The sequence below is a fragment of the Megalobrama amblycephala genome, linkage group LG15, assembly GCF_018812025.1.
Source record: "Megalobrama amblycephala isolate DHTTF-2021 linkage group LG15, ASM1881202v1, whole genome shotgun sequence".
Taxonomy (NCBI): Eukaryota; Metazoa; Chordata; class Actinopteri; order Cypriniformes; family Xenocyprididae; genus Megalobrama; species Megalobrama amblycephala.
Genome location: NC_063058.1, coordinates 35982100 through 36126278, shown reverse-complemented (window position 1 = coordinate 36126278; position 144179 = coordinate 35982100). Strand labels below are relative to the sequence as shown.

Below are 144179 nucleotides of genomic sequence, written 5' to 3'. Positions count from 1 at the left end.
TGCTTCTATTACTTCTGCCAACACTTTTGCAAACAGAAGTAAATAAAAACGTCTCAGGTTACGTATGTAACCATGGTTCCCTGAGAACAGGGAACGAGACTCTGCGTTGATTACGCAATGGGGGAATGTCCATGTGACTCGGTGTTCGAAAGCCAACTATCCAACAACTCCAATCCTTATTGGCCGGCGACAGCCTATGACGTCGTATGGCGCAACCCGGAAGTATAAAAGGAGTGCCTAGGGAAGCAGTCAGTATCCATCGTCTTGAGGGACTGTTCCACAGGCAGCCCGAAGCATGGCAAGGAAACGCAGAGTCTCGTTCCCTGTTCTCAGGGAACCATGGTTACATACGTAACCTGAGACATTCCCTTTCAAAGGGAACTTCAACTCTGCGTTGATTACGCAATGGGGAACGATATACCCACACCGCCATGCTTGAGAAGAGTGCATGCCAAAGAATGGCTGAGACAAGAAAGGCAGTTTTCGTAGAAACTGCATAGCAACTCCCCCTCTGGTCAGTGACAGCATTCCCTATGGCCAACAGCCAAAGCTGAGCCTAAAGAAGGCCTTTCAGAGAAAGAAGGCCTACCAAGACTGCTAGAGACACCTGAGACCGAATTTTCCGCAGATAAAGTGGTCCCTGTAAGGGAATGAGGCCAGGGAACCGAAAGGAACACCGGCCAGCCACTAGAGGGGAACGAAGTCACCCCCAATGCCACCGGGGTGGTGATAATTAACAGACTCAAAGGAGGTTAAATTTATCATCTGGGCCCCTGGCCAACTGGAACACTGTTAGCGGTTGTGTGCCGAGACAAAATAAATATGTTCGGTCTTTGCTGAGATATTATTATTATTATTATTATTATATATTGCCCAAACGTAAAAATATCCTAGCCAATAAGTCTAGAGTTGGGCTATTTCTTTATTCTTTTACTGTAAATACATGAATTTAGTTTAGGCCTATATCATTTGATGCACTGATCGAAATTACTGAAAATTTGTGGCCGAAACAGCAATTTACGCGCTTGTCTAGAAGGGAACCTTATATAGCCTAGCCTATACGCAAATTTGTGTCTAACTTAGAATTTAGACCACCTAAAATATATTGTTAGACCAAAACATCTTATCAATTAATTAAGTAATAAAGGCATGTATTTAAGAAATTTAATAAAAACAGAAAGACGTCTATTGCTTCAGCCTTATTCAAAGGCCGCGGAAACATGTTAGTTTGTTACGCACTTCAATCCATTCCACACCCGACGTTCATGGTTTTCTTCCTAATTATTAATAATTGGTTGATGAAACATTGATTGAAATTAAGATACAATTTCTACAAAACGAAATTCGTTTTAAAGAAAGACTTACTATAAAACAAAACTTAATGAAGTGGTCAAACTCATGACCCGCTGCATTTGTCTCCCAACATTGCGCATCCGTCATGCTATTCACTTATCATAATCAACATTGGTGACATATTAAAAAAAAATATATTAGGCTATAGCCCAATATTTAAATATAAATATGAAACTAAATTGGCTACATTTTTATCCCTCTGGCCGACGAAAGCGCCGGCGTGTTCTGATGGATTTTCTCCTCATGACAGCTGAAACAACTTAAAACAGGCCTTCCGTCATTTTTGGCGATAGCCTACAGATTAGTGCAAGACTACAAATGGTCTACTTTTATTCGTGTACGCTCACAATAACAACAAAACCTTGTACTTTTGAAAAATAAAATAAAATGAAATAAAATAAAAAACAGGGTGCGCTTTCAGCTGTCTCTCTGCGAGAACTTGAAACATCTCAAAAGTGAACTTAAACTCAGCGAATAATTGTACCTAAAAAGAAAGAAATATCTCAATTCGATAATACATTCCTAGGTCTGTGTTAAATAAGAGGCGATCTATCCGCTGGAATGTGTTGTTTCTGAATTTGATATTTTAAGGAATAGAATACACTCCTGCATTTAAATGCGGCTGCAGGAGTTGCAGTTTTTTATGACGTTTTATTAATCCGTCCATTCTTTTTAGTTTTAATGATTTAGCTAAATCGTGCCTTAATAATGGGAGCGAAATTATTCAGTGAAATATAAGTGAAGATATAATTCATGAAACATGCAACAATTTCTTAATCAGTGTCCAAACAGATAGGCTATATTTTTATAAGTAGTTATCTGTCAAATAAAGGACAGGTAACAAATAACAAAGTATGTGCGTGTCAAAAATCCATGCTGTTTTATTAAAGGAGTTTAAAATATAAATAAAAAATTTATTTGTGATAAATATAGGCCTAATATGTGAGAAAATTGACATTTTGCATAAAGATAAATGTGCTTGGATGCATTGGTTGGATAACATGTGGTTAAAACGCCACTCAGCGGTCAAAAGCTGCAAATGCACTTTGCGACGCGGCGGTAGAAACACCGCTTTGGATGGCCACCTACTGTACCCAAAAGTTGGGGCACAGCTGACTGAAGCACAGGAGCTGACAATGTTGGAACATGGGAGGCTTGAAATGAGGCATGTGGCGGATTAAGACCAGCAGATGAGGTTGCAGGTAGAATCTGAGCAGAGGAGTTGTGACATACAGGAGGTGGAGATATAAGCTGGTAAGGAACTTGATTTTGAGGAGAAAATTGAGCAATGCTACTAGGTGGTGGATTAAAAACGAGTTGAATGTTCATAAGGGGAGGACCTTGAAGCATCTAAAGAGCCACCTGCATTCATACACTGTTGGAATAATCTACCTTGCATCTTAACTTCTGTAATCAACTGCTGAAGGAGTTCAGTCTGACGGTCAGGTTCTGTGACTGCTGGAGGAGGTACAGTAGGAGGATGAGTCATTTCTTCAACAAATGGTTCCTCATCTGTGGCTTCCTCTTTCTGTGGATAATACTGTGCTCCACCATCCTCAGGGGAAAACTCACCACCAGTCAATGGTGGATGTGATGAGGTAGGAGGTTGCATCACAAAATCATCATAGCGTGCAGGGAGCTGAATCTGGCAACATGGTCAATCAGTGTGAGAAAGGGATGGCAGAGACTGACTGGACATATCCTGCTGATAATCAAAGAGGCTACGGCTCGAAGGACCATGTAAAGGAGTTTGGGCTTTAAGGGATAGCTGGCTTGAGTCCAGCTGGGATGTCGACAAGAACACACGAGTCCAGTAGAGTTCCATATGACCACTTTTATTATTCCATTGGAGCAGACAGAACAAAGATGAGCAGGGAAAACATCATATGAATAGGAGTAGGGGTAGGTATGGGTATGTGTGTGTGGTCTCTAAACAAGAACAGAAATACAAACACTTAAATGAAAATAAGCCACACAAATGAACAATCAAATACAATATATGAAACCCAAAAGAAACAAACTTATATTGCTCATGAATACGCGCACACACGTTACAAGCATCAGGTGTCGTGGCAGATTCGATGTCTTTTTGTCCCTTCAGATCTGGTCTCGAAGAAAAACTTGCAGAGTCTAAGTTTCAGGTCTCAGAAAAACTCACAGAGTCGAAGTTCCAGGTCTCAGAAGTATTTAACTTTATTGTCAAACAACAAAGTGAGATGCCAGCTCCGCATCTGAGGCTCCCTTAGCTGGGGCATAGTTTTATACATTTTTCTTATCTCTTAAAACACACCAAATTAATATCATTGGCTTTTTCTTATCTCTTAAAACACACCAAATTAATATCATTGGCTGGTATTATTTGCTCTTACATTTTCCCATATTCTCACTTACACGTGCTCTCCCCTCACACCTCCTTTCCATGTACTCCCCGACCTTTCTGCCATAGACACATCACTAATATAATTGCAGGTGTTGCTTATGTAAGAGAATTTTCTTAGTAAGGGTGACCAGCTTCCAGCTACTGTACATCTTTTGACTTCATTTCTCATGGGCCTTCTGCCAATTTGATGGTCAACCCTTTTCCCATTGGCCAAATGAAACATTGTATCAAACCAGTCAACACTCCCCAGAGACAAGAAGCCTTCACGTGACACCCATAATAATGGTCTTGTTCATTTCACAGCCACCTGTTGTCTGGTGGAAAATTACCAACAAAATACGCTCAGAAACTTGTTTGACCCTTACAGTTACAAAGGCCAAGAGGCCTCAAAACACTTCTAGCTTTTATAGTAGGCGAACAAATTCTACAATTGATTTCTATAGGATGGATAAAATATTCCACAATTGTTTTCTATAGGATGGATAAAATATTCCACAATTGTTTTCTATAGGATGGATAAAATACTCCATCATATCCCCCCTCTGGGAATCTCTTAATTCCCACTTCCATTTCCCTTTTCCCAGAGTGCAACCTCACAAGTCAGCCCTCTCATCTTCCATCTTAGGACCAATAGTGGTCCTCCTTTTCACTACCAAATGGCTTCCTTATGTGACTGCACTCCAGAAGAGGTCAGAGTCAAACATCACTGCCCACAATTTTTACTAGGGAAGTGTAAAAGGCTCCGCCTCTCTAACTAAACACTCTAGGGGGTCAACAAAATCAAACCTAAATCAACAATTTGTGTTAAAGCATGTGCGTGGAAAATCTTGGCCTTGCCCATGGTTGTCATGGTTATGTAGAATATATCAGTGATTAAACTCATTATGGTTAATATAGATTATTATTTTAAAAATATTAATTTTGGTCCACTGGTTCTCCCATGGTGTCAGAGGAACTCTCAGGCGCTTCCGGTGGCCTGGAGCGCTATCTGGGCTGCTCCACCGTTGCCAGAGGTACCCTGGTCCTGCCTAGGGCACTATCTGGTGTTGGGGCTGACAGCGGGTTTTTAAACCACCAGTAGAGTCTGCCCAGGCTGCCAAGCACTGTTGTGCTCGTCGATCCTTTCTTCTTTTGAGTTCCATTGGACTTTTCAGTAGGTTAGTGAGTACACATTATAATTTCAAAGTAATGATGAGTAAATAAATGAGTATAGTAATAAATGAAATATAAGAAAACATTCTTTGTCATTTCCCTTTAAATCTGGTTGCATCACCTCGTAACACGGGCAATGACCTGCTTCAAACCCTCAGTCGTCCCCTCTCATTCAGGTAGTTTAATATAAGTATAATAACTTGAAAAAACATAACAATAAAAGATAAAAACGAAAATAAAAACAGGAAGAGGGTTTTAAGCCAAAATAATAAACAAAACACCCATTTACTAACTGCCTACTCTACCCATGTTCTAAATTACTTACTTTGTTTTTTCCCCAAAGAAAAGACATGAAGTAGCTAACTCCCTTTCTCACCAAAAACATGATCAAACTCTTTGATAAAAATAAAAAAAAGGCACCCCTTCCATCTCTTTATGTAGTCGGTCTTACAGAAACTCGTCCAGTTCATCCAGCCCTGGACCAATTGGATACACTCCAGTGTTGGTGCATCCGATATCGACTCCAGATCGTCTTACAGATACATTGATCATCTGTTTGGCAGCTGCATTGGCCATCATTGATCTGAGAAAAGGCACAATACAACAGAACAACAACACAAAAATAGCAACAGCCACTGCTATTATTATTCCCACCTTGGTCATCCATTCTTTCCATGACCCTATTATTGAGTCAAACCATTCCCCAATATGTCTGTCTTTTCCTGCATTTTCAAATACTTCTTTTCTCAGGCCTTTCAGCTTCTTCATGGCCTTGGTGAATGATCCATCAGGGGCTTGTGTTAAGTTGGCCACATTAAGATGGTTGACCCCAGTCAATATCTGGCAAGTCAAGCCCTGCAAAGTCGAAGTCTGAGAAGTCGATGTCTGGTAAGTCGATGTTTGGGAAGTCGATGTCTGGGAGGTCGATGTTGTCAAACTCTTCCTGCTGATGTCTATTGGCTGAAGGTCCTCGATCAGGTGAGAGGTCTGCTGGAGTCCTTGAGTCTGAGGGAGGCATTGCAGCATGTGTACCAACACTAAGATCAATGTCAAGATCTCTCTCACCTTCCTGTTCTGTGTCCATTGGCGGTGGGAGACCATCCTGTATCTGCATTTCATCTCCGGACTCATTCAGCTGCCCTAGAATGATGTTCATCAACAGTATTATTTTCTCTAGCATGTTCCGCCTCCATCCCATGTTCGTCTTGTTCACACTGCTCTACTCCTCCCCTTGGTCTCAGCCTTGGAACTCTTGTGCAGTGATTCAAATGATACCAAGTCGTGCTACCTTCTACCTGTACTGCTGTTGGAGTTGCTCTCACTACAGTGTAAGGTCCTTCTCGTCTTGGTTCATTCCACCGTCTCCTAAAGACTCTCAGATATACCTGGTCTCCTGGAACTACTGGACAGGGTACTTCCTCTTCCTCTTTAGGTCCCCTGTTCTGCTCCTGTGTATAAATGGCTTCATGTATAGCAGTTAATTGTCTCATGTAAACTCTGAGTTCATTTTGGAGCTGCTCTAAGGGTGGTCCTTTATATGGACCTCTTAAATGAGGAGCAGGCATGAGTCTCCCTGTTAACATCTCATGTGGAGTCAGATTGGTGATCCTATTCGTTTGCATTCGATAATTCATTAACGCCAGAGGCAATGCCTCTACCCAATTTAGTTTAGTGTCAGCACAAATTTTGCTAATCTTGGCTTTAAGAGTCGAGTTAACCCTTTCAACGATACCCTGGGATTCTGGTCTATAGACGCAACCAAAACGTTGTTTCATTCTTAGTTTCTGCATTACTGTTTTTACTGCTTTTTGGATGAATGCTGAGCCATTGTCAGAGCTAATCTGAGATGGTATGCCAAATCTTGGAATAACTTCTCTGGTCAGAAATTTGATTACTGTTTGAGCTCCTTGATCTGCTGAAGGTTCTGCTTCCACCCACCTACTGAATCGATCTATCACCACTAACATGTATCTTTTTCCCCTTACAGATTTTATCATGTCCGCATAGTCTAACACCAAATGTTTAAAAGGACCTTCTGGCAGTGGTATCGAGCCTAATGGTGTTGATATTCCTTTTTTAATATTGTTTTGAGCACAAATTTCACATTCACTCAAAAATTCATCAATTCTTTGTTGTAAATATGGAGACCAAAATCCCTGTCTTTTTATCTTTTTCAAGATCTCCCCCCTCGCGCAATGGTCAAACCCATGCGCATCTGTTATCAAAATGGTTAACAAGGGGTTTGGGGCTATCACGTATCCTTCATGAGAGCGCCAAACACCATTTGCATCTCTTGTTACACCCCTTTGTTGCCATATTGTTACTTCATAAGGGGTTGCTCTGTTTTGCATTTCAGTTATATTTTCTATCGTTGGAATGGGTTGGATTAAAACTGATGGTGCCATTACTGCTAATTGACATCCTGAGGCCTGCTTGGCAAATGAATCTGCGGAATTGTTTCCTTTGATGATAAAATCATTACCTTCTTTGTGAGCTTGGCACTTAATAATGGCCAATCTTGTTGGGTACATCATAGCTGAAATTAATTGAATAATTTGATCTCCATGTTGTATTGGCGTTCCATCACTCTTTTTGAACCCTCTTTGCTTCCATACTGCTCCAAATAAATGGCATACCCCATGGGCATATGTCGAGTCAGTATAGATATTAGCTACTTGATTCTTTGCCAACAAGCATGCCTCAGTTAAAGCCCTCAGTTCCGCCAGTTGTGCCGAACATGGTTGTTCACAATGCTGCAACACAACTGGAACAAAGTCATCATCTTCTCTTTTAACAACAGCAAATCCAGCATGATTTCCCAAATGATCTCTGAAACATGATCCATCTACAAAGTACTCTACATTTACATCAATAATTGGTGTTGACTCTAGATCGGGTCTCAGGCGAGTAAATGCCAAAGAGTCTGTCACACATTCGTGTGGGGTTCCCTCCCCTTCCAAAGGGATAAAATTTGCTGGGTTTGTTGTTGTGCATTGTTTTATAGTAATGTCAGAGTAGGTTAGTAAGGTAGAGTATGTTAAACATCTAGCCTGTGTTAGGACAAATCTCCCTCTCTCCAATAGTTCAGCAACCTTGTGATGAGTATAAATAATGACTGGGTAGCCCATTGTCACAGTGGAGGCCTTATCATATGCAAAATATACAGCTGCCAGCCCTTGTTGATAGCATGGCGGGTAGCCTTGTGCCACATTATCCAATTTGGTGCAATAATAGGCAATTGGTTGCTTTTTTCTGCCACTACATGTTTCTTGCATTAGGACAGCTGAAGCATATCCATCTTTTCTGTCAGCGACATATAGATGGAATATCTTATCATAATCTGGTGTCGCGAGAGCAGGAGCAGTTTGAAGCTCCTTCTTCAGTGTTTCAAAAGCTATCAATGCCTCAATATCCCACGTTAATTGTGCTCTCAGATTCTGATGACCTACTTGTTTCATCAGAGTTTGTAATGGAGCTGTCTTGACAGCATAATCCTCTATCCAATCAGCACTGAACCCTGTCATACCCAAAAATGTCATCATTTGTCCCACTGTTTGTGGTTGTGGCGCTTTGCTAATGCCTTCTAATTGGCTTGGGGATATTGCCTTTGTTTTGTGTGCAATAATTCGCCCCAAGTATTCTACTTGTGGCAAACAATATTGCAATTTTTGTTTTGAGCATTTATGGCCACCTTCTGCTAATTTGGTGAGCACCTTAATAGAATCCTGATGACATTGTTCTAGTGTTGCTGAACAAATCAGCAAATCATCCACATATTGTATCAATGTGCTATCCAGTCTTAGATCTTCTAAATCAACCTTTAAAACCTGATTAAACACATGTGGTGAGTGTTTAAATCCTTGGGGCATTCTGGTGTATGTATACTGTTTACCTTGGTAGGTGAAGGAAAAAAGGTGTCTGCTTTCTTTCGCTAATGGAATGCTGAAAAATGCATTACAAAGATCAAGGACTGTGAAATAATTAGCAGCAGGCGGAACATTTGTCAATAGTGTATGGGGATTTGGAACTTCAGCGGGACAATCTTCCACTACTTCATTCACTGCTCTTAAATCATGTACTAGCCTCCATTTTGTTTTGTTGGCCTTTTCAATTGGTAGAATGGGTGTGTTACAACGGCTAATTGTTTCAACTAACACACCCGCTTTAATTAGCCCCTCAATCGTTTTTCTAATGCCCTCTACGGCTTCTGGTTTCAGTGGGTATTGTTGTTTTCTAGGTAAATTAACTCCTGGTTTAATCCTGATCCTAACTGGATTTGCAGATTTCACCAAACCCACATCGGTGTCATGTTTAGACCACAATTCTTGTGGTACTTTTTGTTCCATTTCTATCATTAAATCATCCAATTTAGAATTTAATTTCTTTTTCTTTTCTGTGGTTTCAACTATTATTTTTGGAATGCCTATCATTTTAGTAGGACACAGAATTTTGAGATACATCATATCTGATGTTTGGGAAATAAAAGGATTTTCTGTAGCTTCCCATTTTCTCCCTTTCGCATGTAACATCATTGGTCCCAAATCTTCTGGTCGACACCCTTCATTCATATATATAGTAACATGTGGGGTTGATTTTTCTACTTTAAACCAATTATTAATGAAGCTGCATTCTTGGATTTGTAATGCTGCTCCCATAGGCCCTATTATTAAATTTTCTGAAGTCAGGGGTATTTCTTGGTGCGCTGTCTCTCCTAGCCATTTCTCTTCCAATTTGGGATCCCTAAATGGATCGTATATCATTGTACAATGAAATTCAGTGTCTGGCATTTTTGGGTTCCTAAGCTGTTCCCTTATATAACTTCCCCATTTATTAATGGTTTTCCCCACTTCCTGTTCTAAATTTCCCAACCAATATATGTTTGCTTTTGGTTCTTGTGTGTCATGCCCTCCTACTACAGTCATTTGTCGGATCCCTTCATTGTCTACGTATATTCCCTCAGGAGAACACCATATTTGCAGTTTTAGCTTGCATATTGCATCTCTTCCTAAAAGATTGACTGGTGTTTGTTCTGATACTAAAACTGGGATTCTTATTTCAGTGTCTTTGATTTTCATGTTGACTGGTGCCGTCATTGGAATTAGCTGCGTTTGTCCCAAGAATCCTACTGTCTTGACATATTTTCCAGACTTGGGGAGGTGAGAGGCATAATTTGGGCTCAAACAGGAAAAAGTCGCTAAAGTATCAAGTAGCATTGGTGTTATCTTGTCCTCTATCTTAACCTGCAGCATAGGTTCTTGATCAGCATCAGAAGATATCATTGGTAGCTGATTCCTCCCCGTAGGATTCTCTGGGCATCCTTAGTAGCCCTGGTCTGGGCCGCGCCATGGGTTGACAGGTCCTGCCGTTTGATTCTGAGGGTTTTGCTGCCATGTTTGTTGTCCTTGGCCTGTTGGTGGTATGTTCTGTGGCCATGGGTAAATTGGACAGTCTCTCTTGTTATGTCCAGGTTGGTTGCATCCCCAGCAGATCCCTGCAGAGCCATCCAATTGCAGGTTGAAGTCCTGCAGCCTCAAAAATCTCATTTGTTTTGGCTCCTCCCACACACCTTGCCAACAGTGCCTTAACATCTCCGATGGCTAGTATCTTTCCCATTGTCTCTTCTTCCAGCAGTCTGATCCACTTTCCAGCCCCCTCATGTATGTCGGGGAGGCGGGCTACAAGTCCTTCCAGATCCTGTCCTGCCCATGGCACATACTGTCCTTGGCGTCCCCTGATCAGTATGGGGCACTGTCTTTTGTCTTTATCTTGCATCTCTTCTTCTGATCTTTGCATGAATATGGCGCTTGTAGGTCTTTCTCTTAAATTGTCACCCCTCCTCCAATGCTGTTCCCTTTGGGGAACCCCTTCAAGGAGGAGTGTTCCTGAAACTTTTTTGTACTCTCCGTCAGGGCTGCTTGAGCATGCTCTTGATCTTTGACAACTCTTCCATTCTTCCTTTTCCATAATTTCATCTTCATGTCTTGATGGAATGACAGCAAACTATCAGCTATGTATTGATCTTGTAGTGGTTGCTCACCTGCAGCCTCTTCACCTCTCCCCCTTTCCTCAAGTTCTCTCAATGCTTGTTTTGCATAATAGTATGGATCTGTCATTGTGGGGTCTGTGGATTTCTTCTTACCTTCTTTGCTTCTTAGAGGTTCCGCTTGCTTTTGCATGGCTGGTGTTTCTCCTTTCACTCTCAGTGGTTTGTCAGATGTGTGCTCCTCAGCCTCTTCACAATGAAATCCCACTGCTCTCTCTTCTTCACCTTCCTGTTCTTCAAGTTTTTGATCTTCAAACTCCACATTCCCTCTCACATGAAGTGTTGCATTAACCATTGGTAATTGATTAGCAGAATCATAGTGTGATGCATATGGAGGAGGCCTTTCTGCTTTTGAAATATTTTTTCCATTTTTTCCCTCCCTCATTTGTCTTTCCTTTAATATTTTTATTCCCCATTCCTTGAATAGTCTTAACACTTCATGTTCCCGTTCTCTCTTCTCTTCTCTATTCTTTGTCTTATCATTAGCCTTGTGATTTTTTTATTAATGCTTCCATCTCTCTACACATGGCTACATCAAATGTTCCCTCTGCTGGCCACTTTTTATTTAATTTTTTGGTCCTTTTTTCCCATTTTTTAGATAACTCTCTAATTGTGTCTCTACATATGGGGTATTCTGATATTATGCATTCTACAGGTGTATCTTTTTCTGGTGACGCTGAAGCCATTGCCATAAGCCAAATCTTAAACCTCTTTAACCCCAGTCAATATTATTTATTTATTAATTCTTTCAAATCTTTTAATTCTTCACCGGATTGGCCAGACAAGGACCACTAAAAGCATCCAACCTCTGGCTTCCTCCGGAATTTTTACTGGGTTGAGGACTTAGAATAGTAATTTGATGGTCTTTCTTTTCTTTATGTATTTTAAAATTGCCCTTATTTGTACCTCAGTCAATGACTTCGTCGTCACACCTTCCAGTTCCAGCCAATTGTAGTTGTTGCGTTTCCAAATTATGTCCTCCCCCAAGCAGATCAATTCAAAACTCCAGAGCTCGTTTTCCTCAACTCTCCGACCAGTTGCAGTGACTCCTCCTGCCCAATATGAATAAGTAAGACATGGGGTTAATTTTGTATCAAATCCTCCTACCACAGTTACTGAAATGTGCAGTTTAGTATGCCTTGGTATCTCTTTGGTATCTCTGGCCACATGTGGTATATGTGTTCTAATTTATTTTTCAGAACCACTGACACAACCAATCTTCCAAGTGTCCAATTTGTGGTGTAGAGTGGGTTGATCTCTTCTCTTTCTCCAACTGCAAAGAGTGTGTCACTTTCCCACTCTGTTGACCTCGCACATGAGGTCACTTTGAAGTAGATGTTACTCAATATGGTTGCTCCTCCCAGATGTTGTGGCCATCGATATCCCAAGTTCTTTTTCAAGTATGGGACACATACTGGATCTATTTTTAATATTGTCTCTGTTAGCAGAGTCTCAAAAATGTTTTTTCTGGGGAAACAAAATCTGTCCAAATGCCATTTCAGATTATCAAGAGTCATGTATTTCTTGATCTCATATTGCCAATTTATTATAGGCCATTCTTGTTCGACCTGATCCAAATTTGTGATTTTTATCAATTTTTTCAAAAGTTCATTTTTCTTCTCTTCTGTCAGCTCCCTTTTCTGTCCCTATTTATCCACAAACTCCCGTTCTAGCCAAAAATGATTTTTAATCCCTTTGGATTCTATCAATGCTTCCTTAAACTCATACTCTTCCCTAATCTCACAATTTAGCCTTCTGACCCTGTCCCTATCATGTCCACCAAGCTTCACCTCCATGTTATTCAGAGAGAGAGAGAGAGAGAGAGAGAGAGAGAGAGAGAGAGAGAGCGTGAGGCAGAGAGAAATCCTCCCACTCTTTAACACACACACACACACACACACACACTTCTCGCCTCTCGTAGCCCCTCCTTTATCCTGATCACAAGATTTCTCCTCCCTCTCCGTCAGAGGCAGCCCCGCCTCTATCTCCACTCTCCAGCTCCCCTCTCCCTCTCCCAGAGGCAGCCCCGCCTTTATCTTCACACTCTAGTTTTCTCCTCTCCCTGTCAGAGGCAGCCCCGCCTTTATCTTCACTCACTTTTTTTTTTGTCCTGGTTGTTTTGATTTATTAAGGGCTGTTTCCCCCTATCTGGATCACAGCAGTCTGGAAAGTGTCCATATTAATGAAAAAACAATTTGTGGGGGATGTTTTTTGTTCCCTCATCAATTCTTATACAATTATTTTACATTTTTTATCACGTTTATAATTTTGAATTTTAGTGTCCATTAACCATCTTGTTTTTCCATTTCACAAAACCTGCAGGATTATTCACATATGCTTCCGAACAATACTTCTCATATGCTTTTATCAACTTTACATCAAACAATAAAAACAGTTAGAAACAAACTAAGCAATTCTATTTCACTTTCTACCTAATTTTGCCATATACACAATATTACATATCTCAGTCACTTTTTATCAAATCACCCTCCCTTCTCAAGGCCTTTTTTATTTACAACTAACAGTTCCCGTCTATCTGGCAGCCAGCTCGGAGCCCCCGCTCAGCGCCGGGTCCTCCTGTCCGCTCTGGCTATCACACAGACAAGCGTGATCACACTCCTCAGCGCTTTTCACACATACAGACAGACGTATTTCACATACAGACATATAACATTTATGTGCCCCACTCAGGCAGACAAAACGCACTTCTTGCGTATAAATAAATATTTTATGCCCCACACAGGCAGACATGTAAGCCCCACACAGGCTGAGCCCCACACAGGCTGATTTATGCCCCACACAGGCAATTTTATGTAAGCCCCACACAGGCTAAGCCCCACACAGGCTGATTTATGCCCCACACAGGCAATTTTATGTAAGCCCCACACAGGCAGACATTTGAGCCCCACACAGGCTGAGCCCCACACAGGCTAACAAAAAACGCACTTCTTGCGCATAAAGACAAACAACACTTAGACACATGCACGTGCTACCCCTGGGACCTGGAAGTTACTTCTCTTTTTATTTTAATCAATTCAATCAATTATTTCATTTTTTAGTCATTTTAATTTAAATTTTTATTCATTTCATTTTAAATTTTAGTCATTTCAATTTAAATTTGGTTCGTTTTGGTGAAGTCTTAGGCAGTCACCACGCAGGCATTAGCTCACAAGGGGCCACACAAAACAAATATAAGCAAATTGCTTACCTTATTTGTATAGCGCGCTTTTGTTTTGTGGAGCCTCAAGCCAGCACGCCCACCGTGGTCCCACCCCGACCTCTTCCTGGCTCCTGGCTCAGGGCTCGCCAATTATGTCATGGCAGATTCGATGTCTCTTTGTCCCTTCAGATCTGGTCTCGAAGAAAAACTTGCAGAGTCTAAGTTTCAGGTCTCAGAAAAACTCACAGAGTCGAAGTTCCAGGTCTCAGAAGTATTTAACTTTATTGTCAAACAACAAAGTGAGATGCCAGCTCCGCATCTGAGGCTCCCTTAGCTGGGGCATAGTTTTATACATTTTTCTTATCTCTTAAAACACACCAAATTAATATCATTGGCTTTTTCTTATCTCTTAAAACACAATAAATTAATATCATTGGCTGGTATTATTTGCTCTTACATTTTCCCATATTCTCACTTACACGTGCTCTCCCCTCACACCTCCTTTCCATGTACTCCCCGACCTTTCTGCCATAGACACATCACTAATATAATTGCAGGTGTTGCTTATGTAAGAGAATTTTCTTAGTAAGCGTGACCAGCTTCCAGCTACTGTACATCTTTTGACTTCATTTCTCATGGGCCTTCTGCCAATTTGATGGTCAACCCTTTTCCCATTGGCCAAATGAAACATTGTATCAAACCAGTCAACACTCCCCAGAGACAAGAAGCCTTCACGTGACACCCATAATAATGGTCTTGTTCATTTCACAGCCACCTGTTGTCTGGTGGAAAATTACCAACAAAATACGCTCAGAAACTTGTTTGACCCTTACAGTTACAAAGGCCAAGAGGCCTCAAAACACTTCTAGCTTTTATAGTAGGCGAACAAATTCTACAATTGATTCCTATAGGACGGATAAAATATTCCATAATTGTTTTCTATAGGATGGATAAAATATTCCACAATTGTTTTCTATAGGATGGATAAAATACTCCATCACAGGCAGCTCCAAAGACTCCCAGTCTATCATGCTTCACTACAGGCATTTATAAATCAGGACTCATTATTACATGGCTTCAGTGATTGGCTAATTAACAGACGGCGTATACTAGTCAATGAGCAACAAATTAGGGAGGAGCCAGGATTGAACAAGAAAGGTTGGGGAATATTAAGAAAATAAACAAGATAACAGACCAAAAATAAACTTTCAAATAAAGACAAAAGAATCTTTAAAACAGTAATGTTAAAAAAAGTTCAAGAACATGGGCTCATGTATGTCTGAAATAACATCAGAGTGAGGCAATGAGTATGTATTGTGGCGACACGATATCAGTTCGCCAATTATTTAATTATTTAATTGTGCTGCCGACCAATGAGGAAAAGTGAATTACGTGACAAACTATTTAAGGAGGTGTTTTTCATGTGAATGACGCGGAGGAAGTGAGTGCAAACCGGTACTAACGTGAACGGAAGTGACTGGTGAAATGTGCGCTGTGCGAGGTCCAGTTATGAGAAAGTGCTCTGGCTGAAGGCTAAAAGAAAGTGCTCTGGTGCAAATGAGTCTGTGTGAGGTGAAAAGTGAGCAGTGTCCAGACTGAGCGGCTTATACTTCCTGGGGGTTGATTGCCGTATCGGAGTGAGCGAGAGTGCAGCTGTGACGCAAAGACTCCCTCATAGCTCTCTACTACGACGGCCGGCAACGGCGCGTGCCTTGGATTATGCCTCCTCAAATGTTCTTCTGGTCCGTGCTGCAAACGTAGGGCTAACAGCTCTGGTGTTGACTACTCACCTGCTACTCATCTGACTCGGGGACTCCCTCGTGGCTCTCTGCTGCGACGGCCGGCATCGGCGCGTGCCTTGGATTGTGCCTCTTCAAGTGTTCTTCTGGTCCGTGCTGCAGGCGTGGGGCTGGCGGCTCTGGTGCTGACTACTTACCTGTTACTCCTCTGACGCAAGACCAGCGGCTCCGGGAGTCTGGGTACAACTCGACGCACACACATTACACACACACACACACACCAATGCACTTCAAAATAGTCATGCCCTCCCTCACATACATGCATACACGTTTTTCCCTTTGTTTGTTGTTTGGAGATTGTTTTGCTCTAATGTGAAACGGTCTGAATGTCTAATTGATGTGGACATTGTATATTGTGAACGGGTTTATTGTGATAAAGAGACTCTATTCATGCATGTTTAGTACGCTGTTTTGGAGAATGTTGGGATTGAGACTTTGTGTATACCAATGCATAGGAACTCGCCAATGGACAAATACGTTCCCACATCCCCAGTCAAGTGGTTACACTTTTTAGAGTTGTGTCTTTGCTATGTTTATTATTACTATTATTATTTTTTTTTTCCCTGTTCTTTTGTGGAGGTGTTTGAAATGCACAATGTATGTTTGCTATGGTGATATGGAATACATGATGCTTAGTGGGTTTTCTAAAAAAAATAAATTTGCAAATGAATTGATTCAGTGAGTTTGGTTTGATTCTGCCTTTTCAAGTACATATCATATCATATGTAACGGTGGTTTTTAAAATGAGCTATCCGGAGTTAATTTATTGACAGGATTAAAGGCCTGTCTGGCGCCCGAACAAATATATGAAATTACATTTTAAAAGTTGAAGGGCTACCATCGCTACAGTATAGAAAGTCCATGATTGAGGATTCTTTGGACAGAAAAAAAATTAAGTAGATCTAATATGGACTTCTGTATGGCTGAACTAATATCAAAAGGAGTCAATGTGTATTTATAAAAAGTTCAATATAAAGTAATCTTTGGATATGGACTGTCCGATAGTGTCTGTCCGATGTAACATCAGGAATCAATGAGTCTGTAAAGAAAGTTCATGATTGAGGACTAATTTGCCAGAAAAATATTCAGTAGGTCAAAAATGGGTGCATGTATGGCTGATGTAACATCAGAAGGAGTCAATGAGTATGTATAGAAAGTTCAAGATCAAGTACTCTTGGGCCACAAATATGTTCATTATGTCAAAAATGGACAATGTCTCTGTTTTAACATCAGAAGGAGTCAATGAGTCTGCATGGAAAGTTCAAGATCGAGGACTCTTGGGTCAGAAATTTGTTCAGTAGCTCAAATATGGACTTCTATATGGCTGATATAACATCAGAAGGTGTCAATGATTATATATAAAAAGTTCAAGATAGAGTAGCTCAAACATGGGCTTGTGTATTGCTGAAGTAACATCAGAGTGAGGCGAAAGGTCATGATCGAGGACTCTTGGGACTTCTGTATGGCTGAAATAAAATCAGAAGGAGTCAATGAGTATGTGTAGAAAGTTCAAGATCGAGTACTCTTGGGCCAGAAATATGTTCATTATGTCAAACATGGACTACTGTCTTCCTGATACAACATCAGAAGAAGTCAATGCTTCTGTATTGAAATTTCAAGTTCAAGTACTCTTGGGGGAGAAATATGTTCATTATGTCAAATATGGACTACTGTATGTCTGATGTAACATCAGGAGTCAATAAGTATATAAAAAAAATCAATATTGAATACTCTTTGGCCAGAAATATGTTCAGTCGGTGTTAGGAGGAATATGTTTTGCTTCATTTCTTGATCTCTTATACTGTTTTTCAAACTTCAAGGTTTTTCAAGGTCAAAAGAGCCACCTGTTTTATGTTGGCTTGACGCCCTAGATTCTGCTATACAAGTTACAGCAAGCTCTATAAACTTTGACTTTTGATTGAACAGCACTTCCTGTGTTCATCTCATTCTCTTGCCCCTGGTACCAGACTTCTACTCTGTTCTGCAAGACACCAACTGACTTTATTGCTGAGGTCCATAATTTTATCCAACAATCTGAGGGCTTGTTCATGGGGGGATCTAGAACCACGGGAGCGTGAATTGGACCGAAACATATGAGGAAAGAAAAAGCCTCAGGTAAGTGTTCTTTTTTCCTAATTATGTATCTATAAAGATTGTAGGCTATGTTGTAGAACTTGTTCCATTTGTATGGCTAGTTTGGAGGAGTTTTTTGTAGCTCCATCTGTGGAGGTTTTGAATCGTTTGACAAAGGATCAGTTGCGTCAAGTTTGCGAACATTATAACTTTGATTTAGGTTTACCCAGAACAGCGAAATTGGCCCAGATAAAAGTGTTAGTGCAGGCAGAATTGGTTGTCAGGAATATTCTTCCATCACCTGCATCTCTAATTATGGAGGAGTTAGAGCTAGGAGAAGCAACGTCGACACCTCTTTCGACAGAGTTTTCCAAAATGTCACTTACGTTTGAGCAACAGAAAATGTTAATAGAAATGCAACAGAAAGAAAGGGAAGTGCAGCGGGAAGCTGAACGGCAGGAGAGAGAAGCTCAACGTGAGGCAGAGCGGAATGAAAGGGTATATTGTGTTGCCTGTGTCAGACAGGAAAAACTATGTAAAAGTAAAAGAAGCAGTGCTTAAAATGTATGAATTAGTTCCTGAAGCTTATCGTTTGCGGTTTCGTAGCTGGAGAAAGGGAGACAAACAGACGTATACAGAGGTAGCGAGAGAGCTGAATAGCCACTTTAATCAATGGTGCTCTGCCATGGGGGTCGCTACTTTTGAGGAGTTGTCTAACTTGATTGTTTTAGAACAGTTTAGAAACATCCTTCCTGAGCGTATTGCTACACATATAGCTGAGCATAAGTTGAAAACCGCAGCGGAAGCCGCAGTTGTGGCTGACGATTTCATTTTGATACATAAGCATAGTTTAAAGGAAAACAATACAGGTAAGGTTGATCAGGAACAACGTTTTGGACGTTTCAATAAAGTTTTGGGGTCTTCTTCATTAGCTTCATCGTTAGGTTCATTTGGGCCATCTACTCAGAGTAGAATGGATTCATATGTTAATCGATCACACAAGAATGCTGTGGGTTTTCACAGAGATTCTAGGTTTTCTGCTTTTATACCTGCTAGACAGGCTAAGAAAGATGCTGATGTGTGTCGATACTGCTTGGATAAGGGGCACTGGAAGAAAGACTGTCTTGTTTTAAAGGGGAAAAGTCAGAGAAATGGTACTGATGTTGTTAGGGTGGTTACGCTTGCTGTATCTGAGTCAAGTATACCTTCCAAAGTTTTGGTGGCTGGGACTGAGGCTAAACCTGTAGGGGTTGTGACTTCATCTCAGATATCAGGCCTGAGCTCTGCTGAGGTTAGTGAGAGCAGCGGTAGGGCTGATTTAGTTGAAACGGGTAGAAGTGGCTACTTTCCTTTTGTTACAAGATGGCTTAGTTTCACTGGTGGGTAGTTTCAACCAGGTGCCAGTTAAAATACTTAGGGACACAGGGGCGTCTGAGTCTTTTATCTTGGAGTTTTGCCTTTTTCTACTGACTCAAGGACTGGGAACAATGTTTTAGTCCAGGGGATTGGGTTACAGGTTGTCTCTGTTCCATTGCACCGGATTAATCTGCAGTCTGATTTGGTACAGGGGGAAATGGCCATAGCAGTTCGCCCTTCTTTACCTGTAGAGGGTATCCATCTCCTTTTGGGTAACAACCTGGCTGGAGAGCGTGTTTGGGGTGATATACCACCCCCTGTAATTGTTAAGAATGTTCCCTCTATTCCAGCTGACAGTGATGTTAGTTGTCAGAATTTGTCTGTCTTCACAGCTTGTGCAGTGACACGGGCTATGAGCCGTGTTGAGCCGGCTAATGTTGGCAGCACGAGAAGTAACCCAGGAGAGCACTGGATTTTCACCTAATGATTTGGTCTTTGGCCATAGAGTTCGTGGGCCTCTAGCGGTTTTGCAGGGGGAGCTGAAGTGTCCCGAGTCTCCTATTAACTTGTTGGACTATGTTAATGGTTTTCGTCATAGGTTGTTTTTAGCCTGTGAGATGCCGACTGACAACCTGACTAAGGCCCAACAGAAAATGAAGAGTTGGTACGACCGTCGGGCCAAGGGTGTTCAGTCCTGGTGATCAGGTTTTGGCATTATTGCCGATAGCCAATTCTCCTTTCTTTGCTAGATATACAGGTCCCTATGGGGTTGTTCGGCAGGTGTCAGACTTGAATTATTTACTTTCTACACCAGATCGTAGGTGTTGTACACAGCTCTGTCATGTTAATCTTTTGAAGCCCTATTACAGCAGGTCTTCTGTCTCTGGGGCAGCAGAGTCTGATGACCCGGTTATGTCCATTTCTTTAGCCGCAGCTGTTGAGAATCCTCGGGCCTCTCCCTACATGGTGGCAGCAAGTAGTGGTGAGGATGTGGTATGTCCTGATAACTGTGTGTTGCAACCTCGTTTGAGGAATTCTGAGATTCTGGCGGAGTCGAATACTTTGTTTGGGCATTTGTCAGATGAACGGGCATCAGAAATGATGTCTTTGTTGTCTACTTTTCCCTCTTTGTTTTCAGATACACCTTCATGTACTCATTTTATTTTAGCATGATATTGATGTCGGCAATGCGGAACCAATAAGACAGCGGTTCTATCGGGTGTCACAAACAGCGACATCTAGAGGCAGAGGTGAAGTACCTTTTAGATAATGGATTGGCAAAGCCTTCCTATTCAAGTTGGGCTTCACCCTGTATATTGGTCAGTAAGCCTGATGGGACATATAGATTCTGTACCGATTATTGTAAACTGAATAACGTCACAAAACCAGATTCTTTTCCACTTCCAAGGGTTGAAGATTGTGTTGATCGGGTAGGATCTGCAAGGTTTGTGAGTAAATTTGACTTGCTCAAAGGTTATTACCAAGTCCCTTTGTCATCTCGTGCCCAGGAGGTTTCAGCCTTCATAACACCATCTGGGTTGTATTCCTATTCTGTTATGAGTTTTGGGTTACGAAATGCACCAGCCACATTTCAACGATTGATGAACCGTGTCATTTCTGGTTTGCAGGGGTGCGCGGTGTATCTCAATGATGTGGTTGTATATAGTGACGAGTGGTCTGAACATCTGGACCGTATTCGGGCTCTCTTTACTAGGCTTGTGGATGCTCGACTCACTTAAATTTAGCTAAGTGCGAGTTTGCCCAGGCCACAGTTGGGGAAGATCGTAGGGCAGGGGCAAGTGAAGCCGGTCCATGCTAAGGTGGTGGCTATTGATAATTTCCCTGTTCCTACCACCAAACCCGAGTTGCGGCGCTTTATGGGGATGGTAGTGTATTATCGTAGCTTTTGTTCCAACTTTTCTACAGTAGTAGCCCCTTTAACTAACCTGTTAAAAGCTAAAGTGAAGTTTGAATGGACTGCGACCTCTCAGGCTGCTTTTGATAATAAGTTGTTGTTGACCTCGGCCCCAGTTTTGATGGCACCCCGTTTAGATCAGCCTTTCCAGATGCAGGTTGATGCAAGCCATGTAGGTGCTGGTGCTGTGCTCCTGCAGAGTGATGAGCTGGGGGTGGATAGGCCAATATGTTTCTTCTCTAGAAAGTTTAATTGTCATCAGTTGAATTATTCAACTATTAAGAAGGAAACTTTGGCGTTAGTATGGGGTCTGCAACAGTTTGATGTGTATTTAGTTGGGGGCACTGTCTACTCGGATCACAATCCACTTACATTCCTTCAGACGTTAAAGAGTCCTAGTCAGCGCCTTATGCGCTGGGCTTTATTTTTTACAGCCATACAATTTACAGATACGGCATATTCGGGGTGTGGACAATGTCATGGCTGATGCTTTGTCCCGTGCCCCAGGTGGGCTGGAGTGAGTGTTTGTTTTGTCCTGTCTTTCTCTCTTCCTGTTTCTCCACTCTCTTCTCCTGCCTGGTCTCCTTAAATGTAGCTTTCCAGGTACCGGGATTTGCTGGAGCTTTTGGTATGGGGTGGAGGGTGATTGGAGCTGCTGGAGGGTAGAGGGACTGGGGGCCTGTGGACAAGTGTTCTTCTGTCCAGTTCATGTATATGGGCTGTTAACACTCCTGGACCAAAGTTAAGTGCTCACTTTTAGTTTATGGAAAGTATTAAATTTTTTTTTTTTTTTTTGTGATTATTTTGTTGTGTGTGTGTGTGTGTGGGGTTTTGAAGGTTTTTACAGAGGCCTTTTAGGGGCCTCTGTTTTAAGGGAGGGGGTGTCACGGATCTGCTGGGCTCCTCCTCTTTGCTTTGTTCTGTCTATTACGTCTTCCCTGCAGGTGAGGGAGAGCAGGTGTAGGGTGTTGTGATTGCTTCCAGGATCGCGTGTGACTGCTGCCAGTATCTTGGGCTTAAAGATCTCTCTGGAGCTGGTTGAAGAGGCCGCCGTTTCTCCTTCTCTCCCGCACCGTTGTGATGTTTTGTTTGTTTATGCATGACACTTCATATCTCTTGTCGCATACATTTTTATTTCTCAACTTAACATATATACTGACTTTATTTAATTTACGTTGTTCATTCTTTATCTTTAATAAATAATTTCTTTATATGAACAATCCGCGTGGTCTTCCCTTTCTGTTTACATTGCCTAGAATAGGCAGAATGTAACAATTAGAAACATGGACACTTGCCTGATGCTGTCCTTGGTACTGTATTGCCTTGACTCACACAAAGTCTCACTCGACATAAAAAATCTAGAAGAGAGAAGGTCTCACTCGACATGAAAATTGAGAAGAGAGGTTTTTTGCAATATTTATTTTAAATATTAGCAAAGGTATTAGGTTTTATCACCTATTGTTTCTAGTGAGGAAGGCGGGTCAACCATTGTTTTAATAAAGAACTGCGCAGTTCGACTAAATTGACAGCAAAACAAAAAAAATAGTAGAACAATGGACAACCTCTGCAGAGTGTGTTTTGATTTGAGTGTGTTTTGAATTGTGTTTTGATTTTATTGTGTATGGAAAAACAGATGCGAATGCATTGCTATGAGTGCCTTAAACTCCCTTGAGAGCCAAACATACTTGTGCAAGCGCTAACTACTATCCCTCAATAGAGAGCAGAAAGGAAAAAGATCATCATCTGTCTCTTTTAGTCAGTCTAGTGAAGGCATCATACCTAGTGCATCCAGCTTGCTCGAAGACAAGACAGCATTCCACCCAAGAAAGGTTGGGGAATATTAAGAAAATAAACAAGATAACAGACCAAAAATAAACTTTCAAATAAAGACAAAAGAATCTTTAAAACAATAATGTTAAAAAAAGTTCAAGAACATGGGCTCATGTATGTCTGAAATAACATCAGAGTGAGGCAATGAGTATGTATAGAAAGTCCATGATTGAAGATTCTTTGGACAGAAAAAAATTTAAGTAGATTTAATATGGACTTCTGTATGGCTGAACTAATATCAAAAGGAGTCAATGTGTATTTATAAAAAGTTCAATATCAAGTAATCTTTGGATATGGACTGTCCGATAGTGTCTGTCCGATGTAACATCAGGAATCAATGAGTCTGTAAAGAAAGTTCATGATTGAGGACTAATTTGCCAGAAAAATATTCATGCGTCCCACATCCCTCAAGAATAGGGACAGCACAATCCGCATTCTTCATAACGCTTCATAACTGTAATTTTGACCTTCAACCTGTTGGTAGCCATTGAAATCCACTGTAAGGAGAATAATCCTGGAATGTTTTCCTCAAAAACCTTCATTTCTTTTCGACTGACGAAAGAAAGACATGAACATCTTGGATGACATGGGGGTGAGTAAATTTATCAGGAAAAGTGTATTTAAAAGTGGACTAATCCTTTAAGTGTGTCAAAATTCTAAGAATGACAATTTTACTCTTATTCCTAAACTTAAGAATAAGTGTGATTCATAAAGTTTCCTAAGTGTTAAGACTAGGTCTCAGCTCCTAAATTATTTAAGAGTGCTGGAGAGGTCTCCTAACCTAGTTAGGAGTAACAAGATGGCAGCAGACAAGAAGACACACACTTTCAATGAAAATATGATGCATTGGAGTTATATAATGACATGGAGTTGATAAAACGATATAAACTTGACTAACAATTCTTTTTGTAACTGACCATAAGAAATGTAATAACTTAAAAAAAAAATGTAATAAATGTAATAAATATTACTTAAACAATAATTAATACATTTAATGAATTTTAATACATTTAATGACTTTGAATAAACTTTTTATGACTTTTAATGTAACAAACTTCTCCTACTCTACAAATCAATGCTCTGACTGTAGAAATTAAAATAGTAATTAACTTTTTTGGAAACTCTAAAAATGCATCAGTGCACCGGTGATGACTTAGACCCATCTGTCCACAGTATGCAGGCTCTTAAATAATACTACTGCTAAAATTACCACACCAAATGTAGTGGCCAAAATTGATGTCCAAAGGTTTTTTTTTAATTTATTTTTATTTAAATGACCCTACAATTTTGCTTAAACCATCAAAATATGAGGAAAATATTTTTATTTTTATGTTTATATTATTTAAATGATATAAAATATGAGGGAAGAATAAAACACTAAACTAAGCAAAGGTATTTATCTGACAAAAGTTTTTGCAAAAAGAGGAAAACTACAGCTACAGGTTAAAAAAATCAGAAAAAAGCACACATTGACTAAAACATAATTTGTTTTTAATATTTCATTGGTCCTCTTGTTTTTGCATGTGTTCATAATTTCTTTGTATGACAGCCTGGCCAAAAATAATTTTAAATATTAAATTTCATTTCATTATCACACATGAAACAATTGACTCCAAGCACAGCTATGCGATATGCTTACATCTTTAACACATTTAAAAAAATATTTGAATTAAGGTTGCAGATGTCACTTTTCATATGGCTGGACATCACATTTGGCCACTACTCTATGGCAGTTCATTGACTTTCCAACTGACCATCAAACCATGCAGTAAAAGCAAGGCACTTTTATGTTGACTGTGGGCTTCCCTGGAGTTGTTGGAGCCATTGATGGAACTCATGACACATCATTGCTCCAACTGTAAATGAGGAGACATATATCAATAGAAAAAGATTCCACACCATCAATACTAATCTGTGATAATTTTGTACAATGCAAAGCTATTTTAAAAAATAAATTTAAATATTAAAACATTTCAGTGTCTTTTTTTTTTTAATAATAACATTAAATTATTGGTGTTGTGCAGCTGTGACTTCACCCTTGCAGGCTCACTATTGGCTGATTCAGAGGTTGAAATGGCGGCCATTTTGAGTTGACATCATTGTAGTCTATAGTTCACAACACTTACTAAGTCAGCACTTAAGAATCAGTCTTAGACTTTACTAAAAGTTGCTTTTAGCTTCTTTATAAAAGTCTCCTACTCTTAGAAAAGTCCTACTCTTTACTAAGAATTTTTTGACACTTAAGTCAAAACTTAATACTATTCTTAAAAGCATTTTTGAGAAGTTTTATACATACGTGCCCAGATATGACTGGACAGGTTCTGACAGAACTACCTCCAACCTTTCATCTGTCTAAAGTATTCAGTCAGGTAACGTTTCTTTTCAAGAAAATTTTCTTGACTATGAATTTTAATAAATGTAAGTATTGTTGATGCCCTGTACGCAGGCAAATGTGGCTCAGCTGTGAGCAAATATAAGAAATAGCAAGAAACCGAATAGTGTGCAAATGGGGATTGTATATATTAGTTCAGTGCAAAGTTTTAATAAGTTGTATAAGATAAAATAAAGGGGGGGAAGGAGCGCGTGTTTGACGCTCAATTGTGAATTGTTGGTGGAGGATAAACTGTCCTGGCTGTTCCTCATTGGCAATTGCTGTAGCTGTCTCACCATGGAGTATATTTTGTGGGCTATTTTTGCTTGGATGACTCACCTTTGAGGACTTTGAACAGTTGGACTAAACGAAAAGATTCTGCTATCGGACAATGCATACCGGTGAGACTGATCTTGTATTCATGTGACGCGATGGACTGTTCACACACACACACACACACACACACACACACACACACACACATACACACACACACACACACACACACACACACACACACACACACACACACACACACACACACACACACACACACACACACACACACACACACACACACACACACACACACAAACTCACAAGTGCAATGTTGTATCTTGTTGTATTGCCTGTACTTATATAGATGTTTGTTATTGATGTGGGTTGGGTTGTTGAAAATAGCCTTGTAAATACACGGTGGTTTATCAGCGTTTTATTGTTTGTTGTGGGTTATTCATATGCATTGCTTGAAAGGAACAGAATCTTTTTTATGTAGTGTACCACCTCTATAATATTTAATGGATTGTTACATATGTATGATGAAAATATTTTAGTAATGGAATTTAAAAAAATGAATTTCCCGAAATAATGTGCTTTCTTGTTGTACTTAAATGTTAAAACGACCCTCCTATGTAAATTTCAGAAATGGCTCCAGGCCAATTTAAACACATGAAAACAGCATGTTTTTGCTTGGCCCCCAAAAAGAATGGAATGGTATAATCAATGATCTGTGAGGTATTTTGAGCTGAAACTTCACAGACAAAATCTGGGGACACTTGAGACTTACATTACAAATATTATATTACATTATCATTAAAAATTAACATGTTTATTTTGAGATTTTTTTTCAGTTTAATGTGTTAAAAATATTTAATGCAGCATCCATTTTTTTCTGTCATCCTTTGGCTGCACTACAGTATATGATCAGAAAACATTCAAGTGCGATAAGATGCAAAAAAAAGAAAAACAAAAAAAGAACTCAAATCTGTACTAGCATCTGTGAAGCGGCTCTCTGTGAACAAAGACCTGAAATGCACAGAACGCCGCTTCAGACAGCGTGCTATAGTTCCCCATTTAGTTCTCTTTCGCGCTTGAATGGACAAAAACAAAAACTTATGTCAAAATTCTAGTTTTGTTGAGTATCCTCGTAAGCAGTCTTATATTAGTTAAAAGTGTTAAATGAACGTAAAGAGAAAATAGAATGTGTCAGCTCTGCGCCATGTGCATCAGGTCTTAAAGTCATTAATGTTAATCAAAGAACAAACTGAATAACTTTTGTAGCTTTAATGAGGATTGATCTATATTCAATTTATAATTTATGCAGTAAAGATTATGTGTCACGGTCACTATAAGTCTCACTGTCTCTGAACTCCATTTCCCAGCATCCCTCCTGTTTCCACACCTTTACATGTGAACTACTTACCTGGACATTCTGCCCGTCTTACACTTACCTGTTGTTCCTGCAAACTGTCCTTGTTCTCCTCAGCTCCTTTTCTCCATCGCATCCACGCTCGTCTGTCCCATTGGATCTCCTGGGAAAACACAAGGACTGCATCACAAACAGATAAGCCACACCAAGACATTCCTACTCCAAGCCTGCTTACCTGGACTACTGTCACTGCTGTGTAATCTTCATCACTGTTAAATAAACCTGCTGTTGATTGTGTTACTTACCTCTGTTTCCCTCGTCTGTGTGCTGACACTATGAAGTGTTTGATTATTCAATATTTGTATGCTTATGGATAATCCAAGGCACTCGAATCATGTAAAAAACTATTTTAAAAAGCCTTTATTTCATCTTGGCTAAATCTTAAAAACAGGTAACACATACAGACTGCACACCTACGCGTTGCGGCTGGTATTGCCTTCGTCAGGGTGTTTACTACTCTCTCTCTCTCTCTCTCTCTCTCTCTCTCTCTCATATATATGCTTACATGAAAAAGTAATCTTAAAGTTAAGATATAGGCTATTTCTTGGTTTAATCAATTAAACAGAACTTTGAAGTTTGGGCAAAAACTCCTGGCAATGATGTAATTGTGTAATTTATTTATTTATTTTTTTTTTCTTCACAGCGCTGAATGTCATATGGTGATTGTGAAACACAGAACACCTTGTGGTGAGTTATTTCTCAGTCATTTTGAAAAAGAACTAAAAGAAACAATCACGACGCTGCCGCTTCTGCTATGCTCCTGCTACGCGCTGCTGCTCAAGCTCTACGTGCAGTGTAAATGCTCTAATCTGTTAACATGGGCACTGAAAAATATATGTGCTTCTTACATGTGCAGTGTGAAACAGAACTTACAGTGTAATTATACACAGAGTAATATTAATTAACTACATATACTTACTAGAGTTAGGGTTAGGTTAAGGGTTTGGTTTAGGGTTTAATTATGCATAGTTATTACTACATGTAACATAAATAAGGATACAGTAAAATAAAGTGTTACAAAAAAAAAAAACCCTACAAAACATTCTGAATAATATTTGATCATTTTATTTTATTAGGATAAAATGTGTTTTCCCTTTCTTGCTAATTTGGAGCAGAAACTAGGGCAGCAGAGCCCTGACCAAGACTCTGTCCAACAATACTTTCGAGTGGCTTAAACCCGAGTTCTTCCACATGGATCCCAAATTCCCGCAGCTTTGCTTTAGAAGTCTTCAGCAGGTCATTATAGGCCTGTGGATAGAAATAGACAACTACACTTAAAACTACAGATATTTTAAAATATGTTATTTTAAACTATAATCAACATCTAATCAGAGTCCAGTGAATTAAGCTTTCATTTCAACATCCATTCTCATAGACAAATGAGGTTCCTGTCATGTTATTGTAACATCTTTATTCCAGTTTCAGCCCAATTCACACATACACATTGACTGTGAGTAGACTGTAAATTTCCTGTCAACAGATCTATGAAGCAGCAAATGGAAGTATCAAACTGCTTAATTTTCCGCCATTGACGTTATACAGAGCATCCACAGGACAGGAACATATGAAGCACCATATAGTGTTTAAAGGCCAGTTCACACCAAGAACAATAACTATAAAGATAACTATAATGATAACTATAACGATGCTGCAGTTTTGTCGTCTGCTGCTTCAAATGCTCAAGCTCTTTAAAGCAGGATGTATTCTGATTGGCTGTCAATGTTTTTACCATTCATCAGCTGGAAAAATATTCTGAAAGTCATTCCAACGATATTGTTTGTCTGTGCCATTATCGTTATAGTTGTGTTGTGAACTCTATTCTTTTATATTTACAGTTATTTTTAGAACTATATTGTTATCGTCCTTAAGGCCTTAAATCAAGCTTCTCTTAAGTGTATATATTGTACATAAATCAATTGCGTACAGGTATGTGAAGCAATCACACAAACATGTATACAACTGAATGTTCAAACAATGAAATGCTTATATATCAATGAAACATCTCCGGTTACTGACATAACCTCAGTTCCTTGAGATGAAGGAACGAGAAGTTGCATGAGAGGTGGTGCTATGGGGAAACACCTTTCTCCTAGAAATACTGAAGCCTGATTGGAATAACACCGAAGCACTGCAATGGCAAATGGAATTCAAGTGCGTGAATAAAGGATAGGATTTCATTTACAATTTCACACCCACCACAGGGATAGCATGCTAACTCAAAATACCTCCCTTTAAATGGATTTGTGTGTTTGTGTGTGTGGTTCAGGGATGTTTCGATATCTATAAATTAATTTACATGTTCAAGTTTCTTTAAAATATTTAGCAAATAGATCCAGAGTCATGCTCCTCCAAGGGGCCACTATATCTATGCATCTATGCATATTACTGAGATGGGCAACAGACCCGTGCACCAGGCACGAAACGGGACAAGGGCTTTCAACCATAGCTGCCGCATATGAAGCAGGCCCAGCTGGCACACCACTGATACCACCTCCATCTGCCCGAGTGTTTTCTGAAAAATTTAAATATTTTGAACATTGAGGTCATTAATGCCTGTGAGCACTCCGGTAAGAGGCGGGCTTGCATGAAAAGTGAATTGAGAATCACACCCAGGAATGGAATGCATTACGTGGGTTAAAGTCATATTTTTTGAGCACTGATTGTAAGACCCAAACACTGAAGGTGGTTGTTGGTTATAATACATTTGTGGCTGTTCAACACATTCTCTGAATAAGCTTGAATCAGCCAATCATCTAGTTAGTTCAGAAAACCCTCTAGGCTGGAACTGTAAAATTATATATCTTGCCTTTGCAGACAAACCTCAGGATGCACCTGTGATATGGTGCTTTCTGTTTATGCAGTGCATAGTGAGATGGCATCTCTAGTTTAAACCCACATAATCACTACAAGCAGACCTTAATACGTCACACTTACGGATGTAGCATCACATCAAACAATCGAAGGGCAGAGGTGGCACCCTTGTCTAGTACTGCTAGGTAACAGACCTAGTTGAACACATTTATAGTCACGAATCCTAGAGAGGCACTACCTCTATTGCACATTTCGCAAAAAGTGTGAAACTCTACTCGTAACACTGGGGTGCTCTGAGCTGATACAGCAGACATAACGGCGTTGAAACGGGCCGGTCTGCTAATAAGCCGTAGCATACATCAACTTATCATTGTCTATTCTATATAGTCTAAGGTGCCCAGCATGTCTGGACAGAGGATGAAGCACACTGTGCTGAATACAAAGCAGTTTGGTGCTTGAAGCAGGTTGCTGATTTCACTAGTTTTGCGTAGCCAGATCTTCAGACTGACGGCAGAAGGTCTGGACTCCATTGCAGCTTTCATTGGCCAAGGACCGCTCAAGAGGACATCTGATCGACATGTAAAGCAACCAATCACATATCATTTTGTTCTGCATCATGTTTAGGGGCATGAAAATGTAAAGTCGATGTCCCTACGAAGGGCATAAAAATGTAAAGTCGATGTCCCTATGATAACACACCGGCATGCATCTAATAAATTAAACATTCAAGTATATTGTACAAGTTGATTGCAACATTGATGCTGCGAACTTCACACACTTTAAAAATCCAGAGTTTAGTTGATCCTTATAAGATCTCATTGTCACAGTTTTGAACACAATGGCTTTTTTTCTTCCATGAGGGGGTTTGGTGTCACAATGGCTTTGTTTCCAGATGTGACACACACGTCTCCCAGAAATCCTGTAGAATTCAACCAATCAGATGACGACTTTGAAACTCCCAAAGTGTTTTCCATTTTGTTTGCCTTTTATGCATCACACGTACAGCCAATGGTCCATGGGCGTGATGTCTGAGGCTGAGATTATGCTGTCACTCTGCTGTCACTGTGACATGCATTTCAATTTGCTTCTGTGAAGTGGGGCTTTGTTTTTCAAGCAGGTAAATGGGCACTAGGAATTGTATACAAGGCTGTTCGCCCACTGCTCTGCAGCAAGTAAGTTAGAAGAAAAAGACTGCCATTGAGAGTCTTTGGTCATGGCAAAAAACAATTGGCTTCTTGCCCAACATGCAGGGGGACGTAAGACAAGTTGAAACAGATGCACAGATTTTACACGGCTGTTAACATATGCAGCAGTACAGTCTCTTATGGAAGCAGTGACACAACAGGTGCTTATTCATGAAAAGGCTATGAATGGCAGCAATGCCAGCATATATAGCAGATAGTGCAAGCAGCACTACACCCTCTTATGAGAACAGAGGCACAGCTGATGTTTATCATAGCAATGCAATGAAAAGCGGCAGCGCCCACCTATATAGTAGTTAGTGTAGGCAACACCATGCATCTTTATGAAAGCAGCGACACAGTCTTTACCATAAAAAAGCAATTGAATGGCGACAATGCCAGCATAGTGAAGAAGCATTGTCCACTTGAAGTGCTGATTTGATGCCAAAAGATTTTGCTGATTTTTTAACAGCGTTATTCCGATCAGGCTTCAGTATGTCTAGGAGAAAGGTGTTTCACCCATAGCGTCAGCTCTGATGCAATGTCGAGAGACCAATATTGAAATCGAAATGCATTACTGTATACCTAGACTGGGGATTTATACACAGTCAAATGGGTCTGACAGAATCCAAATTTTGATCATTTTTAATTTTACTATCTTTTTATATGGACCCATCACCCTGACACAAGAGCCATCTTTTGGGCGATGAAACTGGTGGGACCACAATCATAAACCTTTATTGTGACCAAGGAACTCTAAAAAGCTTATGACAGATTTCTGTCCCCCATTGCATACCCGGCAAAGTGACTTCTGTTTACACTGAAATGTCTTATTAGATACTGAAAATCTCGCACACATCCTTACACAATTAATTGCACTTACATGCAACCTTTAAAGAATATCAGTCAGTGTATTAGAATATTATATGTGTGGGAGCATGTAGACTTTATATTTATCGAAGTTTAATAGGTGTATGAATGCATTGAGTTTGTACATGAATATGTTTTTGTTTCATAATTGCTTATGCATTCTCAGACTTTATATTTTTTATTCTTTATATGTTTTATGTGTCTAGTTTATGTGTATTTGAATGTTTATGCAATATGCATGTGAAAGGTGTTGCATAAGTGGTCTGCATTTTACATTCAAATACACAAATTACATATTTCATATTGTTTCAGCATTCAATAGTATACGTGTATGTTAATCACAGTTGTGTAAAGAAGTGCTTAATTTATGTGTACAAGTAATGTTTGATTTAAACCCTATACAATGCCTTATAAAGGAACAGTTTCTTACCTTGCAAACGCGTGACACTTCATACTGTAAGTCTGTAATAGTATGGTTTTTGGACTCCAAAACTTCCTAAACAAAAATAAAAGTCACAACTATAGAGAGACATTGACACTTACGTAACTGGAACTGTGAAGGTCCTTTCTATATGCTTATATACAGTGTGTACGGAAAGTATTCAGACCCCCTTACATTTTTCACTCTTTGTTATGTTGCAGCCATTTGCTAAAATCATTTAAGTTCATTTCTTTCCTCCTTAATGTACACACAGCACCCCATATTGACATTTTTGCAGATTTATTAAAAAAGAAAAACTGAAATATCACATGGTCCTAAGTATTCAGACCCTTTGCTGTGACACTCATATATTTAACTCAGGTGCTGTCCATTACTTCTGATCATCCGTGAGATGGTTCTTCACCTTCATTTGAGTCCAGCTGTGTTTGATTATACTGATTGGACACACACCTGTCTGTATAAGACCTTACAGCTCACAGTGCATGTCAGAGCAAATGAGAATCATGAGGTCAAAGGAACTGCCCGAAGAGCTCAGAGACAGAATTGCGGCAAGGCACAGATCTGGCCAAGGTTACAAAAAAATTTCTGCTGCACTTAAGGTTCCTAAGAGCACAGTGGCCTCCATAATCCTTAAATGGAAGACGTTTGGGACGACCAGAACCCTTCCTAGAGCTGGCTGTCCAAACTGAGCTATCGGGGGAGAAGAGCCTTGGTGAGAGAGGTAAAGGAGAACCCAAAGATCGCTGTGGCTGAGCTCGAGAGATGCAGTCGGGAGATGGGAGAAAATTGTAGAAAGTCAACCATCACTGCAGCCCTCCACCAGTCAGGGCTTTATGGCAGAGTGGCCCGACGGAAGCCTCTTCTCAGTGCAAGACACATGAAAGCCCGCATGGAGTTTGCTAAAAAACACCTGAAGGACTCCAAGATGGGGAGAAATAAGATTCTCTGGTCTGATGAGACCAAGATAGAACTTTTTGGCTTTAATTCTAAGCGGTATGTGTTGAGAAAACCAGGCACTGCTCATCACCTGTCCAATACAGCGCATATGTGGGCTGTGGGGGTGTTTTTCAGCTGCAGGGACAGGACGACTGCTTGCAATCGAGGGAAAGATGAATGCGGCCAAGTACAGGGATATCCTGGACGAAAACCTTCTCCAGAGTGTTAAGGACCTCAGACTGGGCCGAAGGTTTACCTTCCAACAAGACAATGACCCTAAGCACACAGCTAAAATAACGAAGCAGTGGCTTCACAACAACTCCGTGACTGTTCTTGAATGGCCCAGCCAGAGCCCTGACTTAAACCCAATTGAGCATCTCTGGAGAGACCTAAAAATGGCTGTCCACCAACGTTTACCATCCAACCTGACAGAACTGGAGAGGATCTGCAAGGAGGAATGGCAGAGGATCCCCAAATCCAGGTGTGAAAAACTTTATGCATCTTTCCCAAAAAGACTCATGGCTGTATTAGATCAAGAGGGTGCTTCTACTAAATACTGAGCAAAGGGTCTGAATACTTAGGACCATGTGATATTTCAGTTTTTTCTTTTTTAATAAATCTGCAAAAATGTCAACAATTCTGTGTTTTTCTGTCAATATGGGGTGCTGTGTGTACATTAATGAGGAAAAAAATGAACTTAAATGATTTTAGCAAATGGCTGCAATATAACAAAGAGTGAAAAATTTAAGGGGGTCTGAATACTTTCTGTAACCACTGTATAACTATATACTAGGGCTGCCACCAACTTTAGATTTCTGTAGTCCACTAGTAGTCATTCATTTAAGAGAGCAATCTTAAATAAATACATTTTAATAATTTTTTTAATTCAAAAAGCATGTGTAAGTTAAAAATAGGCATATTAATTATATCTGGTTGAAAAAAATAAATGTCATACATAGTGTAACCACTGGAGGGCAGCAAAAATAGCATACCTATTTTTAAACAGGGTTGAGAAAATTGATAACCCTGATTGCTGACAACACTGTTTGTTGAGAACACTGTTTTAGGTATAATTATATTTCGTAGGTATTCTATTTGAATATAGAATACTCTGTGTGTGTGTGTGTGTGTGTGTGTGTGTGTGTGTGTGTGTGTGTGTGTGTGTGTGTGTGTGTGTGTGTGTGTGGGTGTGCGTGGGTGTGTGTGGGTGTTTGTCAGTGACCCTTTTGAGGGTTTAGAGTTTATACCTTTCATTGCTGTGTGCTTTGGCCTGCATTAAAGGATTAGAAATCTGTTAGGCCTTGTCTTTTGCTGAGTTTGAATAACAAAATAAATGCATATAACCAGTTCATTTGTTGGGCACTGACAATATAGTTTTATATAATTAGTTGAATAATTAGGTTAATAAAAATATAAAAAGACCTTAAGATAAATACGGGAAAAGATGACTGTAACGGTGGTGGCCCCCAAAACAACAATTCACGATTAAGAGTTCAATAAATTGTTTTTTAATCACACTTGTTCGGGCACCAGGCAGGTATAGGCCTGCAAAAAACCAAAAAAACAAAACAAAAACAGGATAGCTTCAAATAACCACCCGTTACGTCCAACAACCTCAAAATATTCACAGTCTTTTGTGGTTGTTTTTCTCCCACTCAAGTTTACTTAAATGTGACTACACAATAAAACACTTAGTTTGATAAAAAACCAAATAAAGAACAATACTGCCACAATAAAAAAAATAAAATAAAAAATAAATAAATAACAACAAAATATATATATATAATTTGGTCAGTCTAATCTTAAAAGATTAGTTCACTTTCAAATGAAAATTAGCCCAAGCTTTACTCACCCTCAAACCATCCTAGGTGTATATGACCCTCTTCTTTCTGATGAAAACAATCGGAGAAATATTAATAAATATCCTGATGCATCCGAGATTTATAATGGCAGTGAACAGGGGTCACTAGTATGAGCTGAAGAAAGTGCTTCCATCTACATCCATCCATCATGAACGTGTACTCCACACAGCTCTGGGGTGTTAATAAAGGCCTTCTGAAGTGAAGTGATGCGTTTGTGTAAAAAAAAAAACAAAAAAACAATCCATATTTAACAAGTTATTAAGTAAAATATCTAGTTTCCGCCAGACCGCCTTCCGTATTCAACATACAAAGAAAGTGTAAAACTCTTGAAGTTCAAAAAGCTTACGCTACATCCTACGACTTCACTATTTAATTTGCGGAAAAAGTGTAACTGACGCGACGCCAATTTACACTCCCTTCGTAACTTTAATACAGAAGGCAGTCTGGCGGAAGCTAGATATATTATTCATAACTTGTTAAATATGGATTTTTTTTTTATTAACCCCCCGGAGCAGTGTGGCGTACACGTTTATGATGAATGGATGTAGATGGATGCACTTTCTTCAGCTCATACTAGAGACCCCTGTTCACTGCCATCATAAAGCTCGGATGCATCAGGATATTTATTAAAAATATCTTTGATTGTGTTCATCAGAAAGAAGTCAGTTATATATACCTAGGATGGCTTGAGGGTGAGTAAAGCTTGGGCTTTTTCATTTGAAAGTGAACTAATCCAATGTCCAATCTTCCTCAAACTTCACATGTGTGAGAAGAGTCCTGCCCTCAACACATCTACATGACAATATTCAGTTATAGTAATAGTGCCACCCACTGGAAACAGGAAGTGATGTGTTTAACACTGTGATGCACTATTAGCAAAATACTAAAATATGCAATTGTGTGATAAACCTGCAAGAAACATTCTAAAACATGCTAGCTGAGTGTTAACACATGCTATTATCATCATGAAACAGGAAGTTGTTGTAACTCGAGCATACAATGTCCAATCTGCCTCAAACTTCACATGTTTGATAAGTGCCCTGGCTTAAAGACATCAACATGGCAAAATTTAGTTATAGTCATAGCGCTACCAGCTGGTAGCAGGAAGTCTGGCAAATACAAATTGCCCACTGTGCTCTGTTTTCCTCATGCCACCACTTGCAATATTCAGTTATAGTCTTAGCACCACCTGCAGGCAACAGGAACTGGCATGTTTCACACTGTGATTAACCCTCTGGGGTCTGAGGATTTTTGGGGCCCTGGAGAAGTTTTGACATGCCCTGACATTTGTGCTTTTTTCAGTTGTTCGTAAACATATTAATGGAAAAAGTGTCATTACACTGAATTCAGCACAAACTAGCACAAACAGAGGTCGCTAACCATGGCTTTAACATCCAGATAAACACTTTTCAAGACAATAAATACACGATTGAGACGATGTATACATGTATTGCCTTAGAATTTGCGTCTGAATAGCCCTCGTTCCGTGGGCATGGCCGCATTAGCGGATAATGAGCTGAATCACGGGCATCTGACATGTGTCTCTTTTCAGTCAGATTACATAAACAGAGAATTTTTGTTTTCGATTTGACTTATACGATTTGAAACCTGACATTTCAACGTTTCTTTAGACATAAGTCTAATTTTTTTGTGATTAGTATTCACTAAATTACACTTCATTTTCTGAGAACTATCAGATTGGACTTCGTTCAGAGGGATACGACAAATCACGCATCATGTTTGTTTTCTTTATTTTACAAAAAACACAACATTTTGTTTTTACTCTGAGTGTACACAAATAAAAGAAGATATTCCACAGATTAAAATGGCGTATAACTCTTAATTATATGTGCAACATTGACAGAGTATTTTGAGTCTCTTACACACTGGTAAGAAAAAAACCAAGGTGGTATCGCCGGCGATACCTCAGACTCCAGAGTGTTAAGAGTACTAGCCTGTAGACATCTACATGCCAATATTCAGTTAGTCATAGCACCATCTGCTGGCAATAGGAAACGGCATGCTTTGCATGAGCCATGAGGGAGTGGCGCGAGGCAGCTGCGCGTTGCACCGGTCTCGAATCTCTCACGGAGGAGCTCCGGAAGCATAAAAGGAGGAGCGACGACGGAGAAGGAGGAGAGAGGACCAGGCCTGGATTTTATGTTATGTTTTATTATGTTTGTGTGGCCGGCAGACGTCCATGAGGGTCTGCTTGCATTTACTTTCGTTTTGTATTTGTTTATTTTATATATTAAAGTTGTGTTTAACATTCGCCGGTTCCCGCCTCCTTCTTCCCGTATCTATGAACTACGTTACAGCCACTAAGTACCTTCTGATCATTCCTTAATGAAAGTGTTATTTATTTCATTATTTGACAAATTGTCACAGTTAACAGTTTCAGTCTACTGGTTAGCCTAAATGTGGCAAGAATAAAAGGTAAAAACATTTTTCTTAAAGTATTTGCTTTTTTTTCCCTCCAAAAAAAAAATATTGGAATCGGAACCGAGAATCGATAAGCGGAATCGAAATCACTAAAATTGAAATGATACCCAACTCTAGAAATGGTGGGGACCAGGAATGTGCAGTTCCTCAGGGGCAGGCAACAATAACCAACTGTAGAACCACAGAACCATACATCATGACAGTCTGAGGACAAAAGCGCCAGCCTAACAGCCTGAAGGCGGAAGTGGGCAGAGTAACAGTCTCACGTCAGATGTGGGCGGAGTTAGCGACAAACAAACAAACAATGGCGGAAGAAGAGAACACGGTAAAAAGTTTCTTTGTGTTGTTTTTAATCGATCACGTTTATTTGTTATTTGTATATTTATTCAATCGTTAACACTTAACATGACTCAAATATTTTGTAAATGGGCTTCAAAGTCACTTTATCACGTCTTTTAATATTATACAAATCGTCTCAAGTTACTTGCGCCCAGGTGAAAAAATACTATAGTAATTTATAGTAAATACTATAGTGTTTTTTATTGTTAATTTATTGTTAATTTATAATTAATTTATTGAAGATTTATTAAAATTATAGTTAATTAATTGTTATACAATAATTTATTTTTATTGTATAAAAACTAAAGTATACTACAGTATTTATAACAGTTTATCAGTTCACTATAGTTAGTACTATAGTATTCTGTAGCATTCATTAGTGTTATAAATACTATAATATATACAGTATACAAAAATTTATTATAGTTTGGTTCAAAAACACTATAGTATTTACTATAGTATTTTTTTCACCTGGGTGGTTACATATTCATGGTTTGTGATTTTACTTTCTTGTTGGTGCTGTATTTTTTTTCATTGGTTACATTTTACAATACTGACCAATGTTTTTGTGGATTTTTAGAGGCATATTAGTGTTGGGAGATGCTCCGCTTTACTTCATTTACAGCGATGTAAAACGTGATGCAACAATTTCCACTGCCCAGTGTTCTTAAACCGACCAGACGGCACAAGTTGAATGCTCTTCAAAAAGGCTGTTGTTGTATGAACGTTTCTTTTTTATTCTGAATTTAAAATGTTGTTTTTGCAATGCAGTAAGTAGTAATTTTGACTTTAGAACAACGGAACTTGTTTCTTTTATGCAATTTTTTATGGTTATACATTTAAGTTTTTCTGTTTTGATTTTGCAATTCAGTAAATTGACAAGCAGAATCATCCCAGGACAGTGGAAGCTGATCAAAAACAAGGTTAGTTTCATAAGACTTTCATAAACACATAAGCTACTTATACAGATGGTGTGTTGTTATATCTGTCAAATCTTTTCAGGAATAACTTAATAATATTCTATTGTTTTAGAATGTTCCGTTGATCGGCTCTATTGACTGTGGGATCTTCATGTTAATGGTAAGAAAAAGAAGGGAAAGTTAAAAGTTTTTAAAAATGTTTGAACTTCTCTTTTCATTAGAATGAAAAACAAATATGAGGGCTTTTCATTCTTTAAATAGTTAACCCTGGGTGATTGTAAACCCCAGGTAAACAGAATCCTGGGTCATCTTGATTCACGTTTGACACTGATCATCATTTACCTGAGGTTAACAATTAATTCTGAGTATTCATACGCAGCGTTTCACACTGTACATTACTAAGTACTGGGTTAATGTCCTTATCTGCATATTTGCATTGCCAGTGTCACTGACTGGATGAACAAAGCACACAATATGTTTACATAAATGCTCAGACATTGCACATCCTCATATTACATATAGCCAACTTCACTCTCAAGTTTATCCTGAATGGACATTTCAGAATGTAAAAGAATTAAACAGTATTTTCTGCACTACAATTGTTGCATTTTCTGTCAGCATTTGTTTTTTTTCTTTCCAATGCTGAATTTTCTATTTATGAACAATGCACAATGTTTCTGTGACTGTCAAAAGCATGTAAATATACAAGCAATATGTGTAGCATTAAAAGTGGTGTTTAGGACGATGATAACGCGGGGTTAAGTGCAGCGTGAAAAGCCATGTGAATTGCTTGCCTTTTTAAATAAAATAAGTAAATAAATCTGAACATAATTGATTAATTTCATTAGTGACAGGGTATGATTTGTCTTAAATAAACATAAGAAAAACAGAATGTCAAAACTTTATTATACATGCTGTGCTGCATCCTGACTACAACACAAAGTATTGTTAAATACACTTCTAACATTTCATCCCATTTGTTTGTACCCTTTTCTCATGAAGGAGCCGTGGATCACAGAAGACCTCTGCGCTGCACTTGAATAGCTGCACAACAACCAAAAGTCTTCAGAGGTTTAGTGGAAGAGCTGTACTTTCTGATATTGAAATAGGAAGACCAGGGAAAAAGCATTTCTTCAACTTTCACAGGCTGAAACGGATGATGACAGACAACTGGCCAAAGAGCCTTTAGTGTTTTGCTTACAAATTAAGAATATATGGACATAATTATGTTTGGACAAAAACAGTCTTGTAATTAATTGCATGTTTATGGAGAATTTTTTTTTTTTTTTAAAGATTTAATTTGTCATCATGTACCTGCTGTTCAATTTACACTCTTTAGTTTTATTTTGTAATTTTTTAAAGCAAAGCACAGCTAGTAGCTATATAATGCTTTTGCTACTTAGGGGGAAAAATACATTTTATTAAAATTAAATAAATAACTTTTGTGTTTTGTTGTTGGGTTTGATGGATCTGAATTTGCTTAATTCATGCAATCTAGTGTACAACCGTGTAATGTGTATTATATATTACGAAAAACAATGGTTCATTCTGAAATTCTTGAGTAAAATATATACATTTTATGACAAATTAATAAATGTTTATCATTTTTAGTGTTTAAGCTTTGTTTTCAATTAGTATTCAGTTAATTAAGACAAAACAAATTGATGAACTTTTAAAATATTAAAAGGTTACAAGAGGGTTTTAATACACACACACACACACATATACATATACATAACTTTTATGTGTTTGTGTGTATATGATTAAGCTATTAACACAATGCGAGTATCTATCTATCTATCTATCTATCTATCTATCTATCTATCTATCTATCTATCTATCTATCTATCTATCAGTTAGATCATTTTAATACAATATTTGACATGGTTTTAAACTTCAAAAAGCTCAAAATGGAGCAATGATTTTGATACTTTTTTTCCAGGATTCTTTGATGAATAAAACGTTAAAAAGAACAGCATAAATTATAGGAATAAATGATATTTTAAAGTATATTAAAATAGAAAACCATTATTTTAAATTATAATAATATTTCACAATATTGCTGTTTTTGATCAAATAAATGCAGGATGAGCTTAAAAAACTTTTTTCATAATGCTGAATAATTATCAAAAATGGTAATATAATAAAGTTCTTTCACGTCACCATTTCACCAGCCTACGCTTCACATAATAGGCCTGTAGGTGGCACCTGGGCTTCAATAACTATGACAATTTCATAAAAAAGTAAATGGTGTATTAATATACATAAATACACTAAATGAATTGAACACTACTTGCTTACCATTAATGCGACTTTTGGTGCTGAATGGTTTTGTGCAGTTCGTTGTAGTCAGTTAACATCCATTTTGTCAGCGATGCAATTTGATTTATAAAATGAGACAAACTGCAGAAATCGTTCCACAAATGCAAGCTTGTCCGTCCATGAAATTTTCAACCGATTAATGAATTAGAACGGAAAATTACCGCTCTACTTCACGTTGTCCAATGAAATTTGAACTTCTTGTGCCAGATCACTATTGGTTAGTATTTTACACATGACAAACGGGCATTGATGAATTATGAATCCAGTTTGTAATGTAAAATTGTTTGGTATATTTTTTTCTTCCATCGAGCCATATAGGCACTCACCATATATGGCTCGAGAGCCTAGGTTTCGAACAGACTGTGGAAAATCATTCAGCCAATCAAAATGCACATAGCCCATAGCATATGGTAACGCCTCAGACTGACGGATACATAAAAATAAACTGGAATTTTCCGGCTTTTGAGCGATTCGTTACTATTGTACATATTGTCATGCTAATTATAATTTAAATGCATTTTGTTTTATTGACCACAATATTATCATTGCTATTTGTCTGAGAGGGGCACTTTTGATTAATTTCGAAAAAGGGCAGGGGATCGAGACCCCAAAGCCAAAGGGCTCCAGACTAACTTTTTTTTTTTACTAGGAGCACAAGCAGAAAATTTAGGGGCACACCTTAAATCAACCTGCAGCACAGTTATTTACATTTTCCTCCATTTTGACTGTATTACTCACAAATGCCTTGGTAATAAATAGTCTTACAAAAATTACAATGTGCATTTTTTTATTTTTTTTTATTTGCAAGGCTCCAGATTAACATTTAAGGACAATATTATCATTCATAATGTCTAAATAATAATTCAAAAGCAAAATGTTGTTCATTGGTCAGGCATCGACCAATAAAACGGCTTCCCCCCCCACCCCCGTTCTGCTCTCTCATGTCTGCTTTCAAGTGCTCAAATCAGTTTTGCAACAGGAACATCGCAAAAAGAGTAGCAAAAGTCAAAGCGCCAGGAATTAAACTTGTACTGCCAGATCTGAGAGGTTGTAAGCGCCGACTTAAAGCTGTACAGCGAAACTGAAGTAAAGTGTAAAAGTAAATATGTCTCACACATTTGTGTCTGTCATTTTATTTATGTGAATGCCATTTTACACATTTGTAACTATTAATCTGCAACTACAACTTCGTAACACGGGTGTGTTGATTGTTGTCCGTGTGTGCAAATCGAAATATTCAGCTTTTCACATCAGGGCTGTGAGTGTAAATTTCAATTTACAAATACAAATATTAATACGACAAGTTCTCACATTCAAATCAGCAACCTCTCAAGTTTTGCTACTGATTTACTTTCATAGTTTCATTCCGCTTTCATTGAGTTTGCCATTTTTATGTTGGGCAACATTGTGGTGGTTGTGCCAGTGGGACCGCTAACAAAAATGTTCTTGCATAGGCAGAAAAATTGGTTGCAAAACGTGACCATTTAGTCGCATTCTGGAGCCCTGCAACTACAAGCCAAGTATACTTGGAATACTTAATTATACTTCTATATATATTTCGATCAAAAGATTTTGTACAAGTAGGCCAAATATACTTAGACTTTTCTATAAGTATAAGTCAATTATACTTAAGAACAATTTTAAGCATATTTCTGAGAAGTACATAAAAAGTAGACTGAAAGTATACTTATTTTTTAGTTTAAAAGAAGTATACTAATACCACCTACTAAGCTATTGAAAGAGATGCTTCCAGAGGTCATAAATCCTCTTCTTAATATCATTAATTCATCTTTATCACTAGGATACTACCGAAAACTTTTAAGCTGGCTATTATTTAACCTCTTATTAAAAAAACACAACTTGATCCTAGAGAATTAGTCAATTACAGGCCGATCTTGAATCTACCTTTTCTGTCAAAAATACTAGACAAGGCAGTTTCATCACAACTATGTTCCTTTTTAGAAAGAAATGGTATCTGTGAATATTTCCAGTCAGGATTTAGACCATACCATAGTACTGAGACTGCTCTCATTAGAGTTACAAATGATTTGCTCTTATCATCCGATCGTGGCTGTATCTCTCTATTAGTGTTACTATATCTCAGTGCTGCTTTTGACACTATCGACCACAATATTCTTTTGAATAGGCTTGAAAATGATGTTGGCATTGGTGGAATTGCATTGGCATGGTTCAAATCTTACTTATCTGACTGTTCATCGCATCGTGCCACTTGCGTCTGGTGTAGACACGTTGTTATTCTTTGCAAACAGCGACAACTTCATTGCAGATAAGACACACCGGCTTTGCATTCACAAAACTAGGTAAGAACACATAGTTGTCTTTCCATTCTTCTTTGTATGTCCTATTTTCGCTGTCAACTTTCCTCTTTAGACTCTTTGATAGTGCCATTTTCTCTCACCAGCTTAAATGTTAACATCAGTCTGACGTAATAGCATACCTCCAGCACGCAAACAATTTAAAATAAACGCAGTTTAGTATGTGAGGATGCCAAGGAATAATTTTGAGTGTAAAAGTAGGCTACATCAAATAATTATTACAATAAGTTATGCTCCATTGTGTAACAAGCAAATTAAAATGATACACATTTGTTAATATGGAAAGAGGAAATAAAACATAGTTCGTTAAGAGCATGACTCAAACATGCCATTAATGGCCTTATTCTCTTATTTTTTGAGTTATTTTTATCCATTCATTCCATATCTGAAGATACTTGCCAGGTCACTACTCCACTTTATTAATTTATCCAGTGTAAAACCCAGACACCGCCACACAAATGTGGCTTTTTGTTAATGGCTGCCCATAATGCTGTTGATTTAACACAGAGTAACAGCTCAATTCCAGTTATAAAAGACACTGTAACAGTCGGTCACATGCAATTCTAGTTAAATTTTTCATTAATTAATTCAAATTATCCTTTGACTATGTTCTGGCCCACCATCTAGTGGTGAAAATTTTTTTTGGCCCGATGCCAAACATAATTGCAGACCCCTGCTATAGACTAAATACGTAAATGAAAGGCAAGAATGCATTAAAGGTATTCAGTTTTCAGTAGGAAAGTTGTCATTTAAGCGGCCCCTATAGTAATAATGAACAATTTTTACAACGGAAGTGATTCAATCAAAAAACAATTTTAGCTCGATAAGAATTTTCCTATTGTCACTGTGAAGCTGCTTTGAAACAATATCTATTGTGAAAAGCACTACATAAATGAAGATGACTTGACTTTAAAATGCTGTGTTAAAACGCACAAAAATGCACTAGTGTGGACATAGCCTGAGTTTTGGTTCATGTTTATAACACGCTCCAAAAAGAAGTTCACATATAGACTGAGATGGCTAAAGCACATCCTGTTTTTTTATTTTTATTTTACAAAAGCACAAGATTTTTTTACAGACTGTAATTACCACATGGACCAGCCATGTTAATGATCTGTCTGTCACAGACTGTAACTCTGCGACAGACAGACTAATTAAAATTTGATCGGCTAAGCCATTTCTCGTCGACTAACGTTTAGTTTGGGGGCAGCCCTACTATATGTGCTCATTAATGTACCTCCAGTTTATGGGTGACCACACTGAGGGTGGTAGGGTCCAGGTTGGAAACAGACAGCACCTCACTGAGCTGGGCTTCCTTCTTCTCCAGCGTGTCAGTGAGTGCGCTCAATTTGCACTCCAGCAGCAGGTTTTTGAAGCCACTCTTCTGCTGAACCTCTAGGATAGCTTTTGTGAACTTCATATATAACTCATCCCGCTCCAACTGAACCTGCACAACAATCAAACAATCTTTAGTTCTTACACATTCAGCAGTCCTAATGAATCACTATTAAGGTGAGACACCCCAGATGAATAGGGTAAAAAAAAATAATAATAGATATCACCATACTTCCCCAGCTGGTTGATTACATTAAAAACTGCAAACATTTTTTGTATTACAAGTTTTCTAAAATGTTATGTTTAAATATGCAAATGAGGCATTATCTAATTAAATAATATCTAGAACAAAAATCTGAATATTGGATGAAGTCAGGTTAAAAATTCTTGTTTAATTTTTTGGACATATTAAATTAAAAGGTTTTTACAGAGGGAATTTTGGATATCTCTTTTTATCACTCTATAAATCAGAAAATACTATCAACAGCCAGAAAAAAATAAAAATAAAAAAAAATTTACCATTTTTTTTTAGAAATAAAATGTTGTATAAAATCCAGCAAATTATATATCAACAAATCCCTCTGTAAAAACCTTCAGAATATATATAGGAATAAAACCGTAAAGTTTGATGTATATAAGTTCTGCTGAAGTGGAGACTCCCCCCCTTAACAGATAAAAACTTTAAGAGATATCCAGTATAGTAAAGTTGTAGAAAAGTACAATCAAAACAAAAAATATATTAATTATCTGGCAGGTATGTATTACAGTGCGTACACCAAACAGAGATTCTTGTCATGTCATGGCAGATGTTATCAAGATGAAGAGAAAACTTTTTTCCCCTTGTAATAACACTATTAAAGGGGTCATGAATTGAGAAATCAACTTTTCCTTGAGCTTTTGATATGTGAAACCCCGCCTCCGCAGAAGAAATCAACGCCTACTTCATCATTGCAATGTTAGCTCCGCCCACTGGTGTGTTAGTGAAATAAGAAGGCCATATTTATATTTATTATTTGTTTGTATTCGCAAGTTTCACTGTTGATTCTTTGGTAAATCAATCGCATTTCGGCGCAGGCTTTGCAAACAGACTTTTACTATATTGACTCGACAGTAATGCAACAAAGTGTAAGTAACTGTTCATTCTAATGTCTGATTTGATATGTAATGATTCATGTACAGTCAGATGTTCTTTTGTCTATGTGTCAGAGTAAATCAAACCAGGTCAACTTCACATTGTTTCCTTAGTAGGATGAAAATAATATGTTATTTAAAACAGTGATTATGTAAAGAAGTGATCAAAGAATGCTCCAATTGCTGGAGCTGTCAATCAAACAGTGTGAGTTTATCTGTCACTGAATTCTGACCAAGCACCAAAACTCCCATTTTATTCAAAGAATTCTCTTAGTTACAATGCGTATGCACTATTAGTTACAATGAAAGCATTTGTTAGTGTGCAGAAATTGAGTTGCAATGACGAGATCACTGCTTTCATGCGATCAACAACATGTCTGTGATCGGCTACAATGTTCTAATGCCACAGATATGTAATGCAACACTTTTCATTATTAGTTAACCTAGAGAGCTGTAATAGTAAAAACATGCTAAAAGTTTTTGAGAGAGTAATACCCTAATACCCCTTAAAACAGAGCGTTCAAATGAGAGGGCTAAAATCAGGGTAGGAAAAATTCCTTTTATTTCTAAATTATGATGATCTTCGATGTAAAAAGCATACTAATATTATAAGTGCACCCCAGGAAACATTATAAAACAATAAAACAACGCAGTTCATGACCCCTTTAAGGCTGATAGTTCAGTGTGTTTTAAAGGTCTGACGCTATTTCTCCAATCACCTTAGTAAATCTCTGCTCCAACACTTCATGCTCCCACTTAAGCTCCTTCAATTCTCTGTCAGATATTTTGAGACGAGCTCTTGTTCTCTGAAAGTAGAACACAAAGAACAAGATTTACATACATTACTAAAATTAATGAAAACTTTTGTTATAATTACATTTAACATTATGCCACAGTTCAGTGTCAGTACAATCTACTAGCATTACTAAATACTGCTGAGACTCTGAACATACAGTTAGAGCACTCTTGTCCTTCTCATAGTTGGCAAGCTTTTTCTGAAGCTCTGCAACTTCCTCTTTGGCCTTTTGTGGAGACTCTCTAAGCTCCTTATTCTGCTCCACCACTTCCGCCATCTCTTTATTTCTTTTCTCCTCCTTTCTTTTCATGTCCTTTAACTCTTCCTGCACACATTCCACCAGAAGAGAAAATGAGTAAGAACTGACATCACTGACAAATAATCATTTCCTGTATCTCAGCTGGTAGCATGACACCAAGGAACATACAGTGCATCCGGAATTAATTATTTTCCTCAAAATTCTACAAACAATACTTCATTATGACAATGTTAAAAAAAGTTTGTTTGAAATCTTTGCAAATTTATTAAAAATAAAAAACGAGAAAAATCACATGTACATAAGTATTCACAGCCTTTCCTCAATACTTTGTTGAAGCACCTTTGGCACCAATTACAGCCTCAAGTATTTTTGAGTATGATGCTACAACCTTGGAACACCTATTTTTTGGCATTTTCTCCCATTATTCTTTGCAGGACCTCTCAAGCTCCATCAGGTTGGATGGGGAGCGTTGGTGCACAGCCATTTTCAGATTTCATCAGAGATGTTCAATCGGGTTCTGGGCTCTGGCTGGGCCACTCAAGGACATTCACAGAGTTGTTCTGTAGCCACTCCTTTGTTATCTTGGCTGTGTGCTTAGGGTTGTTGTGCTGTTGGAAGATGAACCTTCGGCCCAGTCTGAGGTCCAGAGCGCTCTGGAGCAGGTTTTCATCAAGGATCTCTCTGTACATTGCTGCATTCATCTTTCCCTCGAACCTGGCTAGTCTCCTAGTTCTTGGTCACCTCCCTGACTAAGGCCCTTCTCTCCAGATTGCCAGATTGCTCAGTTTGGACGGGTGGCCCGCTTTAGGAAGTGTCCTAACTTCTTCCATTTATGAATGATGGAGGCCACTGTACTCATTGGAACCTTCAATGCTGCAGAAATTTTTTTGTACCCTTCCCCAGATCTGTGCCTCGATACAATCCTGTCTTGGAGGTCTACAGACAATTCCTTGGACTTCATGGCTTGGCTTGGCATGTGCTCATGTCCAATCAACTGAATTTGCCACAGGTAAACTCCAGTCAAGTTGTAGAAACATCTCAAGGATGATCAGTGGAAACAGGATGCACCTGAGCTCAATTTTGAGATGGCAAAGGCTGTGAATACTTATGTACATGTGATTTTTTTTTATTTTAAATAAATTTGCAAAGATTTTAAACAAACTTTGTCATCATAGGGTATTGTTTGTAGAATTTTGAGAAAAATAATGAATTTATTTAATCATTTAATTTAATCAATTTTGGAATAAGGCTGTAACATAACAAAATGTGGAAAAAGTGAAGCGCTGTGAATACTTTCCGGATGCACTGTATATACTTACAGAACATACATATAGTATTATACATATATATATATATCTTGATTTCCACGTACATAAACATAGATTTAATAATTGTGAAGATGCAATGATGACTATGAATAAAGTTAAAACTAAAGTTAAAACAGATCTATAACAGACACTCTGTCTAAACTATCCCCTGCGAAGGCTTCCTTCCCTTTCCTTTCCCTTTATAGAAAAAACGTTATCAAAATGATTCCAGTTCTTATGGATCTGCAGAAACGACTAATAATTCTGTATTATGTGGGCCAGACAAGTAATTTGGCGATGCCACTTTGTAAAGAAAGACTAGGCGCCTGTGCACATACGCGTTCAAACGCGCATACCTATAGACTAAACATGTAAATGAACGGCAAGAACGCATTAAAAGTCTTCTGTTTTCAGTTAAAAAGGTGTCATTTAAGCAGCCCCTAAGTTAGTAATTAACAATTTTAACAACGGCAGTGATTCAAAATGTACTTTAGCGTGATAATAACTTATTCCTAGAGCTGCTGTAAAGCCAAAACAATCTGTCCATTAATTTTCCTATTATCACTGTGAAGCTGCTTTGAAACAATCTGTACTGTAAAAAGCGCTATAAAAATGAAGTTGACTTGACTCTGAAATTTAATTTATAATACAGAGAAATCAAATGTGTGTATGCGTTCACGTGTGCGTTTCCACCTTGAGTGAAGTGATAAAGTCCAGATTCTTGTAGACTATGTCATTGAAGTAGTTTCTGATGTCTCTGAAAGATTTCTCATGGTTCTTCATCAGCATGTTGATGTGGCTGTTCTTTCGTTCCTCAATCTCATGAATCTCTGTCTTACGTCTTAGATCTTCCTCCTGACGCAGCTTCTGCATCCTTTTCTCATATTTGGATCCAATTTCTGTAAAAATATTTCCACTCTCACGTTAAATCATTAAACCAAGTCTTCACTGCCTATAAAACTCTTCACATCCCATCCCCTTTTATTTTATGCCATATTATACTGTGTTATAGAAGCAGTATTTGACTGAGAATATTTGCTACTCATCAACAAAGTACTTCATAATGTAAAAAATTGAAAAAAATGCAGAAATTGTATAAAATTAATAAAAAACAAAAACAAAACAAAAATAATAAAGTATTTCCTGGCTACTTTTTTCAATAAATACTGTTAGGACCTCCTACTGGAGATCCTGCAATCTACAAGAAGCTCCTGAGGAATGCTGTTCCTTTGTTATTCTAATTGTATGAACCAATTGGTTCACACCTTAACACTCTGAAGTCAGCGGTATCGCCGGCGATACCACCTCGGTTTTTTTTTACCAGTGTGAAAGAGATACAGAGCGAGCGCTATTCAGATGCAAATTCGAAGGCAATACATGTATACATCATCGCATTTGTGTATTTATTATCTTCAAAATTGTCTATCTGCATGTTATAGCCATGGTTAGCAATCTCTGGAAGCCTCTGTTAGTTCCTGGAATGTCACATGGTATGCCTGTTCTTTAATGAGTCATTTGTGGACTAAATGTGCACAGAGCGCCCTCCGACTGCAAGTATGAATTGAAAACACAGTATCCAACGCTCATAGTGATGACAATAAATATTGAATAAATATTACTTCTCTGTATAGAAAATTTACATAACATATGAGAATCCATCAATATTTCTCCAAATGTGCATGCTGGATAAAAGCCCTGATGGATGTTGTTTTGTCAAAGGTAACGACTCCGTTTTTCATATTCATAACTCCTGACGCATAGGCTATTAACAAATTACAGTCACTATAAGAGTAAAACAGAGGTTAAAATGTGAAGCTTGAGTCTTAGATCTTTTTAATGATGTATAGTTTGTCAACTGCACATAAACATTTAGGCTATAGCCTATATAACAAATATAATAGCCTATATGAAATGCCATAGAGGTAGGCCTAACATAAATGTCCAGACGCTTTGCTTATATTAAAATAGAAAACCATTATTTGGTTTGAGACTTGAGACTTCTTTTAAAAACATTATAATAGTAATATGCGTCCAAACTTTTGACTGGTACTGTAATTTAACATGGGCCATGATGTGCCTGTCTTCACATGATGTGCAATAATACGTGCATGCATCAGATCACAAAAATCATGTTTTTTTTGTCAAGAGTGGACATTATATTAACGTCAGGGCTCGGCAATAAGGACCGCCCGATGGCACGGGGCCAGTGTGAACGACGCTTGGGACAGTAGACGGAACGGTCACTTGCCCGATCGGGCCAGTGCTGTAGGGTGTGCGTTATATATTGTCTATGATATCGTAATTGTTGATTTAACGATCTGATATTATCGAGTATGTCCCTCACTTTACAAAAACCAAACAAAAACACACCCATTGAGTGCACGCATACACTACGTGACGTAGTCTAGTATGTTAGACTAGTGTGCGTGCATATTTAGAGTGTACGCTTTCACTGCGTGATTTAGTCTACTAAAATGCCTTCAGAAAAAAATGCCCCTGTATATATTTCATATTTATATAATTTAATATAGTTAACCAATATTACGCAAAGAGTGCAGTTTTTCTCCAAATATTAGCATGATTACAAAAGTGATATTGATTTTATACAGCGTAAAGTTTAATGAACAAGAACGTAATATCAAGTGACTTACATTTAAGACACCAAATCGTCTGTTTCACTCTATTTCGCCAACGAAAACAGTTCCAAAGTCCACAAAATTGTTTTGTGTCTCTAAGCAACACTTCCTGAATGAATCAGCCGTTTGAATGAATCAATTGAATCTCAATGATTTGCTCATTAACAGTGATTCACTGCCACCTACTGGTGGGTTTAATTTCACATTTAAAGTGTCTTCATTTTTTTATAATTTCAAATAAAAGTATTTAACGTTTTATATTTTCAACATTGAAAAGATTTTTATGCATCTGTAACTGCTCTTGACTGATTAACTTTAAAAAAGTTTAATCTATTCTATAGTTATATAGTTATACATTAGATTACAATTTCTGTACCTGAAAATCTCCTGTTTAAACCTACATGAAAAACTTGAAAAGCAACTAGGAACTAAGTAACTTTTTTTACCTTCATAAATATAAGTCCTTACGATGGTTAATTGACTTGTAGTGGTGTGTTTGAGGCGAGCACTAACCCCATCTGGCCCGTCTACGCCAGAATACAGCACTTGCAAGTTGAGCTGCATCGACCCGACACAATCTCGCCTCATGTTCACGTTCACGCGAGAGTGACAAAATGCTTTACGGTAATTCAAAAACAATGTATATATTATGACTTTATAAGACAATTTCGAAAATTACCCACCTCCATCGAGTGTACTGTATTTGCAAATTACCCACCTCCTCTTTCTTGTACTGTATTTGAAAAACTATTGCGCTACTGAGCGTTGTAGTTGCTGTAGTCCAGAGTATTTACGACAGTGTGATTCACTAAAGGAAACAACGAAAACAATAACTATGCTTATTTTATAGGCACATTTTCTTGTCTTTTACTTTTATTAATTTTTTGTTGTGGGGCCAGTGAAAAGTTTGGCAGGGCAAGTCAAAATTTGAACCACTGGCCCGACCGGACCAGTAGAAAAAATCCTTAGCGTTGGGCCCTGAACGTATTCCTGTTATCAGCATGATCACAGAGGGTTTTTTCACATAGCCTACCTGACTGGAAGGGCTCATTATGCGGGTCATTATGCAGGTCATTATGCGGGTCTTTGTCTTCTCAGGTGTAAATCACAGCATTATTCATGAAGATTCGTGCCTCCATGCATACTGTGTTTCTTGACAAAAAGAGCCTTATAAAATTTAAATCAATATATTGTTTTATATGAACGAGTAGGCAGGATAATTTTTACATCATTTTGAAGCAAAAACTCTACTCTACAACCTCCAATACCCAGAAGTCTTGTGAACACATATTTTGTATTTATTTTGTGCCTTATTTCAGTGACTTAAGTTTTTTTGTTTTTTCAATAACCACGCAAAAACGTTATTCCTTCAAAAATACAAACATGTACATACATGTTCCTCACATATGGTAGCCTAGTTTGTTCTGAATACAGTGTAATGACACCTTTTCCATTAATATGTTTATGAACAACTGAAAAAAGCACAAATGTGCCCTCAGACCCCAGAGAGTTATCCCCTTTACGTTCAAGGATCGGCGACGGCCTCACGTGTGACATTGTTTACATTGATCGCTTGTTTATAATACATTTTATCAAGTAAAATGATCAAGTTGAGTGAAATTTATCAAGTTGTGTGAAAGATACAAGAATGCTGATTCAACCTGTACAAGCATTATACAATCAAGATAACTTTATAGTAGTTTTTTGTTATTCTGTATGACCGTGAACAATTTCCTAAGACAACAAAAGGGAGGGGGCGTCCTTACCTTTTTGTGTCGTGGAACTGTAATGTTTGGCAGTATAATGGTGACATCGACGTTTTTTCCATGGGAAGAGTCCAATATACGATTTCCATAGTAAATATTTGTCCAAAAGCATGCAAACTGGTATAAAAATCGATATAACTTCTATTGTTTACATCCTGTAAGCGCTATTCAGGGGTGCGCTGTCATGTTTATTCGACGAACTGTCCACATCTAGCGCTTTATTCAATAAAATATAACTTATCACTGTATTTAGTAGAGTGTCTGTAAATGAATGAGAACAGCCCAGAAGATGTCCGATGAAACCTGGACACATATACATGTATAAAAAAAAAGTGGACAGGCGCTTTCAGTGACGTGTGATTACGCACAGGCAAATATAAGTGGGAAAAAAGACAGCAATGGCAAACTATTGTGTTGTCATGTAACGTTAGCCTATGCAATAACGATTACGCCAATGTGTTGATTTGCATAATCTCGCGTGTAATACATTGTTGTTTAGTGTGCATAACAATTTGCTTCCAGGAAAAATAGCGCACGCCCGCTGGCGTGACGCAAATATAAGGGACACACACACCTTGCCACTAGCACTCGCACTGCTAGCATTATCTCGCGTGTAATACGTTCATCAGCCATGGATCAGCGTCGTGCACAGAAGTTGTTTTCTCCTGCTGCTGCATTGAAAGAGACCTTTTGCGAAGCAGTGATGAAGAAAATGTGGATTATTCGGAGGAGAGTGCTGTATCTAGCGTCTTGATTGCAGTCTTGGTCATTAGCTGCTGGTGTAAATGTTCAATAAGGGTAACAATAGAGTGGGTATGATGGTAAATAGCTTTGTGTAAATGTTCCTTTGCGTTTGAATAGAAAAATTGTAAACTGATGTAAATCTGCCATCAGGGCAATAACAGGGAGGTATGGCTGTATATTGCTGTATGTAAATGATCCTTTGCGTTTGAATAGAAAAATTGTAAACTGATGTTAATCTGCCATCAGGGCAACAACAGGTTGGGTATGGCTATATGTTGCTGTATGTAAATGATCCTTGGAATTTGAATATAAAATTTACGATTGTGTAAATATGCCATCAGGGCAACAACAGGGTGGTATGGCTGTATATTGCTGTATGTAAATGATCCTTGGATTGCATTTTTCGAAACTTTTAAGAGGAAAAAAAAAAAATACCAGATATTTATATATATAAATTGTGCTTTGTCATATTGGAATGATAAAATGTATGGAAATGATCAAATAGACTTCTTATACTTCACAGTAAAAGGTGGTTACCAAGTGTCCCTTTGGCATCTCCAAGTGGCCTTTTTGGAAAGGTGCCTAGACATGCACTGAAATAAATGGTTGTAAAAAAAAATCATTTTTGCTTGTATCACCTTCAAATTTTAAACATATATTGATTAGACATATGGCTTTAGTTTGCTTATGTTTCCAGGCCCCTATGTATCTGCCTTTTGCATTTTTCATTTCCATAAACAATTATTATGAAAAAAATATATATATCCATTGTGTTTGAGCTTTTTTATCTCTCTATAAGTAATTGCTAGAGTAATTCTGAGTCTTTCATAGTAAACTGTCAAGTGTCAGCTTTCAAATGATACCTTGGTTTTGTATGTAGTCCGGAGAACTTGTTAGCAGCAACCATTTTATTTTGAGTATGTCATTTTTCACTACCTGGCCAAAAGTGGGGGTGACTGGTAAGGAGTTAAAGTAAGTTTCCGTTAAATGGCATCTGAGGCACAGTCACAATGTCAAAAGACAACTGGGGGAGGCCATTTGGGGAGGGTTAGGAAGGGGCCACTGTCTTTCCAGGTGTGAATCATATCAATATTCATGGCCATTGTCCTACCCTCGCATACAGCTTTTCTAACCCAAAACGTGTCTTAAAAAAGTTAAATGAGTTTTTTTGTGAATGAATGGGCAGGGTGATTTATGTTCAAATATTTTTTGTAGTAAAAATCCTAAGCTACAAGCTACAGTTCTCAAAGGTCTTGTGAACAAATATTCAAATATTCAGTATGTGTTTTATGGCCTTATTTCGTTGAGAAAAAAAGGAGAAAAGTTACTAACCATGCATAATCTTAATTTCATTAAAAAAATGCAAACATGTACATCTATCTTGCTTGCATATTATTGTAGCAAAGTTTGTGCTGAATGCAGTATTATCAGACTTTAGCCATTAATATGTTATATGTAACAGAAATAAGCACAAATGTCAGGGTATGTCAAAACAGCTCCAGGGCGCAGAAAACACCTCAGACCTCTGTGCGTTTTCAGCAGTGTTAAACAGATTCTGATTAACTTAGGGCCTCTGATAGGGCATTGCGTTCACATGCTCAACGGATATGATTGTGATTGGCTACAATGCTCAATGCTTGTAAAAACATGCTGTAGTGATCAAATGCTATAGTGTGCTGTAGTGCTCAGAGTGAGACTCTTACGTGGGGTTCTGATTGCAGTCAGGTAACTATAATTCTTATGCATCATATACGGTCAGAGTTGTTACACTTAGGCGTCAACCTTTGCAGGCAGATTGGCATTCACCTGGGGCCGGATTCAAGAACATCTTCTTAAGAAAGAAGTTAAGAAAATTCTTAAGATAAATTCTAAGAAGTTCTTAAGAATGTTCCTAAGTGCAATTCTTGAAAAAATCTTAGGAATTTCTGAAATATTTTCTTAAGAACTTAGGGCAAGATCTTAATTTTTTACTTAAGAAGAAAATGAATGGTGTTTATTTGATTGAAAGGGGGTAATTGCTGAAGACTCGCTGAATGAAAAACACCTCAAAGCCTGTCACTGCATGTAGATTAGGCTACCGTAGATATCATAATGAGCGTGCAGACTATTTTTGTTGTGGTTGTTTGACGGGAGCTAATCACTCTGTCATGTTTTTAATGGACCATTAAAATCGTTATTTAAAAAAAAACTGTCTCAAGATGCAACGTTCTTTTCCATTCATTTGTACACTGACTTTTTTGCGCTCTCTCTGGAGTGAATGCGTCCTGTATCCGTGTGCGCTGCCTCACTAGTTCTAGCTTACGGAGCCCCGCACATGACATGCAGGAAAAAAATAGTAGGCTAAATCATGCTCATGATTTACTAATTCTTTCCTTCGGTTTGCTAAATCGTGCACACTGTTTATAAAAAGAGGAAACAAATTAATAAATCGTGCTAACATCTTGTGCCATTCTCCGTACAAGCTTGAGTGCGCGCATCATATACAGGTACGCGCAAATGATCAATAGTGTAATTACAGACTTTAGAGTGCTCGTCCACATTCAGGGTACAAGTAATATGTATTATATTTAGCTAGCTAGTGTTATGTCATATGCTTAACATTTGAAAAGACCCAATAAATTCGTTGAGCATCTATTTAAGACAGGTTAGAGGTTATCTACGATGATTTTTAAGAACATTCTTTTCGGGAATATGAATACTTCTTAAATTTGATCTTAAGAACAATCTTAACACTAGAAGTCCCAGAGATTTGTAACCCTCCTTTAGCCAAGTGGATGCTAACTGGCTAGTCTTTTGGCTATCATTAGCATCAATTCATGTGTAAATATGGTCATTACCTGAGCAATCTGCAGGGGGATTGGGGGTGTGTGTGTGAATGGTTGCTGGTGGTTTGTTTGTATGTGTGGGGGAGGGAGGGCTGCTAAAAGCAGAGAACTTGATTGACCATGTATCACATTGGCATGTAGGGTCTTGCCCAGGTGTAAACAGGTATGAATTAGCACATCTAATTGCATGCAGCTTGCTCTCAAATGAGAGGTAATTCCTTTTGTGCTGAGGTGGATAAAATCTCACTGCACATAGCCTACTACTTCAGTGCCCTCAAGAATTCTGTGGTGTACGAACCTCCTCTCCAAGAAAAGAAAATGCAGAGAAGACTCACCACTCGGCAGGCCTTGGAAATGATCCTGAGTGAAGTAAACCCTTGTGACTCAGATGGAGGAGACATAGAACTTCAGCCGGATTCGGACTCAGAGCTGTCTGATCTGTCTTCAGGTTAAGTTTCATTTCATATTATTTCCTATTTCATTTCAAACCAGAAAGTGGAAAACACCAAAAAAGCAGAGTGGAGTGACATAAATATTTACTCTGCCTTTTTTGTATTGTCCACTTTTTTGTTTGTACTACTTAGCAGACATTCACTGCCATTTGAAGTGCAAAACATTATTAGTTGTTTCTTTGCTTTAGTTGTATCTTTTTTTTTAGGAAGATATTTCAGACATTATTCCGATACAGAGAAGGAGATACTGGAATTATTATTAGTATCTATGCATGCATTTGTGATATCATTTGACTTTTCCATTGCTCACAATTTGAATTTGTTCACACTGCAGATGAGGAGACTGCTCCTTAACCAAAAAAGAGAGCCCGTTTGGGGACTGACCTGACAGAGACCGCGAAAGATGGCACAGTGTGGCGTGAAGAACAGGTGGGGACGCGTCTCCCTTTCACCCCAATCAAAGCGTACGCTGCAGATGGAGAGCCAACGGCTAAGGCCAGGAAAAGTATCTCGAGTCGCCTTCAGAGCTTCCTGTGTTTTATCACTCTTGACATGCTTCATAGCATTCAAGAATGGACTATTCAACATGCACAGGAAACGGCGCATGTTCATTGGTTCATGGCCCTCCCTGAACTAATGGCATTTATTGCAATTGTCATCTTGCAGGGGCTTACCAAGTTTCCATCACTACGTGACTGCTGGTCAGCAAACCTGGGAAACCCACATATCATTGGAACAATGCCGCGAAACCGCTTCCAAGACATCATGCGACACCTACGCTTTGATGACAGGTCCACCCGGAGTGATCGAGCAAAGACTGATAAGTTTGCTGCAATTTCCAGTGTGTGGGGATCATTTGTCACCAATTGCATCACGTCCTACAACCCTGGTCTACATATCACCGTTGATGAACAGCTTTTCCCGTCAAAGACTCGCTGCTGTTTCCTGCAGTATATTGCAACTAAACCTGACAAGTTTGGGATCAAGTTTTGGGTGGCTTGCGACCTAAAATCCAAGCACATTTGTAATGTCCTCCCATATCTTGGCAAGGACCCTAGTCGTCCCAGTGGAGAGAGACTGTCTGAAAATGTAGTCAAGTCAAGTCAAGTCAAATTTATTTATATAGCGCTTTTTACAATTGGTAATTGTTTCAAAGCAGCTTTACATATTAGAAGCACAGAAAAAAGGGAAGTGGTTAAAAATAAGCTGTACAAACAAGCGTGGTAATATGTAACATATACAAGATGGTGCTACATTAAGCCAATGTCGGCTGACTCCCAGGGGTGGAAAAAACCCCCTAGGAGAAAAACCCAGCGTGCTAACACTGGGGAAAAAAGTCCTAGGAGGGAAAAAACCCCTTGGAAGATATATATAATATATGTAAATGGATATGGAGATCAAAATCTGAATTATACATTTTTATTATAGAGATTAAAAATAGATTATATATAAATATATGTAAGCGGATACGGAGATTTAAAAATCTGAATTATAGATGCAGTAGTGATGAGGCTGATGGAACCATTCCTAGACAAGGGCAGAAATGTTACCACGGACAATTTCTTCACATCGCTGTCACTTGCGCATAAACTTCTTAGCCGGAAAACCACCATCCTCAGCACAGTCAACAAGATTCGCCGGGAAATCCCTCAATCCGCTAGACACACAGATCGCAATGAATTCACCACTCAGGTATGTTGCAGGTCTTTTGTGGTTCTATGTTTATGTGTTTCTAATTTTTAGAATCAACACCGCCAAGTGTGTCATTCTGTGTAAAAGTGCTATGAAAATAACAATTTATCTTATTTATTAGGTGTTTTCAACCACTGCTGCTACGCTGACGGCGTATGCGCCCAAACGGAAGAAGACCGTCTACATTCTTAGCAGCATGCACAGCGTGATTCAGACTGATAATACCACCAAAAGGAAGCCAAACACTGTCACCCTTTACAACACCACAAAGTGCGGCGTGGATGTGATGGACCAGATGGTGCGGGAGTACACTGTCCGCACAGGGACACGGCGCTGGCCAGTTGCCGTGATCTATAACATGATTGACATGGCAGCACTGAATGCACATGTGCTGTATCAAGCATGCACCGGAAGGCAGGAAAGACGGGTGGACTTCCTGGTGGAGCTTGCAAGAGAGTTGGCTAACTCACATATGTGTGCGAAGAAGGCAAGAAAAGAACAATTGCTTCGGACACAACCCTCCACACCTAGCCCTGGAAAAAGAGCCATGTGTCAGGTCAAACACCAATGCAAGAACAATCATGCCACTGTGCAATGTGTTCACTGCTACAGATACACATGTGGTAAATGCAGACAGGAGATACCATGGCAGTGCCAGGATTGTGAGTGATTGCTAGAATGTACTCACTCACTTTTTAATATTATTTGTAAATATGTGTACAAATGGTTGGTTTCTTTTTTATTTTGTACTATTTTTATCAATAAATCTCAGCAACACAGGAAAAAAAAACATGTGTGTTGATTTCTCCCTAAGATGGCAAAGTGAAACACAAGTTTCTTTGAAGTGGCTCAGCATGGCCCCACATTGTTTACATAACAAAAGTAACTGTTCACAGCTGATTAAGGATATTAGCCTAAAGCCTTCCAGCCCATCGTCTGTCCTGCGGGTTTTATAGGTAGAAAAGCCAAATGGCTGCTCTCTGGGACTTCTAGTGTTAAGAAAAAAGATAAGAACATTATTAACACTCTGAGGTCTGAAAACGCGCCGGCGCGTTTTGCAGGTTTTTTTCACATTGCAGCAAAACAGACTTAAAATACTCTGTCATTTTTTGTCATAGAGACATAAGTAATATATCAATTGAAACTATAGAATATCTTCTTTTATTTGTATACACTCAGAGTAAAAACACAATGTTGTGCTTTTTGTAAAATAAAGAAAACTAACATGATGCGTGATTTCTCCTCTCCCTCTGAACGAAGTCCAATCTGATAGTTCTCAGAAAATGAACTGTAACTTAGTGAATACTAATCACAGAAAAATTAAACTTATGTCTAAAAAAACGTTAAGATGTCAGGTTTTAAATAATGTAAATCAAATCGAAAACAAACCTTCTGTGTTTATGTAATCTGTATGAAAAGAGAGCCATGTCAGAAGTCCGTGATTCAGCTCATTATCCGCTAATGCGGCCACGCCCACGGAGCCAGCGCTATTCAGACGCAAATTCAGAGGCAATACATGCATTCATTGTCTCAATCGTGTATTTATTGTCTTGAAAAGTGTTTATCTGGATGTAAAAGTCATGGTTAGGGAGCTCTAGAAGACATGCAGTTGCCTCTTCTTCTTTTAGATGAATTTGTGGACTAAAAATGCACAGAGAGCGCCCTCCGACTTCAAGGATGAATTGAAAACACCAGCGCTCATAGTAATGACAATGAATATTAAATAAATATAACTTCTCTGTATAGAAAATTGACATAAGGATATGAGAATCCAATATTTCTCCAAATGTGCATGCTTTTAAACTAAAAGCCTATATTCAGACTCTTTGCATCACAGAAATACATTATATTTTAAAGTATAATATAAAACCATTACTTTATATTGTAATAATATTTTTCTGTATGTTTCATATATCATGATGAGCTTGAGACATCACAGAAGGTTTTTTTCACAGCCTACCTGACTGAAATGCCTCATTAATATGCAAGTCATTTCAGCTCATTACTATCCAATTCTTTTGTCTTCTCAGGTGAGAATGGCCCATTTTTCAGTGGTGATTCACGCCTCCATGCATACTGTGTTTCTTGGCAAAAAGTGTCTTACAAAAACTAAATCAATATATTGTTTTATATGAAGGAGTAGGCAGCATAATTTTTACATAATTTTGAAGTAAAAACTCTAGTTTACAACCTCCAATACCCTAAAGTATTGTAAACACAGATTTACTATACTTTTTTTGGCCTTATTTCAGTGACTTAAGTTTTTTGTTTTTTCAGTAACCACGCATAAACATTATTCCTTCAAAAACACAAACATGTACATACATGTTTCTCACATATTATTGTAGCCTAGTTTGTGCTGAATACAGTGTAATGACACTTTTGTCATTTATATGTTTATGAACAACTGAAAAAAGCACAAATGTCAGGGCATGTCAAAACTTCTCCAGGCCCCAAATCAGCCTCAGACTCCAGAGGGTTAAGAAGAGTTTTTGAGAATACAAAATATTCTTATCTTTTTTCTTAAGTTAAAAAATAAGAAGAAATTAGCAGTTAAGAAGAATTTTATTCTTAAGAATGTTTTGTGAATCCGGCCCCTGAGGTTTAACTTAAGTCAGGTGCTTAGTGGGGAAAATCTATCACAATTTGGCGAGCCAGCCAGGAGACCAAGGGATCCTCCCTTCGTCAGTGGGGGCTTCCAGACAGACTACATAAGTTTTTAAGTTTTTCTCTACATTCTGCCAACTTGCAAAGAACCCCAATTAATGGAGGGACCATTCGGCATGGGCTAAGAGGACTTAATGTTAGGAAGGGTGGACTCTATACTTTTTCTTACAAATGCTTCTAAAATAATTAAAAAGTGAATTTGAATGTGAAATAGAATTTTGGATTCTATTAAGTCAAATTATTGAAGAAATCTGGTGATCATATTTAAATTATGTTTTCCCTTGGCTATTAAGGGCAGTGATTATGGTTGAATTAAACAAAAGTGGTATTTGAATATTTTAGTTGTTGTGATGAATGATCCCAGCAAGCTGTCAATAAAACTACGTTCCTGCAAAGAGCAATTTGTCATGTATGCTGGAGTTAGAAGTGCTAAAGATTCCATGCTTATATGATCACAACCGAGGCAGTGATAGTGTTGGACGACTAAAGACCTGTGCTCAGGGGACAGTAACATTCTGAGTTAGTGTTAACAGGGCTCTACGGTAACATTTTTCTTTAGGAGCACTTGTGAGATCAACTGTGTTACTGGTGTTCAGCAGCAACACCGGTTATATCACTTGCCCATCATGACCATGGCATCGGCCCCATTGTCGTTTTGATTTTTTTTTTTTTTTTTTATAGTAATAGAAATCATTTAGTTTAGTTAGAAAATAGACACTACAGTTAAAGACTGAACGCATCTGCTCAAATCAGTGAGCCGAACGAGACTGGCAGCACAGATCAGCAGCAGGAGTCAGATTTCACCTCACTTCACCTATTTCGCCTCACTTTTCTGAATGACAAGACGAGGGATGAAGATTTGGTGGACAAGCGAAATGTAAAAGTACATATTTAAGCGAGTTTGTCATTGTACTGTTTTGTTGTTGTGTTTTTCATTAAGATTAATAATTAACCCACCCACCATTCAAGCAATTGCCGCCTCCGAATGGCCGCTACTTCAAAAGTGAAAGTAATATGAGCACGGGCATTCATAATGGTGCGTGTGTTTTTTTTAAATCAAATTTTGGAGGCATTTTTGCTCCAAGCCCCTATTAATTTCTGACCTTGATTATGATAATCCAAATGTAGTATTTACAATTAATTTGGCTGCAAAGAAACAGCAGCATGAGACGGTCTGGTAAGTGCGCGGTGAATGCAGTTATTTTCAGGAGCAAATGCGAGTGAAATGAGCGCACTGTAGAGCCCTGGTTAATGATCCTGTGTATAGATGCTAAAGACCTGACACTCACCTGTGAATTTGGGTAGTGACATCAGCTTCTTGACGGAATGCTGTCACCAGATTTGGGAAGGGGAAATGCCCTGAGATGATGTAGCACTACAGCTTGCTCTTTGATTGAATAAGACTTTAATTCTGATTAAGAAAGAATTGTTGAAAGAGTTGAATATGATCAATAGATCAATATTGTTACATTTTGAAATAATTAAATGCTGAAATTGTTATAATTAAAATAGGAATATGCACCTGTAGAGTGCTGAGAATTATGAAATTTTGAGTCACAGAGAAACTTTTATGGGTTAGACTTTGATTTTAGCTCAGATGGGTTACATAAAATCGAAAAAAAAAAAAACATGCTATAAATTTGTATTCCCGTTATCCCTGGGAGACAGTATGAAAAGTTGATCCACTGCAGATATGCTAAGATTTTGGTTTCTGTTAACTAAGATAAATTTTGTGCATTGTGTTGAATGAGAACGAGATTGGGTGACCAAGTTAAATAGAAATTTTGATTTGAACAGGCACATAAAATACATCTTACAGTAATTTTGGTTTCTAATAAAAAAGAGAAAAGACAAAGAATTCTTTACTATTATATTATACATCATACTCTATATTAATTAGAGAAGTTTACTGCTATTTTCTGCATTTTGCAAAGAAAATCTGCTTGCTTTTCTTGCAAAGAAAAACCAAGTGTATTAACAAAATGAGGAACTGCTGTTGTGTTACCCAGAGAGACTTCTGGAATTAAGGGACATTGATTACGGTTAAGAAAAAAATGGAATTTAAATAAAGAGCTGTAGGTTTAATTTGAATTATGTGGTTCTCTTGATTTCAGCCTAGGCAGCTTCTGGAACAGCCACCAACAAATGGCAGCAAATACACTGAAGTCTGTTCGACAAGACATGGCTGCAGAGGAAGTCGCTGATGGGCCTTCAGTTCCCCTCCTGAAAGAGGAAGTTGACACTTCGGAGGGGTCAGCATGGAGAGGACTGATACAGTGCAGGAAAAGGTGAAACTTTCACTTGAGACTTTTCCTAAAGACAATTTTGCCATGCATTACACAATTTTGTGGCAGGATCATTTAAAAGGCAGACTGAGGAGAGACAGAGAAACAACAGAGCCCATACACCACAACACCAGGCCTTTGTGTGTCATCACTGGCTGACAATCCATTGCAACAGCCTAACAAGTTCAATTGACCGATGATCCACACAGAACACAGAAGGACTTTCTATTCCCTCCCTTGTGGGCAGGTGCTGCATCTCAATGATCACTCCAGAGACCGCTTCAAATTGTGTTAATTATTAATTTGATTTCTTTTGATTATTCACTGGTCTCACAGCAGTTCTTTGTATTCTCTATTAAACCAACATTCTGAATCTGCTTTCAATAGATACCAGTGCAGCCCTACTATACATAATGAAAGAAAAGGAAGAAGTTTATTAACAGAAGTGGGACGTCACCAATCAGTTAAAACTGGGGCTGGATTTGGCATAGTGAGGGTTATTACATTAACCAGCAAGGGGTAAAGACAAATAGACTATGTAGAGTTCTCTGACAAAGAAAAAGGGAAATAGGGCACAAGGTGTCCAAAAAGAAAATTATGTCTAGAAAAGCAACAATATTGGTCACTCAGTTTCGTTTAAAGGTAATTTTCTAGATTTAATAAGAATAATAACTCTAAGATTCCAATTTTTTTTAAATCACAAATGCTGCACCAGGGATATGAGATGGGAATGTTATTTGTCCATGGATCCAAGATTGTGTGGAGATCTCCAATCTTCTTCTAAGTAGCTCATGAGCAACAACAAAAAGTTTGAAAATTGTAATTGTGCAGTGGATGACAAATTGCATTTGAGAAACTGAATTTGGCTCTCTCAACTGCAGGCCTAGGTCTATATGATTATTCTAAACTATGTAATCTATTTCATTCATGGTGGCTGACATCAGACAATTGCAATTAATGTGCTAAAGTTTAAACATTGTCACAAGGGGAATGCCACAGTGTGTCTACATTTAGTAGCTTCTGCTTCTGCCATTGTCAAAGTTGTGTTACCCGTTCAGATTTGGCGGTATTCCACTCTTAACAAAACATTCCCCATTCAGTTCACAATCTGCTGAGGCAGAAAAAAAAAAAATGTATGATGCTCTGGCCAGAGGGTGATGTGAGGGGATGTGAAGGGGATGTGAAGGGGATGTGAAAGTGTGTGTGAGAGAGATGGTGTTTGGAGAGATACCAAAGCAAATAAATCAAGTCCAATCAAAACAGCTGTACTTAAATTTATTAAGTGGGGCCATAAGGCAGAATATGCCCAATAAAACAATGGCCATGGATGAATTTGGCTAACTATCCAGGCCTGGGTTACTATTGTGTGGCAAGAAAGAAACAGTGCCACACCTCATGATGGATTTCATCAAAATGTTTCTTTTCCAAATGTATAAAATATTGTCTTGTTACTGTTAAAGGATTAGTCCACTTTTAAATAAAATTTTCCTGATAATTTACAGAAGGATTATTCTCCTTATAGTGGACTTCAATGGCCTCCAAACGGTTGAAGGTCAAAATTACAGTTTCAGTGCAGCTTCAAAGGGCTTTAAACGATACCAGACGAGGAATAAGGGTCTTATCTAGCGAAATGATTGGTTATTTTCGGAAAAAAAAATACAACTGTATATGTTTTATATAAACAGATGATCGCCTTGCGCGTGTATCCGCTTTCCGCATTCTTCAAAACGCTTATGCTGTATGTCCTAAACCTTCCCTATTCAACGCCAGTTCTATTTTTTTTTTTCGTAAGAAGAATAGGGAAGGCGTAGGACATACGGCTTTTTGAAGAACGCAGAAAGTGGAAGCATGCGCATGCGCTAATCCATGAGCAAAGTGGGTTGAGTGTTTTCTAGGTAAAAAGGCCTATGCTACTGAGTGAAATTATCTGGTGATAATATGTTTCAGTTTGTATACAAAGAGAAAACAGAGTTGAATTGACTAATGTTGAGAATAAAATTGAAATTTATAGTGCATCCACAAGGTGGATAAATAGTAAGAATGCAAATTAGATGATAAAACCCAAAATTGTGCATGACAGAAAATGGGAAGTCATGGATTCAAGCCCTGCTCATTGTATTGAGAGCAAAGTATGAGAGACCAAAAAAAGGAGCCAGGACAGCCCTCAGCCCACAGCCCACAGGAAAAGGATGTCCAGCCAGATAAGCAGATGAGTTAATACATGTTGTCACTAACAAAAATACTTAAGGTTTGCATTGTTGACAGCAACCTGGAAATGGTTCACTTCTCCACCAATAAGGACCAGTGGAGGTGCGGTTTTGATCTTAGGAAAAAATCTTGCAATGATCACCAAAATGGTTGAAGAGTGTGACACCTGGATCCAAGCCTTTCACCTTAAACTACACCAACCAGCCTCAACAACCTCATACAGAATAAAGTGAGGGATCAAAGATGATCGCCAAAGGTGAGAACACACACAACGGCTCACAAAGAGTCAAATGTTTCAGGTAAATGTAAATGGAAAGAGGAAAATCTCTTAATACAGCAGACTATAGGGACTATTATTGAAGTAACTTAAAATCGTAATGCAGACATTACAACCATAGATGCTACAATTTTTTAATAGTTGCAACTAGGGATGCACCGATACCAAGCTCATGTACTTGTACTCGTAAAAATACTCCCAATACCAAAGACCGATACCTCATGTAACGTAACTGACAGAATTGTCCGTGCACAGAGACATAGGCAGCAGCAGCAGAAACAATGTCAGCCTCAGAAGTGTGGAAATACTTAATTAATGATGACAACACACACATAGCGAACTGTATGCTTTCAATCACAATTCGTTATCGATTAGGAATCGTGCTAAATGACACAGACCAGAAGCGCGCTCTCTCTCTCTCTCTCTCTCTCTTGCACGCGATCCCAGTTCTCTCAGACAGCGCGCGATCAGTTCTCCTCGCGCCTGAATGGCATAGCTGTCAAAATTTCCATCGTGTGGAGTATCTCACGTCAATACAGTCGGTTATGGCTTAAGTGGACGTAAATATTTAGGTGAAAACAGGATATGTGTCAGTATCCATGGATTTGGTCTTAAAGGGACCGTAAGCCTATATTTGTCATTAATGTTAATAAAACAACAAAATATGTTAAATAAATGTATACATGGTAATTAAACCTACTGTATCTGAAAAACAAATGTATTTAATTTGTATCTCTATGGTATTTGTTGTAGTGTTTGTAATTTGTTTGTAAATTTCTTTTTATATGACAAAAATTATAGCCTATATATTGATATGCCCTTTGAAGGTTATTGGACACTGTGAAATTTTTGTTCTTTAAGTTTGTGACAAGCACATAAAAATTATTACTTTTTTCATTAGAGTAATAATAAAGAATCTGTCCTACATTCATTAGTCTAACTGTGTTGTGCTTGGAAAACTGCAACATCACCAAAAAAAAAAAAAAAAAAAGAGAGACAGAGAGAGAGAGAGAGAGAGAGAGATTAATAAATGTATAGGTATCGGTATCAGCGAGTACTAGAATAGAAGTATTGTTATTGTAGCATATGCATACGTATCAGGTCAATCAATAAACTTTGGAATGTTCAGAACGCTTTTAGCATGCTGGACTGGGTTGTAAATCTCATCTCGGTAAACAGAAAACTCCTTTGGTGACTTCAAACTGAAATTCGACACGCACAACCAATGCAAGTATACTGCCGTTTCTCAATCTTAGATGATGAAACTGATTTCTGTGCTGGCTTAGGACTGTTTGTAAGTTTGCTACTTGCCTTCTCTCTTTCCTTCTCTACTTCCACTCTTGTACATAGGTGTGTATATTCTTGTATATATATTTAGACGTATAACCTCTGTATTCGTAGTTTGCATATATTAAAACGTTAATTTACGCTCGATTGTTCTGTTTGTTCTTTCAACTGAAGACCAAGTCACTTTAACGTTTTGTAGATCGTTTTATGCTTTGATGCTATAATAGCAAGTTGTTCTCATGGCCAGAGAATAACTCCGTTCATAATATTCTATGAGAAGCAGCGGTTTGCTGGACGAGCTGGTAGTTTCTCTAAATAATTATTGAACCTGAACTAATCACATATGTAATCAATTATAATTCGTTGTAATTGATTCACAATATATGTTTAATTCCCCCTTGGGTCAATATGTGCATAATAATTCATAGAACCTTAAGAATTATTATATTCATATTCCACCCATAAATTGATTAATAACCGCTACATCGTTATTCGTTACAGTATTCATACTTGGTCCTTAAAAATGGTATCGGTGCATCCCTAGATGCAACAGTTCTCTAAATAAGAGAGGATGTGTTATAAGTCTAGATCCGAATATAGACGCTTTTCACATTTAAACGTCTATAGTGGTGAATAAGAGACTACAGTAAATATTAGGGATGCATGATATGAAAAATTTTAACTGATAACCGATAATTAAGTCCTTCTCATGGCCTATTCCGATACAAATACCAATAACCAATATGTTCATAATTTTATATTATAATTTTCATATAATCTGCAGTTTGTGATCCCAGGAGAATAGAAAATCTAAGATGCACTGATGAAACTGATATTTTAGTAGCTCTGGCCTAACTATAAAAGCAAACATCAGTCCTGACTCTTCAAATGTTTTTATTTTTTGTGAAAGGCACCACAATACTTAGTAACAGAAAGGGTTTTCAAATACATAAAAAAATACATTACAAACCTCTAAGAAAATGAAAAACAAAAGTGCATCCTCAACAAAAGAGCATAGGGCATAGTTGAGATTTCTCTGAAATTACATAGTTTAACATAAAATAAATGTGAGGGATGAGGAAGGGTCCGTAATCAGGGTATCTTCCGTTCATTCATGTTTTGATTTGATATTGAAATCAGAAAAATGAGAAAACCACACATTTTTTCATTTTTCATTTTTAAAATGAAAACGAAAAAACAAAAAATTGGCTTGATTTTTCTTTTTTCGTTCTGGGGTTGGAAACAAATAAGCAGTGTGAATATTCGATCTCTATATGTGGGCGGGAATGAAACGCCTCTTTCCGCTGATTGGTCAACGAGACGTCAAACCGTGTCGTCATCAGTTGTTCATCGGTTCCGCTCAACAGAATAAAAGTCCCTCGCTCTACAACTGTACGGATTCTTAACGCGTTTATTCTACGTTTTATCTCTTTCTCATTAAATATTAATTTACTTTGCAGCTGCACACAATTACCCCCATTCTACAACATTGGCACAATGCCCGTTTTATTGAAGTGACCAACTATAAAAATCTAGCGAAGCTGCTCAACGCACTGGGCAGCGAATGTATAGGTATACATACATTGAATTAAAAAGTGCAAATCAGTAGCCTATTGATGTAAATATCTGCAGCAGTCATAATTTTTGTTTTAGACAACACCCTGAGTTTTGGACATGGGATGAATTTGAAATATGACAGATATGAAAATATATTACATGTTAATAGTTCATCAAAGCGGTGCTATAGAGAGATGGACTTAAAATGCAAATTCAATGATTTGATGATGGAGGTGAACTCGTTTATGCCAATTTGAAACAGGCCATCACACATTTAAAAGAAAGTAAAATAAATAAATAAAGGGAAAAATGTTAAAACAGTGTTAACAATAACCATTATAGTGCTCTCTTAAGAAGATATCAATTATACTTTATCAATATTAGGATATATATCAAAACCCTGAAATATCACTAACAATAATGAGATAAAAAGTATTTTTATAGCCTAATGCCATCTGTCTGTGTCAGAAATTAACTGTAATTGATTTAATTGATTAATTGATTTTCAGGGGATTTTAGGATTTTTCCTAATCTTATTAAAGATGTATGCTTACTTTAATGTTAAGTTCTTAAATTTAGTCAATTAAATAATATGACACTATAGGTTATTACCAATTAAATCAGTATCAATCAAAGGCTTGCAGAGGTGTCAAAGAAGCACCACCTGAAGTTGCTTTTAGATTTATGAGTTGTTAGATTGCTCAGAGAGGGCAGTTTATGTGTACGAATTACAATTGCATAATGTAATGCCATTAATGTTTTAAACATCATTTTAAAATCCATCCCGTGTTGTCTAAAAAGACATTTTTACACTCAATGTATCGAAGTTGTAGGCTGGGGGAAGTGCAGCTGCAAAGTAAATTAATATTTATGAGATAAACTGATATTTCTCGTGATGAATTAATGTCTACACAGAATTAAGCCCTGACTCTTCATCAGAATGATTTGTGTCAAGCCATTCACTAGTCTCGCTATTTGATGAGAAAGAGATGTAGAATAAACGCGTTAAGAATCCGTACAGCTGTAGAGCGAGGGACTTTTATTCTGTTGAGCTGAACCGATGAACAACTGATGACGACATGGTTTGACTTCTGGTTGACCAATCAGCGGAAAGAGGCGTTTCATTCCAGCCCACATGTAGAGATCGAAATCAGGGTATCTTCCGTTCATTCATGTTTTGATTTGATATTGAAATCAGAAAAATGAGAAAACCGCACCTTTTTTCGTTTTTCATTTTTAAAATGAAAACAAAAAAAAAAACAGAAAACTGGCTTGATTTTTCTTTTTTCGTTCTGGGGTTGGAAACAAATAACCAGTCACAGCATAGCTAATCAGGGTATCTTCTGTTCATTCATGTTTTGATTTGATATTGAAATCAGAAAAATGAGAAAACCGCATATTTTTTCATTTTTCATTTTTAAAATGAAAACGAAAAAACAAAAAACTGGCTTGATTTTCCTTTTTTCGTTCTGGGGTTGGAAACAAATAAGCAGTTTGAAAATTCGATCTCTACATGTGGGCGGGAATGAAACGCCTCTTTCCGCTGACTTCCTGCTTCGCTACTGTTCGGACGCTCTTGCTTACAGCTCCGCGCTTTGCTCTATTGCTTTTATATTTTATCTCCTAATTTTAACTACAGCAAATCGGCACAGTGCTCAAACGACAAATCTTGGCAACAACAATCTTTTTAACTGGAAGAATTGCTACAAAAAAAGGGGAATTTTTATCCAACAAGCCTCCCACTGACCGCCATCAGCTTACATTCCGGAGAAAGGAAAACACAGCTGCCTACATCCAAAAGGATTAGAAATAATATGCCTCTTCTGGTTGAAGAATCTACCTGCTTCACAAACTGCCACAGACTTCTACAAAGGATTGCAGTTCTTGAAACAAAGTTACTTGCGGGACTACCAAACCAGAAGGAACACACAACAGAGCTTCGTCATGGACGTCCTCAGCACAAAGCCGGTGAGTCCCATGAATCTAATGCCCCTAAACAGACCGTACTGAGTGCCGGAACTGATCAGCACATTAATCGATGGCACACACAGGGAGCGAGACCCAAAGGCACTCGAGACATTAGATTGTCACGAGTATCACATATTAATGCAGTAGCATCCTCTACCCCAAACACTAGCTCCCTACCACCGCCAATACATCTGGAGAACAGATTTAAAGTGTTAATGAATGTGGGTGAGGAATCTCCAGACTTGATGAATGTGGGTGAGGAATCCCCAAACATGATCGGACACAGATCAAATCAGCCAGCAGCTAACACCGATGCTAACTGCCGCTCAAGGTTGAACAGTCAGCGGCACTCAGCTCTTAGAGCAGCCGAGCCCAGGACTCTGATAGTGGGTGACTCTATTATCAGAAACATTAGCAGCAGGGATACAACTACATGCTGCCTTCCACAAGCAACAGTTTCTGATGTAAACAGGGAACTTAAGAGCATTCTGATGAAATATAAGACTGCAAATTGACTAATCTTTCATGTGGGGAAGAATGATATTCGGAAGGAGCAGTCAGAACTCCTTAAGAGGGATTTCAATGAACTTTTTGAAATGCTTAAAAGACTAAAAGTTCAGTCGTTCATCAGTGGACCACTCCCAGCAAGAGGAACAAATAGATTTACACGGTTGCTTGGACTTAACACATGGCTGCAAAAAACCTGCAACTTAAAAGGACTGAACTTCATCGACAACTTCAATCTGTTCTGGAGTCAGAGACAATTGTTCACTCATGATGGCCTGCACCCAAACAAACTGGGCTCAAGAGTGCTAAAGGACAATATCTACTTCTGCCTCCATCATCCTTCAGCAGTGTGTGCAAATCCACTCAACCTGAATGGCACAAACACACCTGGACAGAGTACAACTGACCACAGGACTTCACTTCAGCAGCTGAATGGACATGCGGTTGACACTTCCCACAAGGTCAATGATAACACCACGCAGCCACAACAACCACTGCTCACGGACACAATCCTAACTGAGCCCTGCCCACAGAGCTCACCGAGAGACAGTGACGTGTTAGAACTGCTCCAAGATTCAGCACCCAAGGACGACTTTTGGGAAAACAGCCAGGGAAGCCAGGACAACATATTACAGCCTCCGGTAACACCAGAGCAACAGCCCCTCTCACCGGACACGTTATCCCTCTCGCCAGCATCCCCTCTTCTGTGCTTTTCAGAGAAAATGGAGGAACTGGTGTATGCTGGAACCAAACTCTCCCACTCTTTTGCTGTGAGCCCCCAGATATCAACAAAAAAGCGTCAAGCCCCGAAACCACCAAAGCCTGTGGGCCCAGCTCGGCCACCCCCTCCTCCTGCGAGAGCTCTTCGCCCCTAGAATCTAGAACAACCTAGATTTTATGCTTCTAAATGAAACATGGCTTGAAGACAGCTGCAGTGCAACAATCCTGAATGAAACAGCCCCTCCTAACTTTACTTTTATGAGTGTCTGCAGAGCTGTTAGGAGAGGTGGAGGTGTTGCTGCTCTATTTAAAGTTGTCTATCAATGCAAGCAAGTGTCATTTGGGGATTACTTGTCTTTCGAATATTTAGGTATTGTGTTAAAAGGTGCTCCTCGCATTCTACTTATAGTTATTTACAGGCCTCCAAAATACTCTCCAGCCTTTGTGGAGGATTTTACAGAACTGTTATCAGCAATTTCCTCAGAGTTTGACTGTTTTGTTATTACTGGGGACTTTAACATCCACATAGAAAATGCAGAATCCAATATGGCAAAAGAAATCATAACTGTTCTGAATACTTTTGATCTGACTCAGCATGTACATGGACCTACACACAATCGTGGAAACACTCTAGATTTAATTATTAGTAAGGGTCTAAACATTTCATCCATTGTCATTAAGGATGTAGCGCTATCTGATCATTTCTGTATTTTCTTTGAAATATTGATCTGTCCGACTGTTGAAGCTAGATCTGTCTCGGGCAAAAAGCGATGCTTAAATGAGAATACTAGTGCACTGTTTATGAAGGTTATATCTTTAACACCAAGCATATCCGCAGACTCTGTTGATTTTCTCCTTGATTCATTTAACTCAAAAGTACAGAATGTTATTGATAACATTGCTCCTGTGAAAGTCAGGAAGAAAAGTGGCAGACAAAAAGCACCATGGAGAAACTCAACAGCAGTGCAAAATATGAAAAGACAATGCAGAAAAGCTGAGCGCATGTGGCGAAAGACAAAACTTGAAATTCATTATAACATCTATAAAGATATTCTTCATGCTTTCAATGTGGAATTAGGCAAAGCTAGACAGACCTTCTTCTCAAATATAATAAACAGAAACTTAAACAACACCCGCACTCTTTTTGCTACTGTAGAGAGACTAACAAATCCCCCAAGTCAGATTCCTAGTGAAATGCTCTCAGACAGCAAATGTTGTGAGTTTGCTTCCTTCTTCTCTGAGAAAATTAATAATATCAGAAAGGCGATCAGCACATCCTTGAGCTGCACTGGGGTAAAACAGATCAGATCACAACCTCAGAAAGTAGCTATTATGTCTGATTTCGAAGCAATTGATGGTACAATTTTGGAAGAAACAGTACAGCACCTTAAAACATCAACCTGCGCCCTTGACACACTTCCCACATCTTTTTTCAAAAGAGTGTTTGTGGCGACCAGGGCGGGCGAGAGCCGTGAGGGAACGGCGCGAGGCCGGTGGCGCGAGTGTTAATGAGCTTCACCTGGGAGGCGCACCGGCCTTGAGTCCCTCACGGAGGAGCTCCGGGAGCATAAAAGGAGGAGCGACTACAGTGAAGGACGAGAGAGGACCAGGCCTGGACTTTACGTTATGTTTTATTATGTTTGTGTGGCTCTCGCGAACGTCTGCCGGCATTACTTTCGTTTTGTTTGTTTATTTTGAGATTAAAGTTACGTTGAATGTTCGCCGGTTCCCGCCTCCTTCTTCCCATAATTACGAACTGTGTTACATTGGTGCCGAAACCCGGGAGGAAGGAGGGACATGCTGTCGGAGAGCCCTCGCTGCTGAGGGGGATCGCGGTGCTGAGGAGTTCGGGCAGCGCGGGAGTGTGAAGACCGCGAGAAGCTGCCCGAGGCGGTGGTGCTGGAGCCTAGTGACAGGTGGGACGGAGAGCTCGAGGCCGTGCCCCTGGGACGAGGTGGGGTGGCTGCCGTCCAAGAGGGAGCGGAGGAGTCGCTGCCGTTCGCCGTGGGCCGGAGCCTGCTGCCGTCCGCCATAAAGGGGAGGAGCAGGGAACGGGGGACTCGCTGCCGGCTGCCCTCAGTCCGGAGGAGCAATCGCCGGCCGCCAGGAGGCGGTCGAGGATCGGGCCGTCCACCGTGCGTCCAGTGCCACCGCATGGCACCGCGAGGAAGAGCCTCCCGGCTGGCTGAGGACCGAGCGGCAGTGTGTCTGGGAACCGGACCAAGAATTTTTTTTCTCTCTTTTTCCTCTCTCCCCTCTCTCGTTCTGTCGCTCCCCTTGCTTCCGTCTCCTTTCTCTCGTCTCGTCTGTCCTTACCCCCAGGTGCTGCGGCCGTCGAGACAGGCCCGGGGGGGAGTTGAGCGCAGTCTCGGGAGTACCCCCCCGGCCTGCGAGGGGCGATGGGGGTATGTGGCGACCAGGGCGGGCGAGAGCCGTGAGGGAACGGCGCGAGGCCGGTGGCGCGAGTGTTAATGAGCTTCACCTGGGAGGCGCACCGGCCTTGAGTCCCTCACGGAGGAGCTCCAGGAGCATAAAAGGAGGAGCGACTACAGTGAAGGACGAGAGAGGACCAGGCCTGGACTTTATTTTACGTTTTATTATGTTTGTGTGGCCGGCAGACGTCCGCGAGGGTCTGCCGGCATTACTTTCGTTTTGTTCTTTGTTTATTTTGAATTAAAGTTACGTTGAATGTTCGCTGGTTCCCGCCTCCTTCTTCCCATATTTACGAACTGTGTTACAGTGTTTAACTGTTTAGAAGCAGATCTCCTAGAAGTGGTAAATGCCTCACTTCTCTCTGGGACTTTTCCAAAATCCCTGAAAACTGCAGTTGTTAAGCCCCTCCTGAAAAAGAGCAATCTGGATAACACCATATTGAGCAACTACAGGCCAATCTCAAATCTTCCTTTCATAGGCAAGATCATTGAAAAAGTTGTTTTCAATCAGCTGAACAAGTTCTTAAGCTTGAATGGATACTTTGACAACTTTCAATCTGGTTTCCAAACGCATCACAGCACAGAGACAGCACTCATAAAGATAATAAATGATATTCTCCTAAACACAGATTCAGGTAAATTATCAGTGCTGGTTCTACTCGACCTTAGTGCTGCGTTTGACACTGTTGATCACAAGATTCTTCTTGACAGGCTCGAAAACTGGGTTGGGCTTTCTGGGATGGTCCTTAAATGGTTCAGGTCATACTTAGAAGGGAGAGGTTATTATGTGAGTATCGGTGACTATAAGTCTGAGTGGACATCCATGACATGCGGAGTCCCTCAAGGTTTTTCCCTCAAGGTTCAAGTCCCTCAGATTTACCTAGCCCTCTCACCTAACGACTACAGCCTCATTGACTCCCTGTGCCAATGCATTGATGAAATTAAAAATGATATGTGCCTAAACTTCCTTCAGTTAAACAAAGACAAAACTGAAGTCATTGCGTTTGGAAACAAAGACGAAGTTCTCAAAGTGAACACGTACCTTCACTCTAGGGGTCAAACAACTAAAAATCAAGTCAGGAATCTTGGTGTGATTCTGGAGTCAGACCTGAGTTTCAGTAGCCATGTAAAGACAATAACAAAATCAGCATATTATCATCTCAAAAATATTGCAAGAATTAGATGCTTTGTCTCCAGTCAAGACTTAGAGAAACTTGTTCATGCTTTCATCACCAGCAGGGTGGATTACTCTAATGGGCTCCTCACTGGCCTTCCCAAAAAGACCATAAGACAACTGCAGCTCGTACAGAACGCTGCTGCCAGGATACTGAGCAGAACCCGAAAACATGAACACATCACACCAGTCCTCAGGTCCTTGCACTGGCTTCCAGTTGCATTTAGAATTGATTTTAAAGTACTGTTACTCATTTATAAATCACTCAATGGCCTAGGACCCCAATACATTGCAGATATGCTCATAGAATATAAACCTAACAGATCACTCAGATCATCAGGATCAACAAACTTAAAAATACCAAGGGTTCACTCAAAGCAGGGAGAGTCTGCTTTTAGCTGTTACGCCAGCCGCAGCTGGAACCAGCTTCCAGAAGAGATCAGGTGTGCTCCTACAGTAGCCACATTCAAATCCAGACTCAAAACACATCTTTTTATCTATGCATTTGCTGATTGAGCACTGTGCTATGTCCGAACTGTTTGCACTTTATTTTATACGTATTATCTTTTTATTCTTTAAATTCCTTTTCCTGTTTTTATTTCATTTTTAATGTATTTTATATCTTTTATGTATCATCTTGATTCTGACTTTTAATGCATTTTAAATATTGCGGTAAAATTCTCTGTTTTTACTGTTATTTCTATTCCTTATGTTCTATTTTTATTATTATTCTTTATGTAAAGCACTTTGAATTACCATTGTGTATGAAATGTGCTATACAAATAAAATTGCCTTGCCTTGCCTTGCCTTGCCTTGATTGGTCAACCAGACGTCAAACCATGTCGTCATCAGTTGTTCATCGGTTCCGCTCAACAGAATAAAAGTCCCTCGCTCTACAGCTGTACGGATTCTTAACGCGTTTATTCTACATTTAATCTCTTTCTCATCAAATAGCCAGACTAGTGAATGGCTTGACACAAATCGTTCAAGTCGGGGCTTAATTCTGTGTAGACATTAATTCATCATGAGAAATATTAGTTTATCTCATATAAATATTAATTTACTTTGCAGCCTCACACAACTACCCCCAGCCTACAACTTTGAAACACTGAGTGTAACAATGTCTTTTGTTTTAGACAACATGGGATGGATATGAAATGATAGATAGGCTATGAATATTATGCCTATTCTATTTTGTATCTATTTTTTTTCATAGAGAAGTGTAGGACATGTCAAATGTCAAATATTCAGTTATCCTTGTGTATCATATATATATAATAGGCAACATGCTATTTTTTCCTTTTCTTAAAGTTATAACTTTTGTTTAAGGCAATATTCTGAGTTTATTTCATTATTCATTAATATTGAGTATTAATGAATGTCACACAAACCGGTGTTTTAATTTCTCTGCCGACTAAACTTCCAATGCAGATCAGAACCGTTGTGTGACTGACTCCTAGCGTACAGAACAGTGTTTCATTCCTTAATGAATCAGAGTCTTTGAACAAATCAGTTGAAGTGATTCAATGGCCCAAAAGATTATAGAGATCCAATTGATATATTCTTGAATGAATCAGCGTTTTGAACGAATCGCTTAAATAAATGACTCAATCATTAACACAATGACTTGCTGACACCTACTGGCGACATTAATTTCATAATCCAATTATCGTTTCATTTTGTCATTTAACATTTTCTGTATTCAAAATGATGTGTAAAACATCAATATCATTAATGCAATTGTAATTCCTACACATATACTGCCCTCTCTGAGCAATCTAACAACTCATAAATCTAAAAGCAACTTCAGGTGCTGCTTCTTTGACACCTCTGCAAGCCTGGTTGATACTGATTTAATTGGTAACAACCAATATTCATATTATTCTAATTTAATTGACTAAATTTAAGAACTTAACATAAAAGAAAGCATACATAGTTAATAAGATTAGGAAAAAATCCCCAAATCCCCTGAAAATCAATTAAATCAATTAAATCAATTACAGTTCATTTCTGACACAGACAGATAGCAATAAATAGGCTATAAAAATACTCTTTATCTCATTATTGTTAGTGTTATTTCAGGGTTTTGATATATAGCCTAATATTGATAAAGTATAATTGATATCTTCTTAAGAGAGCACTATAATGGTTATTTTTTAACACTGTTTTAACATTTTTCCCTTTATTTATTTTACTTTTTTTAAAATGTGTGATAGCCTATTTCAAATTGGCATAAATGAGTTCACCTCCATCAAATCATCCAATTCGCATTTTAAGTCCATCTCTCTATAGCACCGCTTTGATGAACTAATAACATGTAATATATTTTCATATCTGTCATATTTCAAATTCATCCCAGATCCCAAAACTCAGGTTGTTGTCTAAAACAAAAGTTATGACTGCTGCATATTTACATCGGCTATTGATTTGCATTTTTTAATTCAATGTATGCCTATACATTCACTGCACAGTGCGTTGAGCAGCTTCGCTAGATTTTTATAGTTGGTCACTTCAATAAAACAGGCAGTGTGCTAAAGTTGTAGAATGGGGGTAATTGTGTGCAGCTGCAAAGTAAATTAATATTTCAATAGAACGAGATTAAATGTAGAATAAACGTGTTAAGAATCCATACAGCTGTAGAGCGAGGGACTTTTATTCTGTTGAGCGGAACCAATGAACAACTGATGACGACATGGTTTGACGTCTGGTTGACCAATCAGCGGAAAGAGGCGTTTCATTCCCGCCCACATGTAGAGATCGAATTTTCAAACTGCTTATTTGTTTCCAACCCCAGAACGAAAAAAGAAAAATCAAGCCAATTTTTTGTTTTTTCGTTTTCATTTTAAAAATGAAAAATGAAAAAATGTGCGGTTTTCTCATTTTTCTGATTTCAATATCAAATCAAAACATGAATGAACGGAAGATACCCTGATTAAAGCTATTAGGCCTATTCTATTTTGAGTTTTTTTTTTTCATAGAGAAGTGTAGGACATGTCAAATGTCAAATATTCAATATTATCCTTCTGTAATATATGTATATAATAGGCAACATGCTGTTTTTTCCTTTTCTTAAAGTTATAACTTTTGTTTAAGGCAATATTCTGAGTTTATTTCATATATTCATATTTAATATTGAGTATTAATGAAGATCACACAAAACAGTGTTTTATTTTCTCTGCCAACTAAACTTCCAATGCATATCAGAACCATTTGTGTGACTGACTCCTGGTGCACAGAAAAGTGTTTCATTCCTGAATGAATCAGAGTCTTTGAACAAATCATTTGACTGAGTGATTCAATGACCCAAAAGATTATAGAGATCCAATTGATATATTCTTGAATGAATCAGCGTTTTGAACGAATCGCTTAAATAAATGACTCAATCATTAACACAATGACTGAGATCGTAGAGACAATGTAGAGATCGAATATTTAAACTGGTTATTTGTTTCCAACCCCAGAACGAAAAAAGAAAAATCAAGCAAGTTTTTTTTGTTTTTTTTGTTTTCATTTTAAAAATGAAAAACAAAAAAAAGTGCGGTTTTCTCATTTTTCTGATTTCAATATGAAATCAAAACATGAATGAACGGAAGATACCCTGATTCCTCTACCACTGAAAAAGGTTGGTCATCAATGACTATAAATTTCATTACTTTGTCATTTATGGCTTTAGCCTTTTTGTCTCTGGAAAACTTTTTACAATTTTTAAATGCCTGCTGAATGGGGACATTGACGCTCCGTGTTTTAGGCTTAGCGCTGATAGCATGCTGCTGCGGCTGCTTCATATTCTTTTAATACAGCTTCGCTACGTTGACGACCATTCATGTAAGATATAAGATTTGTTGTGTTAAAACTTGACGCATTTTTTCCTCCTCTCGGAATCCTTGTTGAACATGCTTTGCAAATAGCAATGGCATTGTCCTCTGCTGGCACAGAGTAAACGTCCAGACCGACGAAGACATAATACTAAATATAGTGTTATAAATGTGCATACATTTAAAAAATGGAAATATAAAAACTTTGCAGGATTTCCGATGCCCGTTAAACCGTGTCATCACAGTCTGTGAAAAAGGTCAGAATATTCTCATTCAGTCTGATTAAAGCTCGCAATACAGGGTAAAAAGAAAATCTGACAAATTCTGTAAATCTGTGAAGTATGCTACTGGCCACAGAAAAGACAACTCATGTTTAGAAACTCTTTAGAGTTGTGAGATCATAATATGATTTGCAAATTGATATAAGAGATTGATTTGTAGGGAAACACATTTAATTTCTAGATTATTATTAACTATATAGCATAACTAGATTTCCAACATACTGCTAAAGGTTTTAATGTTTTAATAAAGCTCAGAGCATGAATTAAAACAAGTTATGTAGGGGGCACAAAGCTAAAACCTAGACCAAGAAAAATATTCTCTGTTTTGCTGGGATGTCTAAACTGTTCAGATTCATTGCTCATACAACAAAATTCTGAAAAGATTTCTTAATTCATAATGTTGTTACCAAGTCGATGATCTGGATCATTGGATCCATTATGAACTATTCCAAAATTACCTAAATTGGCTCAGAGTTACTTTAAAATAGAGGTAGGACATGTCATGTCCATCAGTTGGCGCTGGATAATAGGATTGTAGGGAGGTAGGTAAAAAAATGTAATGCCATGTCAGCAGCTAAGGCTAATCTTATGAGAAGAACTAGGTTATAAAAAAGTAAATTTTCAAACAATGCAAAATTATTTGTGCAAGATATTATATGCTAGATATTTGTGTTAATGTTAAAAATGATATTACTTAAAGACCCCCTGTAGTGAAAATCAAGTTTTAATGTTTATATGTCTATATGGTGTTTTTAATATGCTTTTAGACAAGCCATGTGCAAATTCATAAGTTAACACCATTGACCGAGTGGGTCTCAGAGCTAGTGTGAGTAAGTAAAGGCGGGGCTAATTTGCATAGTCATGGTTCAGAGTATATAAATATATATATATATATATATATATATATATATTTTTTTTTTTTTTTTTTTTTTTTTTTAGGGATGCACCGATGTATCGGCCGCCGATATTTCGATTTAAAAATCGGCTGATTTTTGCTCAATTTACAATCATCGGCATATCGGCTGTAGCAGGAAAACAGGAAAAAGGCCGATATAACAAACCGATGGTTTATTAATTAACTGCATGAAGGCGCTGAGCTTTATAATGACTTTATAATCCTAGCGCCGCTGTCTGTGTTTTAAAGTTAATCAAATAACACAAGATCGCACACTATTCTTGACTAAATAACTTTTGTAACTTTCATAAGTGTAGCGGACCCCATCCGAATGATGACTAATACTTTACTGATGTTTTATAAAGTTTATTGCGTCCGTTTTCACTCCAAACAAATCACCACAAAAGCTAAAAAATACAGAGCACAATAAGTGCGCATTAAACTCTCTCTCTCTCCATTGCATTATCATCAACATACAGCGAACTACTCAAAACACTTATTACAACTAACAGTTAACAAAAACATACAGATCTTATGCTTTTTTGGGGGATGCTTAATAAACAGACAAACTTTAAATCTGCAAAATATCTCTGAAGAACTGTGTGCTCTCCATTACCTGTATTAAAGCTCTGTAGACGAGAAAACCCGTCAAAATAAGAGTCCTGTCTTAGTAAAGGAGATGCAGATGTCATGCATATTTAAACTAACAAAAAAATATTAAAATGTAAACAAAAAGAAATTAGAAGTTCAATCACAATAAAGTCTGTTACAATAAAGAAGTATTAATATGTATTTTATTTATACAGTGAAGAATATGCAGTGCTATTTTAAATTTGTTTACTTTATTTCTGTACCTGAAAACTATTAAACCTACCTAAAAAGTTTATTTCATATGTATCTTTGTTCTGTTGTATTTATGTAGGCCTGCTGAATGTTAAATGGATCCAATCCATGTTCTTTAAAAATTATTTGATGATGCAGTAATAAACCTGCTAGCATATTTTAATACAGGTGTTTTTGAACTTTGGAGCGGTATGTGGAGGGAACCGGCATGGAATGAGCTGGTGAGGCCAAGTGTGTTTTAGAGGGGGCTGAATGAGGAAAACGCTGAGCCAGCAGTTCAGGGAGCCAGGGTGAAGCCGGCAGTTCAAGGGGCCAGGGGAGAGCTGGCAGTTCAAGGGGCCAGGGCGAAGCCAGCAGTTCAAGAGGGCGGCACCGGTAACTCAGTGGAATTCACTGGAATGGGCTTCTGTGGCAGAGTTTGGAGCTGACTCAGATGCTGGATCGGACTCTGGAGCAGACTCAGTGGCTGGAGCGGACTCTGGAGCAGACTCAGTGGCTGGAGCGGACTCTGGAGCAGACTCGGGCTGGAGCGGACTCTGGAGCAGACTCAGGGGCTGGAGCAGGTTCTGGAACCGACTCAGTGGCTGGAGCCATCACTGGACTCTGGTCAGGGGCTAGAGCAGACACTGGAGCAGATTCAGGGACTGGAGAAGACACTGGAGTGGACCTAGGGGTTGGAAACATCTCTGGGCTCCGGGACATCCCCTCATACTCCACCAAAATTCATGCATGGTTGCCATCTAGGGACAAGGCTCTGGCATGGTGGCCATCTTGGGACGAGGCTCTGGCATGGCGGCCATCTTGTGACCAGGCTTTGGAACGAGACTCTGGAAGGGTTACATTCAAGCTATTTTCACAGGAAAAACTGTTTAAATATGTCATTTTGGTGATCAAAGATAAGTATTAATGGATAAAATGATTGACTACAGGGGGACTTTAATGACAATTAATGATATTAGAAATTCTAAAACATTTTCTGGTTAGACCTTATTACACAGGTCCTTAAATAGCAAAAGCTAACAAAATATGGTTAAGAAAATGGTTTAAAGTGCAGAAAACACAAAGCTGAATGTTCATTTTTCAAATAAATGCATGGGAAGGTCTTAAATGACATCTGATGTTGTAATTTGTTGTTAGTGTATGAGTCCCATTCTTCTTGTCACTTGTTTAATATGTAATAGTTTAGAGTAGGTCTGAGGGAAGGATTGACATTCTGTACGCAAAATGATAACTCAGCCTGTTAATTTCCTAATAGATCAATGTGACCCAAAATACAGCAAAAGATTATACTAAAACTTGACTCAAAAGTTAAAAGGCAATGTACTACAGGATGTTTCGTTTTTTTTTACTAAAGATAGAATTTGATTATTTGAAGATAGAATGTTGGAAGAAGATGGTATATGTATGTGATAAAAATTGGGGAAATTGGTTGTATTTTCATTCCAGCTTATAATGCTGATGGAAAGAATATGAAACAAAAATTATAAGAGGTATCAGGTTGTATTTAAGTAAAATTTAGCAGTAACTTATAATGCAGTGGTCTCAAACTGCCGGCCCGCGGGCCATTTACAGCCCGCCCTCCCCCTCTACCCGGCCCGCAACTGATCTCAAAAATAAAACATAATCCGGCCCGCTAAATTATTATTATTATTATTCTCCTCTAGTTGCTACCTGTCTGATATGCAAAGAAAAAGTCGCCGTTCTAAGGGGCATTCACATATGCATTTGTTTTGCATAAATGCATAAAATTTGTTTTGATCATGTAAGAGACGATCAGAGGGGGGATACTGTGATGGATTTTTTTTTAATTAATCATAACTAACATTTCTTTTTCCTTGCAGGAATAACATTTAAATGCTTTTGAAACCTAAATTTCCTCAAACCTTGGGCCTAAGTCAGTGTGTGTCTGAATCATGTCCAAATATAGGAAAAGGGAAATGAAACTTAGGGACAAATAGACAACTATCTAAATATAATAGCCTCATGATATTGAGTAAACAACAAACTAATAAACACATGATTATGGCAGATCTTGCTTTACCTAGTAACAGAAGGGTTTGAAATATGAAGAACCAATCATATTGTAGAATAGTGGTTCCCAACCTTTTGTCCATGAAGCCCCCCCTCCATACATATAAGAAACCCTAAGGACCCCAAAAAACAAAAACAAACAAAAAAAACAAACAAACAAACATGCAAATTCACTCTCTACCAGAAGGTGGTACTTATGGAACAGCAGCAATACACTGCAAAAAATTTTTTTCTTACTTAGTATTTAAATATCTAAAAAAATCTTTTTTGCATTTTTGCAGTGTAGAGTTTTCTTGGTTACCTCTGTAAAAAAAGCACTTATATAAACACTATTTTTATAGGCATCATACGGAGGTAAGAGTAAAAGAAAATGTCATTGAAATTTTTAAGTAAGTCAGTTCCTTCAGAAATGCATTCATATAAGCCCCCACCCCAACTTAATGTGTAGAATTGTCTTCCAATATTCTGAGCATCGCAACAGTGAGCTTGCTCTGTCCGGTACAGTATTTTCTCTGCTCTTCTCTTTGCATCCGTCTTCAGCATGTCCCATCTCTGGCCTCTGTTAACGTCCACACAAATTACATTTTGGGAAATGATTGCAATGCATTTTGTGCGCAAGTCCGGGACAAAAAACGGAACTGGCCGGTTCTGATTGATGGTAGACCGGTGCATCTCTATTACTGGCAAACCTACACCTGAAGCTCTAATGAGAAGAACACGCTCCCATGTTAGGGAAAGAAGAGAAGAGAGTGGAAAAATTCTGGATTTTTTTTAATAAAGTAGTTTGAAACATACACACGTTTTCACTGCATTATTGTATACACACCAGCCGCTGCTGACTTTTCATTTTTGCCGCAGCTCTCACAGCTGGTGTGAACAAGCTTGCGTCTTTTGTGTCATAAAAATGTGATCGGTTTATGTGATTAGCAAGCTGAGAGACCACATATAGAATCAAAGGAAGTAATTGATAACATTTTTGGATAAGTGGCCGATCATTTGGAGCATTCCTAGAAACTATACAAAACTGTTTTAAAGTACTGAAAAACAAACAACAAGTAAATCCTGATGGTATAATAATTACGTCTTACCCAGTAAATATTTTGTTTCACTCAGAAATACAACAGATTACAGAAGCTGAATGACATTTGTTTATAATTAGATGGTTCTGCTTCTTTCTGCAGGGGAAACCTGCAGTGATTAACTGGTGAACTTGGGCTGAGCTTGTATCCATTTTTGACCTCAAAAGAATATAAACCCCCCCCCCCCCCATCTTCTCCATTTTTATTATCAAGAACTCTATATACTTCATGAGTGTTGTTTGTGTACATGCAAACTATACAAACTTGCCTACCAAGGTATACATTAATGCATGGGTAAAAGGTCAATATAACTCAATGATGTTTGGTCTTTATGTTTTCAGCACAATGCCTAGGGTAATCTGAAATTGGTTTGGAAAGTGCATTAATGGAACAATGCATCTGAAAGGTGCAAATTTGCATTTCGCTCCCTCTCAGGACAGGTTAAAAGACTTGTTTCTGGGACAGATAATTGTTCCAGTTGGGTTGCTGCAGTTTCCGTTCTGGTTCCAGGCTCCAGTTCATGTTCCAGTGCCGGTTCAAGGTTCTGGTCCCAAGATGTGCTAAGCTAAGTCCAACTCTACAGAGTTGTGAAGTTGCTCTCTCAAGACTCTGAAGCTCTAAAGAGAGAAACAAGGAAGTTCTGCAAGAAGTGAATTTGGGGAGTTTGAAAACTGCAACAGAGACAACGACTACAAGCTTAGCCCCCCCATCTTCAAGATATCTTCTGTACCAACTTCAATCCTCTCATCAGAGATCCTCCAGATCTGCGTGTTCCGGATCTGCACTCTACTTCAGAATCTAAAGATCCTTCCGTCTGCGTGTTCCAGAGAATAAGGATCATCTGCACAGACATCAGAACCTTCAAGGCTTCTTCAAGGCTTCTTCTTCTGCGTGTTCCAGGAAAAGACCTTCTCTGTGCTCCAGGAGTTCAACGTTCACAAGTACTTCGTGTTCAAGTCTGTGAACCGGATTCCAACTCCTTTCTTCCCACTGCAACGCTGCTCAGCTCAACAAGTGGAAGACGTCACCTTTGGATTCAGCACGACCAGGCAGACATAAATATCACTTACCAAACCTCTTTCTAGAGACCTTGGCATTAATGTATACTGTCAGTATATGATTATCTAATTTGCATTAGATCTTGCATAGCTGATATCAGTTGATAACAAATAATCTCTCGGTTTATTCGTCGAATTCAGAATAAGGTTTGCCTTATTTCTTCTAGAGAAACTACAGTTTATCTTTCCATAAGATTAACTTGTAACTGCCATAGTAACATCCAACTCATCCACTTGCATTTATCAGTCTTTTTGCACTTTATCCATTCAGTAGTTGTTAGTTACTCTTGTCTATCCTTTTGTTAATAAAATCCATTTATTACACTTGTGTCTTCCTTGTGTTGATAATACAGTAAGAGGCTCTACAAGTTAACGATATCTCACAAATCCTTCAGACTGGTCAGATGATGAACTTCCTCCAATTCATATAATTGTAATTCAGTCAACAATCTTCCATGATTGTTCTTTATTGTCAAGGTGAAACTTGACTGGTGCCCCGAAAATATTGGAAGGAATCATCTGACTCAATATTAATATTAATACAAAATATTAATATTAATATTTAAGACCATAAACCACTCAATTTGTGGTACCCTCGAGTGAGACTAGTCCAAAATCACTACACTTACATGACCACTGCTTTCAGCGGCAATGCAAAAGCAGGTTTAAATATTCCGGTATGATTGTAATTTCAAAGATTTAATAGACAGCCGAATCATTGTCATTTAGGAATAAAGATCGTGTTCTTTTGATTAATCGTGCATACATAAGAGCTTATAGCCAAAGTATTTTTGTATGTCATGTTTTATAAGAAATTCACTATGGTGGTATATTTGATCTCGACATTTTAAGTATTTAGGAATGATGATCTGCCCCTGATCTTGTTCTGTCTTAAATCAGAAGATATTTTTGGTAATACTTTATAATAAGATTTCATTAACATTAGTAAACTTCACAAAACTGTCCGGACACATATATCCACGCCACATGGCACTGCCCACCCATTAAACACTTTTGGAAAGACGTCACTGAATCCCTATCCCGCCTCCTGGGCTGCCGCATCCCATTATCCCCCTTACTCTGTCTACTGGGTGATCTATCAACTCTTAATCAGGAAATAACAAACAAAAGGATGCTCCTTGTAGCCTTAGCCATCGCCAAGAGAACTATCTTCTTGAACTGGAAATCCCGAAACACTATTCACATAACACATTGGAAAAATTTGCTCATAGACTACATCTCCCTAGAATATTTTTCATCTCGTTACAACTGTATATCGGAACCACAACACTCTAGATCAGACCTCCTTCAACTATTACAAATCTGACACACTCATCCTGACTAATTATGTATTCATTTATTATTATACATATTTATACAAGGTTTTAGTAATATTGTGAGTATTTTCATTATTATAATTATTATTGACATTATTGTTATTAATATTATCAATATCATAGAAACATTTAGCAGTAATGGAATGATGGCAGTGTAATGATGTTATCTAAAATATAAAAAAAATAACCAAATCAACCCCTAACATATACCACGCATGATTTTAATGCACCAAATGCTGATTTTAATGCACCACACCCTTCTTTTAATGCAGCACCTCATCTTAGGCATACATACAAATAGTAACTGTACTGTAAATGAGAGGGAAAAAAAAACAAAAAAAAAACATGCACACTGACAAAGAAGCTAGGAGAGGTGTGGTTTGTGTAAGGTATGTGTCATTATTTTATTATTACTATTACTATTGTCATTTTATCATTATCATTAGGAGCCAAGCACCGAATGTGCGTAGGCATCTATTGCAATCGTTAGATTTCTTTTTATTATTATTCTGCTTCTTCTTCTTCTTCTTCCGCTCTTGAAGTCTATGGCAGCCCATAGAACCGCTTGCGAGAAAGTTGTGAAATTTGGCACACAGTTAGAGGACAGTCTGACCTTTGTCCATACCAAATTTGGTGTCTCTAACTCAATTCCTCTAGCGCCACCAGCTGTCCAAATTTGCACTTATGTTTATGCTAATAACTTTTGAACCGTAAGGGCTAGAAACAAAATTCTTTTTTCCTCTGATTCCTTGGGTCAGGCCGATTCGATCACACCCTATGGCGTCATGAAAATTTTTCCGCCATTTTGAATTTTCTGAAAAACTTACTTTTTCGAACTCCTCCTAGGCCGTTACTCCGATGTTCATGAAAATTGAACCAGATCATCTTCAGACCATGCCGACAAAAAGTTATGGAATTCAAGTCGATTCCTCAAACCGTTTTCGTAAAATACGCGAACGAATTGTATGTAGTGCTTGGGAAAATAGACATAAGGCTGTATCTCCGCAACGCTTTATCGTATTCAGACCATACTTCGTACATGTCATCACAAGAATGACCTGAGGCATCATGCAGTGTTTCGGCGCAGCGCCACCTACTGGTGCGGAAATATGAAAAATGGATATTTTTGCTTATAACTTCTGATGGGTTTGTCCAAAAATCATAAATTTGGTCTCGTTGGATTCGGGGCATCATGCCGAGTCGAATGATTACCAATTTTCCCATATGGGACATTTTGGCCGTCGGCCATTTTGAATTTTGTGCTAAAATGCTGTATTTTACGAACGCATTAACGTATATTTACGAAACTCGGTATGGTTCATCAGCACAATGCCCTGAAGGAGCGTGAGAAGTTTCGGACAAGCGTCACCTTGTGGTCAAAAGTTATAACAAAATTTACAAAAATGCTAATAACTTTTGACTCGACCATTTTGAATTTTGTGCTAAAATGCTGTAATTTATGAACGCATTAGCGTATCGTTACGAAACTCGCTATGTGTCTTTGGCACCATGTCCTTACAATACTCAAAAAGTTTTGGTGCAGCGCCACCTTGTGGTCAAAAGTTATAACAAAATTTACAAAAATGTTAATAACTTTTGACTATATTAACCGATTGTAATGAAACTGGTCTCAGTAGATTCCTTGGGTCATGCTGAGAACACAGATATCAAATTTGCCATAGTCAGCTGAACTTCCTGTCCGCCATATTGTTTTTCTTTGAAAACCTACTTTTTCGATCTCCTCCTAGACTGTTGCTCTGATTTTCACCAAAATCGAACTGTTTCATCTTCAGACCATGCTGACAAAAAGTTATGGATTTCAAGTTGATAAGTCAAACCGTTTTCGTATACCGGAGCAACGAATTTGAGGCATGATGCAAAACCGACTCTTGAAGCAGTATCTCTGCAATGCTTTGGCAGATTGACACCAAACTTTGCATCAGTCACCGTCACCTTACTTTGACCATACCACATTAATTTGGTCACAGTGCCACCTATTGGTCGAAAGTGATGAACCAGTAAATCCTCATTTTTTTATCATTTTTCAGCTCTTTTGCCTAAAATGATCTTAATAGGTCTTTAATTGCTCCACAGTTGCAGTTAGTCTGATGCTCACAGTCGTGTTCGCAAAATATCATCATCGCCATCTTTATCTTTAGCATTTCTATTGTTTTTATTACTATTGTTATTGTTATTATTATTATTATTATTATTATTATTATTTTTATGAATATTATTATATTATTATTATTGCTGTCATTACAAAATATTATCATCACATTTAGTATCACTGTTATTATTATTACTGTTATTACTGTTGCTATTATTATTGATACAAATGTTGTTATTATTATTGATTTTACTTTTTCTGTCAACACAAAATATTATCATTACCATCCTTAGTATTAGTACCACTACTGTTATTATTGTCATTATTATCAATGTTATCTATTATTATTATTATTATTGATATTACTATTGCCGTCAACACAACTTATCATCACCATCTTTAGTATCATTATTGTTATTATTACTGTTATTATTATTACTGATATTACTGTTGCCGTCATCACAAAATATTATTATCATTATTATTATACATGCTATTACTATTTACATACTTCTACTATTACCCATTTGTCATTTCTGCTTACTTTTCATTGCTGTTACTATCACTGCTGTTTTATTGTTGTTTTTTGTGTTTTGTTGTTGTGTTTTGTGTTCACCCTATGTTGTAAGTTTTGCACTCCTAATAAAAAACATTAGTTAACTGCATTAGTTAACATGAACTAATGATGAACTGCATTTCTACAGCATTTATTAATCTTTGTAAATGTTCATTTCAATATTTACTAATACATTATTAAAATCAAAAGTTGTATTTGTTAACATTAGTAAATGCACTGTGAACTAACTGTGAACAAACAGCTGTATTTTTAACTAAAGTTAACAAAGATTAATAATTACAATAACGTATTGCACATTGTTAGTTCATGTTAGATAAAACATTAACTAATGTTAACAAATAAAAACCTTATTGTAAAATGTTACCTATTTTTTTTTATATAAATTTCAACAAGTACACAAAACGTATGACCACAATAACTTTAAGAAGCTTTTTGTTTGTTTGTTTAGATAAATTGGGGTTTGACCTGTAATGTGATGCAGTTAGACTAAGTTACATTTGATTAATATTATTAAATTGTAATGAAATTAAATACCCATCTTTGTCGAAAGAATTCCAGGCGCAGTTCACTCTCAGCCAATAAGATTCCACGTAGCATTTTCATTGAACAGTCGTCTATTCTGATTGGTTGATAACTGTTGACAGCGTTTAATCCAGAAGCAAATTAATTTCTGCAGGAGCACAGAGAGATTCACAAGCGCGCAGGACACAGTTTAAACGCGCACACGCAATATCTGAGTGTGAGGAGAGACAGTTCATAAGAGAGCACATATTTTTGAGAGAGCGTATCCAGTTTTGTGCGAGAGCAAAGGAAATCCGTGCGCAAGCGGAGAGATTCACGCTTGCATTACATGTATGTGCTCTCGTGTCACAATAATGTGCTCTCGATATTAGACAGTAAAATAACGCCATAGGATGAGAGCTAATGTCACGTTCCTGTTCATTCCGGACTCCATTTCCCATAATCCTCCCTGCCAGTCACATGCACACTCCACACCAATCACCTGGACTATAAAGGACTCACACACATACCACCTCTTTGCGAAGTCTAGTTTCACCCTTGTGTTCAATTCCGAGCGTTTTCCTGTGTTTATTGTCTGCCTGTCTTCGAACCTGTCTGTGTACTGTTTATGATCCTCTGCTGCCAGCCTTTGGACTTTGCATTATTTCCTGACCTGTGAATGATATCTGCCTGTCCTGACCATCGCCTGTATCCTGACCACGATTCTGCCTAGCCCTTGCTGTTCCTGTTTGCCCTTGCTGTTCCTGTTTGCCCCTGCTTAGACCCTGCCTGTACGACCACGCTTACCTTTAATAAAAGCTTGCAAATGGATCCGCTTCGTTACAGAAGACTTCACCAAAACAATGATCCAGCAGCTTTTCTGATGAACACTGGAACTTTGCTTTATTGTTATTAGGGCTCAAGCAGGGCTCACGATCGCTGGAGGAATATGTTGTGGAATATTTAGACATTGCTTATTATTCAGACTTGCCGGACTGTGCACTGATAGACTTTTTCTGTGAGGCCACTCAGATCACAACTCATTCGTGAGGGACCCCGTTCATCCCGTTCATCACTCAAGCCAGTCGGCCGCTTCGCACTCAAGCCAGTCCGCCACTTCACTCTCAAGCCCGCCGGCCGCTTCACTCTCAAGCCAGCCGGCCGCTTCGCACTCAAGCCAGCCGGACGCTTCGCACTCAAGCCAGCCGGACGCTTCACACTCAAGCCAGCCGGACGCTCCGCACGCAAGTTCGCCGGTTGCAACGCACTCAAGTTTGCAGTTGCAACGCGCTCAAGTTCGCCGGTTGCAACACGCTCAAGTTCGCCGGTTGCAACACGCTCAAGCTCGCCGGTTGCAACGCGCTCAAGCTCGCCGGTTGCTACGCGCTCAGGCTCGCCGGTTGCTACGCGCTCAGGCTCGCCGGTTGCTACGCGCTCAGGCTCGCCGGTTGCTACGCGCTCAGGCTCGCCGGTTGCTACGCGCTCAGGCTCGCCGGTTGCTACACGCTCAGGCTCGCCGGTTGCTACGCCCTCATGCTCGCCGGTTGCGACGCACTCAAGCTCACTGGATGCGATGGACAAGATGGCCGTTTCGCCAGTGCCCACGGGCAAGATGGCTGCCCCTTTGGTGTCTGTGAACAGAGGGGTCGTTCCAGCCATTGAGTCCACTCCAGAACCCAAGGTCCGTGCCCTGCCAGCGCCGCCTAAGCGTCTTGCCCTACCGGCGCCACCCAAGCTCCTTGCCCTGCAGTGGCAGCCCGAGCCACCTGACCTGCCATGGCTGCCTGAGCCACCTGACCCGTCGTGGCTTCCCGACACTCCTGACCTGCTGTGTCCACCCGAGCCACCTGACCTGCCGTGGCTGCCCAAGCCACCTGACCTGCTGTGGCTGCCTGAGCCACCTGACCCACCGTGGATGCCCGACAGTCCTGACCTGCCGTGGCCGCCCGAGCCACCTGACCTGCCGTGGCCGCCCGAGCCACTTGACCTGCTGTGGCTGCCCGAGGCTCCTGACCCACCGTGGCTGCCCGAGGCTCCTGACCCGCAATGGCTACCTGAGGCTCCTTACCCGCCATGGCTGCCCGAGGCTCCTGACCTGCCATGGTGCCTAGAGTTCCTGGACCTAGCCCTGGAGACCTCCATATCTGTCTGCATATCCAGCATCACCTGCCAGTAGGTCTCCAGGGCAACCAACCCCCTCCCCGACTGTACCATCCACGGCGCGAGGACGCGCCTTACGGGAGGGGGACATTCTGTCACGTTCCTGTTCATTCCGGACTCCATTTCACATAATCCTCCCTGCCAGTCACATGCACACTCCACACCAATCACCTGTTGCCACATACAGCTTAGCATTTTACCTGGACTATAAAGGACTCACACACACCACCTCTTTGCGAAGTCTTGATTCACCCTTGTGTTCAATTCTGAGCCTTTTCCTGTGTTTATTGTCTGCCTGTCTTCAAACCTGTCTGTGTACCGTTTATGATCCTCTGCTGCCAGCCTTTGGACTTTGCATTATTTCCTGACCTGTGAATGACATCTGCCTGTCCTGACCATCGCCTGTATCCTGACCACGATTCTGCCTAGCCCTTGCTGTTCCTGTTTGCCCCTGCTTAGACCCTGCCTGTACGACCACGCTTACCTTTAATAAAAGCTTGCAAATGGATCTCTGCCTGAGTCCCGCTTCGTTACAGCTAAACTCTGCAGGACAGCTACCTACCCCGATTTAATACGTCTGTCTGTCTTTTTTCACTTACATAAAATAGCTTCAAGCTGCTACATTCTATTATTATATTATATTTTTATTATATTATATTATATTATATTATATTATATTATATTATATTATACTGTTCTTTATTGTATATAAAGAATAAAAGTGGCAAATGAAATATAAATATAAAATTGATAAATATAAAAAATATAAAATTGCATACAGAATCTTGAAATATTAATGTATTTACATGTATTATTCTACTCTATGCAAAAAAACAACAACAACAAAAAAACCTTCTAAAAATCTAGCCCAATCAAATTTATAAAGACAGTGACTTTACCTCGTACTTGTCTGGCAAAATAATTTCGCAGTCCAGTAATTTCCTCATCGTGTTTCTGTTGAAAGAAAATGTTGTTTATTACTATTATTATTTTGTAACTGTCAATGACATTGTAATAATTGTAAACAGGGCTCCAGAGTAACTTTTTAGCTAGGAGCACTTTCTGAAAATTTTAGGAGAACAAGCAGAAAATTTAGGGGCACACCTTAAACCTGAAGCGCAGTTATTCACATTTCCCCCCATTTTGACTGTATTGACCACAATGTTCTTTTGAATAGACTCGAAAATTATGTTGGCATTAGTGGAATTGTATTGGCATGGTTCAAATCATACTTATCTGACCATACCACAAGGCTCAGTACTACGACCATTGCTTTTCACTCTGTATATGCTACCCTTGGGAGATATCATTAGGAAACATGGCATTAGTTTTCACTGTTACACTGATGATACTCAGCTCTATATTTCTTTGTGCCCTGACGAAACTTACTTAACGGAATGCATAGCTGATATAAAAAATTGGATGACTAGTAATTTCCTACAACTACATTCAGAAAAAACAAAGATTCTAATTATTGGACCAAAGACTTCTGCACATAATAACCTAGAATACTGTCTAACACTTGATGGCTGCTCTGTTAAGTCTTCATCGTCAGTTAGGAACCTAGGTGTGCTCTCTGATACCAATCTTTCATTTGAAAGCCACATTTCTAGTATTTGTAAAACCGCATTCTTCCATCTTAAAAATATATCTAAACTTAGTTTATGCGTTCATGACCTCAAGGCTAGATTACTCTAGATTACCCTGCTCGCCTGATAAACAAACTACAGCTGGTCCAAAACACAGCAGTTAGAGTTCTTACTAGAACCAGGAAGTATGACCATATTAGCCCGGTTCTGTCAATACTGCATTGGCTCCCTATTAAACATCGTAAAGATTTTAAAATCTTGCTAATTACTTACAAAGCACTAAATGGTTTCGCTACCTGAGTGAGCTCTTAATGCATTATAGTCCTTCATGTCTATTGCGATCTCAGAATTCAGGCCAGTTAATAACACCTAGAATATCAAAACCAACCGCAGGCGGTAGATCCTTTTCCTTTTTAGCACCTAAACTTTGGAACAGACTTCCTAGCATTGTTCGGGAAGCAGACACACTCTGTCTGTTTAAATCTAGACTAAAAACACATCTCTTTAACCTGGCATACACATAACACACTATCTACTTCTATAATTCAAATCATGTAAATTGTTAGGCTGCATAAATTAGGTCAGCCGGAACTGGGAACACTTCCCATAACACCTGATGTACTCGCTACATCATAAGAAGAATGGCATACGCTGCTGAACATTTTTCATTCAGGGACGTGCATTTATTACATGGCTGGAGCAAGAACATAATGTTAGTGTTCAAAATAAATGTGCACAGTGAAGTTGAATGATAAAGTTTGCCTTCTTTAACCCTCAGGGGTCTGAGGCTGATTTGGGGCCTGGAGAAGTTTTGACATGCCCTGACATTTGTGCTTTTTTCAGTTGTTCATAAACATATTAACACTCTGGGGTCGGCGGTCACGCCGGCGTGATCACCGCGTTTTTTTCTAACCAGTGTGAAAGAGACTCAAAATACTCTGTCAATGTTGCACATACAATTAAGAGTTATACACCATTTTAATCTGTGGAATATTTTCTTTTATTTGTGTACACTCAGAGTAAAAACAAAATGTTGTGCTTTTTGTAAAATAAAGAAAAACATGATGCGTGATCTCTCGTCTCCCTCTGAACGAACTCCAATCTGATAGTTCTCAGAAAATGAACTGTAACTTAGTGAATACTAATCACAAAAAAAATAGACTTATGTCTAAAAAAACGTTGAAATGTCAGGTTTTAAATCGTGTAAGTCAAATCGAAAACAAATATTCTGTGTTTATGTAATCTGTATGAAAAGAGAGCCATGTCAGAAGTCTGTGATTCAGCTCATTATCCGCTAATGCGGCCACGCCCACGGAGCCAGCGCTATTTAGATGTAAATTCAGTCAATACATGCATTCATCGTCTCAATCGTGTATTTATTGTCTTGAAAAGTGTTTTGAACAGCCATAGTTAGCGATCTCTGGCCTCTGTTAGTTCGGTTAGTTCCTGGATTGCCTATTCTTCTTTAGTGCTCAGGCATTTGTGGACAAAAGGGGCAGAGCGCCCTCCGGCTGCAAGTATGAATTGAAAACAGTATCCAGCACTCATAGTAATGACAATAAATCCTGAATATTACTCCTCTGTATAGAAAATTGACAAACATATGAGAATCCATCAATATTTCTCCAAATGTGCATGCTTTTAAGCTAAATGCCTATATGAAATGCCATAGAGGTAACATAATTGTTCAGACACTTTGCATCACAGAAATACATTATATTTTAAAGAATATAACAGAATACCATTATTTTAAATTGTAATAATATTTCACAGTATTGCTGTTTTTTCTGTATGTTTGATTTAAACCATGATGAGATTTGAGACATGATCAACAGAGGGTTTTTTCACAGCTTACCTGACTGAAAGAGCTCATTATTTATGCAGGTCATTAGAGCTCTTTATGCGTTTCTTTTGTCTTCTCAGGTGAGAATCACCCATTATTCATGATTATTCACGCCTCCACGCATACTGTGTTTCTTGACCAAAGATGTTTTAGAAAATTTAAATCTCTCTATTGTTTTATATTAACAAGCAGGCAGCATCATTTTTACCTCATTTTGAAGCAAAAACTCTAGTCTACAACCTCCAATAACCAGAAGTCTTGTGAACAAAGATTTAATATATATTTTTTGGCTTTATTTCAGTGACTTAAGTTTTTTGTTTTTTCAATAACCATGCATAAACGTTATTCCTTCAAAAACACAAACATGTACATACATGTTCCTCACATATTATTGTAGCCTAGTTTGTGCTGAATACAGTGTAATGACACTTTTTCCATTAATATGTTTATGAACAACTGAAAAAAGCACAAATGTCAGGGCATGTCAAAACTTCTCCAGGGCCCCAAAAATCCTCAGACCCCTGAGGGTTAATGGAAAAAGTGTCATTACACTGTATTCAGCACAAACTAGGCTACAATAATATGCAAGGAACATGTATGTATATGTTTGTATTTTTGAAGGAATAACGTTTATGCATGGTTATTGAACCCAAACATACAGAAAAAACAGCAATACTGTGAAATATTATTACAATTTAAAATAATGGTATTCTATTATTAAAATATAATGCATTTCTATGATACAAAATGTCTGAACAGTTATGTTACCTCTATGGCATTTCATATAGGCTTTTAGCATAAAGCATGCACATTTGGAGAAATACTGATGGATTCTCATGTTTATGTCAATTTTCTATACAGAGGAGTAATATTTATTCAATATTTATTGTTATCACTATGAACGCTGGATACTGTTTTCAATTCATACTTGCAGCCAGAGGGCGCTCTGTGCACTTTTAGTCCACAAATGCCAATGCTAAAGAAGAATAGGCAATCCAGGAAATAACTGAACTAACAGAGGCCAGAGATCGCTAACTATGGCTGTTCAAAACACTTTTCAAAACAATAAATACACGATTGAGACGATGTATGCATGTATTGACTGAATTTGCCTCTGAATAGCGCTGGCTCCGTGGGCGTGGCCGCATTAGTGGATAATGAGCTGAATCAAGGACTTCTGACATGGCTCTCTTTTCATACAGATTACATAAACACATAATGTTTGTTTTCGATTTGACTTGCACAATTTAAAACCTGACATTTCAACGTTTCTTTAGACATATGTGTCTTTTTTTTGTCATTAGTATTCACTAAGTTACAGTTCATTTTCTGAGAACTATCAGATTGGAGTTCGTTCAGAGGGAGATGTTGGTGTTGCTATGGTAACCTGGGTGGTTGCTAGGCAGCTGGTAAGGTACTTGGTGTGGTTGCTAAGGTAACCTGGGTGGTTGCTAGGATGTTGCTAAGGTACTTGTGTGGTTGCTAAGGTTTTGCTAGGGTGTTCTGGGTGGTTGCTATGGTAACCTGGGTGGTTGCTAGGGTGTTGCTAAGGTACTTGGGTGGTTGCTAAGGTGTTGCTAGGAGGTAGCTATGGTGTTCTTGGTGGTTGCTAGGCGGTTGCTATGCTAACCTGAGTGGTTGCTAGGCAGTTGCTAAGGTACTTGGGTGGTTGCTAAGGTGTTGCTAGGTGGGGGTAGTTGTCAAAGATGGTTACTATGGACTTTTTATAGAGTTCTTAGTATGATCAAAGAATATACACTAACAAGAAGCGACAGTCAATAGAACGTTCCATTGCAACACCGGCGCCCAGCAGCAGCCCTACATTAAAGCTGAAATCCAACCTGAATGATGACAACACAGAATAAAATACTATCACTAGTGATCATCAAATCCTTTTTACAGTTTATTTTACACACTTTGTGTTTAAGTTTTTAACTTGTTTAAAAACAAGTTAAAAACTTTGTGTTTAAGTTCACTTTTTTCACAAAACCTTTGCTCTCTAGAAACCCAGTCAGTTTGGGTTAAAATTCTTTAAAAGGCTTATAAACACTGAATTATTACCAACATATGAAATTAAATTAAGGACATGCATCAGAAAAATTGGGAATGTTGGACAATAAATATATGAATATAACAGCTTGATTTTGCAGTGTTGTCTAATGTCCATTGAAGCAAAAGTGTCCAAAAGTGCGAATTATGTGATAACGGACACAGCAATGCATCATGTATTATAAGATCATTATGTTTGTAGCGTGATCCATTAAAATGTACAATATAGCCTATTTCAATTCAGACCTAGATATTATTACTATTACTCCACTAGGTCTAATATATATTGTTCGCTTCAAACATAATGATCTTAAATTTATTCATTATTAATTTACTATTAATAAATGTGTAAAGTTGCATAAAATGGAAATACTCAGTAAAGTAGCCTAACATATGGTTGAATGGTTGGATTCCACAACTGGTAAAATAAAACATATATAAGACAATACAGCATTTACTGTATGAGCCATACAATTTACTGGTGACTTAATTTAAAAAACTGTTCTATTGCGCTTCTGATTTGGCAGTAAAATTCGCCGATTTTGGGTGCGTAAGATGTGAAGGATTCTATGGTCCAGTTAGTATTTTCAGCCCATAATGGCGGCCGCGCTTCCAAAGCACCATCTGGTGGCTGTTACCCAAAAAGTATCAAAGTGTCGCCTCTTGGGTTCTAAGCTCTTTTTTATGATTTAGTACTTAGCTAATTACTATTAGCATGTAGCTATTCACTGCTAGCATGTGTAGCATGCTGGAAGTCCAGTTTGCTAGCATGAGTAAAATGAGCCTACCGCCATGTCTCTACGATGCTCTGATGCAGAAATATAGGTCTTGCTAAATGGTTGCTAGGGTACTTTGTTTGGTTGCTAGGGAGTGGCTTGGTATCTGCCAGTGATGATACTCCAAAGGCTGCTTGCCAATATAAACCAACACCATGCCTCTGTGACATTCAGATTTGAAGATATCCCTCTTTGAGTTTGGGTTGCTAGGGTGCTCTAAATGGTTGCTAGGGTGTGGCTATGAAGTATTGAAGGTGATTCGTGATTGGCAGTTTGCTGCCCCGAGTCAAACAAGCCCATCCTCATGTTTCTATGACACTTCTATACATCCCTTTGACATTTGACCAAGATATCCCTTTGACCTTTTTGAATGGAAGTCTATGGAACTTGTTGCTAGGGTGTGGCTTGATAGCTTCACAATGATCCTGAGAAAGTGACTGGTCATCTGAGCAAAATGAGCCTGCCCCCTTATCTCTATGACACTGTGATCCAGAGTTATGTTCAATACAAAATCCCATAATTTACCATAGTAGGAAAAATATGTATGCAGTCACTTCCTGGTTCACCGGCACATAGTATGTCTATGGGGCAACTTTGGGCAGCTCTTGCACCCCAGGGGTACAACTTACATTCCATTTTGAGGTATGGTCTTACAGAGCCTGCCAGCCTCTTAACCCACATTTCTACGAAATCCTCGTTAGGAGCTATGACTCGTCAAAGTTCATCACAATGTTAAGTCTATGGGATTTTTCAGGCGATTTTTGAACATCGTACACCTGATCACTTATAAAAGTCATAGCACACCATTCCTCAATAATCCGCATGATTTGACGCCCCATTCATGGGTCTATGACAAACACTGCGGGACAAGTTACGCGCCGAAATTTTGTCCAGAAGAAGCAGAATAATAACTTGAATGTACATTTCCTGAAGAAAATGTGAATGGTGCTTGCAGTGGCAAAATTCGGCACTCAGTTGCTAGGGTGTTTCTAGGCAATTGCTAAGGTGTTCTAGACGGTTGCTAGGCAGTTGCTATGGTAACCTGGGTGGTTGCTAGGCAGTTGCTAAGGTACTTGGGGTGGTTGCTAAGGTGTTGCTAGGCGGTTACTAGGGTAACCTGGGTGGTGACTAGGCAGTTGCTAAGGTACTTGGGGTGGTTGCTAAGGTGTTGCTAGGTGGTTGTATTGGTGTCCTGGGTGGTTGCTATGGTAACCTGGGTGGTTGCTAGGGTGTTACTAGGTGGTTGGTAGTTGTCACAGATGGTTATTATGGAGTTTTTATAGAGTTCTTAGCATGTTCTTAGCCCACTTTAGCACTTAGCTAATCAATATTAGCATGTAGCTATTCACTGCTAGCATGTGCATGTTGGAAGTCCAGTTTGCTAGCATGAGTCAAAAGAGCCAACCGCCATGTCTCTATGATGCTCTGATGCAGAGATATAGGTCTTGTTAAACGGTTGCTAGGGTACTTTGTTTGGTTGCAAGGGAGTGGCTTGGCGTCTGCCAGTGATGATACATGAAAGGCTGCTTGCCAATATAAACCAACCCCCATGCCTCTGTGACATTCAGATTTCAAGATATCCCTCTTTGGGTTTTGGTTGCTAGGGTGTGGCTAGGAAGTATTGAAGATGATTCGTGATTGGCTGTTTGCTGCCCCGAGTCAAACGATCCCACCCTCATGTTTCTATGACACTTCTATCCAAAGGAATATCTTTGATCTTTTTGAATGGAAGTCTATGGAACCTGTTGCTAGGGTGCTCTAAATGGTTGCTAGGGCATGGCTTAATAGCCTCACATTGATCCTGAGAGACTGATTGGTTGCCTGAGTGAAATAAGCCCACCCCCTTGTCTCTATGACACTGTGATCAATAGGCCATGTGTGCACCAAAGTGTTTTTAGCCAGCTGAAAAACGCTAGGCGCTCTGCTTAAAATGCCTATCTGTGAGCGCTTGAGAGCGCTTCTGCAGCGCAGCATTTTTTTTTCAGTTGGGACGCTTTGTTGCTATGATACGGAATATCCGCGGCAGCGCAGCATTTTTTTTTCAGTTGGGACGCTTTGTTGCTATGATACGGAATATCCGCGGCACTGTTACTTAACTGATTTTGTAGGTTTTTGATTTTGTTTCAGAATAAAAATGTTGACACAATGTAAAATTACTTGCTATGTATTTTCGGAGACCAGCAATATTAATTTCTCATTCATTTTGTTCCATACTCTGCTTGTTAATGTCGTTGTACAGCAAGAATGTTCTGACAGTTGGTCGGTGTTGTATTTGTCCCGCCCCTCCTCCACTCTGATTGGACGGCTGGCTAAAAAGTGACAGTGATGAGCACAGCGTTTTACTCAAGTTGAACATTCTTCAACTCGAGGCAACCAGTAAAAAACGCGAACTCTCAGCGCTTGAGCGTGAAAAAGACGCTCAGTGCCTCGTTGTGCTCCTGGCGTTTAAAAAACGTGGTGTTCCCATTGAAAACAATTGAAAAAGTACGCTAGTCGCTGGAAAAAAACGCTTTGGTGGACACACGGCCATAGTGTGAGATGTGAGCGAGTGAGAGAAAGGGTTCTAAGCATAGACATCATATAGGTAGACGCCCTATCGAACGCTACTGCCTATTGGCACGGTCAAGCCGTGGAGCCGCCATCTTGGATCGGTCACCAGCTCCACTCAGTGTAACTTGTTTGCCAGGTGCAATGAGCTTTCAGAGCCGGTCGATTTGTGTATTTAAGTACTTGAAATTTGAGATTTTAAGTATGCAAGAGAACACTAATGATGCTTTGCCAGAGGCAAGCACAATTAATAAGAGCACACATTTTATCTGTAAATCAAATATGCATGAAAGTTGCATTTTTGTTTCTTTCAGAATCATCATTGGTCAGCAGAAAGAGAATAGTAGCATTTTATTTAAACTGAAAATAATACAAAGACTTTTACAAAAGGGTGTGTTATGAAATATTCAGTATAAAAAAATATAGTTAATTAATAATGATCACCAGTGAAGTCACCATGAGCCAGAGAAAGAACAAAGAGGGCATAGTTTTATTTAGAATTTGTTAAGCCGGGCACACATTTAATGACTAGCTAAAACATTTTGAGACTCCTCAACATACAGCGATTGTTTCTTGCGACTGAAGCAGATTTAAATACTTACACATGGAATTTGAACACCGACTGCAATCGCAGACTGAACACAACTGGCTCTGACTGGACACGTTTGAGCGCGATCAGTCATGAGTATCAATTTACATTTATAATCGGCCTTACAATCGTTAAGTGTGTGCGCGGCGCATATATATGTCTATATGTCATAGTTATTCAACCCCTATTCAACATTGCTGTTTTTTAAATAACTTACAAGTATGGTAGGGTACAAAACTGTTAGAACACAATTAAACCTTCTGAAACTCTGTAACAACAATTAGCTTTAGATGTGACACATGCATACATTTAGCCCATGAATTTGCTGAAGTTAGCAAATATCGCCAAGACAAAAGAGATCTCACAGACGATAAGAAAAAAAGGCTATGGATACAAGAACATTTCCAAGACGCTAAAAGTCCATAGAGACACAGTTGGCAGCATTGTTTGTAAATTTAAAATGTATAGTACCATAGCAAATCTTCCAGGGCATGGAAGAAAAAGCACAACTTTATTAAGGGGAACAAGATGTTTGATCAGAGCAGCTGAGAAGATTTGCAAGATGACCTGGTGAAATGAGGAAAATAACATTTCAATGCAGACTATAAGAACAACACTAAATTTTGAATTTGGATAGGCCTGTGAAGTTCTGGAAGAATGTTTTATGGAGTGATGAGACCAAATTGGAACTTTTTGGATCCATGGATGAGCATTATGTCTGGCACAAAAAAAGCAAGACTTATGACCATAAGAACACCATCCCCATGATGCCAAACATGGAGGTGGGTAAGTCTTGTTATAGGGGTGTTTTGCTGCTGCAGTAAGTGAAATTTTTTACCATATGAACAGTGTCATGGATTCTTTGAAGAATCAGGCCATTTTGGCAAAAAGTTTGATGCATTCAGTGTGTAAACTGAAGCTTCACTGATTCATTAGACTTTCCAGCAGTACAATGATCTCAAGTATAAAAATAAAAAAGCTTGATTCAGGGATTGGGGTCTCAGTTTAAATTAAGTGGCCTTAACAGCTATGTACTTACATGGAAAATTAAGCATTTGATACAATGTACTAACTATATATCTGCATGTATTTACATTGTACTTACATTTAAAATACCTGTATGATCTATCTATAGTTACAGTAGTATACTTACATTTGTAAGTACACTTTTGTAAGTACACACCAACTGCAATATTGTAACTGCAATAAATTGTAACTACTCTGCAGTTTCTGTGAATTTTTAGGGGGGCAGTTTTATGTTTTTAGACATGTAATTGTTCATTATTGTTCATGCTTACCGCAATGTGCTTAAATATGAGTATGAGGGTGGATACTTATTATTCAAACTATTTCATAGTCAAGCTATGGATGGAAAAAATGTTTGCAAAATGCACTAGAATACACCAATGTATATTCAGTCATCTCATTTAGCACATTATGGCTCCCCAGGATTCAGTAAGTTTGATTTTATTTTATTGTGCAACTCACACACTGTAAAAGACAACGTGCAAATACCAAGCAGTTAACAAATGAAACCTTATTGTAAAGTGTTACCAGAAAGTGTCTGGAACATGTGTTGATACCCAGGAAATAATGTGTACTTACACTGAAAACACACAAAATTGGCCACTTAAAATAAAGTGTGGAACATGTGTTGTTTCGCTAAAGCCTAATGTTTATTTCTGGTCTAATTTGATAGTTTGGGGTATTTTATGCCTTTTATTTAATGGTTTCCTTTATTAAAACATATATAAAGAAAATTGTTAAAAGATAAGTGAAACCTTGTGTGACCTGAACACCTTTTTTCTCAAAATTAAAGTAGCCAAACTTTGTTGTGTTGTAAAAGTTTCAAAATAGATTGTTCCTGTTTATCTGAAATTTTTCAGTAAACAAAAAAACAAACAAAAAAACCCCCAGCACATTCTTAACTGTTTTTATTTGCACAAACCTGCATTATTAGTGAGTTTAAATAAGAATACCATCATTTTATTCTTCATGTAATACAATTTTGTGTATTTTCAGTGTAAGTACACATTAGTACCTGGGTGTGAACACAGGTTCCTCACTTTATTTTAAGTGGTCAGTTTTTGTGTATTTTCAGTGTAAGTACACATTAGTTCCTGGGTATCAACACATGTTCCAGACCCTTTCTGTTAACACTTTACAATAAGGTTTCATTTGTTAACTGCATTAGTTAATATGAACTAACAATTAACAATATTTCTACAGCATTTATTAAGCTTAGTTAATGTTAATCTCAGCATTTACTAATAATTTTTAAGATCAAAAGTTGTATTTGATAACATTAGTTAATGCTCAGTGAACTAACATGAACAAGAATTTTTTTATTAACTAACATTAACTAAGATTAATACATGCTGTACAAATATATTGTTCATTGTTAGTTCATATTACTTAATTCATTAACTACAATGCTAACAAATGAGACCTTGTAAAGTGTGTAAACCCTTTTTCTAAGATGGTATTTGCACGTTGTCTTTTACCAGTATGCAAGTTGCACAATAAAATAAAATCAAACTTAGTGAATCCTGGGGAACCATAATGTGCTAAATGAGACGACTTGAATATACATTGGAGTATTCTGGTGTATTTTGCAAACATTTGTTCCATCCATAGCTTGACAAAGAAATGGTTTGAATAATAAGTATCCACCCTCATACTCATATTTAAGCACATTGCGGTAGGCATGAACAATAATCCTTTACACGTGTAAAAACATAAAACTGCCCCTCAAAAAATTCGCAGAAACTGCAGAGTAGTCACAATATTGCAATTATGGTGTGTACTTACAAAAGTCTACTTACAAATGTAAGTACTCTACTATAACTACAGATAGATCATGCAGGAACATTAAAGGTAAGAACAATGTAAATACATGCAGGTATATAGTTACTACGTTGTATCAAATGCTTAATTTGTCATGCAAGTACATAGTTGTTAAAGGGTTAGTTTACCCAAAAATTAAAATAATGTCATTTATTACTCACCTTTATGCCGTTCCACACCCGTAAGACCTTCGTCAATCTTTGGAACGCAAATTATGATATTTTTGTTGAAATCTGATGGCTCAGTGAGGCCTGCATAGCCACCAATGACATTTCCTCTCTAAAGATCCATTAATGTACTAAAAACATATTTAAATCAGTTCATGTGAGTGCAGTGGTTCAATATTAATATTATAAAGCAACGAGAATATTTTTGGTGCGCCAAAAAAACAAACTAATGACTTATATAGTGATGGCCGATTTCAAAACACTGCTTCAGGAAGCTTCGGAGCGTTATGAATCAGCGGTTCTGAGTGCCAAAGTCACTTGATTTCAGCAGTTTGGCAGTTTGACACGCGATCCGAATTATGATTCAACACGCTGATTCATTACGCTCCGAAGCTTCATGAAGCAGTGTTTTGAAATCGGCCATCACTATACAAGTCGTTATTTTGTTGTTTTTTTTGCACATCAAAAATATTCTTGTCGCTTTATAATATTAATATTGAACCACTGTACTCACATGAACTAATTTAAATATGTTTTTAGTACATTAATGGATCTTGAGAGAGGAAATGTCATTGCTGGATATGCAGGCCTCACTGAGCCATCGGATTTCAACAAAAATATCTTAATTTGTGTTCCGAAGATGTACGAAAGTCTTACGGGTGTGGAACGGCATGAGGGTGAGTAATAAATGACATTGTTTTCATTTTTGGGTGAAGTAACCCTTTAAGGCCACTTACTATAAAGTGGGACCGGGATTGGTCCTGGATTGTTCTTGAGTGGCCTGCTCAGTCTTCAGATTTAAATTTCCTTGAAAATCTTTGCTTGAGATTTGAAGAAAGCAGTGTCAGCACGGAAACCAAAGAATACCACTGAGCTGGAAGCTTTTGTACACAAAGAATGGCCTAAGATTCCAGTAGAGGGGTGTCAAAAGCTTGTAAGCACTTACAGGTTTATTTGAGAATACAAATAGTAAGGGTTCTGAGAGAAAAAAAAAAAAAGACTTTTGGAGGTTGAATAATTTTGTATATTTGTATATTGACGTTTAGAGCCAATTTGAATTTTTTCATTAGAACTCAACTTTATGTTCTAAGAATCACTCAAATGTGTATTCATAAACGGTAACACTTTACTTGAAGGGGTGTGCATAATACTGACATGACACCTTCATAATCATGACATGACACGTCATGAATATGAAGGAGGTTTTATTCATGTTTATGACAACTGTCATTAAGTGTCATTCGCTCAATTATGTAATTTTTAATGCAAAGATGACATTGTTTGAGGTGTCTTTGTCATGACAACTTGACATTACCAAGACAACATAACCTGTCATAAACATGACATAGCAGATTAATTATCAAACTTAAGAAACTGCTTGGCCTTATGGGTTAATATTACATTACATTATTTTAGTAACACTTTAGTATAGGGAACACATATATAAACTATTAACTATGACTTCTCTCTCAATAAACTCATAATTTACTGCTTATAAATATAGTTAATTGTTAAGTTTATGTGTTGGGTAGGATTAAGAATGTAGAATAAGGTCATGCAGAATAAAGCATTAATATATGCTTAATAAGTACTAATAAATAGCCAATAATCTAGTAATATATGTGTGCTAACAGTAATAAGCAACTAGATAAAAGACCCTAAAATAAAGTGTTACCATTATTTTATAACGGTGTCATTTTTTTAAGAAGTTTGAAATTGTCTATTATCTGACCTTCTGTTGGAGGAAACTTTAAAAAAAAAAACATGAAATGAAAAATATTCATGACGCTGTTATAAAATTATTTGAGTATTGTCACTTAATGACATTTTAATGACAAGTTCAATTTGTACCACTGTAGTTGAGCTCAAGATACATATTCATGACACTATTATATTGGCCTCATTACAGCCAATGTCAAAACCAACCACATGACAGTTGAATGTAATGTTAACCCATAAAGCTAAATGATGTCAAGTTGTCATGACAAAGACACTGACAGGTTATGATGTATTGGTTTATGTCAAGTTGTCATAACTCGGACATCTCAAACAATGTCATCTTTGCATTAAAAATGACATAATTGAGCGAATGACACTTAATGACAGTTGTCATAAACATGCATAAAACCTCCTTCATATTCATGACGTGTGTCATGTCATGATTATGAAGGTGTCAAGTCAGTCTTATGCACACCCCTTCAAGTAAAGTGTTACCTAATAAACTTTCTATGATGTTTTACTGATGCTTTAGTGTGTTTTTCACAAAACCAGAAAGTCTTGGTTCAATAATTTTGATTGCAAGTGTGTGTGTGTGTGTGTCACATATATATATATACACACACACACACTACCGCTCAAAAGTTTGGGATCGGTAAGATTTTTAATGTTTTTAAAATAAGTTTCGTCTGCTCACCAAGGGTGCATTTACTTAATTAAAAATACAGTAAAAAACAGTAATATCGTGAAATATTCTTACAATTTAAAATGACTGTTTTCTATTTGAAAATATTTTAAAATGTAATTTATTCTTGTGTTGGCAAAGCTGAATTTTCAGCATCGTTAATCCAGTCTTCAGTGTCACATGATCCTTCAGAAATCAATCTAATATGTCAATTTGCTGCTCAAGAAACATTTATTGTTTACAATTGTACAAAATATTTGTGTACAATATTTTTTTTTTCAGGATTCTTTGATTAATAGAAAGTTCAAAAGAACAGTTTATTTGAAATCTAATCTTTTGTAACATTATAAATGTCTTTACTGTCACTTTTGATTGATTTAATGCATCCTTGCTGAATAAAAGTATTAATTTCTTTCATTTCTTTTCAAAAAAATAAAAATAAAAATTCTTACTGACCCCAAACTTTTGAACAGTAGTGTAAAATGTTACAAAAGCTTTGTATTTTAGATAAATGCTGTTCTTTTGAACTTTCTATTCATCAAGGAATCCTGAAAAAAAGTACACAACTGTTTTCAACATTGATAATAATAACAAATATTTCTTGAGGAATTAATCATCATATTAGAATGATTTCTGAAGGATCATGTGACACTGAAGACTGGAGTAATGATGCTGAAAATTCAGCTTTGCCAACACGAGAATAAATTACTTTGTAAAATATATTCAAATAGAAAAACGTCATTTTAAATTGTAATAATTTTTCACAATATTACTGTTTTTACTGTATTTTAATTAAATAAATTAAGCCTTGGTGAGCAGAGAAAACTTCTTTTAAAAACATTAAAATCTTACCGATCCCAAACTTTTGAGCGGTAGTGTATCTCTCTCTCTCTCTCTCTCTCTCTATATATATATATATATATATATATATATATATATATACATATATATATATATACACACACACACACACAGTATCTCACAGAAGTGACTACACCCCTCACATCTTTTCATGTGACAACACTGAAGAAATGACACTTTGCTACAATGTAAAGTAGTGAGAGTACAGCTTGTATAACAGTGTAAATTTGCTGTCCCCTCAAAATAACTCAACACAGCCATTAATGTCTAAACCGCTGGCCAAATTGGGCCCAATTAGCCATTTTCTCTCCCTGGTGTCATGTGACTCGTTAGTGTTACAAGGTCTCAGGTGTGAATGGGGAGCAGGTGTGTTAAATTTGGTTTTACCACTCTCACTCTCTCATACTGGTCATTGGAAGTTCAACGTGGCATCTCATGGCAAAGAACTCTCTGAAGATCTGAAAAAAAGAATTGTTGCTCTACATAAAGATGGCGTAGGCTATAAGATTGCCAAGACCCTGAAACTGAGCTGCAGCACGTTTAACAGGACAGGTTCCACTCAGAACAGGCCTCGCCATGGCCGACCAAAGAAGTTGAGTGCAAGTGCTCAGCGTCATATCCAGAGGTTGTGTTTGGGAAATAGACGTATGAGTGATGCCAGCATTGGTGCAGAGGTTGAACAGGTGGGGGGTCAGCCTGTCAGTGCTCAGACCATACACCGCACACTGCATCAAATTGGTCTGCATGGCTGTCATCCCAGAAGGAAGCCTCTTCTAAAGATGATGCACAAGAAAGCCCGCAAACAGTTTGCTGAAAACAAGCAGACTAAGGACATGGATTACTGGAACCATGTCCTGTGGTCTGATGAGATCTAGATAAACTTATTTGGTTCAGATGGTGTCAAGCGTGTGTGGCGGCAACCAGGTAGGGTGTACAAAGACAAGTGCTTGCCTACAGTCAAGCATGGTGGTGGGAGTGGCATGGTCTGGGGCTGCATGAGTGCTGCCAGCACTGGGGAGCTACAGTTCATTGAGGGAACCATGAATGAGCAGAGCATGATCCCCTCCCCTCGAAGACTGGGCCGCAGGACAGCATTCCAACATGATAATGACCCCAAACACACCTCCAAGATGACCACTGCCTTGCTAAAGAAGCTGAGGGTAAAGGTGATGGACTGGCCAAGCATGGCTCCAGAGCTAATTCCTATTGAGCATCTGTGGGGCATCATCAAACGGAAGGTGGAGGAGCGCAAGGTCTCTAACATCCACCAGCTATGTGATGTCATCATGGAGGAGTGGAAGAGGACTCCAGTGGCAACCTGTGAAGCTCTGGTGAACTCCATGCCCAAGAGGCTTAAGACAGTGCTGGAAAATAATGGTGGCCACACAAAATACTGACACTTTGGGACCAATTTGGACATTTTCACTTAGGGGTGTACTCACTTTTGTGGCCAGCGGTTTAGACATTAATGGCTGTGTGTTGAGTTATTTTGAGGGGAGAGCAAATTTACACAAATTTACATAGAAACTCTTGCACCTAGATATTATCACATAGAGACTGTTTTTTCCCCCCGAATGAATAAAAACAAAAAACTTCCAAACCCATTTAATGGTAAAAAATTTAATTGATGTTCAACAAATAAAAAATAGAGATAATAATGATAAACAAATGATAAAGCTTGGGTTGTTAAATATTAGATCACTTTCTTCAAAAGCACTTATTGTAAACGATATTATCACAGACAATAATCTAGATGTGCTGTGTTTGACAGAAACCTGGCTAAAACCGGACGATTACACTACTTTAAATGAGTCTAGTCCTCAAGGTTATGATTATCGAAACAATCCTCGACAGAAAGGAAAAGGGGGAGGTATTGCTGTAATTTATAGTAATATTTACAGTATCAGCCAGAAGTCTTTCAAATATAATTCCTTCGAAGTGATGGTGCTTTACGTAACATTATGTAAGTTGACATTTGTGTTGGCTACTGTATACAGGCCACCAGGGCACAATACAGACTTTATCAAAGAGATTGCCAATTTTCTATCAGAATTAGTACTAGCTGCAGATAAAGTCCTTGTTGTTGGTGATTTTAATATCCATGTAGATAATAAAAAAGACTCATTAGGATTGGCATTTACAGACATTCTAAACTCTATTGGTGTTAGACAACACGTGTCGGGACCCACTCATAGTCGTAATCATACTTTAGATCTAATATTGTCACATGGAATCGATATTGATGCTGTTGAAATCCTGCAGCAGAGTGACGACACCTCAGATCATTATCTAGTCTCGTGTATACTACATTTAGTCAAAGAGGCTAAACTGCCTCCCTGCCATAAATATGGTAGAACCATCACTTCTACCACTAAAGATTGCTTTATAAATAATCTTCCTGATCAGTTTCATCGCCTTAGCATACCAGACAGCTTAGAAGACCTCGATATTGCAACAGAAACTATTGACTCTCTCTTTTCCAGCACATTAGACTCAGTTGCTCCTTTGCGTTTAAAAAAGATTAAAGGTCCCGTTCTTCGTGATCCCATGTTTCAAACTTTAGTTAGTGTGTAATGTTGTTGTTAGAGTATAAATAAAATCTGTAAAATTTTAAAGCTCAAAGTTCAATGCCAAGCGAGATATTTTATTTAACAGAAGTCGCCTACATCGAACGGCCAGTTTGGACTACATCCCTCTACTTCCTTCTTTAATGACGTCACTAAAACAGTTTTTTGACTAACCTCCGCCCACAGGAGTACACAAGAGTTGCGTTTGTAGAGTGTGTTTGTCGCCATGTCGTCGAAACGCTGTTATTTTCATCCCGCAGTCCAATCACCGGGTCTGATTCCGGCTCAAATTGATAGGGTAAAATTAAAGACATGTTTACAATAACACTGAGCGCGTACATCTCCACGTTATGGTAAGAGGCGTGACCTTTCCGGGCAAGATTCGCTAAACTGCTGTCGAATCACAACACAGGAACCGCTGGCACAATCAGAACTCGTTACGTATTTCTGAAGGAGGGACTTCATAGAACAAGGAAGTCATCAGCCCGTTTTTATGACAGTGGAAACAGCGGTATACAGATAAGTAAATTATGTAAAAAATACTGTGTTTTTTTACACGCGAAACATGAACACATGTTATATTGCACACTATAAACACAATCAAAGCTTCAAAAAACCACGAAAAACGGGACCTTTAAGGAAATTAATCCAACACCATGGTACAATGAGCACACTCGGGCCCTAAAAACAGCAGTTAGAAAAATGGAGCGCAGCTGGAAGAAAACAAAACTAGAAGTATTTTGCATTTCGTGGAGAGAGAAAATGACTGAGTACAGAAAGGCCTTAAAAACTGCTAGGTCTGCCTATTTTTCAAAACTTTTAGGAGAAAATAAACACAACCCTAGGTATTTATTTGATACAGTGGCTAAATTAACAAGAAAGAAAGCTTCAACTTAATATAATTTTTTTCTCCATTTTAACACCAATTTGCCACTTGTTTGCCACCTGATGTCACCTGATGGAGTTTGGGTTCCTTGCCGCTGTCGCCTTTGGCTTGCTTAGTTGGGGACACTTGACATTTGATATCCAATAGTATTCTTGACATTTATTCAACAGTGCTTCTGATCTGCAATGTTCTGACTGGTCTGCGGCTATGCAGCCCCACACGCAACAAACTGCAATGAACTGTGTATTCTGATACCTTTCTGTCAGAACCAGCATTAACTTCTTGAGCAATTTGAGTTACAGTAGCTCGTCTGTTGGATCGGACCACACGGACCAGCTTTCACTCCCCACGTGCATCAATGGCTATGTTTACATGCACTAATTTTCGTCAATCCAAATGAACTGAATCCGATTGCAGATCTGTTTACATGTACTCTAAACATTGTAGTCTGATTCAAATATCCGTTTATATGTGTTTTATATACATTCCGATTAAAACTTTTGCGCACACGCTCTGCGTGACGTCATATCAATCACACTTGCAGAGACAACCATGGACGTGACACAAACAGAACACATCATTTTTCATCGAAATTTCATTCAGATCGAGCACAATCGGATTGATTAAGGTGTTTACATGAACATTTTTCAATCCGATTGAGTGTCAATCTGATTACAAATGGATTATTTGGGTGCATGTAAACATAGCCACTGAGCCTTGGCCGCCCATGGGGAGCAGCAGCTTATTTGAATTTAAAGACATATGCAGGAAAATAGTATTTTAGTAGTTTTTGCTAGCACTCAAAAATGGGTATTTACAACATGGTATAATAAATTATCTGTGAGGTATTTTGAGCTGAAACTTCACAGACATAGTCTGGGGACACCTGAGACTTAAATTACATCTTGTAAAAAGGGGCATAATACGTCCCCATTAATATATATTGAAATTGAGCAAAAACAGACAATATTGCCTCTAAAATATAACACAATATTAATTGCTTATTGAACTGTTGTAAAAAATTAATTTCACATTTGCACATCATGCAGATTTTCAAAAAAAAGAAGAAAAAAAAGCAAGGTCATTCCGTGTCAACCAGCATGTGAGCTAAGCGGAATGGTATGACACTCAATATTCTGCTCTATGCTAGTGCGCTCTGCACATTTGCTCATGGCCTCAGCGAATGCTCCACTCATGTACCTCTCACGCTCACCGGTAAAATGATGTTTGCTCAAATACTGCTCCGACATTAAATTTCTCTGCACATCTTCGTGTTTATAATGAATTTCTTGAATACATGTTTCAATTACTGTAGGCCTATATATATAACAGTTATGATATTTGTGGCTTTAAAGCATTATTTTATAAAGTAGAAGGCTATAAATAAATGTTACATGACTTGACTGGATAGTGCCAAATTGCAGAGCTTATGCTAACATATCCACATTACTATGATCAGATAATTTCTTAACTGCTGTTTTCTCACCTATGTAAATATAAAAATTAGGGCTGGGCAAGTTAACGCATTATTATCGTGTTAACGCATTAATTGATTAACGCCAGCAGTTATTTTATTGCACATTAACGCAGTTTTTTCTAATTATTATTTTGAAAGTCTGTTGCTTACAGACAAACCATGGGTCACAGGAGGGGTGGGATGTTGATCAGTACTGGCTTTAGATTGGTGTCATCACACATCTCAACCAATGAGAGCATTTGGGGTAGGCCTAAGACTGCTGCAGCGCTCACTTGAAACAGAAACGCTTATCCTACTATGTACAGACTACTTGCCTACATGCCTTATTAAGCTAGCATACTATGTGCAGATAAAAAGAAGCTAAGAATATGAAAGCAACTGGAAAATTTCACGTTAAGCATCACGTCGCGTTCATCTTCTAGGCTCTTGTCTGTACATAGTAGGCTACACGTTTTCCTCTCATTGAGCCTATTATAAAAGAAAACACTAAACGTTGCTTAATGCAGTTAGACGGTGGTATTAAAACTCAGTTTAAGACTACACCTTTTTCAACAAGCAACGCGGTATATTGCATGCCAGCATTTTATAATGGTTTTCTATGGGAGAAAAATGCCTAACCTTTCGTGTTGTGTTCTTAACCTGATTTAATCTGCTTGCCTGTACAAAAGTATGTGTTATTAATACCTTTTAATGTTAGCCTATTGTCTTAATGCATTATATTAAGAGTTTTCTTTACAACAAGGAAACATTCAATGTGAAACTTTGCGCATTTTGAATTAATATCTTTCTGCTTATCTGTACAAGGTATGCTATGCTTTATTAATAAGGTGTGTACTTAATTTGGTGCTTCAATATCACTTTCTTAAGCCACTTAAAGGGATCCACTGGTGTTAAGACTTGAATGGCTTAATACAATGTAAATGATGTCTCTGACTGAAATATGTAGTAGAAAACCCATGAAAGATTTATCTTATTATTTAAAGAAATCCATAACATATTTGGACAATGGGCGGCGCCATTTTGTTTGCGTTCTATGTCAATGACGTCAAATGATTGCACTCTGTCAGCTGCTTACATTACTCTATGGCTATTTTTAACGCAACACAACTTGGAATATAATATATGATGCCATATTGTGCAGCTTTTGCTTGTAATTTTCTGTCGATGAGCCACAAGAGAAGCGATGTAAGTCTTTACTGCTTTACTTGCGATAAGAAGAGGAGAAAAGAATGGAAAGTTGTGAAGAATGTGGCACTCGAGACGGATATAAATCCGTTCACTCAAACCACTTCTAGGTGGTCTGGGACGCATTCCAGTCAACACTGAACAGGTCTAAATGCATCTGGTTGTTGAAACCACATATGTAAATTTAACTCCTCCCAAAAATAATAAAAAATAAACGTGTGAGAGCTAAATAACATGTTATAGCCAGATATGACAGCGCTACTGCAGCACGCATCACCACAGATGAGCAGCTGATTTTCTATTAAGCAAGACAACGCGCAAACTGCCTTACTGAAAGTAAGTCGCAGACACTCAAACACACAAATCATCTTCATTAAAGGTAATGAGACTGAATGATCTTACCAGTGTTGTTGCCGCACTCTCTCCGATTGCGGTCTTGATTTTGAAATTAGCTGAATAAAATACAGCTCATACTTGTTGCTTTCGGTGACGTGAACTCCATCTGTATACAGCGCGGGAAATGAAGATCGGATATAATTTGCGGAAACACATTGATGTGGCCAAGTGTAGCCTAAAGACAATCGTTTTTATAAATCAGATAGCTATCCGATCAGAGAAAATGCATGAAGTGACCAGGTGTAATGTTCTCTCCACTTTAGCCCTGATGCCTTTGATTATTTTTCATCTGTATACTTTGGTGCAACGGTAATCTAGTAACGCATACAAGTCTTAATATCCGTGGGGTTCCTTTTAAAACACGATAAGCCTTTTCAATTTGAGCCAGAGCGCAAAATTAGTGAGGCTGAAAATATCGAAGACGTGCAATAACTCTGTGGCTATTCAAACTACTGTTGTATGGTGTGTAAAAATAGTCTGATATGTCATGAATACACGCAGTTAAACATGCTGAGAAGATACTGCTGTTTATGCGATCACAGATATCTCGTGCATCATAGCGCACGCGAGCTTTGAGGCAGTCTGTCTCAATCCAGATGTGTTATAGGCTGCCCTCGTCAGTAAGCAGTAAAGACATCTCTTGTGGCTCATCGACTAGTGCTACCCTTTTTGCTCACATAATATATTTTACAGCCAAATTCCAAAATAAAATTGTTTAATCTATATATTTTTTCTGTTTTTGTTGTCAGACAATATGAAATGGTGACTGAAACGCGGCCCATTAAGACTACATACACGTCTCGACATTAAGCCTTTTCATTCACTTGTACGATTCGTGTAAAATGTATGATTCATCTTTCATTTTAAATTCTTAAATTCAATCAATAAATTTAATTAGAATAAGACACTAAGGGCTGTTACCAATCAAATTAAATAATTTACAAATTTACAATAAAAAAATTACACCTGCATTAAATAATGTTATGGGATTGTAAGAAATGTTGGGGGGTGAAATGATACTTTTAAAAATTAAACTAAACCACCAGTAGGTGGTGTCAAGTAATCGTCTTAATAATTGAGTCATTCTTTTAAAAGGTTCATTCCAATGGCTGATTCATTCAAGAATGAGGCAGTTGTTTATTAATGGGTCATTTAATCTTTGACTCAACCGATTCATTCAAAACGCTTAATCATTCAGTAATGAAAACAAGGCTGAGTGTTGCTACGCTATGGTTCTGCTGTGATCTTTGTTTGAAACTATTTTTGCTGCTAAAATAGAACAAAAACAGTCAATGTTCCTTCTAAAATGAAAGTGACTCAATAACTATTTGTTAACTGAACAGTTGTATGAAATCAGTGTTACATTTTTAATTGTGATGCCTATTTAGGAAAACAGCAGTCATGGTCGTGTGATTTTGCTTACCTGTATCAAGTTATAAAAACTTCACATTTTGAATTGTTACCGCAGTGTTTAACTGAGTTTCTTTTTGTGTGTGCTTCGCTCATGTTTCCATTTCTCCTTGAGATGCTGCGCGAGCCTAAACAGCGCAACCTTGTCACTGTCAGTACATTATACAGACTATTATTATCCACTATCTATCGGCACTTACACTAAATGTAATAAAATAAGTCATTCCCCTGTTTTTTTTTTTTTTTTGGTACTGACGTTTTAATCAGGTCCTTGTCCAGCCGGGCAAGTAAAATTTTCTTTCACTTGCCCCTTCAAAAAATACACTTATCCCGGACTAATTGACAAGCGTTAGTGTTGATCCCTGACATGTTAAGCCAGTGCTAAATCCTGATTTATAATCGAGATGTTGTCTGACAAAATCACCATTCACATAAGATGAAGTTGCTGTAATTTTGGCTATATGTACATGTAAAATCACTCAGGTTGTTAGAAGCAATAGTATGTATTTTATTTGTTCTCTGGCATCCTCAACTGAATGCGCTACTCCTCTCAACCACTCACTGAACAGAGCAGATGCAGGTATGCCTGCGGCGGGAAAGCAAGACCTCGTGCTTGTGTACCGGGGAGTCTCGGAAGCTAGATCAGGTTAACAAGTATATTCGTCACAATGCGCTTTCTTGGAAAAAAGTCACAAAAGGGGTCTGAAAAGTCGCTAAGTTGGCAACACTTATGCAGCCTTCCGTCTCCAGGTGCCAGCCCACCGCTATCCAAAACGGCATTACGGCAATTTTGCACGGGCCAGAGGCAATTGCCAAACTGGTTCCGCGTATGTATCACACCAATGTACATATTTTACGACAGCAAATCAGTTATTAATTATGAAGGCTATATTCAATATAAAATGGTATTATTTTCCTTTAAAACTATCTAAAAAAAATTTCAATGTCTGTAGGAATAAAATTTAATGCTTTTTAATGCCCCACGGATATACTGTGTTATCATTTTATGATCGAGGCTCTGGAATCTGAGCATAACTTGTTTTCCTATAACAAACTAGACAAAACGGTAATGAACTGGCAGTGGCAAATAGCTTTGGTTTTATATTTAATTTGATTGTTAATGATTAAGATGAGATTAACAAGAAATATTTTAACTGCATTTTAACAGTATTTAAGGGAATACTGCTGTAAAAAAGCACCTTATTTATGTTTGCAAATCAAATGTAACTGCACTTTTGTTCATATAGCAGTACTTTTAAAATAAAAATGCGCAATACACAACTTTTGAATTCATTATTGAATTTTGCGCATAATGCGATTAATTGCAGAAAAATCATGCGATTAAAATTTTTTATCGTTGCCCAGCACTAGTAAAAATACATTGATATAGATCGATACATTGATTAAATGACTAACAATATGATGTATTAATGCAATGTGTAAAAAAAAAAAAAAGAAAAAAAAAAAGATACCTTTATAAATATTTTTTAAAACACATCCTTATTTCGACAATCTCCACATCTTCATGCAATGTCCATCTATGCATTACTGGCGCCAATGTGTGCATTCTCGTTTAAACTCACCACGGCTCGACAATACCTGTGTTCCAAATCAGAGGCTCCATCTTTTGAAGGATATGGACTTCAGAGGCTGCATCCTTCGAAGGCAGCGAAGGTCGGACCGAGCTTTGTTAAATGGGATAGTCTAGCCTACAGAGGAATGTTCTTGTGGCAACTGTGCTAGCTGCCATTGATAAGTGCCAGTAATGTTTGTACTGGACTTTTTTTTAAATTATATTAAACTGTCTGGGGAAAAAAAAAAAAAAAACAGGGTTTACAAACTTTCTAAATATGTTCACCATGGTCCATTTCTGGACCCTTCGAATTGGGACAGCCTTTATCGCAGCCTTTATCGCTTGATGCAATCGGCCTTCGAATGCGGACTTCGAAGGATGAAGCCTCTGAACTGGAACATAGCTAATAATAAGGACTGTCCGATGGCCCATGGCCAGTGTGAAAGATGGAACTGTCACTGTCCCGATCAGGGCAGTGCTGAATTGTCACAAAACGTTATCAGTTGCACATGTTTTAAGCCGTGCAATTTTAAGCATTCAAGTGCAAACAGATGCAAAAGAGAAATTATTTTGGATCTTAAGCGCTGTGTGAGAAGTTTCCTGTGCGCACACATCCGTAGCATGCACACCGAGAGTGAGTTCTCTTTCACTTCTTGTGCTTGAACTGACAAATACAGACAATATTATGTCAAAATGACCGTCTCGGTGAATATTCTAGTAAAGAGTATACTGTTGCTATAGTGATGAGCAATTTGTTGTTTGTGTTGTGGATATTTAAGAAAAAAAAGCTTGCTTCGTTTCATATTGTTACAATACAGACAAGTCGGAGACGGAAGATCACAGGTAAGGTTGTTTATTGACACAAGCAGAGTGAATCGTGAACACAGGTGATTCAAACTGAAGTCGTATAAGTGAATGATGAGTGAATGAGTAGTGATACTGTCCTTTGTGTTTTGCAGAGTGAAGATCCAAGTAGCAGTTGTAGAGTGAGACGCTGTAGAGTTGTAGAGTGAATACACACACACACACGGTGAACACAGGAGGTATCTTGGAAACGCTGGAGACAGGTAAGTATAACACTGGAAGTCCTTGAGGTAAGCATGGAGGTAAGTCCTTGATGCGAACGAGACTGGACGGTGAACGTGTGTGTGAGTGTCTTTTTTGTGCCAGTTGATTAGAGCAGTGGTTCTCAAACCTGTCCTGGGGACCCCCCACCACTGCACATTTTGCATGTCACCCTCATCTAACACACCTGATTCAAGTCATCAGCTAATTAGTAGAGACTGCAAGAGTTGAATTGGGTGTGTTAGATGAGGGAGAAATGCAAAATGTGCAGTGGTGGGGGGTCCAGAGGACAGGTTTGAGAACCACTGGATTAGAGTGCTGATGAGGTGCAGGTGTGTGTGATCAGTACTCTGGTGAGGGAGTGCGCTGCGATTGGATGGTGCTGGAGCCTGGCGTGTCTGTGACAGTACCCCACCCCTCCATGGCCCGCTCTTGAGGGCTGAGGACCCCGACGTCGTAGTGGTTGTCCTCTTCCACGAGGGGCAGGTCTGTTGGGATGAGCAGCGTAGAAGGTGTCCAGCAGGTTTGGGTCAAGCATGTCATTGCGTGGAACCCATGAGCGTTCCTCGGGACCATAACCTTCCCAGTTCACAAGGTACTCGAGCTGACCACCACGGCGCCGGGAGTCCAAGATTTCACGAACCTCGTAGGCAGCACCGTCATCCAGGATGAATGGAAGGGGGGGCTCGGCTGCGGCTACGCCAGGCTCTGTGGAGAGAGGAACAGAAGGGTGGTGAAGTTTCAGGAGTGACACATGGAATGTGGGGTGAATGCGATACTCAGGAGTAAGTTGAAGTTTGTGATCTGCTCCGTGATGGTGAATGGGCCAATGAACCTGGGACTCAGCTTACGGCATGGTAGAAGCAGGATGTCTCTGGTTGACAGCCAGACCTTCTGTCCTGGTTGACTGGTTGACCTTCTGTCCTGGCATCTACGTAGAGCACGTTGTAGTTGATGATGGGCTGAGTCCCAGACCCTTTTGCTCTCTCGGAACCAGTAGTCGACAGATGGTACGTCCAAGGGTTTCCCTGACCAGGGGAACAGTGGGGGTTGGTAAACGAGCACGCACTGGAATGGTGTGAGTCCGGTAGATGGTTGTCGCAGGGAGTTTTGTGCGTACTCGGCCGGCATACTGGTTCCAAGAGTCCTGGTGGCCGTGACAGAAGGTACGAAGGAAGCGACCGATCTCTTGAATCTTCCTCTCCGTCTGCGACTGCGGATGGTATCCCGATGATAGGCTGGCGGTCACACCTAGGAGTGAGAAGAAGGCTCTCCAGACCCGAGAGATGAATTGAGGTCCTCTGTCGACACGATGTCCTGTGGAATGCCAAAGTATCAGAATATGTGGTTGAACATGAGCTCCACAGTCTCCATGGCAGTAGGCAGTCCCTTTAAAGGAATCAAACGACAGGATTTAGAAAACCTATCAACAACCACAAAGATACAGGTACAGTCTTTAGAAGCTGGCAGGTCAGTGATGAAATCCACCCCTAGGTGTGACCATGGTCAGTTGGGAAAGGGCAGAGGAAGGAGCTTGCCAGATGGTAGATGACGTGGACTCATCGAGATGGCACATTCCTTACATCCCTGCATGTACCTTCTGACATTGGATGCCATGTTGGGCCACCAGAAGCGTTCTTTTAGCAACGAGAGGGTTTCATTGACCCCCGGGTGGCCAGTGCCTAGTGAGGTGTGAGCAGAGTGGATGAGTGGAGTGCGCCGTGTCCTGTCAATGTACTGCAAGCCTGGCGGGCAACCCGGCGGAGTATTGGCGGAGGCATTGGAGGAGGGCATGGTCTCCGCTGACCAGGTGATGGGGCTGACGATGAGTTTCTCTGGAAGAATGGCTTCAGGCTCTTCAGAGCTTTCCTCAGGGGTGTACAAACATGATAAGGCATCCGCCTTGACGTTTCTGGATCCAGGTCGATAGGAGATCGCCAGGTCTGGCGTTAAGTCTCTTGGCCACTCGCAGATACTCCAGTTTCTTGTGGTCAGTGAGTACCAGAAACAGGTGTCTTGCTCCCTCCAATGCCTTCACTCTTCAAGTGCCAACTTGATGGCACGAAGTTCTCTGTTGCCGATGTCATAATTTACCTCCACCGGGTTGAGCTTGCGGGAGAAGGCACATGGATGAAGTCTGCTGGGATTCCCCTGCTGCTGTAAAAGTACCGCTCCTACTCCTGTGGTGGAGGCGTCGACCTCCACAACGAATGGCCTGTTGGGATTGGGATGGACTAGGAGAGGAGAGGTAGTAAAGACTTCCTTAAGGGTGTTGAAGGCTTTCGTGGCAGCTGGTGTCCAGGACAGAGACTTGGGCTTATGTCGGAGGAGGCTTGTAAGTGGGCTGGTCTTGGAGCTGTAATCTTGGATGAATCTTGGATGTAATTTCGCTTTCAGGTAGAGCTAGAACTCCCTCAGGCATTTCAGGACCTCCGCAACGTGGTGGCGATGTTCGGCCATGCTTCAGGGTAAATCAGGATATCATCGATGTAGACCAAGACGAACTTGTGGAGAAACTCCTGGAGCACCTCATGTATGAAGTCCTGTAATACGGAGGGGGTGTTGACCAGGCCATACGGCATCACGAGGTACTCGTAGTGTCCAGTAGGTGTCACAAAGGCGGTCTTCCACTCGTTCCCCTCACGTATCCGGATGAGGTTATACGCACTGCAGAGGTCCAACTTGGTGAAGACAGTGGCACCACGGAGATGTTCCAGGGACGCTGGGACGAGAGGAAGGGGATACCTGAACTTGACGGTGATGTTGTTGAGAGACCGGTAGTCAATACATGGCCGCAAGCCTCCGTCCTTTTTTGCCACGAAGAAGCAGCTTGAAGCAGCAGGGGAAGTTGATGGATGGATGTAGCCTTGAGCCAGAGCCTCCTCGATGTACTCTTCCATGGCCTTCTCCTCCGGGATTTTTTCCCCTTGGCACTGACTCACCCAGAAGCAGATCGATGGCGCAGTCCCATGGCCGGTGTGGAGGCAGCTTGGAGGCTCTCTTAGGGCAGAAAACATCACTAAAGGAGACGTAACACGATGGTATATCTACTGAATGTTTTTCAATCGGACTCTCAATGGAAGTTGCACAGACAGAGAGGTGTTCAGGACGCGGAGTTGATGGAACTGGAAACTCTGAAAAACAGTCCATGAAACAAGTGTCGCCCCACTTCAGGATTTCATCAGTTCTCCAGGAGATGACAGGATTGTGCTGCTCCAACCACGGGCACCCTAGGATCACGTCAGCGGTGGATTCCTCCAGAACCAGCAGATGGATCTTCTCCACATGAAGTATACCAGTTTGTAGTTGAAGTGGACCGACACTACGGCGAACTTGTCTCCTACTGAGGGGCTTTCCAGTTATTGAGTGGATCTGGTAGGTAGACGGCGTTGCCTTGGTCTTGAGGTTGAGCTGACGGCAGAGGGAGCCAGAGATGAAGTTGCCTGCTGACCCAGAATCGAGGAGTGCGTTGACTGGAATGGAAACATCAGCAGCAGTAAGTTTTACGACAGTGGTGAGTGGCTTCATCTTATTTATGGAAGGAAAGATGGCACTCACCATGGAACGAGGAGGACGTATTGGGCATGTGGAGATGACATGCCCCGGAGATCCACAATATAAGCACAGATTCTGGGTCAGCCTTCTCTGCCGTTCAGTTACTGTCAGACAAGTAGAATCAAGTTGCATGGATACGTGGGCTGGTTTTGGAGGGCTGACGGATTCTGGTCGGCAGAGGGAGGTGTTGAGCTGAGGTTGGCTCTGGTGCTCTTCGAGACACGACTGCATACGAGTGGCAAAGCGGATGGAGAGTTGTATGAAGCGTTCAAGCCCGATGGTGTCCTCGTATGCAGCGAGATGCAACCACACTCGAGGATCCAATCCTTGACGATATGTAGTCAGTAAAGCTTGCTCGTTCCATCCACTCATGGCAGCAAGAGCTCTGAACTTAAGAGCATATTCATTCACAGTCATTCTGCCTTGCTTTAAATTGTAAAGTTTCTCACCAACAGACGAATCCCAGGTCGGTCTTCCGAAAACTTCTCTGAAGTGGTTGACAAAGCTGGAATATGACTGGATAACAGGATTATTTTGGGTCCAGCGCTTTACCTTGTAACTGTAAAATGATAAACACTACCTTGGATTGTTCTGTGGGGTATGAGTGCGGTTGCATCTCCAGGACCAGCGAGCATTGCAGGAGGAATCCACTGCATTCCTCCGCCGAACCAGAGAAGGGCGCCGGTTTGGCGATGGGACTGGCGTGAACTGGAGATGAAGAAGTGGTGTTGTTGTTGACAGAAGTGCTCGCTGGTGGATTGGTGGTGAGTGTTCGACTCACGCAGGTGTGTGTGATCAGTACTCTGGTGAGGGAGTGCACTGCGATTGGATGGTGCTGGAGCCTGGCGTGTCTGTGACACGTATATTCAGTTTAACAGCTGTGCAACTGAACTGCTCATATTTTCTGAAGCTTAAATTGTGTTTTAAAATATGAATTGGTAAAAAGCCTTTGCAAAACGTTTGGACTGCTCTCTCACTGAATCACCTGAAGCGATTACTCAATAAAACAGACAGTATCGAGAGAACAAGCAGCCGTTTTCCTCTGTGAACATGCGCCAAATGGATGTTTGACAATTTCGTTGCTTTTAGGAGTTATAAGATTTAAAAAATTCAGATAAAATCCTGCAGGCGCCCGTGCCTTATCCTGCCTTAAATGCCTTTCCGAACCAGCAGGTGGCAGTAGCTGAACAGCCAATCACAATGATCAGACGGCCCGACGGACTGACGAGCTCCGACGCCGATTCAACATTTCGAATCGGCTGAAAAAAAGCTGACGAGGACCAACTTCCACCGATGGTCGGCCGACGAACAAAAACTGCCTGACGTCCCACAGTTGGCTTGGTGTGTTCCTGCCTTAACAATCAGTATCCTTACAAACACTCTGAACAACTCATAACGTCAGTGGAGAAAGGCATATACAAACCCGATTCCAAAAAAGTTGGGACATTGTACAAATTGTGAATAAAAACAGAATGCAATGATGTGGAAGTTTCAAATTTCAATATTTTATTCAGAATACAACATAGATGACATATCAAATGTTTAAACTGAGAAAATGTATCATTTTAAGGGAAAAATAAGTTGATTTTACATTTCATGGCATCAACACATCTCAAAAAAGTTGGGACAAGGCTATGTTTACCACTGTGTGGCATCCCCTCTTCTTTTTATAACAGTCTGCAAACGTCTGGGGACTGAGGAGACAAGTTGCTCAAGTTTAGGAATAGGAATGTTGTCCCATTCTTGTCTAATACAGGCTTCTAGTTGCTCAACTCTTCTTTGTCGCATCTTCCTCTTTATTATGCGCCAAATGTTTTCTATGGGTGAAAGATCTGGACTGCAGGCTGGCAATTTCAGTACCTGGATCCTTCTTCTATGCAGCCATGATGTTGTAATTGATGCAGTATGTGGTCTGGCATTGTCATGTTGGAAAATGCAAGGTCTGTCCTCAAAGAGACGACATCTGGATGGGAGCATATGTTGTTCTAGAACTTGGATATACCTTTCAGCATTGATGGTGCCTTTCCAGATGTGTAAGCTGCCCATGCCACACGCACTCATGCAAACCCATACCATCAGAGATGCAGGCTTCTGAACTGAGCGCTGATAACAACTTGGGTTGTCCTTGTCCTCTTTAGTCCGGATGACATGGCATCCCAGTTTTCCAAAAAGAACTTCAAATTTTGATTCGTCTGACCACAGAACAGTTTTCCATTTTGCCACAGTCCATTTTAAATGAACCTTGGTCCAGAGAAAACGCCTGCGCTTCTGGATCATGTTTAGATATGGCTTCTTTTTTGACCTATAGAGTTTTAGCCGGCAACGGTGGATTGTGTTCACCGACAATGTTTTCTGGAAGTATTCCTGAGCCCATGTTGTGATTTCCATTACAGTACCATTCCTGTATGTGATGCAGTGTCGTCTAAGGGCCCGAAGATCACGGGCATCCAGTATGGTTTTCCGGCCTTTACCCTTACGCACAGAGATTGTTCCAGATTCTCTGAATCTTTGGATGATATTATGCACTTTAGATGATGATAACTTCAAACTCTTTAAAATTTTTCTCTGAGAAACTCCTTTCTGATATTGCTCCACTATTTTTCGCCGCAGCACTGGGGGAATTGGTGATCCTCTGCCCATCTTGACTTCTGAGAGACACTGCCACTCTGAGAGGCTCTTTTTATACCCAATCATGTTGCCAATTGACCTAATAAGTTGCAAATTGGTCCTCCAGCTGTTCCTTATATGTACATTTAACTTTTCCGGCCTCTTATTGCTACCTGTCCCAACTTTTTTGGAATGTGTAGCTCTCATGAAATCCAAAATGAGCCAATATTTGGCATGACATTTCAAAATGTCTCACTTTCAACATTTGATATGTTATCTATATTCTATTGTGAATAAAATATAAGTTTATGAGATTTGTAAATTATTGCATTCCTTTTTTATTCACAATTTGTACAGTGTCCCAACTTTTTGGGAATCGGGTTTGTAGTTCATCATAACATCGTAATAGACTCGCTATATTGCTAAATCTACACAATTTTTCATATCAACAGAATATATACCGGGATAACCTGGTATATACCTCATAGTTAATGATATGCTAAAGCCTGCCGGCACGTTGTTGTGATTGGTTACAAGGTAGTCTGTGACGTCACAAACATCACCTATTTCAAACCGTGGGTTTTAGACTGTCTTTGGTTTACTGCAGTTTCAAACATAAAATACTCAGCAATGGTGCCAACTTTTGAATTTGCACATTTTGTCTTAAAGTATATTAAAAACACTACATAGACATATAAACAACATTAAAAACTTGACTTTCACCACAGGGGGTCTTTAAGTGAGCGTAAACAGTTGGTAAAGAAAACGCATGTGTATCAGTATATTCATGGATCAGTGCATTCGCTCTTAAAGTGACAGCAGCCTAATATTCCTGCTGCTGTCTGTATCATTAATCAAACAACCTGCTTTTGTTACTCCAGAATTGAAAAGTACAATGACAGAAAGAACGGTAGTATGTTAGCCTAGTTTTTTTTTTTTTTTTTTTTTGCTTGCATAATTCGTATGTAGCATTGTTTGCAAAGGATGTAATTTGTATAATATAATAAAATGTTGTCTGCATGGTTTTGAGACTTGTATATTATCATTTCCTCTTATAATTAGCTGTTGGCTAACTCCAACCAGGCTACAGGTAAAATATGTGACGTATGTCATAAAGCAGGTCGCACTCTTCCGCTGGCAGGGGATGGGCGGGGGCTGTGTGTACCGAACCGAACACGAAACTTGCAGAGTGTGGTTGTAGCCGCTAGGAGGCTGCTCAGGTAGCAGCAGCAGTAGAATTTGTCCAGTTAAGAGTTGTTCTACCACTGAAATAATTTTAGAGACATTATTTTAAGGTCAAAAATCTACATAGTGTTGCTTTAATCCTCAGGGGTCTGAGGATTTTTGGGGCCCTGGAGAAGTTTTGACATGCCCTGACATTTGTGCTTTTTTCAGTTGTTCATAAACATATTAATGGAAAAAGTGTCATTACACTGTATTCAGCACAAACTAGGCTACAATAATACGTGAGGAACATGTATATACATTAGGGTTGCACGGTGTACCGGTACTACAGTAGTATCGCGATACTAAAGCTTCAAAATACTTGCGATGCCATTGTATTTTTTAAACGGTAGTATCGTCAGTACCATAAGGAATGTTGTATGTGCGGCAGGTACACTTCAATTGAACATGCGTGCCTGCAAAAACTTTACAAGAGACTGCCGTTGACTGTCTGCTGTGCCCTGTGTAGTAAATGCTCTGTAGAATTAGCGCCTTATTGTTTTCTGATGCTTCAGTTAATTTTGCAATGAGATAAAGTTGCACTTGCACGTTGTTATTCGCAGTGCATTTTATCTGGAGAAAGGGTCTGAAATTCACTTAATTAACATCATAAAATCTTTATATAAGAATGAATTCTCACAGTTTTTCCGTTGCTCATTTGGCCACTTCTGGAAAAGATTAAATAGTTTGTTTCTAGAAACATCTTTGCGAACACGATTCAGACAAATGCAATTCCATTCATCAATAAGCTATAGCGGGTTTGCACTCGGTTCTTATCAATCATATCAATCGTGATTTTATAATTATAAATGTATTATATGTTTTAATATACATACTGCTCTCCAGTCAGGGTTAGATATTTCAAGATAGGCTGGCAAAAATGCTCCTGATAGTTCGTGACACGAGCAAGAGCTCTGTTTTTGTTTCGTTTCTAAATGAATCTGTTTATGAACAAATTGTGTGAGTCACTGACTCACTAATCCATTCATTAAGACAGTCATTTGCTTCGTTCCTGAATGAATCAGCCGTTTTGAACGAATCGTATGAATGATTCATTGACTTAATCATTAACACTTGCTGCCACCTACTGGCGACTTTAGTCTCCCATCTAAACGTAGGTCTATTCTATCATTTTTTACCATCTAAAAGTAGGTCTATTCTATCATTTTTTTCCACCAACATTTTTATTTCTATATTCAAATTTTTATATTTGAAACATTAATATCATAACATTATTTATGCAATTGTAATTGAAGTGTAAATGCATAAATGCTACATCGTAATGTCAGTTCATACAGCTTCTGTGCAGTGCTAAGATGAATTTTGTTTACATTGATTCATTTGAATGGTAATAAAAGCCTGTTATTCATTCTCATTAATGAAGTATTCAGAGAAAAATCTGGTCTGTTTTCATGTTTTTATGAAAGTTTGGTTCATTTTGTATACTGCATGGTATCGCGATACTACTTGGTATCGTAATACTTCAGCTGGTATAGTATCGTAAGACATTTTTATGGTATCGTGACAACCCTAATATACATGTTTGTATTTTTGAAGGAATAACGTTTATGCGTGGTTATTGAAAAAACAAAAAACTTAAGTCACTGAAATAAAGCCAAAAAATATATATTAAATCTGTGTTCACAAGACTTTTGGGTATTGGAGGTTGTAGAGTTTTTGCTTCAGAATTATGTAAAAATTATGCTGCCTACTCCTTCATATAAAACAATAGAGAGATTTAAATTTTCTAAAACATCTTTGGTCAAGAAACACAGTATGCGTGGAGGCGTGAATAATCATGAATAATGGATGATTCTCACCTGAGAAGACAAAAGAATCAGATAAAGAGCTCTAATGACCTGCATAAATAATGAGGCCTTTCAGTCAGGTAGGCTGTGAAAAAACCCTCTGTTGATCATGTCTCAAGCTCATCATAATGTAAATCAAACATACAGAAAAAACAACAATACTGTGAAATATTATTACAATTTAAAATAATGGTATTCTATTATATTCTTTAAAATATAATGCATTTCTATGATACAAAGTGTCTGAACAGTTATGTTACCTCTATGGCATTTCATATAGGCTTTTAGCTTAAAAGCATGCACATTTGGAGAAATATTGATGGATTCTCATGTTTATGTCAATTTTCTATAGAGAGGAGTAATATTTATTCAGGATTTATTGTCATTACTATGAGCGCTGGATACTGTATTTTCAATTCATAGCTACTTGCAGCCGGAGGGCGCTCTGTGCACTTTTAGTCCACAAATGCCAATGCTAAAGAAGAATAGGCAATCCAGGAAATAACTGAACTAACAGAGACCAGAGATCGCTAACTATGGCTATTCGAAACACTTTTCAAGACAATAAATACACGATTGAGACGATGAATGCATGTATTGACTGAATTTGCGTCTGAATAGCGCTCCCTCCGTGGGCGTGGCCGCATTAGCGGATAATGAGCTGAATCACGGACTTCTGACATGGCTCTCTTTTCATACAGATTACATAAACACAGAAGGTTTGTTTTCGATTTGACTTACACGATTTAAAACCTGGCATTTCAACGTTTGTTTAGACACAAGTCTAATTTTTTTGTGATTAGTATTCACTAAGTTACAGTTCATTTTCTGAGAACTATCAGATTGGACTTCGTTCAGAGGGAGAGGAGAGATCACGCATCATGTTAGTTTTCTTTATTTTACAAAAAGCACAACATTTTGTTTTTACTCTGAGTGTACACAAATAAAAGAAGATGTTCTACAGATTAAAATGGTGTATAGCTCTTAATTGTATGTGCAACATTGACGGAGTATTTTGAGTCTCTTTCACACTGGTTAGAAAAAAAACACGGTGATCACGCCGGCGTGACCGCCGACCTGAGAGTGTTAAAGATAACTCAATATCCTTTTAGATTCTGATTCTTTTCTATGGGTATGTTAATTTTTAAGGCCCTATATAGTTTATTCCCAGAGATATGGAGATGTCAAAATGGCTCTATGAGCAAATTGTTGAACTTTACCCATTTTCAATGGTTGAAAACCAAATGTGGGTGACTTTGCATATGGCTGCTACTTACTGTATTGAAAGAGGAATGTCTGAAAAACAAATAATGTTAAAAGTGGAAATGTGCCTTTATTTATTCACATAAAAACAACAATATAATTACATTAATTTTTGAGAGTCCTGTTATTAAGAATATAGAAAACATAGCTATTTTGCTGGTTCAATAATTTTATTTCACGTTTGTATTTCAGAAATTTACTAAAAATCTCTGAAAGGAAGTTAATGTGCCTCAACTTAGCCATTCCAGTGTATTTTTGGTACTGAAATATTGTTAAAATTGGTATGTTCAATGCAGTTATTTTGATAGAAGGAAAGATACATATCTAGTTTTAACATTATTTGTTTTTCAGACATTTATTTTTAAATACAATCCCCTGGTTTCACAGAGCTGTTTCAACTGAAAGCAACTTATACTGACATATCTTAAAATATGCCAGTGTTATTGTTTTGTCTCAAGATGCACACCAGTAATGTTTTTTTTTTTTTTTCTAGGGAATGTTTATAAAAGCTACTTAAATGCCCTAATTGAACTAAGGCCTAGTCCTGGCTAAGCCCTAAGCCCTGTCTGTGAAACCAGGCCAAGAAGTATTAGCTGTTTGAAAAGTCATCCATATTTGGTATTCGACCACTGAAAATGGGTAAAGTTTAACAATTCGCACATGGAACCATGTAGGGCCTTAAAAATAAACATTCCAAAAGAAAGGTTTGTTAAGAACCAGAATCTAAAAGGATATCTTTAATACGTCTTGCGTTACAGGCATGCAAACTTTGGAAAAACAATATTTTTGGCTCTAAATCTCAGGTGAAATTTAATTTTAACCCCCTCAACAAAATACTGGACTACTCAATAAATATTCATCCATGACATTTATTATTTTTGCTTTAATCACGATTTATGTTGGTCTTATTTTTCCAAGAAATCTTGTGATATTAAAACATGATGGTATTTCTCTTTGAGTTGAAAAGCAGTCTCGAGTCGAGTTTGTGGCAAAACCTTCACAATGCGGGTATTATTTTGTTCTGTCTTTTACTGCATATGATAATTCATACTTGGAAAACAGAACTGAAGTGACATTAATTGCAGGCATTTGTTATAATATATACCCCCGGTTTCACAGACAAGGCTTACGCTAGTCCTAGACTAAAATGCATGTTTGAGCTGTTTTAACTGAAAGCAAATTGTACTGAAATATCTTAAAATATGTCAGTGCCATTGTTTTGTCTTAAGATGCACACCAGTAATGTTTCTTTCTAGTGTACATTTATAAAAGATACTTAAATATCCTAATTTAACTAAGGCCTAATCCTGGCTTAGGCTAAGCCTTGTCTGTGAAACTGGGCCATAATGTACAGTGAGGATCGAAAGTTTGGGAACCCCTTTCAGAATCTGTGAAAATGTGAAAATTTTTAACAAAACAAGAGAGATCATACAAAATGCATGTTATTTTTTGTGTAGTACTGTCCTGAGTACGCTATTTTACATAAAATATGTTTACATATAGTCCACAAGACAAAAAAATAGCTGAATTTATTAAAATAACCCTGTTCAAAAGTTTGGGAACCCTTGGATCATAATACTGTGTGTGGTTACCTGATGATCCATGACTGTTTTTATGTTTTGTGATGGTTGTTCATGAGTGTCTTGTTTGTTCTGAGCAGTTAAACTGAGCTCTGTTCTTCAGAAAAATCCTCCAGGTCCTGCAAATTCTTCAGTTTTCAAGCATCTTTTGCATATTTGAACCATTTCCAGCAGTGACTGTATGATTTTGAGATCTGTCTTTTCACACTGAGGACAACTGAGGGACTCAAACACAACTATTAAAAAAGGTTCAAACATTCACTGATGCTCCAGAAGGAAACACGATGCATTAAGAGCCAGGGGGTGAAAACTTTTTGAATTTAAATATCAAGGTAAATTGTACTTAATTTTTCTTCTAGGAAACATGCAAGTATCTTCTGTTGCTTCTGATGGGCAGTGCTAAATGAAAAAAAAAATTATATTTCAACAAAATAAGAAAAATGTGTACATCTTCATCCTGTTCAAAAGTTTTCACCCCCCAGATCTTATTGCATCGTGTTTCCTTCTGGAGCATCAGTGAACGTTTAAACCTTTTTTAATAGTAGTGTTTGAGTCCCTCAATTGTCCTCAGTGTGAAAAGACAGATCTCAAAATCATTCAGTCACTGCTGGAAAGGGTTCAAATATCCAAAAGATGCTGGAAAACTGAAGAATCTGCAGGACCTGGAGGATTTTTCTGAAGAACAGAGCTCAGTTTAACTGCTCAGAACAAACAAGAGACTCATGAACAACCATCACAAAACATAAAAACAGTCATGGATCATCAGGTAACCACACACAGTATTAAGATCCAAGGGTTCCCAAACTTTTGAACGGGGTTATTTTAATAAATTCAGCTATTTTTTTTGTCTTGAGGACTATATGTAAACATCTTTTTATGTAAAATATCTTACTCAGGACAGTACTAAACAAAAAATAACATACATTTTGTATGATCTCTCTTGTTTTGTTAAAATTTTTCACATTTTCAGATTCTGAAAGGGGTTCCCAAACTTTCGATCCCCACTGTATATACCTTGATTGTTTATATTATGTATATTACATTATTTATTTTAACAGTGTTGTTCAATAAAACCATAAAATTACTTTTGATACTATGTAAACCAATTATTATTGCCTCATTGTTATTATATATGTATTTTGAGTCATTTTAAAGGGTATTCATTTAGGTCTATTTTTATTACCACAAAAAAATTATCCAATTACTCAATTAATTGTCAAAATAATTGACAAATAACTCGATTAATAAAAATAATCATTAGTTACAGCCCTAGATTACTTAAATGATAAGTAAAATGCACCTGCATTGTTTAGCATTTTGTAACTTTCAGTCAAATAAGACCATTTTTCTAGTCATTTCTTAAATATGGTTTTTCTTAGTTAAAAACTCTCATGTATCATCTCATTAGCTAAGTGTATTTTATATAGGCCACTGTGTAATTTGCACCCTGATTTTATCATATTATAATCATGCACATACCAGATGAATGCTCTTGAGTACATTCTCACTGGACAGCTCCTGCTCTTTTAAGTAAACTTTCAAGTTGCGCATGTCCTTCTGCAGATGATTCTCGAGGACAGCGTGCTCCTTCTGCAGCTGTTTGGTACTGGAGACACTTTCAGCCTTCAGTTCAGACAGCATGTTCTGCTGTTCATACAATAAGTGCTTGACCTTCTGCTTGTAAACCTGAACAACAACAGATTCATGTCAGATATAGTGTTAATTATGAGCCCACATGCAATTAATTTAGGGGAAAATTACTTGGACATCACCACATTACTCCTTTCAGCACCTTAATTTCCACTTGGTGGCGCTCCTCTGCCTCCTCCAGTTCACGCTCTCTGTTTCTCAGCTCACACTTATTTTCTTCCAGATGTCTTCTGGTGATTTCCCAAAATGTGTGGATTTTGTCCCTCTCTAGCTGAAAATAGTTGCGTTCCTCTCGTTCTCTGTCCAGCTCCTCTCGCAGACGCACAATGTGCTCCTCCAACTACAGTTTTGTAGATTGGAGTTTCAGGCAGATTGGTAAAAATGAAATAAAAAATAATGGCTGCCATCAACAAAGTGTGCTTGATTTCATTATTTTTAAAATTAGTATTATTATTTTCATTAGGGTGAACTGACCGACTAGGACATTATTATTATTATTATTGCAGACAATAACATCTCTAAATACGAAAAAATCAGACCTGCTCTTTGGACATCTCCTCTGTGGACAAGCCATCCACTACTGTTGGAGTTTTGCCCTTTGGGGACTTATTGGAAGATTTTCTCTTTGGCGGCTGGAATATGAACAGAAACAGGTTAAGTTCAATAAAGCTTAAGTCTCTTGTATTGGATCATTACTGTATAATTCTATATTTTCCGTATTTTATAAACATAGTTATACTATTAATGGATTAACGTCTCAGAATCAATATATTGTAGGGGATACATTTTAATTTGCGGAAATGCCATTTGCACTAAACATATTTGATCAGACTTTGGCTTCTGTATTAGCCGATGAGCTAGCGTCTCACCCTTGGACCACAACAACAGCGATACTGGGCTTTATTTATTTATTTATTTATTTATCCATGGTTAAAATTCTTCTGACAATAGATGAACGATTTCATAAAAACGATTTCATTATTATTTAATACTTGCTTACCATTGTTTGTGAACGCGTTAACACCACCTCAACTGAAAATAAAGTGGCTTGTAGCTTCACATGCTGCTACTACTCAACAACGGTTTCCTAGCAACATGAGAGCTCGGCTTAACAAATGTCTTCTTCTTTCTTGGATGATTTGGCGCTTTCCACAGCATAAGCAAATACCGCCACCTGTTGTTTCCTTATCTAACATGGATATGTTTTTGTACAACCAAGAGTAGTAGTTAAATCACTTAAGATGAAAAATCCTCCGCATCTGGTTGAGCATAACTAGGAATTATATTAAAGGACAACAAATTAAAAATAAATAAATGAATAAATAAAAATAAATAATTTTAAAATAAATTAAATATAGATAAATAACAACTAAAAAAAATGACTTTCTTAAATTATACTTAGCCAGAAGTGAAACAGCTTAGGGGCTTTCATGTCTTTAAAACGTTCAAAGAGTTGCTCAAGAGTTTAACCTCATTTCCCAAAGGTGAACTTTAAAATATCTGCAATCACTGTGCGTCTCCACTGGCACATGGCAGAGAGAGAGCGTACTTGGCAGTCTGTGGAAGCCACGGAATAAAAGAATTAACTTTTTTTATTATTCTAAGTTAATAAGTTTAATCCGAGTTTATAACTCCCATTTCTTAGAAGGAAATAGATTTGTGAGATGTACGTTACTCGTCATTATTCTGTCTTTTTTCCTCAGAATTGTGAGTGTACACTACTGGTCAAAAGTTTTTGAATGCAGTTTTTTAAAAGATTTTTTAATGTTTTTACTCTCTTCTGCTCACCAAGACTTTGTTTATTTAATCCAAAATACAGCAAAAACAGTAATTAATATTGTGAAATATTTTTACAATTTAAAATATCTGTTTTCTATTTGAATATATTTTAAAATGCAATTTATTTCTCTGTTGGCAAAGCTGAATTTTCAGCATCATACTCCAGTCTTCAGTATCACATGATCTTTCAGAAATCATTCTAATATGCTGATTTGCTGCTCAAGAAACATTTATTATTATTATTATCAATGTTGAAAAAAGTTGTGTAAATTTTTTTGTGTACATTTTTTTCAAGACTATTTGATGAATAGAAAGTTCAAAAGAACAGCATTTATCTCAAATATAAAGCTTTTGCAACATTATAAATGTGTACTGTCACTTTTGTTCAATTTAATTGTCGACGTGTGCGCGCGCTCTTCTGGAAAAAGTGCCCATACAAGGAATTTTGACCCCTATGACATCACACAGTCCCATACTCGAAAAAAAAAGACTGCAAAGTTTATGAGGATATAAAAGAGTATTTTTGTCACAGAAATACTCCATCATACGTCCAAATCATGTTTTGAAACTTTGGCCATATTTAGCATGAGAATCCAACTTTTTAACAGTGTAAATAAGTCAGAATACATGAAATAGCATTATACCCCCCTTTAAGCTGGACAATGACACAATTTTCTTCTAGAGCTGCTGTGTAGCCAAATTATTTTCACTGTAAAACTGCTTTGACACAATCTGCATTGTAAAAAGTGCTATATAAATAAAGGTGACTTGACTTTGCTGTATTTTGATCAAATAAATGAAGCCTTGGTGAGCAGAATAGACTTCTTTTAAAAACATTAAAAAATCTTACCGTTCAAAAACTTTTACCCGGTAATGTATATCCCGCAGTTCTGACATTATTTCCTTCAGAACTGTGAAATAAACTCAATTGCGAGTTACTCAGTAAACACAGAATGTTCCTATAATCAGGTATGTGCACACATAGACATAAAAGGGGGCTTGAGCCCCTGCCCTTTTTCCTCCTTGAGAGAATGTGCCCTTTTTTCTGTGGTGTTTTTTTATTTTTTTAATAAATGAATATATATTCCTGTTTACGCACATCTTCCCTGTTAAACAAATATATTTGCTGAATAAAAAAAAAAAAACTTCAGTACAGAAGCTCAAAGTCAAAAGAACAGCAGTCTTTTAACTATGGGCCAAAAGGAAGATTTATAAGCCTAAAGAAAGAAAACACGTCCAGGTAAGTTGTACTGACTGTCCTATACAATTTTGCAATGCTCTATATGTATTTGTGTGTGTATATTTATTTTACCTATGTATACATTAATTATATATCTTTGTTATTTTACTAGATAAATGTAGGATTGATGAGGCCACATGAAACTGATGGAAACGATATAAAACCTCTAAGAGGGAAAACACTCCCGTTATTTACAGACCTGGAGGTAGCAGCACCTGATCTACTGAAACAATTCAGTGAAGAATTGATGAACTCTGATGAACTTGAAACAGAAAATACCATATGTGTAATGTGATTTATAAGAAAATAATATATATATTTTTAAATAAATCTTTCTGTTCCCTCTACTACTACCTTTTACTCAAAACTACATTATGGCCTTTATCATGGAGCTAATAATTTTTATATTGTATCATGTTTCAGAGATGCACCAGGACATTCATCAACAATTCAGCCAGGACAGGTAATAAGGCAGACTGGTACCATGACATTTCTTGCTTTCAGTGTTGTTGTTTCAGACATTTTAATCTTTATTTCAGATAGTAATATCTGATGCTGATGTAGCAGTACCGTGAGTAACTGATCTAAAAGTGGCGTGCGACAGGGTAGCTACTACCTGAGAGTCACTAGCGTTGTTTTCTTTTCTTTCTTTGTTGGGGTTATTGTGTTTGATTTAATTGTTTATTTTGTATTGTTTTGTTTCCTTTTTTTTTTTTTTTTTTTGCTTGTTGTTGTTGTTGTCCTTTTTTTTTGTTTTCTATATATTTTTTGTTTTTTTGTTTTTTTTTGTTTGTCATTGGTTTGAGTTTGTAGTCTGATGTCTTTTGATCGATTCAGTTGAATTATTTTTCTTTATTTTCTTTTGTGACCTGTGCGGTGTATCTACTTTTGTATATGTGTCTTTGTGATTATTTTTATTGACGTTTTGCCTATTTCAGCTGGTTGGTAATCCAGTAGCTGAGGCATCCTAAGTAATCAGCAGTTTTTTTTTTTGGATAGTTGACTGTGTTGAGGACCAGGTTGCTGTATGTGATGCTTGTTCCAATTTATGTGTTTTAAATTGTGTTTGTCTTTTTTTTTTTTTTTTCTTCAGGAGTGGGGTGGCCGGCGGCAGCAGTGTAGCATCTTGTGGTGGTGGGCCCTTCTGATTGCAGTGTTCACAGTGAGGTGTGCCGTGCTGTGGTTTGCTGTGGTGCGTGAGTGCACGCGTGAGTGCTGTGTTATCTCTGCTTAAAGGACGCCAGGCCTTCCCCCACCCTGAAGTGTGATGTCTTGTTACTTTTGCTTTTAACTATTTGACACAGTGAACAAAAATTGAATGTTTTGAATAAAGTTTTGTTTTAAACTCAACTCTGGTCTGATACCTGACCCAGTTGTGACGAACCTGTGTGTTCTAAGGTTGAGGGCAGTCCCGGGAATAGCCTCCGGGTGGCGTAGTCTGCATAATTAATTCGTAACGCCACACTGAGGATCTGGATCCACCTGAAAAAAAAATCTAGAAAAAACTTCTTGCTACAGGTAAATAATAATAAAAAAATCATAATGACTGACATCATTTAAATTTATTTAACTGATTACATGGGGAGGACATTTTTGTTTGTAAGATGTTTTAACATGGAAATGATAATTTCCCAACAGTAAATACACAGACCTGTATTCACCAAATGTTGAGCAAGAGGACGAAGAGCCAGTTGCTGTCAATGTAAAGAATTTCCAACACACAGCAATGTAATTAATGTATACATAGGTAAAATAAATATACACACAAATACATATAGAGCATTGCAAAATTGTATAGGACGGCCAGTACAACTTACCTGGACGTGTTTTCTTTCTTTAGGCTTATAAATCTTCCTTTTGGCCCATAGTTAAAAGACTGCCGTTCTTTTGACTTCGAGCTTCTGTACTCCATGAACTGTTTGTATGATGGGCATGGTTGTTCTGCTGAAATGGACAGAGTTACGTTTCAAAACAGAAAGTTATAAGCCGCTTAAAAAATCATTATTAGCATTAATGATTTTTATTCACATGGCCTCAGATAGCTAGCGTTTTGCTACACTAAAAAATAACAAATAACTTACTTTGCTTAGCACTGTCCAGCTGTCGAGACGTCCCCAGTTGTTTACTGCGGTCAAGCCAGCCGCGGTTTGAAAATACACGGTCAAGCCAGCCGCCAAAAATAAGTGTGCGCGCCTATTACTATAAATACAGTAATTCCATATCTATCTATCTATCTATCTATCTATCTATCTATCTATCTATCTATCTATCTACATACATCTCTTTCTTTTTTCTTTCTCTTTCTTTCTTTCTTTCTTTCTTTCTAATATATCTACCCTTTTCTTTCGATTATCCATCTCTTTCCTTTTTCTTTCTAATGTTTCTTTCTCTTACTATATCTTTCTTTTTTCTTTTTAATGTCTTTCTTTCTTTCTTATATATCTTTCTTTTTTCTTTCTGTATCTCTTACTATATCTTTCTATATCTATGTGTGTGTGTGTGTATATATATATATATATATATATATATATATATATATATATATATATTTGTGTTACTGTCTTACTACATAAGGATTACTGTCTGATTAGGCCTATAAAGACCTCATTTCAAATAAGTAGAAAATACCAATGGTCTGTTTCTATAGGGGACATCCCATACAGTATGCATACCTCATAAATATCGCAGCATTACTGCAGCATTTGGGAGATATGCCACATTATTCGACTTCAAAGGTCTATAAACACCTCATTTCAAATAAGTAGAAAAAAGAATGGTCTCTGTCTATAGGGGATGTCCCATAAACTATGCATACCTCATATGAATACATTTTACTGCAGAATTTTGGAGATATGCCACATTATTTGACTTTGGAGGCCTATAAAGACCTCATTTCAAATAAGTAGAAAAAAACAAACAGTCTGTTTCTATAGGGGACGTTCCATACAGTATGCATACTTCATATCAATCCTTTTTACTGCAGCATTATGGAGATATGCCACATTATTTGACTTTGGAGGCCTATAAAGACCTCATTTCAAATAAGTAGAAAAAACGAACGGTCTGTTTCTATAGGGGACGTCCCATAGAGTATGCATACCTCATATGAGTACATTTTACTGCAGCATTTTGGAGATATGCCACATTATTTGACTTCAAAGGCCTATAAACACCTAATTTCAAATAAGTAGTAAAAATTAATGGTCAGTTTCCATAGGAGACATCCTATACAGTATGCATACCTCATATGAGTACATTTTACTGCAGCATTTTGGAGATATGCCACATTATTCGACTTCAAAGGCATATAAACACCTCATTTCAAATAAGTGTAAGTAAAGAAAGGTAAGTGTCTATAGGGGACATCCTATAGAGTATGCGTACCTCATATGAGTCCATTTTACTGCAGCATTTTGGAAATATACCACATTATTTGACTTCAGTGGCCTATAAACACCTCATTTCAAATAAGTAGAAAAAACTAGTGGTCTGTGTCTATAGGGGACATCCTATAGAGTATGCATACCTCATATGAGTACATTTTACTGCAGCATTTTGGAGATATACCACATTATTTGACTTCAGAGGTCTATAAAGACCTCATTTCAAATAAGAAGAAAAAACGAATGGTCTCTTTCTATAGGGGACGTCCCATAGAGTATGCATAGCTCATATGAGTAAATTTTACTGCAGCATTTTGGAGATATACCACATTATTCGACTTCAAAGGCCTATAAACACCTCGTTTCAACTAAGTAGAAAAAAACAAAGGTCTGTTTCTATAGGGGACATCCATACAGCATGCATACCTCAAATGAAACTGTTTTTACTGCAGGATTTTGGAAATATGCCATATTATTTGACTTCAGAGTCCTATAAACACCTAATTTCAAATATATAGAAAAAAACAATGGTCTGCTTTTATAGGGACGTATGCATACCTCACATCTATTATTTGTCATTGTTCTATTTTATACACTTATAAAAACCTAATTTCTAATAAGTAGAAAAAAACGAATGGTTCTGTAAGACTTGATTTTCAGTTTTAGACAAAAAAAAAGCAATACAACTCAGAGAAATAGCATAGGAATTGGCATGATACACTTTTACCTGACAAATAAAATGTTATATTTGATTTATTCTGGATTCTTGTGATATCATTATTACCAGTAAATTATGGGACGCTAATGTTACCATAAATCGGTGTCCAGGGTAGAACAAACTGAAGGTGCATGAATGAAGGAGCAGTAGGCACTTTATCTGAAGACCTTTTGATTTCAGTTTACCGCTGATTTAGTAAGGTGTATGGAAGTGGCTAAATTAAAATGCACTTTTGTTTGAGTGAGCAGTAGGCAACTGACTAAAGGTTTAGCTAACATATTACACCCTCTGACGAAGACAGGCGAGTTTATGTTCATGAGTTTACCGCAAAACCCGGGAAGAGTATCTCTGTGTGGCATTGGGTCCTTGATGAACGAATAATTGAAAGTATGGGATACCCAGAATAATCAAATATCTAAATTAATACATAACCAATGATTATTTTTTTATTGGAAACACAACCTAAGACTAATAATCATTTGAAATGTCAGTTAAATTGAAATGAAATTAAGTGAACTTCACAGGGGCACTGAAAAGACATACACGCGTTAACCTTCGCCCAGGCCGTCGGATTCCGTTTTTGGGTTCCCTATACAGTTCGTTTCTAAAGGGGATGTTCCATACAGTATGCATACCTCATATGGAACCATTTTACTGCAGCAATTTGGAGAAATGTCACATTAATCGACTCTGGAGGCCTATAAAGTCCTCATTTCACATAAGTAGAAAAAAATAAAGGTCACTTTCTATAGGAGACATCCCAAATACACACCACATATGAAAACATCTTACTGCAGCGTTTTGGAGATATGTCACATTTTACTACTTCAAATGCATATAAAGTCCTCATTTCTTATAAGTTGAAAAAATAATGCCCAGTTCTCTTAAGGGATATGCCTTACTATATGCACAACACAGTTTACTGCAGCGTTTTGGAGACACGCATCTTTATTCTATTTTATTCACCTATAAAAACCTCATTTCTAATAAGTAGAAAAAACTAATGGCCAGTTCTTATAGGGGACATCCCGTACTATATATACACACACCACATACGAAACCATTCTACTGCAGCATTTTGGAGATATATCACATTTTACTACTTCAGATGCCTATAAAGTCCCCATTTCTAATAAGTAACAGAAAAACGAATTGTCAGTTTCAGTGGAGGTGCGTCAGGCAGTAATGCCCAGTCAATTTCCTATCAGTCGAAAAAAATGGATGGTATATTCCTGTAGGGGGCATCTCACATTATATATGCACTTCACATGTAGCAATCTAACTGTGGTGTTTGGGAGAAATATGCAATTTTTCAAGGACATTATGAAGTCCTTATAAGTATAAAAAAAAATACATAGTCAGCTCTTGTATAGGACCTAAAAAACGTCTCAGGTTACGTATGTGAGAGGGAACAAGATGCTGCATCAAGTGCTTTGTGAATGCCTCTGCATGATTGCATCGTGAAGCACATGTGAAATCAGTCCAATGGCATCATAGGCAGATGACGTCATGACCAGGAAACTATAAAGCACATCTAAACCAAACAGAGTCAGCTTCTGATAGGTCGAAATTGGTCACAGGTACGCCCGTTACCTCTCAGGGAACCATGGTTACATACGTAACCTGAGATGTTCCCTTTCAAGGGAACTCATTTTAGGGCCGAATTCAGCTCAAATTAAATAATTGATTTATAGTGAATTATAAAGAGTCATTTAATTTACAGCCGAGCAACTGAATCATACAGCGTTCATCTGCTCAGGCCGTAATAAGCTCTTGTAGTGGATATTAATATCCACTATCGTAAAAACACTAATTAGAGTGCGGTAACTTTAAGATTGACAGTTTCAGACATTACATTTTCGAGTACATAATACAAGACACTTTCTTTTAAAATCTACAAGAGACTTTATTTATTCTAACACAAACTAGTCTAACGCAAACACATGCAAACATTCACGTTGCAGAAAGAAAGGAAATGAGAAAAAGAGTTTTGAGAGAGATTGAAATTATGAGCATGATTTTTAGCAAAATATGCACTTTAAAAGACCTGACCTGAACGAACTATGAATCATTAATTTAATGCACAAGTTCAGTGTTAGAATCTGGTGGTACTTGCTTGTCGACTTCAAATGGAGAGAAGGGTTTAATGAGTCAATGATTTGTTGCAGAATCTTTTCAGGTCCGGATTGTGCTTAGGTAAAAACCAATCACGTTCGAGCGTGCTAGCAAATGAAATTAAGTCTCTTGTTGTGGCTGGAATTAAAGTTGAGGTGGCAAAAGTCGTTGGTTAAACCTTGTGGCAAAACTTAGAACACAAGACTCTCAACGGAAAAGAAAGTTAAGTGAAAGAAATGAAAAGTGAGAAGAAGTTGGATGGCTTTAATGAGCTGCTTGTCTGTCCTTTGTTTTCAGCTCAGTCTGGTCTTTTTCTTTGTTTCTTCTTTCTTCTGCTCTAGTCAAAACCTTTTTTGTTACTACTTCTTTGTCTTGTGATGTGACTATTTAAACTTAGGTGTTTGTCCCACCTCTGTTAGGAGTTCTGGCCAATCAGGTATCATCTTGTTTCAAAGGTGGCTTTTCTCCACCCCCAATCATAAAATAACCGTTATCTCTGGTCTCTGGAATCGCTGGCTTCGCCAGAGAGCACCATTTAGACATGATTTCTATTAAATGTGGAATATGATACATTTTACACAGATTTCATTCAAGCCATGATTTAAACATACATTCGAGATTTAAATTCATTTTCAAACCAGACCAGACATACTTTCAATCAATCATTCAAAAGTTATCACATTTTCATGAATTGTGGTTGTTCTAAAGCATAACAGGTTACATGTAGCATGTGTAGACATGATATAAAATTTATGCAGTTGAAAGATGTTTGATACAAATTGTTTGTGTAGGATTATTCCCGAACAAAGCTCACCAAATTACCACAAACTCCACATTCCAAAGATCAAAGAGTCAACTCATTCCCTTACTGAACCATTTGTGAGCCATAAAGTTGGACCTGGAAACTAAAATGGCTGATCGAAGATGGCCCCTCAATGTCTGCTTAATTACAAATGCATTTGATTGTAGTAACAGAGCAAAAGATCAAAGAGACTCTCTTTCGCTGTGTTGACTTTAAGAAAACAGATGGATCAGCAAACACCAAGGTGTAAATTCACGGTTATCAGAAAACTCGGCCCTGCGACACATCTTGAGGTGAAGATCACAGCAGGGCACCATGGGAATCACCCACAAGAAACTTTCCCTCTGCCCAGCTTTGCATTTCAAAAGACATTCCAAAGTTTCAGAGACAATTTAGAAAAATACTGCCAGAGATATGAACTTATCACCAAAAGCAGTCTCTAACATATCATATGTATTAAGCATGTTTTATTTTGTTCATGGAACGTATGTAATTCTTTGTGTGTTTTAAATATTGATTACTGTTAAATTTGAAGAAAATCTACCTCAATGACAGAAAGTGTGTACTGTTTGGTATGGTTGTGATGGATGAATGCTTTCCAGTATTTTGATGCAAAATTGATTTATGTAAGATGTATGACTTTTGAACCAGCAAAATTAACTTCTCAAAGTTCTGACCAAAATCCCTAAGTTTGAGAACAAAGGACAGTATGGTAATTGCATACAAGCCCAAAACAGGACCTGATTGGCTAAAACAATCGGAAAGGCAGAACCAACAAACCGTTCAAAACTCAATACCGCGCATTGTGAAAGGGCTTGCTTGCTTTTTGCTTTCTGCTTTTGCTTTCGGCTTTTGCACTTCGTCTTGGCATTCGCTGAGGCGGCGGACCGAACATCGTCCTGCCTGCAAGCCAAACCATTTCAAGACTCACTCAAACCCCTGCAAGAAACTTCGTTGAACTTTGCAGCCGAGGACTCACCAAAAGTCCTTTGTTCCAGCAACTCCTTGAGACACAGAGAGACACTCACGCAGCAACGCGTAAACCCTGCTATCCAACGAAGACTCCATTTTCTGCAAAGCCAACTTCTTCCCCACGGACGTCGTCCTTCAGAACTCTTGACCGAGCCACGCGCTTCCTTCAACTCCGTCACGAAGGGAACACGCGCTTAAAGGAGCAGCCAACGCAAGTAACACAGGTCTCCTAATTTTGCTGAGCTGGTGCAATTTTATTAAGCAAATGAAACTATGCTTGAATTGCTAGTGTATTAATTCTCTCAGGTTACGGTCAGAGAAACTTGTTAAAAGCTAAACAACTGGGGAATCCATTCACCTCCAAACAATAACCTCACCATTTCCCTGTAACTGAATGAATGTGTGTGTGTGTGTGTGTGTGTGTGTGAGAGAGTATATGTTTTTCGTTAGATTAGTTTGTGCGTAGTAGATTTAGTTCAATAAAGTCTTGTTTGATTTTCCATACATACAGTGTCTTGTGCTGTGCTTACCAAATTGCTGCCTTAAACAAAGATCATGCTACTTGCTCATAATCATAATCATAATTATTAATCATAACAAAATATTATTACTGTTGGCCACAGAATAATAATTTTGTCCAGAATTGGTAAAAATACTGTAACCTCAATTTTTCAGTGGACGAATAATTGATAAAGTGTTAAATATTGATTCTGAATCATTCACTGTGAATCCAGTTCTTATTAAATGTAATTTAATTACATTTTGATTCGATATTTGGGTTTAATGGAAGCATGGGTGTCAGTCAGGTGGTAACATGGGTTGTTCTGTAGATGGACTGGAGCCGAAAATTAGATTCTTTTGGGTTTCTGGAATTATGTTTTGAAATAATCATCTAAATGATTAATTTGTCTGGTTCGTCCTCAGTCCTTACATTGCGCTGCG

The 144179-nt window shown here is 38.3% G+C and overlaps 2 protein-coding genes and 1 long non-coding RNA gene across 5 annotated transcripts; 1 reads left to right on the top strand and 2 right to left on the bottom strand.

Moving 5' to 3' along the window:
- Window positions 1-27737: 27737 nt before the first annotated feature.
- gas8 (growth arrest-specific 8) lies at window positions 27738-133389 on the bottom strand. Of its 3 annotated transcripts, XM_048158097.1 has the most exons (11): window positions 133229-133389; window positions 132768-132860; window positions 132371-132568; window positions 132058-132264; window positions 93213-93267; window positions 49123-49328; window positions 47021-47188; window positions 46787-46873; window positions 44839-45048; window positions 32433-32498; window positions 27738-28388 (listed from the first exon to the last, which is right to left on the bottom strand). In XM_048158097.1, the coding sequence occupies exons 1-11, from the start codon at window positions 133229-133231 to the stop codon at window positions 28242-28244; spliced, it is 1440 nt and encodes a 479-aa protein (XP_048014054.1). In that variant the 5' UTR covers window positions 133232-133389; the 3' UTR covers window positions 27738-28241. The 3 variants fall into 3 exon arrangements, with proteins under 3 accessions (XP_048014054.1, XP_048014055.1, XP_048014057.1); XM_048158098.1 differs by lacking the exon at window positions 32433-32498; XM_048158100.1 differs by lacking the exons at window positions 93213-93267; window positions 132371-132568; window positions 132768-132860; window positions 133229-133389 and having other exon boundaries at window positions 132058-132187.
- Window positions 58310-59656, top strand: LOC125246948. Its single transcript, XM_048158101.1, has 2 exons — window positions 58310-58544; window positions 58666-59656. The coding sequence occupies exons 1-2, from the start codon at window positions 58359-58361 to the stop codon at window positions 59212-59214; spliced, it is 735 nt and encodes a 244-aa protein (XP_048014058.1). The 5' UTR covers window positions 58310-58358; the 3' UTR covers window positions 59215-59656.
- Window positions 133390-134468: 1079 nt separating the features above from the next.
- On the bottom strand, window positions 134469-137514 carry LOC125247630. The gene is made up of 3 exons (XR_007180125.1): window positions 137065-137514; window positions 136899-136941; window positions 134469-136742 (listed from the first exon to the last, which is right to left on the bottom strand). It is a non-coding gene; the product is annotated as an uncharacterized LOC125247630 (long non-coding RNA).
- Window positions 137515-144179: the final 6665 nt, after the last annotated feature.

Excerpts from the sequence above, each read along its gene's own strand:
- LOC125246948 (XM_048158101.1), top strand. The coding sequence starts at position 58,359 with ATGAGGCTGATGGAACCATTCCTAGACAAGGGCAGAAATGTTACCACG. Across the intron at positions 58,545-58,665 it reads GCAATGAATTCACCACTCAG|GTGTTTTCAACCACTGCTGC; the intron begins GTATGTTGCAGG and ends CTTATTTATTAG.
- gas8 (XM_048158097.1), bottom strand. Across the intron at positions 132,569-132,767 it reads AGGAGATGTCCAAAGAGCAG|TTGGAGGAGCACATTGTGCG; the intron begins GTCTGATTTTTT and ends ACAAAACTGTAG. Across the intron at positions 49,329-93,212 it reads TTTTGCCAGACAAGTACGAG|AAATTGGATCCAAATATGAG; the intron begins GTAAAGTCACTG and ends ATATTTTTACAG.